This window comes from Tachypleus tridentatus, chromosome 1 (assembly GCF_004210375.1).
Source record: "Tachypleus tridentatus isolate NWPU-2018 chromosome 1, ASM421037v1, whole genome shotgun sequence".
In the NCBI taxonomy this organism is placed as follows: Eukaryota; Metazoa; Arthropoda; class Merostomata; order Xiphosura; family Limulidae; genus Tachypleus; species Tachypleus tridentatus.
Window position 1 is genome coordinate 53,859,730 of NC_134825.1, and position 144,179 is coordinate 54,003,908.

Sequence of the window (144,179 nt, forward strand, 5' to 3'; positions counted from 1 at the left end):
TCCGTCTATATCTTGTTTGGTTCATTTTTTCAAGTTCAGTAGCCAGACTTACACAAATGTTTTATTTAATATTAATTTTTCCTCTCTATACTTGTTTATTTACTTTTCTTGTAAGGTGGTGTACGTAGATTACTAGGTTATAAAGTGTGTTTTGCTCTAAAGCTTCATCAATTTTGCATAGGATAATGATGAAATAGGCAGTCAAACATCGTGAAGACTGTTTTGCTCTATCAAATAATGATAACATTATAGTTACTGCTAAAAATAGAAAGACGCTAGGCCTGTTGAAGAAAGACGGTAAAAAATATAAATAATGAATCTCAATTTTGGCTGTTCTTCGGTATTTGATTTTGTGACGCTCTGGATAACTGAAAAGCGGCACATACGCCTGATATAGAACGACTGTTCCAGGTAGCTCTTCATATCTAGCTTTTTGTGACTAATAGAGAAGAAAATCCAGATGATTTTTGTATTGTTTGATACAGGCGTACGTAACATCTTTACATACAGAGTGCTAGAGCACTCTCTGATAGTGGACAATGAATAATTTCGTCAACAGATCAATATCTGTTCCTTGTTAGTAGAATCATCTGTCGGGTGTTTCCATGATAGGTAGCGTGTGATACATTTAAACTCATAGACTACGATAAAATATTAATTTTTTGAATGTCAAAAACAAAATGTGTAAGATAATTATTCCATTTTGTAGTTTTTTCAATTCAATACGCGGGGTAAAACATTTCGAAATAGCTGATGGCGGTAAGAAACTAAGATTGTAACACGATACCTGCATTTTGCCTAAAGTTATAATGAAGTTCACGAACTATTGAGGAATTATCTCAACCTTTCGCGTTTAATGAGAAATACGTTGATTTAGTTAGTAATATTTAGCATTTGGTAGCTCATATTTTTCCTCACTGTTGATGTAAATTTATTTTAATCGTTATGACTTCCCTCAGGAAATTAAACCCGTTTTCTTACTAAATAGCCCGTGATCACCATTAGGGAGTTGAACATCTTTTAAACACGTCGTTTTTCTTATTATTATTTAGATTTAAACTGAAGACAAACAGCTAAATTTTTTTCACTTTATTATTCTTTTAAATTTTCGTTTATTACAATTTACATCCGTGTGAGGGCGATGAACGTGTTGTGTTTTTTTTTTTCTTATAGTAAAGTCACATCGGGCTATCTGTTAAGTCCATCGAGGGGGCGATGAATGTTACCAACTTTGTTTGTTTTGTTTGTTTTTGAACTTCGCGCAAAGCTACTCGAGGGCTATCTGTGCAAGCCGTCCCTAATTTAGCAGTGTAAGACTAGAGAGAAGGCAGCTAGTCATCACCACCCACCGCCAACACTTGAGCTACTCTTTTACCAACGAATAGTGGGATTGACCGTCACATTATAACGCCACCACGGCTGAAAGGGCAAGCATGTTTGGCACGACGGGGATGCAAACCCGCCACCCTCAGATTACGAGTCGCACGCCTTAACACTTGGCCAATGTTACCAAGAACTACGAACAAGACTCGTAAAAGGTTTGGGGCAACTCATATAAATACAAAATACAAAAAACGTAACAAATAAGTAACCAATAAAACAACTGATTCTTAACTAATGTTTACTGTAAGTATGACTGACAATTTTAAATTTTTATGAAGCGCGAGTGTGTGTATGTGTTTTTTATCGGGTTATCTGCTGAGTTCACCGAAGGGAATCGAACCCACTGATTTTAGTGTTGTAAATCCGTAGACTTGTTGCTGTGCCAGCGGGGGACTTTTATGAGGCACTCACTCCCAGAAATATTTTTTAACGATTCACAATAATTCACTTTTTCCTCAAAATGTATGTATATTTATACAGGTTTCACATTATATACAAATAAATCCACACGCTCTTTTGAGAAGTAATAAAAGTAAGAAAAAAACTGATAAGCTTTAAATAAATTTTTACGTTGTGCTATTCAAATGAAAAAACAACAACACCCAAACTTGTTTAGAATGCAGAAACAGAAAGATCGCACCATGAAAATACAAGAGTATCTGTTGTTGCACGAAATTAAGAACTGATCTTATTTTAAAATCCTTCTAGACATCGGTTAGAAGTTTTTATAAACCACATCTGTTTAAAGCAAAGATCGGGGATATGCGGCTTTTTTAACTATCTAGTTAGCTGTTCTGTTATTGAAATAGGGGTTACATACGTTGCAGCTTTAGGTGTCTTGTGTTTTTAGTGAATTTGAAAGAAAAAAAGGCTCTTTTTGGTTGCCAGCTCCTAGTTTCAAACTTGAATTTCTTTCACCCTTCACACTCCAGGCAGAGGCGCTTTTAAAAACTTGGAATTCGGAAAATCTGTCATATTTTTTCATCAGTATGGTTCTTGAAGTCTCTGTACTATGAACATTTATCTTTTTTAACCAGAAGATTTATAAATGGAATATCCAGAGAATAGAATGTTAATTCATTATATCCCACTCATTACTGATTTGCTTCTTTCATTCATATCTTTCATATCTATCACTTCTGAAGGTTCATCAGAGTTTATCTTTTTACAGCGTTATCCATTTTGATCAAAACACATCAATGTCTGATGACGGAATACTTCAGTGATACGAATATGATGCCATACTAATATATGTCGCATTGTTACAACTACTTCTTGCAATATACTATACCGGGAGCTATAAGAAGTGTATTCTTTTTTAACATTTTTAAAAATATCATTTTGTTAGGCTCACATTTTATACCAGTTGCACCATATGGAAAAATTACTTCTTCTAAATAGCTAAGTATGGAGAAATCAGTTGTATTATATAATTCGTAGAAGATTAAATTTGTTGTTTGTAATCAAGCATAAAGCTATACAATGGATTATTTGTGCTTCAGCATAATCATTATTATGTTGTTTAGTGATTTCATTCATGAAAATCCTTAACTTTCTTAGTTCCACTAGAATCTTTCTTGGTTTCGAATTCAAAACTAATCTTAACCAATATAATTCGTAGAAGATTAAATCTGTTGTTTGTAGTCAAGCATAAAGCTATACAATGGATTATTTGTGCTTCAGCATAATCATTATTATGTTGTTTAGTGATTTCATTCGAGAAAATCCTTAACTTTCTCAGTTCCACTAGAATCTTTTTTGGTTTCAAATTCAAAACTAATCTTAACCAATATAATTCGTAGAAGATTAAATTTGTTGTTTGTAGTCAAGCATAAAGCTATACAATGGATTATTTGTGCTTCAGCATAATCATTATTATGTTGTTTAGTGATTTCATTCGAGAAAATCCTTAACTTTCTTAGTTCCACTAGAATCTTTTTTGGTTTCGAATTCAAAACTAATCTTAACCAATATAATTCGTAGAAGATTAAATTTGTTGTTTGTAGTCAAGCATAAAGCTATACAATGGATTATTTGTGCTTCAGCATAATCATTATTATGTTGTTTAGTGATTTCATTCGAGAAAATCCTTAACTTTCTCAGTTCCACTAGAATCTTTCTTGGTTTCAAATTCAAAACTAATCTTAACCAATATAATTCATAGAAGATTAAATCTGTTGTTTGTAGTCAAGCATAAAGCTATACAATGGATTATTTGTACTTCACCAATTTCTAGGATTGTAAGTCCGCAGACATACTACTGTATCACCGAGATGGTTCGCTGTTAAATCTGACAGACAGTGTACAAATGCATGCAGTTTTTATATCTGTATATTACGTATGTGGAAATGTTACTTGCATTTTTTTGTTGCGTTACAATATGTTTTGTTATAATAATTTGAATAAAATGCCCTTTCTTCTATTATTGTGCGAGACTTAGATTTCAATAAAAAAAATAGTAATTTTAAGTTTTTAACGAATTAAATTGGAAGTGGGGATAGGAAAACCAACAAATATACTAATGAATATGAATATACGGAGGTTGGGTGTATTATACGAAAACACGTTTGGGGCTATACCATATCGTTGCATCTTACGTCGCCATATCTAGACATGTTCGATCTGATGACAACGCATCTTGAAAATAGCACTACAGCACTTAACATTGCAATAGTCTTTATCGTAAGGCTGTTGTGACAAAAGCACATCACTGGTTCTAGCTTGCTTTCTACCAGCCACGTGTACAGACACGACGGTTTTCAGGGATCGTTTCAGCAGTTCGCACGCACCATAGGTGCTGCGTCTGGCGACTTCACCACTATTTCTTCATACGAAATAGTATGAATAGTCATCTTATTCTCCAGCTACTTGAGGTATGCAAGGGTTGAATGGGTATGTCGTGGAAGCATCTTGTGTCGCTTTTTCAGACGGAGATCCTTCTTGACTATATTGCGGACAATTACCAATGGCACGTGAACTACTTTTGCCATTGACCTTTGCGTGATTATATTATCATTTGGTACAAGACGCTGTACTTTGTTTACCACGACAAGAGTACTAATTATGGGTTTCTGATTCTCAAGTTGGTTCATACTTGTTTGTTTTCCATTGCCATTAGGAACAAGGGATAGCCCAGCCTTGGAAACACTAAATCTTCGCTTTGAACACACCTCTATAACACGAGTGTATAGATTATTTGTGTCGGAAAGGGTTGTTACATATATACTTCCCTAAAACGATCAATTATCGATGGCATCATACAACTTACGAACGATAGGCAATGTCAAAATGTAGTTCTGATACATTCAGTTGCACTGCAACTTTATATCGGTTGTGGCTGTCATGTGACTTGATGATTTGTGTATTTAGCAGCACATAGGAAATTGTCACTTGAAAGTACTTCCTAAAAGATAAAAAAAAAGGAATGCAACCTTAACTTTTAAACAGGTATTCCCATTTTATCATTTGTGTGTGAGGAGCCATCATGCCTAAGATCACGGCTTTTTATTATTTTCGTTTAGATTTTAATACACACGTTAATACGTTAATTCATGCATGGGGACTTTGTAATATGTTATATATATATATAACCACAGTTTCGATGGTATTACACTTTTCAAGTTTTTGTATTTTTTCCCTTTAAAGTATGTCACTTTAAGTTAGTTATTTCAAAATAAGTAATATTTTACTAAAATTATTTGGATCGATAATCGACCCACACATCATGTACCATCTAAAGTTCGATAGCTCGTGCGTGCTTTTTCTCACGTAGCTCTTTGAGTAAACAAGTATGAAAACAAAGAATCATTTGAAAATTGCGTTTACAGTTTCTCCTGAAAGACTTCAGGAAAATCAGGTCACGAGCAAGCAGACCTGTAATAGACTGTGAAAATGGTGGATGACATCATATGTGGGAAGTAAAAATTCATATACAAGGGTTCAAAATTCGTGTTCATGTATTTGTTTTAATTCTTGTAATATTTTGTAATAAGTTGTATAAACATTTATAATTACAAGTTGAGGTATAATAATATCCAGCCGCCTATTATTATTTGCTAAGGACAAATCGCTCTACCTATACATTTATCATATTGATAAATCAAACTTAGCACAGTTTAAGCAAGACTTTGAAATGTGTTGATGTCATTTCACAAAAAACAACTGGCATACTATTTATGTCTGTATTGATTTCAACAGTGTCACATTTTACAGAATTTAGTATGGCCTGGTAGTTAGAACACTCGACTCGCAATCAGAGGGACGCCGGTTGGATTCCCCATCACACCAAACACGTTCACCATTTCAGTCGTGGGAGCGTTATTATGTTACAGTCAATCCCGTTATTTGTTGCTAAAAGAGTAGCACAGGAATTGATGGTGGGTGGTCCTTACTTTACCAGTGATAGACTAAAGGGATGACAGCTTTTCATCACTATCAACTGCTAATTCTTGAGCTACTCTTTTACTAAAAAACAATGGGATTGACCGTTACATTATAACGCCCTCACGACTGAAAGGACAAACATATTTAATGGGAAAGTAATTCGAACCTGCGACCTAGAGATTGTGAGTCAAGTACCCTAACCACTTGGCCATTCTAGGCCACTTTGGGGTCATTGATGCGTTATAAGCGTAATAATCAAATCCTACGATTCGATTAGAGTACTTCAGGAGTAGATAGTGGATGCTGTTAACTTGCATCATTCTGTAATTAGTCTATGAGGTCACATTAGTGATGACTAGCGCGCACATCCTTTTTGTAGCTTTACGAGAATATCTGAAACAAACCTTTGCTAAACAGTCCTGTTTATCTACTACCAAATACTCAAAGGATTATTTTATGGTTAATACATATTTTTCCCACTTCCTAAAAAGTAAAAAACTTGATAATGTTGTCGTTAATTTATGAAATTACATTACTTTCAGTTTAAATAGAGTTTATTTCGAAATAATAGTCGCAATTTCCAATATTCTTTGTATAGTGAACTTTTTTACTCATTTATACTATCCTTTTAAAAGGACAGATTAACATAAAAATATTTACTGTCTCTTTTTGGATTCCTTACTTTAAAAAACACATAAGAAATGCTCACTTTTAAAATACCATTTCATCAACGTCAGCACAATCATTATTATGTTGTTTAGTGATTTCATTCGAGAAAATCCTTAACTTTCTCAGTTCCACTAGAATCTTTCTTGGTTTCGAATTCAAAACTAATCTTAACCAACCACTAAAACAAGATTACTGTTAACAAAACTTCTAATGCATAATATAAGGACTTTGTTTTGCATACTCACGCAAAATTACACAAAAGCTGTTTGCTCTTTCTGTCCCTAATGTTTGATTGCTGGACTAAAAAAAGGGATTCGTGTCTTTATTGTTCAGCGCAGAGTTAAACAATGGGTTATCTGTGTCGGACCTATCACGGCCATCTAAACACATTTTCTTTGGTGTTTTAAGTCTTCAGACTAACCAGTGAGCCACTGAACGGAGGTTAAGGGGAAAACAGCTCATCCAGAAAGAATTCATTACCAATTATTGGTCTACTCTAATCGAATATTGGGATTTGACCATCACTCTTTTAACACACCCATAGCTCTAAAACTAGGTGCACCACTATGCTGCAATAGGACGCGAACAAGTGACTTTTGGATTCATATGCCATCTTGTTAACTATTCGGCCAATAAAATTGTGTTACAGAGCAGTAGAATATCTTATTTTTAATCTCGCTATCAGTGTGGCAAATAAAACATATCCGGTATTTATTTTTAGTTTTTATTTGAAAAGGTTAACATTTCTTGTTCAGAAAAATGTACCAAATATTTCATATACCTATGCGTTCAACGCACGTAGTCAATTTTACGTGCAGATATGGTGACTATTGAATGCAATGAAATTATTCTTGAGTTAATCACATATTGTAAAAGATCATTTCTTCATCTTGATATACTGGAACTTTCCTGTGACACAGGACACTGCAGACTTGTACTAATGTATTTTCAGTAACGTCAGTGGTGAAGAGGTTTACGTATTCTTCCTTTCTATCGGTAACATATTCTCCAAGATGATTGATTTTATATCAATATGTATTTACTGATTAGTTCTCTCAGTTCAAGACGAGATTCTCTCCAGATTTTGCTTAATAAAGAATTCTCGACAGCAAGAGAGTAGTGCAGCCTCTAACACGTCGATTGAATTATGTTAGTCTGTCTCTTGTTTTTGTGTGTGTAAAATCAATAAACGTTATTTTTATATAATTGCAAACTTATGTCTAGTTTTTATTCAACTCAGTCACTTGATGGGTTAAGATCAACTCTTAACTATTTATTTTGCAGAACGTATAGTTACAACTCTAACTACTCGTGCCTGAAAACTGTCAGTTACTCAAGAATGCGACCCATGAAACTGTTAAAAGATACATAGAGATTTGGCCAAAATGTTCGCACGTTTTTCAACAAATAAGATTATTATTATAAAGATGGAATACAAATACACTTAGTGCCGTCAAACTGAAAAATGCATGTTATATTAAACATTTACATATGTGGTTTGTATAATGACAACAGGTTCTATGGACATTGTGGATAATTTATTATAACACAAAATAATTTTATCAGACACCTATGGACACAAGTGTAATTCAACATTTCACCTATCACAACGAAACCTTACTAAAACATATATAATGACAAAACATAGCATCAATTTTCAAAAATAGTGTTTATAACCTCATATCAGTTCATATAAAACTTTCATTGCTTGGTTGGTCGTCTTCGTACTATAAAAATCTCCGCAGGGCGACATGGCATGATATGAATGAGGTTATTGATGTAATCCAATGTGATATCATTCCAACTTGTCACAAGAATGCGCTATAATGCAGCTGCAGTAGCTGTTTTATGGATCATGCTCAACAATTTTGAGGCTCAGTTATTCCCAGTTCTCATTGGGATTACAATCTGAAAACTTTGTTGGCCATAGCAATCTTGTAACGTCTTCCTGGTCGAGATAATCTTGTACAATATGTGCACTGTGGGCAGCGAAATTGCCATCCTGGAACACAAAGTTACTTTCAAACCTTGGCCTAGCATAAGGCATAATTCTTTCCATGTAATGCCTGTACGGGCGCCACTGACGCATTTCTGAAAGAAAGAAAGAGCAGTTTCACCATCATGATGAATAGCCTCCCAAACATTACTGCACCATCTATTGTGTGTTTTTTGTGGGAAAGACAGTCTTTCCTCATCTGCTCTATAAGCAAACGATAAACAAATATCCTACCATCAACATTAACAAGTCAGAAACAGGACTCATCTGAAAAGATGACATGTTGCCATTGTCCTAACTGTAAGCCATCAAGCTGTCTTACCCAAATAACACGGTGACGGTGATGAATTATAGTTACTCTCAGTTTGTTGATAGCTCTTTTTGCAAAATAACATTGTTGGCCAGTATCCTATTCACTGTTCTTCTGGATACCCTGTAATGAATGTGTTCGTTCCATTCCTGTCGACATTGACGTGTTAACCAGTCATATCCAGCAGTTATTTTTGGCCTCTTCCAGTAGACTTTCCTGGAACAATGAAGTTTCAAGATTCTAGATACAGTATACTCGTGGTATCCTAATGTTCTCGCGTTGTTTCGGAATTACACATTCTCCATCTTCAGCAAATCTATAAAAATAACGAATTGAACACTCTATAGAATTAAACACTAATACAAAAATACAATGAATACTGTTAGGAAACTATAAAACATTCAATCAAAAATGTTTGTTTGTTTGTTTGTTTGAAGTTAATCACAAAGCTACACAAGGAGTTATCCGTGTTCTGTCACCACGGGTATCGAAACCCAATTTATGGTGTTGTAAGTCTGCAGAAATACCATTGTGCCACTGGGGGGGGGCATTTAGAAAAAAAGAGTTAAAGCAAATGATTTTTCTCTAAACCATGAAAGTAGCCCTAATAACATCAGCAAACATTGGCTGAGTTTATTTACCTCGATTTTGTTTAGATACTTTACAAGTTTCGACCTTTAAAGTCATAAACCTGCCATAAATTTTACTGTTGTCATATGACAACATTCCTTTATATAAACCTTATATACTTCACTGTATGTTGTAAAAAAACAGACGATTATTCTGTTTAATTAAGTTATGTTTTCTGAATAAACTAATTATCACCATGCTTATAAATCATCGTTTGTCAATTTATTTTTAAACGAATTTGTTTGTTTGTTTGGAATTAAGCACAAAGCTAAATAATGGGCTGTCTGTGCTCTGCCCACCAGGGTTATCGAAACTTAATTTCTAGCGGTGGGAGTCCGAAAACATACTGCTGTGCTATTGAGGGGCTTTAAACGACAAAAAAAAAAAAACATCTACATGCAAGATGTAACTAAATTTTACAGAAATTTAGTTGTAAACTTTGACACAGTATTTTGTCGTGTTCTTAGTTATTTACCTCTAAGAAGATAACGTGATAATACTCATTATATTGGCAAATGAAAAATGAAGATAATTTATAATGAAAATTTCTAAGGGACCACTTTTCAAAGAACACTGAGTGAAAAATTATGCTCTTTTAATTCTTTAATCAACTCTTGAGCCTAAGTCTTCTTTAGATATGTCTAACATGTCATACAGAAACATGGACTTTATTTACTGAAGGTAGCTGTGGTTCCCTTCAAAATCAATAATCACTTTCTAAAGTGTGCAGATGAAATATTTCACATTTTAGTTCACCAATTTTGAGTTTTATAAGAAAGGTAAGCGCACAAAGAATTTTTTGGCACTATTAATGAATACTAAAGGTATAATATATGTATGTTATAACAGATTTATTGTTGTAGATTTAGTTTAGTGCTTACGTTTGCTTATTTTGCATGTGACGTATATTCTTGTGTATGTTCTCGAAACTTGAAGAGAATTCTTGAAAGTGAGAATTAACAATACTTGTTTTACGAAAACACGCTAGATCATTGTTGAAAACTCTAGAAATTCGCGTGATTGATATATAAAACCGACGCGCTGAGAGACAAATAGTATTTGGTAATAGTAATAATAGTATTATTATTGGACAGCTACAGTCAATGTGCTATAGGCCTAGGAAGCTATAGCTGCCTTTAACGCTTATTAATCGGAAAACTACAGAATTTGACCAGCAATGTTTATATATTTCGCACAGTATTAGCCGTTCAACTTCAGTGAATTGCTTCAGATGTTACATTTTTCTACGAGAACATTAAATGTCGTCTTTGGTAAGAAATGATCTTTTAACTGGTGTGAGATTAGCCAAGAAAGACATCCCTAGCTTAGGCGAGGTATAACAAAATCAACTCAGAATTAATTTGCTTGTTGTGGACTTGGATCATGGATAAAATATTCAGTTCTAGGCCAAATGTAAGACTCAGTATAGTTTATAAAACTGTTGTATATAAACCATCATTTGTAATAACTGTTAGCAATAACCGTTATTATATATTGTATTTTTTTACATTAAAATATATTTATGTTAAAAAAGGAAATTGTAGGTATCAACCTTGTTGGCAAATAACATAAATTTGATACATAGTGACATTTTATTAACTTCTAGATTCAAATTCAAATTTCCGGTTAATTGAAATAGTAATACGTTAACAAAGGCAACGTAATAAATCAGAAAGTTGAAATAAATTGTAATACGTATCAATATATACATACCTGTTCATAATCAGATGAGAGGAGGATACCCGTGTTTGCATTGGTAGTCATTCCTAAACAACGTAATTAGTTTTGTTGGCGTAGACTTAATTGCGATGAAAGTTGTATCGAACAAGCAGATCCCATCTCCAATGGGAATGTATGGAGACCCACACATATCTTGGTAATAATAATGAAGGATTATGACAGATGATTTATCCTCCTAAAGGTATTGTAGAAGCTCATCTTCCAGATATCTGTTTTCAAGTAACATAATTTTCCTCCTGTGATGTTTGTAGACTAGTGGTCTGTGTGAATGATACATAATGCAGTGAACAAGAGGAAAGAGACATAGAAGTACGACGAGAAAAATGCGTGTGTAAATTGGAGATGTAATTATTCTTCCATTACATGTCGTATCCTATCAATAATTTGAATACTTTTTAACATTACTCATCTAACAGTTTCTGTTTCTAATACTTGAGATGATACTCAGTATATTATGTATTTTACATCGGCTTTATTTAATGAAATGAACTCTAAAATTCCCTTTTTTAATTTCATGCATATAAGTGCATGTAGCTTTAACTGTGGAATATTGGTCAAGGAAGTGGCTAGGCTTAATTTGCTATAATTATATATTATTCTGAGTCAATTATTTACAGACGTGGAAAACATTTAAGCAAAGTTGAACATATTAAGTGAAAGTAGACATTGATATTTTCTACTGATTGTTCAGATGATGGTGCTTTGAGGATACAATGACAATTATTCTTTGACCGAAGTGAATGGTACATGTACTGTTAGGCCCGGCATGGCCAGAAAGTTAAGGCACTGGACTCGTAATTTGAGGGTCGGGATTCGAATCCCCGTTACACCAAACATGCCCAATGTTTCAGCCGTGGTAGCATTATAACGTGACGGTCAATCCCACTATTCGTTGGTAAAAGAGTAGCCCAAGAGTTGGTGGTGGGTGGTGATGACTAGCTGCCTTCCCTATCCTTACACTGCTAAATTAGGGACGGCTAATGCAGATAGCCCTTGTATAGCCTTGCGCGAAATTCAAAACCAACCAGACACGTACTGTTAGAAAACTAATAGTATAATTTTGTGTATATAATATTGTATTTTAGTTTGGAACAGTTTTATTTAGTACATCTCTTCACTCTAATAAACGAGTTGCTCTCCATGAATACTTTCCTTCTGACTGTATTTCTTAAGTAAGTACAGATTGTTTTACAATGTCTCCGGCCTCTTTCACTGTCACTACTCAAAGTCAAGTAATTCAGATTTATATCCACAAAACAATTTCTGTGGAATCTCCTGTTATCTTGAGGATCTGGTCTGATTATTCTTAAAGAAATTCAGTGAACCTAAGAAAACCACAATACTGCTCAATTTGATTAAAAGCTGACAGAATTTAAAGACGTCCAAAATGGTTGAGCGTGAAAAGCAGCTATATATATTTATGTATATATATATATATATATAAACAGGTATAAACATGTTATATTACAAGTGGATAACATAAAGGGCATAATACTTCTAAAATATATACCATGTAATATCCAATATTCACGGCACATCATTTTTACCACATAATTATTTAGTATAGGATTTAATGATCTCCGCTACCTGCAGTCGAACATGAACTGTCGTCACTACCGTACATTCGAACATGAACTGTCATCATTACCGTATATACGAACACAAACTGTCATCACTACCGTATATTCGAACACGAACTGTCGTCACTACCGTATATACGAACACGAACTGTCATCACTACCGTATATTCGAACATGAATTGTCATCAGTACCGTTTATTCAATCATACGTTTCTTCCTGTGCACGGCAAGATAGTCTCGATAACTTTCTATTCAGTAATCATACTTGTATATGTGTATTTAAATGTAAGTATTATTATACTTACATTATACATACGCATAATGTTAGCGTTCAGGCTTACTTTTTTTTTCGGCATCATGAACCTATACTAAGTATATGCGTTTCTGTGGTTAAGTTTTACTGTATGGACAAATTTGTTTTCTTAAAGGCGTCTTAGTAACATTTCGTAGAAACGTATCGTTTGTTAACGCCACGGGTTGATTAAATTACTTATTGGAAACTTTTAATGTGTATATATTGTAGTAAAACCACATCAGGCTATCTTCTGTAATCATCAAGGGGAATCGAACCACTGATTTTAGCGTTGTAAGGAGGGCAGAAAATTTTAATAACGGTGTATAAAGTACAATTTACAAGTGACGTTTCAAAATTTTGAATCTGAAAGTTTCGCATCGCCCTACGAATTTACTTAAATTAGCGCTATTTAAAATTATTAACTAATAGATGTAAGTCCAGAATAGCAATTATTCAAGAGCTAAAGTAAAATCTGGCGAGTTAATTATTATTACATTACAAATAATCCAACTGGGAACGCACTGTGTGATTGCATCACACAGGAAAATTAGTTTTTACTTCCACCATTGTGATAATATTAAGATATTAATAAAAAATACCTTAACCACTAGTGTTTGCGGAGCCATATCTACTATGCAAGTTTACAAAATGTTATACAATGGTACACAACAACGAAATGACTTTGCAATATCCGGCGCCACCAAGCTTATAAAGAAAACTCACAACAGTGTTGAGAGATTTAAACAGTTTTTCGAAAATGACAAAAATTTATCTAGTGCAAAATCTATGCAGGGAATCTAAAATGCACGATGAGCCGTGACCAGATTTATTTAGTATGTCGGAGATTTTTTCCTGTGCACACTTTTCATTCAAAACCTCAGTGATGACGAGAAACCCACTTGTTGAGAAATTTATATGCAAAAACGGCTCGTTTGGGCTGAGAAAACACTTTTACATAGAAGAGCGAACAATGTTTCGACCTTCTTCGGTCATCGTCAGGTTCACAAAGAAAGAGGTAACTGACCGGAAGCCGACCACATGTTTGGAAGGGCTTGTGTAACTGAGTATCGGAATGTAGAGGGCAGTGTTAGATGTTTCAGTATATAGTTTTATATTATTTATTTTATTATATTTAATATAGGTATAAAGGTGTTCCTTTGGCAAAAACTAGTAACAAAATATGACATTCCAATTAATACCAAATTTATTCAAAACTAGGCACAAAACTGAGGTCTATACTATGTAAACACTACACTGACAAACACCAAACCAACATTATTTATAAAATACAATGTGATAACTGCCACGACTTCTATATTGGAGAAACAAGTAGAAAAATGGAAACCAGATTCAAAGAGCATAAAAAGTCACTTTCACACATTTTCGAACACTGCAAGTCAAATAAACACAACATAACCATAGAAAACACCCAAATACTAAATAAAGAAACAAACGCAAAATTAAAGAAGCCTTACTTATACAACAACTTAAACCCAAAATAAACCAATACAAAGGAACACCTTTATACCTATATTAAATATAATAAAATAAGTAATATAAAACTATATATTGAAACATCTAACACCGCCCTCTATATTCTGACACTCAGTTGCACAAGCCCTTCCAAACATGTGGTCAGCCTTCGATCAGTTACCTCTTTCTTTGTGAACCTGACGATGACCGAAGAAGGTCGAAACATTGTTCGCTCTTCTATGTAAAAGTGTTTTCTCAGCCCAAAAGAGCCGTTTTTGCATATAAATTTCATTCAAAACCTGTTTTACTTTACGTAGTACTTATACACAATCTCCATTACTTTTGTTGAAATCTAAACAATCGAAAAAACTGATTGTGTGGCAGCCAGGTTTCATACGATGGATATATATCGTATCAATGCACAATGTGATTTGAAAATTCCACAGTTTGGTTATTGATGTTTTTTATGAAAACAACAGTAATTGGTATAATAATTTGAAAGATAACTCAATAATAATAGATTAAAAGGTAATAACAAGAACTGAAAGGAATCAATACGTAAACTGATACTATTTGAAATCAGTTTAATTTTCGAGGTCAGTCGATGTGTACTACAAAACATTCAAATAACTAAATCGAATTTCATTTTCATTCTGAATCGATTCGCAGCATCAATACTTCCAAAGTAACATAATTTAATTCATCTGTCTTCACTTGAAAAGTACAATAAATAAATAGAAAATTTTTGCAGATATCAAACATAACTCACTTTCAACCACAATGTCTAATGGTAATGATAAATCGAACATGGTGCACGTCTTTTTACCCATGTGTTGGTTTCAGTATTAATTTGGCTGAAAAAAAAGAATCTGTTTTAAACCTATATTTATATCTCTTTCTCGGCCCCCCGCTAGTACAGCGGTATGTCTCCGGATTTACAACGCTAAAATCAGGGGGTCGATTCCCCTCGGTGGGCTGAGCAGATAGCCCGATGTGGCTTTGCTGTAAGAAAAACACACAAAACACACAGTATATTTCGATAAGTGTCGTTAAAAAGACGCACCCATTAATTTGTTACACCTATTTAACAATTCAGCAAACTGTTATAAATTAAGCAGAGAACAAAAGTGGAGTTGAAAGCACATAACACAAATGTACAATCAAATAACAATCAACAAACTATGTGATTCACGCCAACAGTTAAACCGTACTTCAAGTGTAGAAAGGCTGTGGCACTAGATGCTAAAATTTAAAATCGTCACCATTTAATTATCCTCTCGAAACCTCTTCCTACTATATCCACACCATTTACACTTTGAGAAGATAGTGGTTTTAGGACTTTCCGCTCCGAGGTTCATTAGTAAGTGTGGTGAAAACAAATTCGTACAATTTTTGGACTAACTTAATTCATCACAGCTTTCTGTTCTGTGTTCTACTTCTTTATAATTTTGTGTTTGAGTGATTAATTACTGAGAAAATGAAATCAGGCTTTCATTCATAATTAATTTGTTCTATGCTTCTGTACCTTCAATAACGCTGTTGCTGTAGAAGCAAGAAATTTTGGCATCAGGAAACTCTGAGCATAGTTTCGAAAATTCTCTAAATTCAGATCCACTCAATCACACACAAGGCGTTTATCCATCGCAGTGTGTGAGAAATTATTTTCTGCCAAAGCCCAGGTTTGAACAGTGAATCTTTATACTGTATAGATCACTATTGGTTTTACTAATTGTTATTTTAAACTCTGATTGTATATAGTTAATTTAGTTATATAGTAGTTACATTAGTTCTTTACCATATTAACGAGAGTTGTAATTTTATTTTTGAAATTTTATGATTACTATTAAACTTTCTACAGGATTATCGTGTTTCTTTCTCAACGCTTACGCAAGTTTTAACATTATTTATGAATTCCTTTTGTCAACTTCATGTATTTCATGAAGGATGTAATTAAAGTACGTGATAGTGTTAGACGCACCACATCGTATCCTGTGTTATTCTGTTACATTTAACGTTGTCATAGTTTCTTGAATGATTCAGGTATTATTTTCTTATTTTATATCTTTAGAAAAGTTAGTTTTTAAATGTACTGGAGGAAGATTACTACAGCTAGTTCTACACAGTTTAAACAGTAATCTGTGTTGTAATATATTTCTCACAAATGTTATTTTCCTCTATTGTTATACATTAGGAGTGGTTTAATGTGTTTTATTTATTCAAAAAGACATTAATGAAAACTGGAGAAAATCAGTCATGTTGTACTAAAGTTACAATTTTTAAAGACACTTATTTCTGCGAGAGTAGTTTGAACCAACAGCTAGTGTGTCTATGATTTTTTAAGTAAGGTATATTATATTATTTTTAATGTTACTTTCTTTAATAGTATTAGTTATACTATTCGTTATATCAAATGCCATTATTTTTTATGTTTATTATTACACATAGTGTTTTAAATTGTTAGCTTAATATCTTTATCTAGGAATAACCTAAGTCTTCTAACGTGACCGAACCTTGTGAGGTATTGTTGGGATTTTGACCGACAATATTAACAAGCGAAGATACTCAACTGACGAAAAAATGCATTCTCTTCTTTGTGACTAAAAACGCAAGAAAAGTGTATTTAGTTAGCTAAACTGAATATCAGATTGATTTTTAGTTTCGCTCCAAGTATATAGTTTGCTGTGAGCAAAAGTTAATATTACTGATGCAAGAAAATTACGTTATAAAAGTTTTCGTTTTCAGGGGAAACATCAGTTTGTTAACAATTTTACACTCAAATGCATAGACTTGTTCTCATACAGGTTTATCTCCTCTTTATTGATAAGATTCAACAGATAAATAACAATGAATAAAGTGTCATTTAAATATGGTAAGATTTAAAATATACGTGTAATAAAGATTTTGCAGAATTTAGGTATAATGTGGGAATAGCAGTGTCAAAAAGTATGAAGAAAGGAAGGGCTAATTATACAAAAACCTACAAAAATCACTATATAAGTAGCCAAATCTTTCCAAGGATAACTTTTATCTACAATATTGAATTTCTGTCAATTGCATGAATTCAGGTTTGAATAAAAGCATTTAACCTGTATAGTGCTATACAGCCTTACACTGGCTAATAACCATAAGCTTGTAAGGTTGACTCAGTACTTACTGGATACCTAACTAGGGAATTTTGTGTATTCATCCCTTTCTTGTTTCTGTACTATATGACACCACTGTCCCTATATCATATATAATATTTGCTAAACGTTTATTACTGGTTTACCCCTCTTTGTTTGAACAGCTTCACTTTATTAAGTTGATAAGTAAACATCTGTCTTATTTTTATAATTCAATGATAATGTATATTGTTAATATCATATCAGTTTTCTCAGTATCTCTAATAGTTTTCCTTTTCATTACTTCTTCACAAAACTATATGTGGTAGAAGCTGTGAAACACTTAATAATGACAATTCGGAGCTCAAATAATGCTATTACTCAACTTCAGCAGTTATCTGTATGCATCATAGAATAATAGACTGAACGAGGCAGCCATTTTTTATCGGTCCATCTTTACATACAAAGCACTTCTATACTTAGTGATAATTTTCACTATCCTTTCAATCTCTTAAAATACTTTTCAGTTACTAAAACCACCCAGCTGTCAAGTAATTAAACAACTGGATCTTCCTTGCAACTTTAATTATTACAACGATTCTCTCTCTTTGAATCAAACGAAATATCTTACCTGAAATCAGCTATCTCCTTTCAGTGATTCCTGCAAGAAGCAAAATGGCAATCAGTAATGACGAGTAGCTAATAAATTACCATTGTCATTATATGCTATGAATTTTCCTGCGGCATTATCAACGCTTTCCATCACATGTTTCGAACACGAACAGATGCAGTAAGGAGAATTTGTCTTGGAATTTAAAGCAACTGTTCATTCTTAAAATTGAGTTAATTTTAAAGGTAGATCTAGCATAAAGAATAAAATGTGGGCCACCATGAGAATAAAGGTAAAACCAGCTCAGTAAATGCCGTCATCCAGATAGCATATAAGTTTGAAAAGTAGCAACATGAAGCGGTTTTTGTAAACATGTATATGAATATGAAAATAAAACCTCGATAAATTCTATTAGTAACATATACTGGTTCTGTTCAGAGGGCCTGGCATAACCAGGAGGTTAGGGCGCTCGACTCGTAATCTGAGGGTCGCGGGTTCGAATCCCCGTCGCCTCAAACATGCTCGCCCTTTGAGCCAATAGGGGCGTTAAAATGTGACGGTCAATCTCACTATTCGTTGGTAAAAGAGTACCCCAAGAGTTGGCGGTGGGTGGTGATGACTAGCTGCCTTCTCTCTAGTCTTACACTACTAAATTAGGGAAGGCTAGTGCAGATAGCCCTCGTGTAGCTTTGCGCGAAATTAAAAACAAACAAACACTTGTGAGTTACCACAAGTAAATCTCTGTTAAAGATCGAGCACGTGACTGAAACAACCAGCTATTATTTCGTAGACACTTTCAAGCACATATGACTCGGGATACATTTACATACGTAAGGTATGCATACTAAACATTAAACATGGCATGTACTTAAGACGAAAATGGACAATTCATTATGCAAATCGCAGTTAAATTCTAAATGAACAGTGATACCAAAATAACATATGTACATTTTACTCTTTTATCAATTAAAACGTCAGGATACTTTAAATATTTTTGTCACAACATTTAGTTTGTTTGTTTTTATCGTGTTATGTATATAAAGTTCACTTAAAAACGAAAGCCTTTGGTCACTACAGGCAATAGCCTCCAATTGGGTCCTCTGTCAAATTATAAAGTGTTTAGATTGGTTTGTTTTGGCTTTCGCGCAAAGCTGCACAAGAGCTATCTGCGCTAGCCGTCCCTTATTCAGTAGTGTAAGACTAGAGGGAAGGCAGCTAGTTATCACCACCCACCGCCAACTCTTGGGCTACTCTTTTACCAACGAATAGTGGGATTGACTGTCACATTATAACGCCACCATGGCTGAAAGGACGAGCATGTTTGGTGTGATGGGGATTCGAACCCGCGAGCCTCAGATTACGAGTCTAGTGCCTTAACCACCTGGCCGAATTGTATAGAAAACATATATGTAGTATTACTAGCTTAACGACACTACAACAATTAATATAAATATATAACTTAGAAGTTGTTTGGATCATTGTATAAAGTTTTTCGTTCTTGGTTTACAACAATATGTTCTGAAATATGCCTCTGTTATATAATGTTATATGTTATGTAATTCATTGAAAATTACACTTTCCAATAAATATGGATTAATCTCAACTGTTTCAGTATTGGCGATGTACTAAAAGCAAACTTGTATATTCTACTTGTCCATTTTTCAGAAAGCTCATCATGTGCGTGGTTTCTGGTGTAATGTTACACAATCCTCTCTTATATTACATTCTAGAACACTGGATCTCAAACTTTCTTTATCGCGATCCGCTTGACTTTTTTTTTCAGTGATAAATTGCAGCAGACCACAATTATTTTTAAATAAAGACTGATAACTGCTGTCCTAGAGTAAATCAATCACAAATTAAATAAAGAAGCTACAGAATGGTTATCTAAACTAGCTGTCCCTAAAAGACTGGAGGGAATGCAGCTAGTAGGCCACTCCTTACCAATGAATAGTGGTTTGGTTTGGTTTGTTTTGAATTTCTCGCAAAGCTACTCGAGGGCTATCTGCGCTAGCCGTCCTTAATCTAGCTGTGTAAGACTAGAGGGAAGGCAGCTAGTCATCACCACCAAATCTTGGGCTACTGGGCTACTCTTTTATCACCGAATAGTGGGACTGGGCGTTATAAAGTGAGTTTATAACGAATAGCGATGACTTTATATCACAAAAAGTTAAACGTCTTGATTATCCCCGTGCCTAAAAATGGCTAGTTGGTTAGGGCTCTTGACTCTTTCAAGCCAAGTGAATATTCTTATTGTAACACAAATTACATTTTTTTCCGAAATCGAAATTTTTCTGAAACTCCTGTTTATTTATGATAACGTATAATTTTAGATTTTTCTTTTCTTTAGCAAATATTTCCAACTCAGTTTCTTTGTAATAGCTTTTACTTGATTTTTTTTCAATAACTCGGACCTGCGATGGTTTTATTTTCTTGAAATGTTTACATGTTCCACAATAATTCTTGTACGTTGAATTTGAAAATATCTATGTTTCTACATCACGTACAGAGTTTTCAAAACAATTTACATTCACATGAGTGAATAATTTTTATTGAAATCGGGTAAGATTTTATTATGCTTAAAATGTTGAGGACCACTGGATATAGGTTTCTCTAGACCAATTGCGATATAAGATTTATCGATCGTTCTAGAACCTAAACTACTCATACTGATTAATTTTGCAGGTTCAATTTTTTTATAAAACATATGTGCTAATAAATGAAACATAGAAGTTGATGCAGAAAGAGCCCTTTCGAGCGAGTCCGAATGTTTTAGTTTTTACGTTTGCCGCTAGAAAAAGTACTGTGACGTAATAGTTGCCAAACAAACCGCCAGCGCGTTGAATGTAAATAAACATGGCCAATGCGTACGGAGAAACAGAGGCGGAGTCTGTTTTGACTTTGTATTCTGAACAGTGTTGAGTAGCGCCATATCAATTCAAACCTACTCTGAACGAACCTAGAATAGTTACTTTTGATACAAATTTGACAAGTTCTAATGATGAGGACAGTTCCACGAGCGAGAGTAGCGGAACTGTAAGTGATACTGATAGAGCCCAGGCCGGTTGCAAGTCGGTCATACCTCCAGTGGAAGAATGGTAAGCCTAAGTCATGACAACAAATATTGTCAGTATTATTTCACGTGCAATTTTAAGCATCTCGAAACGTGTCTGGTGTTTATAAATTATTGGTATCACAGACTGGGTTTTATTTGTTTATACTTTGCCGACTATGGTAACTAATACTCGGCCTTTCCACAATCATTGTACCGGGTATTTATGACTCGTAACAAAATGAATTTCAATTATACGTCATAATTCTGTCTATAAAATCAAACTAGATGTAGCAGTCTGAATAGTTAATTTATCTTGAAATGTTAACTTTGAAAAATGGAATTCTTCAAACTTTTCCATATTTAAAAATGATACAAAAACATCTACAGAATGATCCACCAGCTTTTAAACGTGGAATATACTCTATTTGGAATAGAATTGTCCACTGTCTAGACTAGGAAATCAAGGTTTCACTGACTTTCAGGTGCCATAAATGCAAAACATGCTCATGAATGTGAAATGTGTATGTCAAGTTACATTCTTCAAAAAACTTGTACGTTTTAAATTATTATATCATACTAGTTATTGATAATCGCTTTATACTGCATACATACCTTTAACTTTGTTCTTTTCGTGATGGCAAGGGATGACTTCAGAGGGGTGGAACCTGCACGTTGCAGGCCGAGATTAATCCTCAGCTCTACACGAGGAAAGATAGTGAGGACGATCTTGTCTACTGCCGATGGTTTTTTCAGTCTCAACCTGCCTGGCTTGAAACCCACGGAATCCAAGACATGGGATCTAACACAAAACATGAGCATTCAAAGTGATATTGACAAAGCTTTGCATGGTGTGAAGACGTCCAGTTCTTCCTATTGACCATCCACACCCACTGTCGTCACCTTACCGGTTCCTTCTCCTTGCATGAAAACGAAAAGAAGCTTTTGTCCGATGCCGAACCATTTTTACAACCATAAGCAACTCAGTAAACCATGTTATCATAAAACAAACATAAAGTAGCAATATCAAGACAATAAATAGTCTCACAAAGTATGTAATCCGAAAAAAGCACCGACAGATTTACATAAAACACCAACACCGAAAAGAACAAAATGGTTGGCGCGCAACGAAGCATGTTTGGCAACTATTACGTCATAGTTGTAAAACGTCACGGAAACAACCGAACGACCGAGAGGAACTTTAGTTCGAGGACCCGCATATCTTGTTTCATTTTTTACTCAAAAATTAAAGTGTTTAAAAATATGGCAACCACACAGGAATTATACCTAACCAAAGTCCAGTTTTTAAGGCAATTATTAAATTTATTGAAAATTCACCTTTCAGACCAAAACAACTTTTACAAAATTTAAATTTGCAGGCCTGTATTTATGAGGGTTTCAACACGTTCTTAAAATAACATTTTGTTTGTCAACACGTATGTAACACAACAGTTCGAATATATGCGAATAGTATCATAAAAACAAAGAAACCTAAACGCACACACATCCGGTCTATTAAAATATTCCACCTAACAATTCTTAAGACTTATAGAACAAGTTCATTTTAAAATTTTAACCGTGCAAATATCGCCATCTATAGTGTACAAACAAAACCACAAAATAAAAGAAAAGTTTCTACGTTTGAAAACAAAAGTCGTTCTGCAAATGTCACTTTTCAGAAACTTCTCTCAGTCATTGAACGTAGAAAAACGCAGTTATGCTGCGGTATTAACCGCATTAATTAAAATACAGCGAAATGTATTCGCGTGGAAAGGCTTATAACATCAAATAACTTTAGAGACCATCTTTTCATATTTTAGTTTTCTGTATCTTTTTAATGCTTAGTAAAATGTACAGTTTCCTTAAGTTCTTCAGTGTATGATTTATTTTGCATCGATAGCACGGTTTTCTTGTAAGACATAACAGGACTACAGATTACTACATTCAATTCCAGTAATATTGTCTGAATACCATACTTCCTTTTGGTAATAATATACACCAAATAAATACTGTTTTTGTACTTAGAATAATGACTAACGAACAATTAAAACCTTTTTAAATTTTCCGAAAAAAAAACTCGTATTAATATTTATGTTCATATTGGTAAGAAGATCATAAATGAGCATTTTAGTACAAAAGTTTAATGACGAGAGAGGTAGCGTGTCTTGAATGACTACTAAATAATTTATTATTTAACAATTTTGCTTTTAATATTAAAAAAACAACAACAAAGGAAATATATCAAAGTCAGAACCAGTGTAAAATCAATATTTTACAAAACTCTTAATCATATCAAGCATGTTAATCAATTTCATGACTTATATGTATACAAGTTTTGGTAAAACAAGAGGGAATCCTCAATAGCTGCTACCGTAATTGGAGTTGAAGTCAGTCAATAAACGGAGCTCTGAACTGTGTGTTTTCTTATAGTAAAGCCACGTCGGGATATCTGCTGAGTCCACCGAGGGGAACCGAACCCCTGATTTTACGTTGTAAATCCGAAGACATACCGCTGTACTAGCAGGGGCAAGAGCTATGAACTAACAGTTTGCACTGGAAAAACTCAAAGCTATTCCATAAGACACTATGCCGCGGCTAAGAACAAAGTATAGCAGGACCAAAGTAAGCTTAAAAAAGTAAATCGTGAATCTAAAGTATGAAAAAACTTTGTATATATCTTAACCTAAAACATGCTAAGTTAAACTTTATGCATATAATCAACCTAAAATTTAAACGTCTTCTCTACAAACTTGGAATCTGATATTTTGCTGTTGTTGGATTATTTTGAATTTCGAGCAAAGTTAACTTAGCACTTTAAAACTATAGAGAAGGCAGTACTGTTGGGCTACTCTTTAACCAACGAATAGTGGGATTGACCATCACATTATAATGCCCTTTGGCTGAAAGGGGCGAGCATGTTTGGTGTGACGGGGATACGAGCATAGGACCCTCGAATCACGAGTCGAGTGCCTTAACCACCAAGCCATGCTAGCCCGTTATTATTGTGAGATTCTAAATAATAATAATCAATTAAAAATTAAACAGAGATACACACTTAAATGCTATTTTGAGACTTATTTTACAAATTTTTAATACGTATATTTACTTACATTTAGGACTTTTACATCACAAGAGAAAACAAACTCAAAGTAATAATATTACAATATTATTTTCTATATACGATAATGTTGACTGTAGAACTTGAGATCATTAACAAAATCTCCTTTTTACACAAATACGGATATTCGTTTGTTGTTACGGGCAAAGCTACGCAATGGGCTATCTTTCCTGTGCCCACCACAAGTATTGAAAGCCAGTATTTAAGTTATAAGCCTTCAAACGTACTGCTGAGTTACTAAGATGAAAAATATAGAGAACTGAACAATTTACTAGAAATATAAAAATCATTCACAATCTAACCATTTGTTGTTTTTTTTTAAAGTAATATACAGTACTTGTGTTGAAACTAACAATAGCAACATGAAAGTTCCTGAGTAATGGTCTGAAAATTAGAATGTGTATGCATCATGCTACCAATTCTAGTCTCATTGTCACTTGTTCATTTCAGAATTTTGCTTAAAATTACATATGGACTACCCAGATATAAACGTTTAATTTTTCGACTAGAGGGAACATAGCATCCACAGCTAGTTCTTGGCTAACTTGTCTAACTGAATAGTGTAATCCGACTGTCACTCTTATTGAATGCCCATGGCTCCAAAGTGCAAAGAACATTTCTGCATCATCTGGTCACGAAACAATTAACCTTTGAATTCACAGTCTGGATATTCTTATCACTAGCAAAGTCCAGTTCATTTTATAATAAGAATTATTTAGAAAACAAAATTATTGAAAACAAAATATATAACGGATGATTGTTTGAAGATATAACAAGCTGTTAAAGCACGACCAGTGGACAATGTGTTTGGACTGCTTGAAAATAACACAATATTTGATGCTCTTCAATCCTCATGAAGTATGATATTCAATATTTTTGCATAATATTTGAAAAGAAAATCTTAAAATTCTTCAGTGTTTATATTATTGAAAGCAACATAAAACATTTTCTTATGCTGTCAGAGACATAAATTTTTTTTTAATGTGTGTAGTCAGGGCTAGCGGGGCCTAGCATGGCCAGCTGAGTTAAGGCGCTTGACTCATAATCTAAGGGTCGCGGGTTCGAATCCACATCACACCAAACGTGCTTGCCCTTTCAGCTATGGGGCGTTATAATGTGACTATCAATCTCACTATTCGTTGGTGTGGCAATCACTTGCTGCCTTCCCTCTAGTCTTTCACTGATAAATCAGGGATAGCTAGCCAGACTGCACAAAATTCAAAATAAACAATTTGGAGGTATTGTTTTGAGAAAAAAGGTGTACAACTCATACCAAATCACACACACTGCATCAGTAAAATAGTTTATGTTCATAGTCTGAGATGATCTTGTTACAAAAAAAAAACTATTTTAGAGTTGTGTAACACTTTAAAAAAAAGATTTCCAGTGTGTTTTTGTTCTGATCATAAACTGTCCAGTTCTAGTTTAACGTGCATCTTTAATTTTTTTTATTTGATTTACCATACAATAAAAAACAAAAACAACACATTTTTACTTTACTTTCACAAATGATTTATCTGTCTCACAAGATAAAAACCTGTAATTGAACATAGTTACCCTTTCAGCCGTGGGCCATTTCATTTGTTAGTAAAAAGTAACTCAGTTACTTCAAAATTAGGGATGGATAACATAAATAGTTTTGAAGTAAAATTGTGTGAAATTCAAAAACAAACAACCAGGCTCTTTCATTTCAATATATACATGGAATCCTCAGTGGGTCAGGGGTGCATGTATGATATTAAAATGTTAAAATCCACGTTTTGATTTCTCACAGTGGAAAAGAGTACAGAAAGCTACTATGATAGTTTCAATTCATTTAATTGGTTGCCAAGAAAATTAGCATATTGGTCAACTGATACACTTACTGTCTGGCTTTTGCTGAGCAAGTCTGCAACTAGTGTGTTAGTAACACTGTGCTCAGTGAAGGTAATAATTAAACAATTAAAATAATAAAATAATTTTATTTAGTATGAAAGTGACTATCAGCAGTGAATTATTACAAACTGTTGATTCAGGCATTTGTGGCTTAGTTCCTACCAAAATCAAGCATCTTTTGTACACATGCACATATTTACTAGCATTTAATTTTAATACAATGTAATAATTAAATCTCACAAAGCTACAGTTAACTGACTCATAATATGGAAACAAAATTTTATAATAAATACTGAAAACACTATAATACTAAAAAACACCTTTAATTACAGGTGTTTCAATATTACTTCAAATTCCATCATCAGTGTTAAAACCTCAAAGATAGTTCACAAGATTCTAACTGCAAAAAAAAATATTAACTATTGAGCAAGCAGTTAAGTAGTTTTGATATTCATGTGGAAATTTAGAAAAAGCAATCTTAAATGGTAAGAATAAAATAGAATGAAGATAAAACTTATGGCAGATGTTTAATAGCATACTTAAGAGAAAACATTATACAAAAAGGCTTAAATATAAGTATAAACACTGGATAGTTAAAACAACAGATTGTTTTTACAATATTAGTAATTTCTTTGTATTTTTCTGTGTTAACTTATACAGTTATATAAAGATAACCTATGCTGGGACAAACAGTACTATGTAATGAAACACATTTTCCCTACAACACATTAACTGTTAAGTATTGAACCAAACAATTGTTTAATAAAGTTACCTGATAAAATATTACTGCATTTAAAATAACACCATCATGCATATTTATCATTTCTTGATGTCACTTAAAAATTATTGTAGACACTAATTTATATGAGACAGATGTTTATTAAGGAAGACTATGTCTGAAACCCAAAGTGACATTTTATGAAGTAATTATTTTAATACATTTTAACTTTTAATATAGATAATTATTTATAATTTTATTTCATTTTGAGTTTGATAATAAATCAATGAAATAAATAAATGCATATATTTCATTAGAACATATCAATGCTCCATAAAAGCAATTGTTAATTTTAAGTTTAATACAAAAGTATTATTTAGTTGATATTATGTGAGTGTTAAAGTAAGTTATGTTTAGAAGTGATAGTTATAGCAAGTTTGCTTACATAACTGTTTATCAATCAACTGTTCTGTAATTTTATTGTTGTGAGTTGATATCAAGTTACTTAAACCTTCTAATTTATATGCAAAAACGGCTCATTTGGGTTGAGAAAATATTTTACATAGAAGAGCGTTTTTGCATATAAATTTCTCAACAAGTGAGTTTCTCGACATCACTGATTAAACCTTCTAAATTTTCCTTGTTTCATTAATTGGGTATTGCTACATTATGATGTATTGTAGTTTAGAGAAAGGTCCAGGTCTCAGTTGGACAATGTGTATATATGTAGGCAACCAACTTTGTGAAAGAAAGTAAGTGAAAGACAAAGTTAGTAAGAGATATAGTGAAATAGGTCTAGACTGTGTATGCAAGTTTAACCATAAGATTATATAGTAGAAACTTTTAATGTGTAAAAATCACAGATTGTATTGCAATAACAAAGTATGAAAAAATTCATCTTGTCAATTGGGTTCTAAAACAACTGAACCAGACTGTTTGGATTTTTGGTGTAAAAGAAAATTATACAAAGTGCTGGATAAAACTGTAGTGATTAACTGTATAATAAACATTTGTATCTACATTTGACTTGTTTTGAATATATTATTTTAAATATATTAAAAAACATTTATTGATGATACGTTTCAACAATAAGTAACAAACACCTACTGTAAAGGTCCCATGCATACATGAAAACCAACAATCAGCAATGTATATATTAATTATGATCATTTTTCTCTAAATTTTTTAGGTTGAAAGTAAAGGTACTATAATTTTAACCAGTGCATTTTTTCTTTCTTTTCACAACTAAAAAGATTTACAGAAGTTTACTATGTTGTAACAAAATGGTGTTGAAACCTCAAAAAGTCATTACAGTTCATGTTGATACATCTGGTCAATCTTGCCAATAGCCCTGCTGTGCTGTTTTCTTTGCAAGATATACTATAATTTTCAAATCAAACCCATCCTCCTTGCTGGCTTTCCATAATCCATTTAGTGTACAAGGACAACGGGTTTTTTTTCCAGTACCTGTTTCAACAGTCCATTTTCATAGATATACAATGGTGTTGTACCAAGCAATTTCAATAATGTATCTTTGAGATATTTTTTGATTATGTTGTATACTGTTGCCATTGACTACTGATTTTCAACTGTTACAAGACACTATGTTTTACTTATTATAGCTGAGGAATAATTTAATTCAGGTCTCTTTCTGAATGACTCTGTTACCTCAAGTTGATTCTATTTCTTTGTGTACCAATTACATTAAGTACAAAAGATATCCCCACCTTATAAATCCTAAATCCCCAATACTTTGCAACAAAAAGAGCTATTATATACTCTTCCTAAAAGAAGCTAATTTCCAGTGCCTTCATGCTATTTATAAAGTGTCAAATGATGTTAAAATGTAGGTCTGATGCATTCCATTCCACTGCAGCTTTATATTAGCTGTGGATATCACATAATTACAGATTTGCATATTTAAAGTCCTTTTAATACAAGGTTTTCAACTCACTGTAGACATTCAAACTTAAAATCAAGTAATAAACACAATCCCAACAAATGTTGCTGGAAATGATATGGTCCATCAAACATGCTCTGGAAGAAAATCCAGTGAATATAAATACAACAGGTTGGAAATATATTTAAAGCAGCTGGAGAAAAGAGAAGGATTAATCTGTGATTATTGATAAAACCCTCATCCTGCTGAAATAAAAAAAAGTATTCACCAGGCTTTTACAAGTTAATAATAATAATTATATATTTATCATAGTCTTGTAAAAGCCTGTTGAAGCATCATTTTGAGTAACATGCAGAGCTTCAATACCTTCATTCCAGGATGGATATCAATGTGTTACTGTGTAGAAAGAGGCTACAATGTTTATGTCATTGTAAGAAGCTTACAATTTTTCACTTTTTTTTTTCTAAAAACCTATTAAAGATTTAGACAGTCTTCCTATGAATAGCCTGAAAGGTGAAGCAAAGGCTGGAAATACAAACTTCAGTATCAAAGGATTATAGATTTTAGTTTTGAAAATTATTATTTTAAACATTCTGCTTGTAGCTATTTATAAACTTGAGGCAAGAATTACCTGATGATCAACCATGACTTGTTAATTTAAATTCTATTTCTTTTAAAAAGATATTAAAAATGTGAATAGCTATACAAATTGAATTAATTTTTGTCTTGCTATTTCAGTGATGTCGAGAAACCCACTTGTTGAGAAATTTATATGCAAAAACGGCTCGTTTGGGTTGGGAAAATATTTTACATAGAAGAGCGAACAACGTTTCGACCTTCTATGTAAAATATTTTCCCAACCCAAACGAGCCGTTTTTGAATATAAATGTCTTGCTATTTGTAGGTGAAGGATGATTTTATTTTGTATGGTTATCTCATGCTTGAGATCATTCATTATTATCAGAAATTTGGTCATATAACAAATAAAGAATAGACTTAGGTTTTATGAAAATGCTGTCAATGTCACATTTACTCATTATGATAATTTAAAAAGGGGCAAAAAAACAAACTACAGTTTACTCTTCACAAATATTGGTTATTTGGAAGAGTGGAAGTGAATTTGTCAAATACACATTACTCCAAAGGATCTCACGTTACATAAAAATTAAATACATTTTTCATGTAGTGTGAACTCTCAGTATTTACCCTTCATCTTTCTAATTATAATACTTATTACATTTGAAATTCTTCAGTCCAGCACCGTTTGGACTTGACTTATGCCGGACCTCTTATGTAAATATGTCTTATCCCTACGCTCGTAGATTGCTTTACATACTTATTGCTATGTCATAAAAGTTAGAATAAAGTTAAAAACAGCATTAACATCACATTTCGCAGACATTATGCCTGTTTAAAATACAGGCAAAACAGGAATGTATAACTAAAACACTCGACTTCTGAGGTAAACAAACTTGGCGCCTTGGTGCTGCTAACAGCGCCATCTTGGTAGCCGATTTGCAAACTAATAGCGGCAGATTCAAAATGTGCCGGACTAAAGAGTTTCACCTATTTATTTATGATAGAGTAGTTCTCTGTTACTAGTATTTGTTTGTAGCACAAAGCTACTCGAGAGCTATCTGTGCTAGCCATCCCTAACTTAGCAGTGTAAGACTAGAGGGAAGGCAGTTAGTCATCACCACCCACCGCCAACTCTTGGGATACTCTTTTACTAACGAATAGTGGGATTGACCGTAACACTATAACACCCCCACGGCTGAAAGGACGAACATGTTTGGCGCGACAGGGATGCGAACCCGCGACCCTCAGATTACGAGTCGCACGACTGAACACGCTTGGCCACGCCAGGCCCTGTTACTAGTAAAAAAGATAATATAATTTTAGAGCTTATTTATAGATATATTAAATAGAAAGTCAAAATATCTAATTAATTCCATAAAATATATATGTAACATCGGCTCGTTTGGGTTGAGAAAATATTTTACGTAGAAGAGCGAGCAACGTTTCGACCTTCTTCGGTCATCGTCAGGTTCACAAAGAAAGAAAGAGGTAACTGACCAGAAGCTGATCACATGTTTGGAAGGGCTTGTGTAACTGAGTATCGGAATGTAGAGGGCAGTGTTAGATATTTCAATATATAGTTTTATATTATTTATTTTATTATATTTAATATAGGTATAAAGGTGTTCCTTTGGCAAAAACTAGTAACAAAATATAACATTCCAATTAATACCAAATTTATTCAAAAACTAGGCACAAAACTGAGGTCTATACTATGTAAACACTACACTGACAAACACCAAACCAACATTATTTATAAAATACAATGTGATAACTGCCACGACTTCTATATTGGAGAAACAAGTAGAAAAATGGAAACCAGATTCAAAGAACATAAAAAGTCACTTTCACACATTTTCGAACACTGCAAGTCAAATAAACACAACATAACCATAGAAAACACCCAAATACTAAATAAAGAAACAAACGCAAAATTAAAGAAGCCTTACTTATACAACAACTTAAACCCAAAATAAACCAATACAAAGGAACACCTTTATACCTATATTAAATATAATAAAATAAATAATATAAAACTATATATTGAAACATCTAACACCGCCCTCTACATTCTGACACTCAGTTGCACAAGCCCTTCCAAACATGTGGTTAGCCTTCGATCAGTTACCTCTTTCTTTGTGAACCTGACGATGACCGAAGAAGATCGAAACGTTGTTCGCTCTTCTACGTAAAATATTTTCTCAACCCAAACGAGCCAATTTTACATATACATTTCTCTACAAGTGGGTTTTCTCGACATCACTGATTATTAATTCCATAAAAGTCACTAATTAGGCTTCACTTGGAATCCTGTGGACAGCTTTGGTCTTTTTATCTAAGAAAGGATTCTCAGAGCAACTAGAATGATTCCACTTTCCAGGGATTGAAGTTACAAATTTCGCAAAACGAAATTTTATTCAAGCGACAGTATATCGCATTCGTAAATTGAGGAAATGCTATGTATTTTTATTAGTACATTTTATTCTTGTAAAACATAAACTTTTTGTTAGTTTGTAATTAAGTACAAAACTAGAGAATGAACTATCTGTGCTCAACGTACCACAAATATCGGAACATGCTTTAAACGTTATAAGTCCGCATACACACTATTGTACCACTAAAGGGGTGGGGGGGGGCAAAACTGAAACGTACCTTAAATTAATCGAGTGTTAAATCACGTTACATCTTCATCACAAGTTCACATTCCAATTTGTTGTCTTCATTATATATTTCAGACGTAAACTTTACAAACATTGTAATCATTTCTTTAAAGTCACAGACGTAAATTCTCTTTAACTAGTTTAATTGCAATTTAGAACTTATCCTTTAAATGCTTCTAGCATTTTGAAAATAATTCAATTGTGACAATTTGCATTTAAAAAATGCGCTCTACCATAACATTATTTGTGGGCGTTACAAAAGTTTAATGCATAATTGTCTTCAAAAATTTAATTTTGTTACCTTAAACAATCTTTTGTGACATATACCGTTTAAATTCAAGGCTATTTTTCTTGACAATGAGAAAAAATTCTAATATTGTATACATTTAAAGAAAGAACTAGACTGATGAAGTATTACTAAAAACTAGCCCAAATATAACTTATCACCAATCAATTTTATGGCGACCAAGTTTTTTTTTAAACAGCCAAATTTCAAGTAGGGTACCTTAGGGACCAGTATTAGGATCTTTGCTCTTTTGTTATTTACTAAAATGATGTAGAAGGCAGATTGGTCAATAACTTAGTTAAATTTGGTATTGATGATAAATGTTTTGGTTTTTGATAGTTATGAAGGTAATACTTCTGTTTCAAAAGGATTCGAATTATTTGATGAATTGGGAAAATAATACAAGGGTAATTTAATCATATTCATAACTTGATATCATAATAATTTAAACTATGAGTATGATTTTAATGGGGATAAACTTAATATCAGTACAGAATAAAGGGATCTTATTAGTGGCAGGACAAATAGGACTAGATTGTACAAACAGAAATACTGAAAAGAAGTCTAGAGGTTGTAATTTCATTGTATTTGTCATTGATTAGACTGTACTCATTTTTGGATGTCTTGGAAAAGATGCTGAACTGTTAGAAATGGTTCAGAGTATGGCTAATAGTGGGATGAAAATGTCATACGAAGTCAGGTTAATACCTGTACAACTGCCTTTTCTTGAAAAAAGGAGTGAGATTATTAACAAATTTATAGTGACGATGTATTAATTTGTTTTTTGTGTTTGATTATAAGAATATTAGGACTATGGGACATGAATATTAATTTGATATGGGTTGCTTTCAGATGTGGTTGATACAGCAAATTCAAGGGAAGGTTTGATAAATTTTGATGATAAAGACTGGTCCAGATGGACCTGGCTCATCCTTGTCCTTAATTAGATATATATATTATTATAGGTCAATAACCTCTAATCAAAAGCCAACATTCTATTGGTTTGAAATAAAAAAAATTAAAATAACCTCTGGGAAACGATGTTTGCAAGACAAAATTATTTATCCTAATAATTCTGTGTTTTGTTAGAAGTCTGCAATCACCTTTCTTCACTATATTTCATGTATGTTACTACAAACAAAGAAAATAAAAATAGAGTTTAAAGTGTTAATAACTGTTATAGCATGTGCTTAAAGTCTTGTCTCCATCTTTCAATTCTAACAAACCAGTACAATATTAATTGCTCTATAACATTTTATTTTCAAAGTGTAGGTAACTTATAATACCGGTATACAACTCTGAAGTATCAATTCAAACACTTGCAAACTTGGATCTGCCAACTGGATATAAATACTCCAACTCTACAAATATTTATTGTTGAAGAAAACAATATGCAGTATCTTCCAACATGGCTTAACACACCAACAAAAGTAAAGTGGAAACATGCTTAAGGCTAAGTTCAGCACACAATAAAAATTACACATAATATTCATACTTAAAATATATTTATATATATATATATATATATATATATATATGCATTATATATTTTCAACAAAAGTAATATACATCATCTCACTTGAATGAAAGAACTTAAGAAACGAAGTTTTACATCAACTCTAAAAATCTCTTCAAATGTGGGGCTTCTATAAGAAAATAACACTGTATCTGGGCTTTTTTTATCATCAAAGAGCTAATATTTACATTTACACTCATCTTTTTACCAAGTTGACTCTAAAAATTTAAGAACAACTATCTTACAAGATCTTTTAATAAAAGTCCAATTAATTTTTACTTAAAAATACAAAATAATGGCAATTACAGGCACTGTTTGCAGGAAAATATTACAATTTTACAATGTTGTGTCACTTTTTACATTGTAAACTAGTAATAATTTACTTTTTAGTATTTCATTTTCTATGAAAGTGGATTGTTGTATAAGTTACTAACAATTTATATACATATTTTTGTAAGCTTAACTAAACATCTAACCAAAATCTTTATATATTTTAGTCTTTTTTTCATTCATGTGTAAATATTCTACAATATCGAGGGACAAGCTACCAGTAGTAAACAGATCTAATACTAGTGTATAAAATAAATTCCACCTGATCCACTACATATTTCTAATTTGTATGTAGTATTGTGGGATTTTGAAATGCATAACTTACACACATTTTTAATGTTTTATTAACGATGGCATAATTTTAGGGCTTTGTCAAATATCTGTTAACGTACTTTGTTTTCACATATTTTATAACTTTTATATAAATTAAACCCACAATAAGTAAATATAATAGGTAATTTAATATATTTTTAATTTAATTGCAGAAATATATACCAAGTGAGCAGATTTAGCATCATTAGTTGCATGGTTTCACATTTCGTTTATTTAACTTACCCTCTAGTCGAAAACTTAAGACTACTCTCTTCTAACTCCTTGATATATATTAAGTTGTTTCATATGAAATGGCAGATTTCTGCTTAGTTGAAGAGTGAATGTAATTAGGATCAGTTGAACATAGTAATTTGACTGTATGCTATTCAGTATTAACAAGAGTGCTGTGCTTTTCATTTGTCTGTCATGCCAAGTTGTGTTATAATTGTTTTTGTGTTTCTTTGGAACCCTATACAAGATGATGTCTTTAAAAGAATTACGACTGCTCTTTTGTATGAGTTTCAAATTGGGAGAAAAAAATGCAGCTGAGGCTGCTAAAAATGTCAATTTAGTGTTTGAACAATTGACTACTTCTCAATGGACTATTCTGCATTAGATCCAGAAATTTCATTCTGGTGATATAAACCTTGAAAATGAATCCTGAGGAAGGCCTCAATCTGTTGTGAATGAAGAAAGATTAAGAGATTGTGGAAGCTAATCCATAAATCGCAGTTTGGGCAGTTGAAGCAGACTTAGAAGTTTCCAGTGCAACTGTTTCTTGTCATCTGTCTGTAATCATAAAGGTTAAAAAAATGGACAAATGGGTACTGTACAAATTGACAGAATGGCAGAAACTGATTAGGAACAAGAGGGAGTCATTCTTGAAGTGAATTGTTACCTGCAACAAGAAGTGGATCGTATACAACAACCGGAAGAGATCAGGACAATGGTTAGTTGCAGGTAACTCCCTAAGACATATGTCAAAACCACATTTGCACCCAGAAAAGGTTATAGTGACAACATAGTGGTCTGTAAAGGAGATTATCCATTACTCCTTTCTGCAACCAGGTGAAACAATTAGATAATGATCTTACTACTAACAAATTGATAAAATGCATTGATAATTAACCATCAAACAGCCACTACTGATGAACAGACATGGACTAATTCTGCTGCAACATATCACAATACTCCATACCTAGCAACTCACCATTTCAACATTGAGAGAATTGAAATATGAAATTTTGGATGATCCACCATACTCACCTGGCCTATATCCAACTGATTATCACCTTTTCTGGCACTTGGGAGTTTTTTACTAGAACAAAACATTTTTGAATCAGAATAATATTGTCAAAGCCTCTGAAAAGTTTATAGTCTCCAAAACAATGGAGTTTTACAGAGATGGAATATTTTCATTAGTATCCCACTGGAAGAAAACCATTACAGAAAATGAAGTATATTTTGATTAATAAAACTGGTGTTTGTTAAAAAATAAAGAATTTTAATATTTACCTGTACAATCAGCCATTTCATGTGAAACAAACTAGTAGAATGTGATGTATTCTAGTTTACAAGACATTTTTAGGCACTTGTACATGCACCTTAACCTATGTTTTGTTACTAGTATTTGAAAAGCAATCATTAGCTAGTTCTGCATTTGGTGTAGTAGCACTTACAAAGTCATAAACATATGACTTTGAACATCATTTGTATCACTTAACTGATGTTTTTAAATAACTGTTAATAAGATCACTGGTTCCATTATCATATTCTGAGGATGCTATTTCAATATTTTTATTGTTAATACCAAATGAGTTATCAATAGATGGAATGTTGTTCTTTTCTTTAGAAATGCCACCAGTGTCCAAAACTGGTGTAAAAGTTGAATGTTCAAAACACTTTACTGGTGAAGTTGTTATATTAGCTGCATTTGGGTGTATTATACAAGGTTCTAACTCTAGAAAGCCAGAGGTAACATCAAGACTAGAAGGGTTAACTGTTGTTACTGGATCCATAGCTTCCATTTCAATGTCCTCTAAATTTTCCTGTACTGATTCCAAGGTGACTACTTCAGTTATTTCAAAACTATTTCCTACAACTGTATCAATTATATTTTCAACAATATTGTTAACAACTACATCATTTTCTTCTGTTGTTAAAGTACTTTCTGAGAAGGATTTATTTCTGCCTTTGATATTACCTAAATTTTCCATATTCCAAGCAGACTGTTCTGTAGGTTCCAGAGAGTTTGCTTTAAGAGTTTTTAGACTGGAAAGACCATTATTTAATTCTCCATCAGCATCCTTTGAATCGGGAGTTTTAACTTTATGTTCATTAAATTCTTTATACTTGATTACTTTTATATCTTCTTCAATTGTAAGGATCAATCCATCAAGTGAGTCTTCATCATTATATTCAAGATTTTTTTGTTTTGAAACAATATCATTAAAAAAATATTTTCCACACTTTGGAGATTTCAACGCATCTTTGGACATTCCAGTTTGGAAGCTTGTTGATGGCAATTCTGAGCTTACATTATGAGACAATGCTGTGAAATTTAGCAGTGTTTCTGGACACATTATATGCAAAACACTAGTTTTTGATTCTGGTAAAGTCATTGTCTCTTCTAGCCCAAACTTTATATCAAACTCTTCTTTACAATTACTAGTAAACTTATATTTACATTTCTTATCTTCATCTTCTGAGTTGACACCCATATCATGTTTTTCATAATATTTCCCCAGTTGTTCTCTTTCTGTTGACTGTAGATTCCTATTGTGTTCTTGTTGAGTATTTTCAACATAGTCTGATTTAAGTTCCTTGCATGTTTCTTCTGTTTTCAGGTTTACATTACTCTCTTGTTTTCCATTCATCACATAATCTGATTCAGATTCCATAGCTGTTTTTCCTGTTTGTAGTTCTGTATGGTATTCTTGTTTGTAATTTTCTGACATACCTGATCCAGTTCTTGCTTCTGGTTCTCCTACTTTTATATCCTTATTTTTTTCTTGATTATCATTTTTTGTATGATTTAATAAAGGTTGATTATTTATTTCTTCTAATTTTGGGATTGTTTCTTTTGTTGTAAATTCTGATTCATGTTGTTTTGAGGTATTTTCTAGTTGTATGTCCACAGTGTGTTCTTGTTTGATATATTTTGTATGTTCTAAATGTGGTTGATTATGTATCTTTTCTGGTCCTAAGTTCACTCTGTGTTCTTTTTTATTACCTTTACATTCCAATTCAGAATGCTTACGTAATTCTTCTGATCCCAAGTCCATTGTAGTATGCTGTTTATCACATTTGGTTCTATCTTTATCATTAACTTCTTTTAAAAAATCTTTACTCTTTTGTGCTGATTGATTTTCTGACACATCTAGGACATCTGTTAATACCACTTCAAGTGTTTTATGTTGGCTGAGAACTTCTTCTATAACGTTATTTTCTATTTCATTAGCCACATGGACTGTTATAACAGAGTTATTGCTATCATTGTTTTCTCTTGGCAAATTCACCTTTATTACTGACTCTGTGTTATTTTCTACAACAGGAAGTTCATTTCTTTCAATTTTCCCATTTACTTTATCACTATCAATATTTAATTCTTCAGATTCATTTAAATGCAAGTTCTTATTTAATGTTTCAACAATAGTGCTATTTGGAAAATGCTCAAGTGAGACTTCTTCAAAAGGAGATGAAAACCGATTCATGAAAGACTGTCCTCTATCTCTGAATATCAAATCTTTACTCTCATTTTCAGTGTTCCAGATTTCCATCCTATCAACTTTCAGAAAACTCTGTGGCTTTAGAAATGCTAGGGGTTGAAGATGGCATCTGATGTGATCTCGCAAACAAGATGGCTGCATTGTGGTGTAGTCACAATAAGGGCAGCTGATGCCTCCTGTGGCACCATGGCGTTTTTGATGACTCTGTACAGCATCTTTTCGTTGATTAACATAAGGGCAACGGTCACAGTGGAAAAATCTTTTCTCTTTTTCCTCAGTTGTTTCATTCATTTGAGATTTCACGTAATCTGCTTTAAGTGAAGTTTCACTGTTTAACAAGGAGAAACTTGGCTGAATGTCAAATGTAACATTTTTAGTATAAGTTTCAGTATAATTTTTTCATGCACAGGCTTATGTTTTTGTAGGTTAGCTGCAAATTTGACAGAGTAGTCACACTTATCACATTTATATCGATTACTTTGCCCATGAAGATTAATGTGACGTTCATACCGTGCAATTTTAGTGAAGACAGCAGGGCATTTGGGACAAGAGTGACCAGATAGTGTTTTAGTTCTTACTTTTTCTTTACAGACAACATTACCCTTAGAGTGAAGTCTCACATGAGTTGACAGGTTGTTTTCATTATCAACTACATAAGAACAGGAAGAACAAGCAAACTGTCCACTTCCATTGTGCAACTGCAAGTGAAAGTGGAGAGTTGACTGTTTATAGAAGACTGCAGGACAAAGTAAACACTTATGTAGTTTTACAGGATACCGGATATCATGTTTTTCACAAAAGTATCTAGTTTCTATTTCTTCGAGTTGCAGGAAATGAGCAGTAGTTTTTGCATTTTGTTTCAAGGTATTCTCATTGTTTTCTGTTGATGACTCATCAAAATCCCTCAGTTTTGAGACTAATTCCTCTTCTTCCAGATTAGTTTTTTGAGGCTTTTCAACTGGAGGTCCATAGGATGCTTCCCGTTTGGCTGCATAAGCTGGAGTATGAACAAAGAAATGTTTGTGAAGATGGGGCTTATGCTTTGCTCTGTAATCACAGTGTGGACATGAGAAAGGATAGTTTGACCCATGGAAACCTTTATGTATTGTGAAGTCTGCTGTGCTTTTAAATACAGCTGGACATTTGGTGCAGAAATAGCTGAAGACTTTCTTTCTCACTATAGGAAAGGATTCCTTAGGAGAAGAAAACCCAGTTGGATTTGAATCATTTGCTAGTGAAGAGTCTGTAGCTGTATACTGTTGTAATAATGACATATTTTCTCTGTTCCATCTTTTCTTCCCTTCTGATGCTGAAGTAAGGAACTGATCAACTTCATTTTCTTGATGAAGCTTCAAATGCCCACCAAAAACTCCTGAGTTATTGCAATGGTAGTTACACAGTGGACAGGCAAACTTAGAAGAAGAATCCTTTCCATGCATAGCTTCGTGATTAAGCACATTAGCTCTACGTTTATTTTTCATTGGACAAAAACGACATTTATACTTACCATCTTCTGGCTTGTCAAGGGTTAACTGTGCAACTTGTGGTGTTTTATCCATCTGAGGCAGTTCTTCTTGTGACACTTCTGAGCTGTTGCTCTCTTTATGAACTTTCATGTGTTGTATGATAAGATGCTGTCGTGTTGCCCAATATGAGCAGACAGAACACCTGTAGGGAGCCATGCTGTTTGAGCGATGAAATTGTTTATGGTATAAAAATTGAGACCTATTATCAGTTTTATAAGGACATCCATCACAGGAATACTTCTTGAATGTAGCTGCAAGTCCAGTGTATACATAAGTTGCTGGTTTCCTTGATGAACCAACTTTGGCTACATTCACTATAGCTTGGTTTGTTTCTGCTTCATTTTTAGGGTATGTAGGTTGGATGTTGTTATCTCCAAGAATATCAGTGGGTAGAGGAATCTGATAGTTTTCAAGAGCCTGTGCATGTAGCTTCATATGTCGTCTAAGAGGTTTTCTGAACTTGACATAGTAAGGGCAATGCAAACATTTAAAAACAGCTCCTTCTCTTGGTTGATGCCGTTTCATATGGAGTTTCATATGAGAGTCTTTCACACAAGAATATGGACACAAATGACAGCTCAATGGCTTTAATGCTGACTCCCTTGGGAAGCTGAACTTTCTATCTTCAGAATGGACACCTGAAAGATAAAGTTTTCTGCCATGTTGAGAGACAGTGATACGTTCCTCTAAGTCATCAAGATGTCCTCCATGCCTGCCCTTAATGTGTCTTAGGATCACATGTCGCCAGTTAGAAACCAAACCGCAGATTCGGCAACGGAATGGCTTCAGACCAGCATGAACTGCCATATGACTAACAACAACTTTCTTTGCTAGATGATGAAAGTTGCAGTGATTGCAATAGAAAAACTTTGCTTCTTTTTGAACTGCATTTTCAAGAACTGAGGACTCGATCTGTGCTCTTTCCTCATTGGAATCTTCAACAGGGAATGGAATGTCTGGTGTCACAACAATATTAACCATGTCACCTTTTAACTCAGGAGAGAGTTGATCACTATTCCTATTAATGTCATTTGTTTTCAAACTCTCAGTGTTACCAGACTGCACAGCAAATTTGTATTTTGAATTTTTAATTTCTACTGGTACATTGATCAGAAAGTCTTTGTATTTGTCATAATTTCTTCTTCCTGTTTCATCAGTTAACAAACAGGTTGCTCCTTGATGACTAACATCTTTTGCCATTTTCATTTTGATATGCTTTGTGATATCCCACTGCCAGTTAGATTTGTAGCAGCAGGCTGAGCACATGAATGGTTTTCTATTAAAATGCTGTACAATGTGGACATGGAAACGAGATGCTGTTCGAGTTATGAAGGGGCAGTATGCACACTGGTACTTTTTAACAATTTTAGTTTCTACCATTGGAAAACTAAAAATGTTTTCTTGTTCTATTTGTTTCTTATTCTTCTTATTTTCAGCTTTTTCTACATTCACTTCTATATCTGATGACATTTCCATATCCTTGTTATGTAAATGTTCTTGACAAGTTTCTTCCTTACTTTGTAAATTAAACTTATTATTTAAACTTAAATCCAATGGTGTTTCTTGATTTTCAGAAACCTCAATTTTTGAATTTTTCAATTCTTTGGTTGGACTCTGACAAAGAGCTTTTGGACTAAATAATAAATTTTCATTTTGGTCATTATGTTTAATTTTTTCAGACTGGGTGACATTTTCACTTGTAATGTAACTTGAAATGATGGGGAGAGAGCTTTTTGGATTTTTTATTTTCATCTTCAAAACTGGTTTCTTACTAACTAATGATGTCATGGGTTTTTCTGGATGGTATTTCTGGATATGCCTTGTTAAATCTCCTCTCCACTTACATTTGTAATTGCAGTGGGTACACTTAAATGGCTTTTCTCCTGAGTGAACTCTCATGTGTTTTTCCAGTTCAGACATCCATCGTGTTTTGTAGCCACATACAACACACACAGGAAGGGGTTTATCTAATTTAGCATTTTTCAAAGATGCTGACATATGGGACATTTGTACCTGTCTATTATTAAATGAGGGTGTTGAAGAAAGAGCAGAACTATCAGAAGTTGACTGAATTTTACCAGGAGTCTGTGATCCTTCCTGTAGGTATTCTGACAATAAAGTTTTAAGAATTGGCATTCTCTTTTTTATATTTCTAGATGAAAGCATTTCTATAACACATGCAATATTTCTTGCTTGTTCACTACCCTCATGCAAGAGTCTAAGATGACGTGCCAATAAAGAAAGCAAAGCAAAACCCATCCCACAAATAGGACAAGAGTGCAATTTCTTAGAGGCGTGACAGCTTTCGTGTTTTCTGAGATCTGATGGCCAGGCTGCACGATAAGAACAAAAGCTACATTTATAATTTTTCTTGTAAACTTTACCTTGTTTGACTGAAAAATTAGAGTTTGAACTGTCAAATTGTTTATTTTGTGTTGCAATAGCTTGAATATTTTCTACCAGACCTTGTGCATTATTTGCTTCTTCTGAGTCACTTGGGGGCTGTTCATCTGCAAATAATATGCTTTGATTCTCTTCTTCTGTTGTACCAGTGTTAAAACTTTTAACTTCATTTTCAATCTTTTGTTCATCCAAAGTGGAATCATGATGTTGAAGTGTATGAGTTTTCAAAGCTTGCTCAGAGTGACAAGTATAACTGCACTTTCCACATTTAAACATCTCACTAAGTCTATGATTTTTCATGTGCCTATCAAGATTCCATTTATATGCTGTTGAAAAATTACAAAAATCACATTTCACTTTTGGCAAGGAATGATATTTACAATGCTTAGTATACCTAGCTTTTTCATGAGTGACATAATCACACTGCAAGCAACGAAAGAATTTTCTCTTTAAGTGGGATATTTTTCATGTTGAATTAATATAATTTTACTCTTTGCCTGAAAATGACATTTGGAACATTGATAGCCCCCCTTTTCATCTTTTAAAGCAGTGCTTTCAGCTTGAGCTCTGGAATCTTCAGGAACCTCTCTCTTTTCTTCACCTTCTACTGCAGGTTGATTCAAGCATACCAGCTGATTTGAGGCTTCCTCTTCAGTTTGTAAAATTTCTGATTGCTCTTTGTGGATGTTTTGTTGAATAACTGAATTTTCTAAATCTTTCATCTTGCTTCCTCCTAATGGCAATGACAGCTGGTTTGAGGTTTCTTCTTCTTTATGTAAACTTTCTGCTTGCTCCTTCTGGATCCTTTGTTGAATGGCTGACTTCTCTAAGTCTTTCAACTTACTTCCTCCTATAGGTTTTAACACTTTCTGATGGACCATACCACAATGTCTCTGTAATTTCTGGAAATGCTTTGATGCATACAGACAATATGGACATTCAAAAACTGCTATTCTTTCTCTATGAACTTGCTGTCTATGATAAAGGAACTCTCTTGGGTTAATTGTGACTAGATTACAAAGCTCACATGTATATTTTCGGCGAATACGTACTGGACCTAATTCTGAAGTTCCAGAATTACTCACTGTTGAAGCTGCAGGCGCTGTGTCAAAAAATGAAGCTTCTTCTAAAAGTTCTGAAGAACTATCAAATCTTTCTATTCCTGCTGCCATATTTGAAGGATTGACCACACAACCAGAATAGGATGAGTCAAAAATGCTAATGTTTACTGGATGAACAGATTGAGACTTTTCACTAGCTAATAAAGAGTTTGTCAAAATATTTTTATTAACCTGATCATCATCTTCTAAAAGTCTCTTTTTCTCATTTTCATAACGTTTCTTTTGTTTTTCTACAACATGTTGATGAAAACTTTCTTTGTGATAGCATAAGGAAGCTTCATTTGGAGCAACATAACCACACAGCTCACATGTGGAAGTTCGACGTATTCCGTGGATAACTCTTTTATGCCTGTACAAGTTTGCCTGGTAGCGAGACACAAAAGGACACAATGGACAGTTGAAAACTTTAGCAGAATGAGCAATGGCTACATGACGAGCCAACACACGGCGACTTGCAGCTGCATAGTTGCAAGTATCACAAAGGAACTTTTGCCCTGAAGGGGACATGTTTCACTAATTATTTGCACGTACAACACAGGTAGTTGATAAACTTTTCTCAAACTGTGGGGAAAAAAAAAAATTCATTAATTTAATGATGAGTCACACAAATTTTTTTTATTAATTGTGTAAAAATAATGTTTTACTTAACAATTATAAAAAAAAAAAACAGGAAGTCTGATAGAGGTTGTTTAGTAATTTACTGATATTACATTTCACAATGATGAGATGTTTTGTGCAGTGCTATAAAAAATAAATCTTATATATAACCAGAAAAATAGTTAATGAAGTCTGAACTATCAGTTGGTTAGAAAATCCTTTTTCAGCTAGACAGCAAAATGTCTAAATGAACACAAATCTGATGAACCTTACATATAGAATTCATTTTGTGTTTAATTGATGTAATTTGTTTTAATAACCAATACTTTCAAGATGTAGAAACTGTGGTTTTGTGTTTCACATATTTCTTCATGACAAAATGTTTTCTAATCAACAAGAGAATGTACATTATATATATTTTTTTTTACTAACTACAGTGCTTTGGTGTTAGACCTTCCACACATTTAATTAAGAATCCAGATGTTTGAAAATTATATCAATGTAATATACAATGTAACAGAAAACCTCCTTCTTTAACCAAGCTCCTATGTTCATAAAAGCATTATCTCTAGGTTCTTCTGTTAATTCTGCCATTATTGCTTGTCCTCTGTTATGAAAAGTAAATGAAGTGTGCTGTTATATAATCTGTGATATGAACAGTACCAAACATTACATGTCCTATCTCTGAGAAATATCTTATTTCTGACATAATACACCAAATTCTGATTTCTTGCAATGAATGCTATATTTAAGTCAAGACACAGCCTGTTCTATGAACAGATGGACATAACAAATCATAAGAAATAATAAATAGGATAGTTTTAGTAATAACCTTATGTATACGTTACACACAAGTACAAGATGGGAGTTTCCACTTTCTTTATCCTATGAATAATCTAACAAATTAATTATTTCTCATACTCCATACTCTCTGAAAAAAATCAGTTCTTTCATTTTTTGTCTGATAATAATTACAATATGTATGCTTGTAATGTGAGACTTTAATAATGAAATTGGAGCAGAAGGTCTATCAGAATCTAGGACCTAAATTGTTAATAAAATGGAAATTATAACTGACTAGCTAAATGCTGACCAAATGAATATTTTTTTTAAATATTAATTACAATGAAATACTTCTCAGAGTATGGCGGACTGTAATAGAATCAATGCTATGTGCATGCTATCATCTTCAACAGAACATTTTCAACATGGTATTATATATTTATTTCAATTAATGATTTATTTTACCATAAATTACTGATTTAGTGACAATTCATGATAGAAGGGTGTAAATATTGGATATAATGTACAGAGACACAGAAAAAAAAGTATTTTAGAATCTATGGGTTATGCAAACTATATGATGGGCCAGGGTATTCCTATTCTTTACATGAATGCCATCTTGTATTTAAGTTTGTCAGAGTGTGAGTCAGACTAGTGTTGGCAATTAATAGATATATCTTGAGAACTCATCTAGTTTTTTGTGTACAACATACTTATAGATTTATTCAAATCTTGCCACATTTTGTGTGTATTAAGTTTGGGAATCATAAATCGACATTCCTTCTGCAATACAAGGTTTGTCAAATGGGTATGTTTAGTTACAAGACATGTTCAGTATCTTTCATGCTAGTCTTAATGTTCTCAAACTATTTTGAATTCACTATAAATAAAAAATTATAAGTCCCTTCTTTTATTTAATGTCATGCAAAAGAAACAAATACAACAATACATGTACTTATATAATAAAACATAATGATGTACAACTTTCTAATCAAGTATATTTACATACCTTTTTATACATGGTTGGAAACTGCTTTATGTAGAGAAATGAGTGTTTCAATCCTTGATATCTTCTGAAATGTAAAATGTTTGTTAAAAAATAAAAGGATATATATGAAGCATACATAAATATTATTTTTATTGTACTTTAATCACTTTGTACTTTTATCACTGGTGTACTTCTCACACATATATATTATATTCTTGTGATTAATTGCAATGTTAATAGACTAAAACAGTAGAAGTACGTGGGCACATGTAGCTTCTTGTATTAAGCAGATAATTGTTCTTAGGCAAGTACTCTGGAATATATTGATATTAAACAAAGTACACCTCAAATATAGTATTTCACAATATATTTTAAAAAATCTTATAAATTATATATAATTATACCTCAACATTTAAAAAAAATCACTCTGATATTTTTTTAAAAGCAGTAACTTTATCTAAAGATATGGTTTAATAAATACAGAAACCAGTAATAATTACATTCTCATACATTATCTATAGAGAAAGTAACAAAAGAAGTAATTCTTATATAGTTTCAAATTAAATATATCACTTGTATAGCTTTTCTTTCTCTCTTTTAACAGGCCTTTTTCAAAGTTTGTGAAGTGCTTAAAAAACAAATGGTATTTTAAAAGATTGTAGAATTAAAAAATTGAGATATTGTTTGAATGATACCATACATTTGGAATTCAAACATAACTAAAAAATTTCTGAAATGTTATATTAATTACATGTATCATGCCTTCAATTTTTATTATTTTATATTTGAAACAATATTATCTGTGAATATAGCTGCAACAAATAATCATATGTTATGTATCCAAATATACATTTGAGTATACATTTCACAAGAATTGGAACACAATCTGCTTCCTCCTAAATGTTCATAAGCTTTAAAAAGTAATACTGTCATGTTTACACACTGTATAGAGTTACTAAACATTCTTTTAAACAAGAAAAGGTGAAACTCAATTGGGATATGTACACTTTGGCAATGTATGGAAAACAGCTAAGTCTATCAAAACAGAAACAACTGTTTCTAAATGATAACACTGTAAATGTCACTACTCCTGCTTACAGTACTAGAATGTTTCAACAACAACAACAACAAAAAACCTTGTCCTTGAAAATGAACTTATCTTTGGTACTTATTTCTAGGTTGGAGCAATATGAAAAAATAACAGCAAAATGGTTTACACAGTAAACTTATGTGAAATGACAGACTTCATTAACTTTTCTTTTTTTTCTGCATGCAATTCTATTGTCATGAATATTATCCTCACTTTGCACTAATCTCTACAATTCCACGAAGTATGGTGGCAGGAATTTTACTAGGGAAAGCATTATATAAAAAAATGGTAAAAGTTTCATATTTTAAACAGTGTATAGAAAGGAATTTATGAACTTTTTTATATTATGTATAAGGAAAAGTGAAAGATAAATAATTCAACACTTAGATACATTACAATTTTAAAGGCATATATTTTAGTAGCAATTAGCTTTTAATATAAATCTAATTTCACAACCAGCACATAAAAAAGTAATAACAAAAATAATAATGTAGGCTGATGCCCAGTAGTTAAGATTAATGTATTTTCCTGATTATACAGAAAAAAAAAGTTGATATTAAGAGAAAGGAAAAGTGTTGAAAGTCTGGAAAGATGTTTCAAGTAATCAGTAATGGTGGCAAATTTCAACAATATATAAAAAATAACAAATGAAAGGTAGATATGTTGTAGTGATGTTTTACTGTTTTTAAGAAATAGAGGAAAACTATGCTAATAGTCAGCACAATACTAATTAAATATGCATGAAAATGTTTATGAATTACTAACAAGAATTTATTATAACTAAATTTCATAATCATGAACTTACTAATCAAGAAATTCAGAACTTCATAAGTTTTTATAGCTTAGTACTTTTTGTGATGTATATTTAGTGCTGATGTGATGTACATTTAGAAAAATGTTATTAAACAAATTTTACAAATGTTTTAATATATTAAATAAATCAAGATCCCCTGTTATGGGATTCAGGTTTTTTGTTATTAGACTCACAGTGTAAGGTTATTAACTGTAATTTAAAGAAGTTTTCTAAAGAGGTACAAAAATCATCACATTCAACTTTGTCACAATTTTATGTATTTTTTAAACTAATTTCTCTGCTTTAATAAACTTGATAGATATTATTAGTTTCTATTTTCAACATAAAACTTGCAACTTTTGTTGAGAAAGCAATTTGAGACTATGCACACTAATAATTCTTCATAGATTCAATTTTCATTAAAACCAGTTTTTTTCCACTGGTCTAGAATTATTTCTATTAGGGTTCATGTTTCTTTTGCTTTAATATTTTTTTTATAAGATTTACACTTACTATACTAAAGTATTATATTTTATCACACTGAAGAATGGCCCTATAATACTTGAAATATGTATTATCAAACTCAAAATAACAGTATTTTATTACTTATGTTACTATATTAAAAATAGCAGAGGTAAGAAAAGTTTATTATCTAATACTAAGGAGTATTAATGTTTAATACTGAAGAATTTTAAAGTAATAAAGTTTATTAAGTTAAGACTCAGTAATACTATACAATTAATACTGAATAAACTAACTTTAATAACTTTGTTATATGATAAAATATACTTGGGCTTTTGCCTTTAATACTTATTTGTATGTCTCACACAAAAGATTACTAGTGGTTTAATAGCTGATGTTATTACACTTACAGCTATTAGTTCTTCAACAATATTTTGTTAAACTAGAAATACAAGTGTTTAATACCTTTATTACCATTGGTACATTCACAATTTTATGAAAGGAATTCTAATGCTTTAACACTTTGCTATCAGATGAGCATGTACGTGTGTGTGCTCATACTTATAATACCAGAATGGTATATAAGATTCATAACTCCTTTCTGTTAGACCAAAGTTATATATATTTTTTTTTACATCTGGCTATATTTTCAAATCAGACATATTTTAAGATTATTTAAACATCATTACAAATTCTTGTTTACATTCATTATTTTAAGATAGGGAAATATGTATAATGATTATGTGCCAACAAATGCTTCCATGACAGAGATAGTGATGACTTAATTTATCATAAGCTGTTGTAAAGTGCATTACATGTATTTGCAACTATACAGGAACTATACCATACACACAATTTTCAAAAACAAAATTACAAATTACTTTATATTAGAATTGCATTCATTTTTAGTGAAATTTTTATATTTATGATTTAGAAATACAAGACATTCTTCTGCACTATATGAAATAGAACCAATTTCAATTTTCAAAAGTAATTTATATTTTTCAACTTATACATATAATTAAAAATCTATTTTAAGACCTCATTAATTTTTAATGAATTGTTCAACATAACTTGCAAGAAACATTTGCACTAAAGTCAAATGCAAAATAATTAGAACAAAAATACATGAATCCACGTACATAAAGAAAATGTCTGTTTTTTTCTCTCAAAGACATATTAAATTCTTTTTACGTGTAAAATGGCACTTTAGTACTGTACTTTGTAGGTTACAATTATTTTACAATATCTGACTTTACTGTGCTTATTACTATTCTTATTTATTTCATAAATTATAAACCTGTCGAGTTTTGAAAAAAAATTATATATATATATGCAAGTGTGTGTGTGAATTCTTTACACTGTAAGAAAAACAACTAGAAACTAGTACAATTTTATACTTTTTTTAAGGTAATAACAATTAAATATGTTATAAATTATACTGTATTTTATAGTTTGGTTTTATTATGATTTCAGTATAAAAAATAAACATGAAACTCCACACATATAAATAAAAAAAAGTCTTTTTCCACTGATATATTTTTATAATTTGTAGTATTCTTTCAGGAAAATGAAAACATACATAGCTATTTTCAAATGAGAAAGCAGTAAGGGAATGTTTGAAACACTAAAAAAAACTCAATAAGATTCAAGAGGATTATATACATATACTAAGTCTAAAATGAAGGCATCACATGATACAATGTATATTCCACATTTTTTTATTAGGAAACCTCCCTTTCAAATCAAATTTGTTGGCCTAAAATTGGTAACATTGGAAAACTGAATCTTTTGTGATTGTAAAATGTATGCTGTACATTTTTCTGTTTATTTAACTGGGAAAACAATACTGTTATATAACATTTGCACTTTAAATATACTGTGTTTTAAGTCATATTGTGTGATATTAAAAACACATTTCAAAGAAAAAATACATATTTAAAAATAAGTTTTTCTTAAAACTAAATATTCACAGAAAATAACGTTTTATATGTTTTAATACTAACAGCATTATTCTAATTGCTCTACAGATCTGAAAAAGTTTCTAATCAAAATATGTAAAAATATCATGTCTAACTGGTTAAATGATGCACATAGTATTACCAACAGTAACTCAAAGTTGTAACCTTGTAATCTATGTTTCATCATGTCTCCTCATCAGAAATGGCGAATTTACACGAACTTGAAATCAAACACAAAAGCAAAAGGGTCTTTTAAAACAATAAAATTAATCAAACAACATATTTATTTTGTCCACTCTTTTGACCATGTGCATGGCGATATGCCCTAACATAGGCCAAACAACAAAAAAGACGTGGATTAAAATACCCGATGGGGGGAGTGAAAAAAAAAAAGTTCATTGAAATGCCGATGCAATGCCGCGTTACTCCATTATCATGACGAATAATTCGATGTATGGAGTTCAGTGATGTAAGGTTAAGATGCTTAACCAAAATTAATTGAAAGTTCATATTACTGAAACGGTTGTACAATATAAAATTTATTTGCGTGTGCGTTCTTGTCTTCTCGTATGTTGGATGGTCGCGTTCGCCATCTTGCCAACTCATAAAGCTTGCAGCTACAGTAAAACTGGTGGTTCTGGGTGGGACGAGTCGATAGCCAATGAAGGAGCTCTCGAAGACTCAGTTAATATCAACAGTGAACATGCCAATATATTACAGAGATTATGGGATGATTTACTTAATTTAGCTTTAATTCGCTATGTTTGGATACTTTTCTCACTGTCTAAATAAATTGTTTTCAAAATATTAATCAACTTACCAAATGTTGGCCAGCGCAGCTCACTAAGCAGTTCGGAAACACAAGTCGTCTGGTTCCACAACCAAGGGCAGCTCTGAGTGCTATAGCGAGGGTTGGAGAGCAGGAAGGAAGGCTGTCACGTGACCGCGTGAGTACCATCCTTGAAGCCCAGGTGAACAGATCTTCGACTATCAGAGTAGGTAGTCTTTGGCAGACAGAACCCGTACCTCGCAGATGAAACTGCGGGTAGACAAACAGATAAAATGTTTGTTGCTGCAAAAAAAAAGATATAAATTGCCACTGAGTCCAATGTACCTGTGTACTGTTTCGACAGCTAATAACGCTGGGATCAATATTGTTGTTCTGTTGTTTTAAGTATAATGAAAGGTGAATTGAGTTTCTGAAAACTTACTTTCTGCCTACCATCCCTTTTCTGACTTTTTTGTTGTTGTTGTTGTTTTCGTTTTCTGCTTCAACTTAACACAATGGAATATTCTTTAATAGATTGTTTATAATATTTTTACTTTAAGTTTGTCAAGTTCCTGCATAGTGTCTAATGCCATTATCATTATTGTGTGCGTTCTCAAATTCTATCCGTCGACACGAACGCCAATATATTTAAGAATAACTGCTTGCGTTGTTATTACGTACTTATGACAGATCTCTCGTACGCTTACTGAGAGGAATAGGGTCTAACAAACTCCTTAAGCAAAGAGGCTGAGAAATTTTGCGTCCCCTAGTTAAAGACGTTTTGTAACACTTACTGGTAAATTATTTTCATATCAATCGCTGTTGCTAATACTTTTCTTAAATTTCAGTTTGAAAAGTTATGCCATGTACCTTTTGTCCGCTGTTTGTTGCTTACAACACTAGATTTATTGAAGGTCACATGTGAAATTGAAATATAAAGTTTAAGCTTCGGACCTATCGAACCTCATATAACGAAGTGTGGAAGGTGCGTAGTGTATAAGGTTGTGCATCTTTGTTTTTTGATATGCATTTTATGAAATACCAACACATTGCAGTTAGCAAAGAGGAAATCTTTCAGTTAGTTCTACATTTTCTGTTTTGGGTGGTGTATGGTTTTGCCGCTCCTCTTGTCTCTTTTTTCCGCACTAAGGTCTGCTGTGCTACCTGCTTGCTTCATAACGAGTGCGTCACGTGGTATAGCGCCAGATGTTTGCTTGCATTCGCTAAAGTGCAGAAGCTTAGGTCCAAAGTTGAATGTCGTCTGAACTTTTATAATACCTGAACGCTCATTGTATTTCAAGTTCATAAAACGTAGTGCACGAGAAGGCATTCTTCTGAAAAATAAGCTCCTTACGAGATCAAGGGCGACAATCAATGTAATTAACAAACACAAAATTTTAATTTAGTCTGTTATAAAAAACTACAACAAACAAACGGCAGTTATTTTAACTACTGTGTCTTAACGTTTCTCTCTCGAGTGTTTATAATTATATATTTTTAAGAATGATATCAAAGCAATCAGATGATGTCACTAACAAATTGACGCTTTAGTTATACGAGTATTCACATCTTGTAACATATGCAAAAATATAACGAAACGATTACTTGACTATATTGATTCTGAAGGTTTAAAAGCTTGATTTATTATTTTTATTACTATAAAAGAAAGAATTAATTTGGTATTGTTTCAGCCCGACAAACAATACAAGTCAACAGTACTAATGGCTTTTTATTTTCTTTGTTTACAGTATGTAGCATTCTGGAGTATTCTTTGTAAATAAATCACATTTAGTGCCAGATGAGAAGTGTATTTTCTTGTTATTTCTCGACGTTTTGGTTCTACATTTTCACCAAAGGTTACCAACTGTAGACCTGGAAAAGTCTAAGTTAAATTACAACAGTGGTTTACATTTTACCAGATGAAAGATAATTAACGCATAAGATTCACCAAGCATAAGTAACTTGAGTTTGAATAAATAAACTTCATCAAGATGGCAAACCAGATCACAACATACATACATATATGTATATATGAATGCTGGTTAACAAGAGCACCTTGTACTCATGAGGCTACAACTCACGTATAGCAAGTGAGAAAAATCTACATTTATGAGGCAGAAAGTTTAACGATGTTAACAAACACATATTTATATTTAAAAAAGCAAGCTTCACAATACTTTAGTTTGTAAAATCGGTTTGATTTTCGAGATCAAAGCCACGATGAACTGTTTGCTATGTCCACCACGATAATCGAACTCCAAATTTTTACCATTGTAACTTTGTAGACAAACCCCTGCCCCATCGAGAGAATGTAAAATTTGGTTAGATGCATAAAAATACGTTGATTGCACCTCTTTAACGTTTCCTAAGCTAAGAAAATGTTATCTACACATATATAGTTTATTTTGGTATATGTTATTATGCTATAATGAATGTTTCAAACAGCATCGTTGTTCAGAAAGGAAAGAATAATATTTTTGTAAATGCAATTACATGTCACTGACTTACTGTCTCAAATACAGTAAGTAACGTACGAGTACGTTCATCTGTTTAGAAACAACGTTGTAGGTTTTTCTTTTGTTACTTTATATTTTTATGTCAATAAATAGGGGATGATTTAATAAATAAAGAAAATTATCCTAATTATGTTTTTTGTTTTTTTAATTGCTTCAAACATGTTAACCCCAGATATTAATCTCACTGTCTAACTTAAACTGCCGTGGTGATTTCATTATTGTCCAGTTTAACAAACAATGTTGGAGTGGCGTGACATAGTTAAACTATATTGATATAAGTGTACACAATAATAAATCCAGTCTGGAAGCCGATCTTTTCTCTAACATGATCTTTAAGATAATACATTTCGACTACAAATGATATGGGTTGATACAAATCCCGTAATACATACTTAGTCTCTAAAATACAATATGGCCGTAGAAAGGAAGAGAATGTTTTTTCCCCCATTAGACGCTGTGTTAGTGCGTATGTGTTGTGACAGAGATTCGTGTCGGCTATGCAAGCAGGAACTGACATAAAACGTCAGTTTTCTTGCCACTGGGTTTGGCCTTCTTCGGAGACGGCTGTGCTAGGAAGAAACTTGAAACCGCGTTATATATATCTATATAGAAATATTGATCTTAAGCACAGTAAAGTTATGAAAAGGGAATAATATAACATAAAGAAAATGGTGAAGCAATGCATTTGTATAGTAATTCCAAGTATACAACTAGCAAGAATCTTATGCGAATCGACAATGTGTAACAACAGTGTAATTTATACATTATACATTGTTGTAGAAAGTGTTTAGTGTAGCAGGTGATCCAGTTTCAATAAAAATATAAAATATTTCTTGCCTATGATAGTGTACGGTGTACACAGTTAATTTCATTAGTACGCATGCTAATAACTTCATACTTTGGAAAAACGAAACAGAAAGGTACGAACCCATCTTTGCATATTTATTTTTCAAGAACGAGTTGTGGTTACTTTTCTGTGCCATTCGTTTGTAGTTTCTTTATTTTCTAAGTAAATGGCATACGTCATCACAAGGCGTTTTACAAGCGAATAGTAACGAGTGTATAATGTTATATAGCTTTGTCAGTATTTTCTCCGATGGTCTACGTACAGAATACACAATTATACAATAAAACGCAGTATATATTTACTTTCAAAATAAGCCACTTCTTCTTTCCCAGGCCCGGCATGGTCAAGTGGTTAAGGCGTTCGAGTCGTAATCTGAGGGTCGCGAGTTCGACTCCCCGTCATATTAAACATAATTGCCCTTTCAGCGTTATATAGTGGCAGCGCCAGGATATTTTCGTGGGGAGACTAAGGTAAACTGTCATCAATATAAAGTATAGATGGTAAATTATAATAATGTAAATACCAAGGTACATTTCAGAAAGGTGTGCTATTTTGAACTGCGTTTTCAATTCAGTTTTCATTGGAAACTCATACTCTGATTAATAATTCATTGTTACAAATTAAAAACAATCTGTTTATGAAAATATGCGTATATGTAAAAGAGGAAGCTCACCTAAATTCCACCGAAGGTAATACATAATAATAAAGAAAATCAATATTAGCTTAGATTGAACATTTAATATACCATTAAGAGTAAAGCTACAAATCAAAAGAAATATAACATAAAGACATAGTTTACATAGCAGAAACGAATTATCCCATGTGAAGTTAATACACTCTGAGGAAAAGTAAGGTCACTATCAGGCTAACTATCTTTAATCTTAATAAAGACGTTGAGTTCTACAAATCTATGTCTCTTTGATGTTAATTGTTAAGCAACAACGACGATTGTGTTTTCCATATTTTATGAATATATGTAGGTAACAATATTGGGGGGCTGAGGGGGCTTGTAAAACTAGTGGGAAGAAAACTAGTCATCACCCCTCGTGTAGGTTTGAGCGAAATTCAAAAACAATCAAACAAACTTTCTTCCCCAATAAATCGAGATTTTGTAGGGCATATCTCTGCGCTTGACGTAAAAGCTCTTCATTTATCATTTACTATTTTTATTAATTTAGTAAATATTTAAGTAAAATATCAATTAATATATTGCAAGAAGAGGGTTGCAAACTAGTTACACGGTGGATTGTTGAAAATATTCGATATAATATTAATATTAAGTAAGGATGTTCAGTTATAATAAATAATTTAATTTAACTCTAACGTAGAGTATTTTCTAATATAAAAGTCTTGGGATAACTTATTTAATAAGGAAAATCTGAAATATTGTATATATATCTAAAAATGACTAAAAGTTTGAAAAAGCCTCCAATGGCTTCAACATTATTTGAAAGAAGTAGCGATAATGGTGACTCAAGTATGAGATTTTTAAATTCAAAATATTGTTTGTTCCTACAGACGAAATTAACTCTTACAAATAATGTATTTTCGAACAGCTTACGCTGGTAATTCAAACGTTTTTGCAAACTGGATTTCATGAAAATACGAGGATGAAGGAATGTTTTGAAAACGTACAGCCAGAAGTTTGAGTCCGTTTCTTGCTACATTGGTAAGCACATCAGCTACTGTCCTCTGATTGATATCAACTTCTACAAAGAACAAATATAATAGCGAATCTAGTGCGGAATAAATATACTCTACTTATTCTACACTTACAACATGCCTTGTGTGTGTGTGTGTATTATTACATTAGAGTTGTGCGAATAATGGAGCTTACGAGTCATGTTTCAGATGTGTTTTGGTTCACAATAAAAAAACTTTCAAATACGCCAATTGTTTTACTCGCCATATTGAAGTGTCTGAAATTTGTATCGGTGTTACAAACTGTTGCTTTGTGATTCACAACCATAAACGTGTTATGAAATTTAGATCATCAGTTTTCTTTTTAAGAGTTTATAGAGATGCTTAACAGTTGATTACACATATTTCATTTTTATCTCTTGTGTAGGCAATTCAGTGAACAACTGTCACTATCAACAAGAAGACACACTAAGTACGTATGACAAGTGTTATACTATTTAATTAGCACTTTGATAATTCACTACGAAACTTTTATCTATTAAATGTAAAATCCGATGTTGTCAATGAGTTAAATTAACATAGTAGCGTATAAAACAAAAATCACATTTTGGAAAATTTCATTTAAAATATTCTTAAAGCTGTACTTGTTTCATGCACGAGTTTAACATGATTTGAAGTCGCTTGAACATCTAAGAAATTTTGTTTTACTTCTTCTAATTTTAGTCAAGTTTCACACAAACAGCAGAAGCGGTATGAAAATCTCACTTTTGACCATCATAATAAAAAGAAAAACTCGTATGTAAACCAGTGTATGTTGTGTTTTTCAACCATATTGCTCTCCAATGGTACAACGGTATGTCTGCGGACTTAAAACACTAGAAACCGAATTTCGATACCTGTGATGGGCAAAGCACAGATAGCCCATTGTGTAGATTTATGTTTAATTTCAAACAAATGTAACTATATTAAAAGAAAAAGAAACTTATGTGCAATTCATTGTATATTGTGTTCCTTCAAATAACGTGTTTCTAATGAAGCAGCCTTTGTGAGAAATAATAATAATTATACTCGAAACAGCCTTTGTTACTTGGCTCGACTAATTTAAAAGTTGTGTAGAATATCTAAGTTGGAGGTATTTATAGACATTCTGGTATTATTACTTTTATTTCTTTAGTTGTATAATATAATTTTCCCGATTATATATCACGCAACTGAAATCCAGCAGCAGTTAAACACATTTTCAAGATAAAATATGGAGGAGTTTCTCTAAAATAACAGTGCAATATCTTGTAACACAGAGAATCCATAAACATGGCGTTCTGAAGCAACTGTCTTCCACATGCCCCTGGCAACAGTATGCAACATAATCGAGAAGGATTTCCGCCTGGAAAAAAGAAAGAAAGAGAAGAGAGAGATGAGTCACGTGCACGCAAGCTGCTTCCACGACACATCATATCAGCTGCTGCATACTTCAAGAAGATGGAGAATGAAACGGGTATCTATGCTATTTTGTATGTGGACATATTGGTCAAGTTGCCGGACGTAATGCCAAGGGACTTTTGTTTGATCAGTTTGTTCAAACAGGCGCTAGGGAATCACTAATTTTATGTTGATGCACTGGTATACTTCTCTTGACGGTTAACCTCACGCCGTTTACAAGCTAACTTTTCTTCGACGAAGATATCTAAAATCCTTGTAGAAATATTAACGTCCGAAGTTAATTCACTGAAGTTAAACGGTTTGTAATGTTTGAAATCTATAAACGTACCTGATCAAATATCGGTAGTTTTCCGATTAATAAGCGTTTATTACAGTTATAGCTTCCGAGGTTTATAGTATACTAACTGTAGTAAACCAACAGTATTAAAATGCCTCTCCGCGTTGTGTTGGATACCTTTTAAAACTTTTAAGGCAAAGTTCTCGAAATTTCAGTTGGCAATAATACTGGCAAATACTAGTATTTTACATACATACATAGCACATTGTTCATGCTTACGCTCAAGAATCTTCTAGAAATTGGGAGAATATGTGGAATTTTCGCAATACACATCTAACAATATACGTTATATGCATTTCTTGATATATATTAAACTGAAACAAACACAGATATTAAAATAAATATACATTATTAAATCCGTTACATTATGTATCACTGAATGCGCCTTCTATTTCTTTGTATAGTTGCAACTACAAAGTTGACTTTTCGTAAGAGATTGCTAAGAAAAATAGAATGAAATGTTATGGATAAACCTTCGTTGTTTTAGATGAATACTCACTAACTGTATTAAAAAAATAATTTCGTGTGGATTTTAACAGTGTAATAATAGCGCGGTATTTAGTAGGTTACCAAATAGTGAGTCTTAAAGCAATACATTTGCCAATTATTAAATTCTGTTTGTACAGAAGCCACTAAGAAAATCGAAACCTGGGTTTCATAGTTACAAGCTTTCAGAATTACCACTGAGCCACTGGGGAGCATTACCATAAAATAAATTTTGATAATTATTACAGCGAGATATCCACGTATTTAAACAGCTGAAATACTTCCGAGGGTTACAATAATAAATGTTTCTGTGGTATTACAAAGAACAATAGTTGGTGAGCTGCAACAATATGCTTATTTGTTTCTAAGAGGCGAATTTTGATAGATTACAACAATAAACCTACATAGAAAAAAGTACCTTAAAACCACATGTACACACATTATTCTTGTGATATAAGCGATAAGGAGTATGACTTTGAGGTAAGGCGGATAGTAAGTTGAGTTCAAAGTTCGACTAGTCCCGATGAAGCCATTAACTGAAATAAAAAAGTTGTTATTATCTGGAGAGTAAAGGTGTGTTTTTTTTTCTAACTTTATCGCCAAAATGTCTAATTTCCTCCATTAAACACTAAGAATTTTGAAAAATAATAACAAAAACATATTTAGCTGAGATCGTTTAACAATCTATCAGAAGGAATTCGAGACTGGCATGACCAGGTGGTTAGGGTGCTCGACTCACAATCTGTGGGTCGCGGGTACGAATCCCCGACCCCTCAAACATGCTCGCCCTTTAAGCCGTGGAGATGTTATATGGTTAATTCCAGTATTCGTTGGTATAAGAGTCACCCAAAAGTTGGCGCTGAGTGGTGATGACTGGCTGCCTTCTCTTTCGTCTTTCACTGCTAAATTAGGGAGGGCTAACGTAGATAGCCCTCGTGTAGCTTTGAGCTTAATTTAACAACAAACAGAATATATCAAATCCATAGACGTGAGAGCATTCTGTTATAATTTCGATTATAAATAATAACTGTACAAAAAAACACACTTTGTTATCTTCGCTATGTAGTCTATGAAAGGAAGAAGAGACAGGAAAGATGTTATGGTGGCCAAAGCTTTCAGTATGAATAGCTAGAGTATTCTGTCAGACGAAATGTCAATCATGTCTTCTAGTAAGCATACCTGTCGTACTGGTTCTTCAAATGTAATGAGAACTGGTAGCCTTAAGTTTAAGTCCAATAGTTAATTCCTTAGGACTATTGATCAAACGCGTTTTGAGGCACGAAAAATCTTTCAGCTCTAATAACGCATTTGTTTGCTGAAGTAAAAAAAATCAAACAAAAAACTGACGCGCTACGTGAAACATATGATATTTATGGACATTCAGACGCATACTTGCTTCCCAAATAGGTCCCACGCCTAAAGTGCAGAAAATACTCCACACCGTCAAACATCAACCATAGTTCTTCATAGCTGGAACAGTACAGTCAATAGTGAATTGTTCAACTTTCTACTTCCAGGTCCATACTTAGTCATAACCTTCAAACATAAGGTTCGTCATCACACTTCCTAACCACCGGAATCTTAATTTGAGATGGTGTTCTGTAAAGTTCTAAACAAAATTGAGTGGTTTCATACACAGTTAACTGTGGGTGATCAAGCACTAAAATTAATACACATAATGTTTAGACCTATATTCAAAAGTTCAGAATCTCTTCTCACTTTAAGTTAATTCATCTTGATGAGATTGTATCTATACTCACAGAGCTAATTTACATAGCTATGAGGTGCACTGTGCTACGTGTTAAAAAGTGTCTGGAAAGTTTTTTTTTTTTTGTAAGCTGTGTGTCTAAAGAAACGCACAGGCTGTGAAATGTCTTGTATTTATTTATAAAAACATATAATCTTTTAAAATCAATAATTTTCGTTTTTGCTATATACTAGTTTGTATAATTTTGCATCACTTCAAAAGTATATACTTTTGCTTCATAAACCCGAATGAAACCTGCCTAGAGGAAGGTAAAGGATAACTTGGTTCTTAAACATCTTAAGTCCTCACCCGAGAGAACTAAGGAAGATTTGGAAATACCGAATTCATTGAAAATACACGTTCTAATGTTACGGCTTCTGGTAGTCTTTTTGCCAAGTAATTTTGTAGTTTCTTTGATTAAATGATGTGAAATAAAAGATCTAAATTATGTTCATATATATAGATTATGTCTGATTCCCAAAATTATAGGATAACGAAAAACCTTCACCCTAGCTGTGGGTGAATATTTACGCACTTATGAATTAATAATTTTTGTTTTGCCTTCTCATAAATGTCTTTTTGCATAATTCTGGTAAACTAAGGGAATCTTTCCTCTTATATTTTGATAATACAACGACTTCTGATAAAGAGTGGCCCGGCATGGCCAGATGGTTAAGGCACTCAACTCGTAATTCGAGGGTCGCGGGTTCGAATCCCTGTCACACCAAACATGCTCGCTCTTTCAGCCGTGGGGGTGTTATAATGTAACGGTCAATCCCCCTATTCGTTGGTAAAAGAGTAGTCCAGGAGTTGGCTGTGGATGGTGATGACTAGCGGCCTTCTCTCTAGTCTTACACTGCTAAATTAGGGAGAGCTAGCGCAGATAACCGTCGTGTAGTTTTGCGTGAAATTCAAAACAAACCAAACCAAACTGATAAAGAGCTAAGCATGAAGGAAAGTGAATTTGAGATTTTAATAATAAATTAAATAATAAATTGTTTTGTAAAATTGTAGTTACTCTGTGCATTTTGGTGAAAAAAATTCGCGAGATTCAGTTTAGTTTATTGATTATCCACTTGTCCAGCGATGTAGTTCGATTTCGGAGAATTAAATCCCTCAGTAATATGCATGATCAAGAGTAAACTGGAAAATAAAACCAGGTTTCTTGTAGTTGTGAAATATAAGTTTATATGTATAACTGTGGAAGGTCTCTTATTGTAGAATATAGATATTTATGTAGAATAACAACAAAATAAAAAAATATATCTTCACAATATTACTTCACTTTCTATTATTTAGATTCCCTTTTTTGTTCAACAGACATTACTCTTCAGGCTTATAACCCTATCTCTCTTTTGTTTATCCTTAGAACTTCGAGAATCAAGTCCTTTTCGTTGATTAGATCAAATAAATAAATGTCAAACAACAAAAACAGAAAAACAAAACAAGAACGAAATAGCTTATTTTTACAGACAAGTCCAATGTTAAAGTTATTCAGTTTGGGATGGTTTCAACATGTAACAACCATTTATTTTCAGTGAAACATGTGAGAGACTTTTTCTTTAAGTACAACTACAGTGAGAGGCAGTATATTTGTACATACTCGTCCTAGAAATTTCTACGCGAAAGTCAAACAGTTTTGTGGCTTTATGTAGAGCTGCTTGTGTATGGTGTCTGTCACGTGCTAAAAAACCAGACAGACGACACGTGCATTATCGATTCAAAATTTGATTCCATTTTGTACGTGTTCTGTCTGTTTATTAGAGATACACAATGGACGTAGCTATCTGGTACAGGTATGTCATTATAGCCAATAACTGTAGCAAATATCCACATATGAATTTATAAGTTTTTTGTTGCTACCAAATTTTGTCTAAAAAAGTGAAAGCACGGTAGATCAATAGACATTGTTCTACTTTAGCAATGTATATTTAGGTCTGTTGACGTCAGTGATAACTTCAAAGTTAGAAATCTGTGATTAAATGTCATGGAAACTTAGCATGAACCCGAACGGTTGGTTTAACTGTTGCTTCCAAATATATGTAAAGTGAGCTGCAACATAAGAAGCTGTCATATATACAAGTAAACAAGGAAAATATTTATCTTCTATTTGTAGTTCACAATGAAAACGTATTATCATTATATGTTGTGGGTCTAAGATTGTTTGTTTGAAGCTAAGCAAAAAACTAAATAATGGGCTACCTGTGCTCTATTCACCACGGGTATCGAAACCTGGTTTCTAGCGTTGTAAATCCGCAACATAACGCTATGATACTGGAGGGGAAGGTCCAAGAAGAAACCATTGTTGCTATAAGCACTGTTACTCTAGTGCAAACTTTCCCAGCACAGGCCTTCTACCAAGAATGTTCCGCATTTTTACTGAGTCTTGTACTTATGTATAGGTGACGATTCTCAGGAGCAAGGCATCACATAACATAATAAAATGTTGAGACGTTGGTTACTTTATGCCTTCAATAGACAGAGGTTATCCCACGCAGCCAAAGATAAATGTACAACTATATTAGATTTTTCAATTTCGGCGGCTGACAAATGAATCTATAAATACTGTTTATCTTAATAGAGTGTATTTCGTGTATTTGCTACGACACCCCCTGACAAATTCTCTCGGCTCCCGGGTGATCCGCTGACCCAAACACGAGAATTCCTGGCCAAATAATATTACGAATTGAGGTTTGTTGAATAAAATATCCCTTTAAATGGAGCTTTGATATATATTCCAAAGAATAATTTTTAAGATATAAATATCTCATTATAAGCATAGTTTAGAAAAAAAAAATTATATACTTAAAATGTTTATTCTTGTTTTGTTACTTAGCGAGTCCTTCGAAATAAATCCAGTTTATTTTGTGTTTGTGTAAGCAGTTTCATGACTAGAAGTCCCCCTCTGGTACAGTGGTAAATCTACGGATTTACAACGCTAAAATAAGAGGTTCGATTCCCCTCGGTGGGCTCAGCAGATAGCCCGATGTGGCTTTGCTATAATAAAACACAAACACACACATAACTAAAAACTGGAAGGATCGTATTTTCATATACACATTGCTCACTCATTCATACTGTATTAATTATGAGTAGAAAAATAACACAAACATAATTATGTCATACTCACGCTTTTTAAATTTATTATTCGGTTTAGTTAAAATAAAAGAGAGCACTCCGAAAACTGAAAAACATGGAATGGCCTGGACTAATTGTCGGTACCATAATTATAATTAGTTTAGTGAATAAATAAAAGAGAAATTGGTTTTCAATTGTTTAGTTACTGCATTGAAGAGTTGCCGACAACAATGACTTCATATTTATTTTGCTTCAATGGATGATAAAACCAGTGTTATATATTTTTGCTTCGGCGAATTTTTCACATTTGTTAAACTTAAGTAATTGTTTTAAAAAGTGCCTTCATAATGTTTACTGTTTTCCTTTTTAGCTTTTTCGAGAAAACGAAGAGATTGTATAGTTTTAAAATATTTTGAAATGTTGCATTGAACATGTGTTTTTCTTCCTAACTTCCTAACCTTACCATTCAAAATAATTACACAGGTCTGTAAATTTAAATTTTCTATAAATTGTTTTGGTTTTAATAATGGAGTTTCATAGTTCAGTACGCGGATTTCGAAAATAATATTCTTTCTTTGTTGTATCACGTAATGATTTTTTAAAAATTAGGAAAGAGTGTGGAACCCTTACTTAGATCAAACTTACAACAAATTTACCTCAAATGTAACAGAATATGTTTGGGTTATTTATAGAACATCGTTGCTATAGCAACGAAAAAATAATATTGAAAATAAAAAATAATAATGACAAAGTGCAAGCACAAACAATACTATCCAGAAATGACATGTCATGACCTGTTAACCTTTTATCTACCAGCGGTGTGCTTCTAATGCGTTATAGAAGGATTGATAAGACTTTCACGTGGCATTTGGTCTGGAGAAATCTATAGCCAGTGGTTGTCAACCTTTTACGCATTACAAAATGTTACCCAGTTTCAATGAAGTGATTCACTTATTTAAAAATACATGAGATTTTGTGAAAAAAATTGTACGTGATAGAGAAAACATTTCAGAATCACTGTACAGAAATTACTGTAAAATATGCAAAAATATTTAGGCAATAAAATCATCGTTGGCTTTTGTATTGTGGTTCTATTTAGCATATAATATATTTACAAGTTCGGGAGTAAAGAACAATATACAGTGAAGACTCTCCAATAGTTATATCTATATTAAATAAATTCACAAAGAGAGTAAAGTTATAAGGACAAACATAAATCGTTCAGTGATTAGTAGAAAATCACCCAAAAGCTCAATGGTCATTATTAGCCCGAACACTTTCAAAATAGGCATTTTGAAGTATATATCAACAATTCCTTCGTTTCTTTGGTTACAATTTCGTGCATAGCTTTATGAAGACTATCTGCTTTAATCGGCTCTAATTTTGAAGTGATAAACTAGAAGAAAGGCACCTTATCATCACCATCCACCACCAACTCTTTGGCTATCCTTTTACCAGCGAAAAGTGGGATTGATCATCGGCTGGAAGGGCGAGCAATGCTTTGTCATGTGATTTGAATTTGCGATCCGCAGCTTGTGAGATGAAGCGCCCTAATAACCAATTCGTTTCAGGCTTTTCTGAATAAAACTAACTTTGTTGAGTATGTTGACTTTGCTTCCTCAATTCGAAATAATCTGAACAGTCTTAATGAGTGTGGACAAATACTGAAAGCTGTAAACTGATGCAATTAAGACCTTCAGTATGGAATTTAATGAAAAGTCCTAGTTATATTTTAGAGCCTTAGAGAGCTTTGGTGTGGCCTAATTGTTCAAGTTGAACTGCGAGTTAGAAAATGCTGAGGTACCAGCCATAATTCCACTGATTCAGAGGTAAACGCTTAATAAACGTTGATACTGCATTGGTCACGTCCTGTTTATCAGCATGTATGAACTGTGAATTCTAGGATCTATGGTTTGTGGCCCATCGGCGCAAGAATGCGTTCTGCACTTTGGAATGGTAGGTATAAAATAAGAGTGATGGCCAAATTTTACTGTTCTGTTAGACAGGAGTAGCACAAGAGTTAATGGTAGGTACTGTTGACTAGCTGCTTTTCCTACAGTGTATCAGTTCAAAAGTAGGGTTGCCAATACGCAGGTTCCATTTGTGTAGTTTTTCGCGAAAATTCTGAAATAAACAAGCAAATAAGTTAAAGTGATAATCAGTTTCGTCATTTTGTTCAAAGAGTCAGTGAATGCTACTGATTGGCTAGCTGCCTTTTTTCTGGTGAGTAATTCAAAATTATAGAGAGCAACACTTGAATTCTATGGATAGTGCCACAGCTGTTTTTCTAGCGCCTATTAAGTACAACGTACGTTGAGAATTCCTAATTAACTTAGTTAAAGAAACTCACTCAGAGCGAAATATACACTGCTAAGAGTCATAGGGCTTTAGATGAGATCGTTTAAAAACTTCTAGTCAAATAGTTGTATGGAGTGAAAAGAATTAACATGAGTATTTAATTGAATTTTCTTAAACTAAATTTTGGTGAGAATGTGTGTGTTTTTCTTATAGCAAAGCCACATCGGACTATCTGCTAAGCCCACCAAGGGGAATCGAACCCCTTATTTTAGGGTTGTAAATTCGTAGACTTACCGCTGTACTAGCGAGGGAAACTTTGATGAAACTCTACGTAACACGAAGTTTAGTATTGATATTCTTATGATAGGACGGATAATATCATGTAAGGAAGAGCGCAGAAAAGAACTAGTGGACATTCGAATTATGAAATGGAGGTTCAAAACGTAAACCTGTTTCCATTGAAACATTGAAGGGACTTGAGTTAAATGTTTATAACTCTTAGAATTTAAATATAATACTGGAAGAAAATCTCTGTTTTTTATGATGTAATAATTAGACAAGAAACTGGAAGTTTTTGGTTTGAATTTCGCGCAAAGCTACACAGGAACTATCTACGCTAACTATCACCAATTTAGCAGTATAAGACTAGAGAGAAGGCAGCTAGTCATCACCACTCACCGCCAACTCTTGGACTACTCTTTTACCAACGAATAGTGGGATTAACCGTCACATTATAATGCCCCCACGGCTGGGAGGGCGAGCATGTTTGGTGCAACAGGGATTTGAACCCGCGACCCTCAGATTGCGAGTCGAACGCCTTAACCCACTTGGCTATCCCGGGCCAAGACGAAAGACTGTGAAACATTCAGTCCACATGTTCATCAAACCACCTAAATTCATTTTTTAAATAATATAAATACGTGTTCTCTGTGAAATAGTGTTGGAAAAAAGTTTTTCTGTCTACAAGGATTGTGTTAGATACACTGCACTAAAGACAGTACTTGTACGCAGATTATGTAGTTCGTAATTAACATTGTCTGGCTCAGAACTCTGGGAAACAAACACGCGTCAGTGGCATTTCTTCAACAATTTCCCTTCAAACCTTATGGAGCACGTGAGATATATCTTCTCACAACAACTACCATTAGAAACGGTTTAATAGATAAGGGGGGTAGGCATATGTCAACGACCCCTTATGAACATTAGTGTCACGTACTGTGTAGGAGAGATAACACCCCTTCGTTCCGCTGTGTACACCGTATTGGTGTGTATCAATACTCTACTATGTATGTATATACACGCATGTATATGGCGTGCTGAAATAGAGTATCACGTGAACAGTTTCCAACACCCTGATAATCGTGGTTGAGTGAAGAGTTCAAGTAATTTGTGAAAACAGATGTCATTCCATACAAACACCTGTTAAAGTAGTTTAATGTATGAGGATATATGTTCATAATCATTCTCGTGTATCTGTTATGTTGTATTAAAACAAGTAAAACCAAAACGAGGATATTAGAATATCATACCAAGACAAAATGAAACCAAAACAAAGACCATCAAAGCATTACTGACTGATATATATTACAACTTTTCCAAACAAGCCAAGCCAAGCCGGGCCCGGCATGGCCAGGTGGGTTAAGGCGTGCGACTCATAATCTGAGGGTCGCGGGTTTGCATCCCCGTCGTACCAAACATGTTCGCCTTTTCAGCCGTGGGAACGTTATAATGTGACGACCAATCCCACTATTCATTGGTAAAAGAGTAGCTCAAGTGTTGGCGGTGGGTGGTGATGACTAGCTGCCTTCCCTCTAGTCTTACACTGCTAAATTAGGGACGGCTAGAGCAGATAGCCCTCGAGTAGCTTTGCGCGAAATTCAAAAAAACAAACAAACAAACAAACAATCCAAACAAGCCTAATTCTTATCAATAAAACTACAGATGTAGGAAGTACAAAATAAGCGTTATTGGTAATTATTATCTTAATTTTCGCATATGCCTAGAACTCAGTCATATTTCCCAGTTAAGATGATGTTTGATAGATACACCTCGAGCTGAAACAAATCATATCGCAAATATGGGAGAGATATGAAACGTTATAATGAAACTGTGCATAGTTTGAATTATAAAGTATATGTAGCAGGAGAAATATCCGCCGAATTGAGAGGCCAATATAGATGTGGGGATTCATTTTTTAATTTTTGCCTTTCTTTTCTATTTACAAGTTTCGCACGTAAAATGACATTAGAACTTACAAGTTACGAGTAGATATGAACGCTTAAGCCAAAAACGTTTCATATTTAAGACTAATGTTTGTTATTTGCAGTTAAAAGAAGTTGTTTTTCTCATAAAAAGTATAAATAAATGTTAGCAGACCTCCTGGAGTGAAAAGCAAAACTTCTCTTCTGCTCCAGTAATGGTCATGTGATTGGCACAAGGAAACCTAAGAAATAATATTTCTCTTTATTCATCATTGTTAGAGTGCTTAAAGAAGTTTGTAGCCAACACCCCCCCCCACCCATTGACTTTGGAGTAGGATTAACTCAAATAAAAAGACCCGGCATGGCCAGGTGGGTTAAGGCGCTCGACTCGTACTCTGAAGGTCACGGGTTGAAATTCCCATCGCACCAAACATGCTTGCCCTTTCAGCCGCGGGGCGTTATAATATGACGAATAAGCCCATTATTCATTGGTAAAAGAGTAGCACAAGAGTTGGCGGTGGGTGGTGATGACTAACTACCTTCCCTGTAGCCTTACACTGCTAAATTAGGAACGGTTAGCGCAAATAGCCCTCGTGTAGTTTTGCGCAGAATTCAAAAACAAACAAACAAACTCAAATAAATCTAAGAAAAGTAGTTCTGAGTTAAATAGCGTAGTGAAATGTATCATAAATAAATGTTTTCCTTCGATGTGGTAGATTTCGATTTTAAAAACTATACTAAATAAACTTAGTATTCCGAAAACTGTTCAATCTTTAAGTCTAAGATTAAAGAAGGTCTAGTTAAGCCTGCACTTTCATTGACATGTGCTATTGGGTTACACTAGTTTCGACGAATTCCACTCATCATCAGCAAGCGCGTAGTGTACCACGTTCACACGTATAGCATGTTTGATAACTACAGAATAGTTAAATTTTCAAAAAATGACTTGTATATATAGATAAAATATATTTTATAGAAAATGAAAGATAAATAATAATGGAATTAAAACCAGTAGGAAAATTAAACCAACTAGGAGAAAAGAAACACTGAAACCAAACTGAATAAGAAAAGCAAGTAATACATATAACTCCATTTTAGGCTGTAGTATTTACCTACTTCATCAGTTTCAAACTGCAAGTTTTAACTAATATCACATAGTTGAAGGAACTGCTCATGTGTATAAACTGTTTTGAAAACGAACAAAATGCAATTATAAAGGAACACGAAACTTAGAACATACACATATAAAAAGAAGTACTTTATACTAGAGGGCTTGTCTGTTTGTTTTTATGTGCAAAGTTATACGATGGCCTGTCTGGGTTCTAATCACCAAGGATAAAGAAACCTGATGTTTAAAATTATAAGTCCTCAAACTTGAAGATGAACACCTGGAAACATATTGGAGGTGTATATTATATTACAACATAAGTATATGTATTTATATATGAGCCACAAAACCTCTGAAGGTGTGAAGAAAATCTTCTTTTCAGCTTTTAACTGGGACAGAAAAGTTAAGTGGGTTTTTGTTTTGTTTTGTCATAAATGTTTCCAGGGGCGTAGATCCTGGGGGGGTGGAGGGTATACATCCCTCCTTCATTTTAGGTGGGGGGTGTGGTGCATACAATCATTCCCCTCCTACAGTTTGGTCTGCTGAATTGTTTTATTGCATCACAGGCCTACAAATTGTGTGTTTGTTCTTGTGATTCTGGTGTTCTTACCAATCGAATTACATAATTAGGCCTAGATGTAGGCTTTTTCAGTAGCCGAAATGTACATCTTTAATATAGGCGTGCTTCTAAGCTTTTCGATCTATGTTATAGTTCGTAACTTCGTAAGTATCAGTCAATAGGCCTAAGTATACATTCAAGTATCGTAGCAACAAGATTACTCTATGACTGCATGTTTACAGCTTTCAGGTTCACGTAATCAGAGATTACCAATTTGCAAATTGAACAGTTCACATAAGCGGTTGCAAAAATCATCCCTCCCCATCGGGTGTAAAAAATCTACGCCCTTGAATGTTTCTTAAATAAACTTCAACTTATACAAATTCAAAAACAATGGTTTGTGCGGACTTTATGATTAAAATAGTAAATGCTTTATTCATTTTTCCAAAGTAAAAATAGATATGGTGAAGCCGCACATTCAGAGAAGATGAGTAATTAGATAAATTATCAGTGAACAATTATAAAAAGTTAACACGTGAACTACTTACAATACACGACTTAGAAAACCAATCGAATTTCACGCAGAAATAAAGTTGAAATTTGAGATTATTTGAGTATTAATTGATTAGGCATAAGATAAATACCAATGTTCAGTTTTGCTGGAAGGATGTTTTTGATTTCGTATAAATCACCTGAAATGAAACTTCTATAGATCAATAAGCAGCACTCTGCTCTTTCAGCTTCTGCTACGCGGACTCCACACATACATCTGTATTAAATCACGTGAAGCTAAGGTTCATACACACAGAAGTGCTTTAGACTGAGTTCTGCGAAATACGGTTTTACAACAACTGGCTTGATTTCAATCTAGCAACGTTTTTGTTACACTTGAAAGCGTATAAGTATGAATGTGACCTACATATCTCTCATAGAATATCTTAATACGGATTCTCCTGGACATAGATTAGTACGTTGAACTCAAAATTATTTGTATTTTAAATAACAAGTTTCTAATATCAAAATTACAGTGAGGGCTAGGGCCTTTGTTGTAATGAGGATTTATGAGAATGTTCATTTATTAGTTACTTTATATCACAAAAGAAATATTCCGAAAATAAAAATAGATTTTGTTGCCTCACAAGATCAGTGAGAACGTGATAGTTCTTGTGCATGATAAAAATCGATGTTCTTTTAACATAGCGATTTTAAAATGAACAAGTTATCTAGTAAACGGTGGAACGTTAGGAAATTTAATTTAATGGTTGAAACATTGCTTTACAAATTGAATTTTTAAAGATCATTCCTGTTACGGAAAATTCCTGATGACGATAGTAATAACCATGACTAAAGTTCTGGAAAGTAAAACAGCTAAAGAAACTTGCCCTTTACATTAACCCTACATGCAGTGGGATATTATATTATAGCTTGTAAGTACATTGAATTTGCTGCTTTGTAGCTGTCAGAAATACCTGTCCTATATAGTAGTCTTACAAACGTTAATGCTAAAAAATAATCGGGTTAAATGGTGTTTTTCTTTTTTCACCAAAGTAATGTAACTCTATGGTGAATATACAATAGTACTGTATACATATCAACAATTGCAGATAATTAAAAACATAAACTAGTTTGTATAGTGTTGCAAAGTTCGATTTGTTGGAAATGTGTGTTGGTTTACAATGACCAGAAGCCGTATTAGGAGGTACAATCGCCATTAGTGTTGTAAGAGTAGAATATTCTAAAAGTTGCTGTTAATTTACTCCGTCATAAAAAAAAAAAGAAAGGATCTTGTATATTTTCAGGATTGTTCAAATTCAATTAAGAATTTTACGATTCCAAAATGTTTTTGTGTATGACCTTTATGGTCCTTTATGAAATCAGTACGTGACAAGGTACATACAACATCAAAACAGACAGATCTGGAAACCATCATGGCGTCTTCGTGTATGAAATGGGAGCGTCAAACTAATACCATGACGACAGCTTTCTGCTATCGAAAACATTACAACAAACTTGGAGAATGAGCCAAGCTGCCAAGGACACTCTTTTCCCGCTTTGCGTTACCATGTACCAGTACCTACACTCCCTGCATGGAACAAATCAACTTCCTACTTCGTATCAAGGGGCTCTTGAAGCCATCCTTCGCTCGACCTAGACTTTACTAGCTTTGCAGAACTCCTTCTGCAAGATATTCAATCAATGGCCACAGACATAGCGGAGCCGGGGTTGGTTTCGTCTTGTCGCTAGACGTACTTTCTACATTTGCACTGATACTGATGTATTGTTAACTCACTCCAATAACTTATAATGAGGAAAGAAAAGAAAATGGCAGTTTGAGATTGTGATACAGATTTCTTTCGGAGACTACTCACACACCAAACTCAGAAACTGTCGTTCTTAAAAAATGCACAGTTAAAGTAACATTTCGGCTAAAATAACTTCGCAGATAATGTAAAGGTAAATAAAACATTCTAAACTGCTAGTGATTTACAAAAAATGGAGGTATAATTAGTTAATATAAAACTAGAAATATTTTCATACAGAATAATACGCACCATGTTATAAAAAGTATTAAAAACATTGTTATACCGATTTTAAACAAAACAAATAAACTAATAAATTTTGTACTTTGATAAATCAATTAATTTGCAACTATGAGTACCTTTGAAGGTACTTGTTTCATAAACAAGACATCTGTAATGGATGAGATTGGAAGGAATTGATTTCAGTATATTCTGTTGATTAACGAATATTATAATTAAGGTATCTGTAGCTAATGAGGGTTAAGTGATATCGAGCTGATGATTAAATAGTACTATAATCAACTGATTTCAAAATAGTGACTGAGGAGTGTTGTTATTGATATATTAGTAGCTGATGCTTGAAGGATATCATTATTGGCATGTTTAAAAATGGTGATTGAGTGTTTTCGAATCACATAATTTAAATTTGACGATTATGAAATAATATTTGAGGCTAAAATTAAAGATTTTCTTAATTAATTCCTTTTGGGCTGAAGTTTGAGACGAATCGAGATCAGGTAATTTTAAATTAATGACATAAATGAAAAGGAAGATTGTAGAATTTCATAACAGTTTATTTCACACAAATGCTTCGAAGGGTTTTATATACAATATATTTGTTGTTAAAGATGGGGGAGCTTTATAAACCCTTCATTTGGGGCAAACAATTGAGAAGCATTGTTATCAGCATATACGGAATTGGTAACTCTTTTAGAATTCGCTAACAATGGAGATCTTTATTTTATTGAGAGGAAAACTGTATGCCATTGGGTTACCAGAAAAAACAACAAAAAACAACAACTTATAACATAAAAAATATAATTTTTTTTACAAGTTAAGTATTCGTTATCCTAAATAAATTAGTATAAAGTGCTCTTGAACATATGAATTTATATTAGTAACAGCAATCTAGTTATATTTTACTAACAATCTGGGGCCCGGCATGGCCAGGTGAGTTAAGGCGTTCAAGTCGTAATCTGAGGGTCGGAGGTTCGAATCCCCATCGCACCAAACATGCTCGCCCTTTCAGCCGTGGGGGTGTTATAATGTTACGGTCAATCCCACTATTCGTTGATAAAAGAGTAGCCCAAGAGATGGCGGTGGGTGGTGATGACTAGCTGCCTTCCTTAGGGACGGCTAGCGCAGATATCTCTCGAGTAGCTTTGCGCGAAATTCAAAACAAAGTAAACCAAGTACCATTTTAAACCATATTAATATGGTTTTCGTATTTTTGTTATTGGATGTAGGATACTTAGTTTTCATACAGAGTGAAATAACAAACTCATGTCAGTCTTTGTTCAGTTAGAAAGTCAAGATGATTTTGCAGACAAAGGGTTGAAGGTTTATGGAGGTCTTACTGAATAAATAATTCTTGCGAAAGCAAATTATGAATACAGATAACGAAGAGCACACAGTTTTTTCTCCCCTGAAGAAAAGTTACGTGAATGTTAAGAACGCTGTAAAGAAATTATTAGTGATAACACTAAATGTTTAGTTGATAAGAAACTGTTTGTTTCTGAGTTTCGCGCGAAGTTTTACGAGGGTTATCTGCGCTAGCCGTCCCTACTTTAGCAGTTTAAGACTAGAGGGAAGGTGGCTAGTCATCACCACTCACCACCAGCTCTTGGGCTACTCTTTTAACAACGAACAGTAGGACTGACTGTAACATTATAACGTCCCCACGGCTGAAAGGGCGAGTGATTTTGGTGCAAAGAGGATTCGAACCCGTTACCCTCAGATTACGAGTCGAATGCCTTAACCACCTGGTCACGCCGGGCCGATAAGATATTGAAGTTAAACATTTAACTCAGTAGGTAACTGAAATTCATTATAAAAATATGCTCATACTGACATTCTCAAATAACTGAATTATATTTCTTTTCTATTTTTTTCGGTATATTTCAAAAATGTCTTCAATAAACGTTTCTATGAAATTTGCAGTAGATAATTTAAATATTTGAAATTAAATTACAGTGTTCAATATATTATATTAAAATGATTCTGAGTACACAAATTAGCAACTCACGTCACAATCAGCAGTCAACCACAGCCGAGACAAAGAGTTTAGAATATGTATCAAAACTACATTACGACACTTTCTTAGCGTTACATAGTTAGTGTGATATCACCGAAAATTAATCGCTTTTGGGAAAGCTATGTAACATCCCTTTCAGACACAAAATATTCATAACTTAGACCAGAAAAATGTGCTCAGGTCGGGGATATATAATTTCCAAGACAAAAATAACTGTTGTATTTAATGGGAATAGAAAATAGATGAATATAACTCAGTACGGCTAAAATATTTGTAACAAAGTTGTACCCAAGCCCTGGTAAGCAAAGTATTGTAACAGGTGAAAATTCCTAAAGACGATGGTCATTGGAAAAAGTCGTTCGTCTAAGTGCACAGTCAACAATATGTAACACAATCAAGAAATAAACTGCTGTTTGAAAAACAACAAAAACAAAGAAACAGAAGTCGTATATGCATAGTTTGATTCCACGATGTTCAACCATCGTATACCTCAAGCAGTCGAAGAATGAAAAGATATTCATGCTATCATATAGAAGACGTAGCTGTCAAGTATTCAGATATGGTAACTATGGATTTCTATGAGTTTGGACTGTTGAAGCATACGCTGCAAAACCGTACAATCTCGTGCACTAGATGGATGGAAATTAAGCAGAGAGTAGTGTTGTAATTATTACATGACAGCCTTACAGCGAAATGTTTCGCCAAAAGATACAGAGAACATGGCAACAGGGACTGTAACAACGTAGTGAGGCCCCCAAATCATTTCAGTATGACGTACTCAATATCTGTAAAATTTTGATTATATTTATAGGGTCTTTCTTTTCTCTTGATTATATTAGAATATTACACTGCACAACATTTTTTTTGAAAAGTTTTGCTTCCTGAAAAGTTTTTGCTCAGACAGGTACCTGGTGGGTGTGTACAAATATAGTTTTGGTTTTGCTTCATCACAAAGGAACTCTGAGAAATAGACATTTAACTGTTTACCGGCAATAACGTATTTAATTGCGTTTATGTTTCTAATACGCTATTAAGTTCAACATAATTAAAAGTGTTTTGCTCCTGATTTTCGTTTGTATTCAATGTCCGGTGCATCACGTTGCAGTGTCCGACAGTAGTCAGCAAACACTGACGGATTCCAGTTGCCCTAATATCGTTTTTCCATTGTAGCAAAACTGAAGATTTAGATGAAACGGTACGTGATGGGCAAATTTGGATGTGATTTTCGTGATCAGCAGCCAAAAATCTATAAGGAACACTCAATAGTGTTCAACAAGCAAAAACTTTGTTGTGCAGTGTAATTATTGATCCCAATATTACACATATCTCAAATACAATGTCCAAACAAGTCACAAAATATTTAATAAGGCTGGCAATATGTTTATAATAATGCTACGTATTCAGTAAAAACGTTTCCTCGTGTTTATGAGGGCAATAAGTTTTAAGATAGCGTAATATATTATTATTTACAGTAAGTAATTAACGTGTTTAGATTACTGCTCTACAAGAATATGGTAGTTGGGTTGGGCCTGTTGATCAGCGGCCAACTGTTTTTTTCAACATTACTTGGAATGCTAGTGCGTATGATAAAAAGCATCACTCAGCCAAACAGCTCTTCTGATGGAAAATTTCAAGGCATAACACCTCGATTTCCTTTCGTTACGGTAGAGCTCAGAAGATAAAAGACAAACACAGTATGTTTATTCAAGCATAAGCAACTTACTTCACTGTTTTCAACAATGTACTAAAACTCAAATAACACTGACATAGAACATGTATTTCAAGGGTGTTGTAATAGAGCGATACAAATATCGTATTATGGAGCCGTAATACGATTGTATCAATACATCATCCGATACGATACGATTAATGTATCTTCACAAAATTTGGCAAACTTTCAGTAAACATCATAAGTCTTTTGTATACAAAAAAATAAATATTTGTAATAAATTATATTTGCTAAAATTAATGATTCAATAAAAATGAGTAGTATTATGTTGTCTTCATTTATTTTATCAACAACATCACACGTAAAGTAAGATAACAAATTAACAATAACAAACGAAATACAGATATTTTTTACTTCTCTTGCCAACTGCCAGTTAGTTGATCAAACCTGTGAACCTGAAAACACTAAACTGTGAAGTAATTAAATAAGACAATGTTAATAATATAGAAAATAAATTACTGTCAAATCTTGTAACAAACCGTTGATACAACTTCTTTATCTAGATACGTATTGCATTGCGGCTTAAATCCCAAAATATGTATTGTATCGACTACTATGACGAGATATGCAGCTGTAATATATATACATGTACCAAAGGCTAAACATAATCCAAAATTTATAAAACACCCAGTAACTGAAAGAGAGAAAAGCATGAACAAAATCAAAGGGACCGTTGATTATTACATTACAAGTGCGTTGTTAAATGAACGAGTGGGAATATATTTCTTACTTACTAAATATTGCAGTTGTTACAACATTTTAAATTTATGTTATTTCATTGAAATAGTTATATATGTTGTTATAAATATATGTAAAAAAACAGATCTATTTTTAATGTAAAGTATCCACAGTTTGTAATAGCATAGCCCCCCAGTAGCACAGTGGCCCGTCTATGAACTTGCAACGCAACAAACGGGGTTTTGACACTCGTGTTAGGAAGAACACAGATAGCTTTGTGTTTAACTACAGACAAACGATATTGATATAGATTCAACATTCAATGAAGATTTCTATTTAACGTCTGATTCTTTGAGAGCTTAGGTTTGCCAAAACAAGTCAAGTTCAGTTCCCAAGAATTTTCACATTCCTTTTGTCTTAAAATAGACGAAGACCTGTTTGGAAGCACTAACTATAGGTCCTGGGAACCGTTATTTTCACTGTGGATTTTATTTCTTTTTAGTAATATTACGTAAGCATTCTTCCTTTTGTTCCTTGGTAGGTCCATGGTAAGGTTATTGGCATGCAATTATAAAATATGAGGTTTGAATCTCTATGATGGACAGAGCGCAAATAGCTTGTTGTATAGCTTTGTGCTAAAAGAAACAACGCATTTTTTTTTTTTTTACGATAAGATACAAACAAAACCGGTTTACTATTATTATGGATTAGATTAACTCATTATATTAACCGCAAAATAATAGAATGTCCCCTGTCTACTCCTTTTTTTTCACCATAAAACATAACTGAACAAGATAAAGTTAGAAAGATTCTGTTGTTAGAACAGGTCATTTGTTGTAGAATAATGCTATAATGACCTGAAGTAAAGAAAACAAATGAAACAGGAATGAATGAGTTCACATTCCATAGAAAATGAACAGACTAGTCTGTTTATTGATGTGTCCCACCCTTTTCTAGCCTAAGACTTTTGTATGCAGGACAGTTTTTTATGTGGAAGATATGAGTGTATATTTCAAATATTATTATGTTCCTCGAAAGGAAGAGAGAGAAAAAGACATTACATTTTCTCGACATCATTCATTACAATGTCCCAACACCTTTAGGTATTTTCGTTGTTATTACTCCAGAATAGATCTTTGTAACTAATAAAAACCACAAACACATACTGCACGTATTAAGTCATTTCTTATCCAAAACTACTTGTACGCGCTTCAGCATTTTTACAGGTCTTAGTACAAAGGTATTTGACCTAATATCCTATAAACAACGCAAGTTTCACGTAACTGCTCGGGTCTCACAGATATCAGGTATACTCTACGATCTATACCAGGAGCTTGTCTTCTGTGTCCCCAGTTAGCAGACGAAATGATGATCACTTAGTTATGACTGGCAAAGCTTCTCCATAGAACAAAAGGCATGAAAAGTTCGTATTAACCATGGCAGACGAGATAGGAAGAGATTCCTGGTATATTTTAAATAAGGCATGCATATCTAGTATGGCCTATTGAGGTAATACCCCACTCACATATATCTTTGATTTGTATTTTACAAATGAACAGATAAAGCGAATATTTCGTACTGACTGCTAACAAATATCCAGAGATGGCGCTATTCACACATTAAAATGCAAAACATGTTTATTTTATTTTATTTTACTTTTTGTCTTACAGCAAAGTTACATTCAGCTATATGCTGTATCCACCGCAGAGAATCGAACTCCGGAGTAACATGATATGATTAAAATGCATCATTATTTTATCCAAGTACCTACGAGCTCTTCTGTGCAAGACTTCTAGAACATTTTAAAACCTAAGCCAGGGATGGGCAACTTATTTTTCATAGAGGCCACAGCTGTGGCTAATGAAAACAACGTTGGTCACATATTCAAAAAGAAAAAAAAAGAAAGTTGTTAGTTTAATCAAAATAATTGCATTTCAACTAACATTCAATGTGAAAATTGATGGAGGTTTTCATCAACAAGTTTCGTGAAATTTGGCTTAATATGTATGCTCAATGAGCATCTCAGCTCTGCCTCTAAATTTGTCAGTAAGCCGAGATCTGTATTTAGATTTGAGAAAATCTAGTGTAGAAAATGTTGACTCACACACCCATGTGGATTCAAACATGGAAAATAATTTTGAAATTGCTATCTTTAAATTTGAAAGACCTCCATTTATCAGAATAGTGAGCCACATCTCTCTGATAGAACACTTTTGTTTACCTTTTATGTGTTCTACACTTTGCAGGATAAGTACCTCGTCTTCAAATCCACACTTATCCAAAGTAAAAAGAAACATGTAATTTTCTTATTGAAATTTCCTAATTCAACTTGAAATAATCATGGAAAAATTCAAATATTAATTTCAAATTTTTAAATTCCGAGAAATGTGATTCAAATTTTTAAATAAATTTTTGATCCAATTTACATAGAGATCATCTTTAGCATAAGAGAAATCATAGTTATTATTATTTTCTAGAAAACTATTCAACTTTGCAAAATGTGTCAAATCATTCTTTTGTAATTGTTCCGTAAGGAGGTTTAGCTTTAATTGAAATTCATGAATAGATTGTGATTGTTCGCTTATTGTTTTACCTCTTCCCTGAAGCTTCGTATTCAAATTATTCAAATGAACCATCATGTTGCTTAGAAAGTGCAAATCACACTGCCATGACAAAGTTTCAATTTCAGGAAATTCTCAATCTTACCTTTTTCAACAAGATACTCTTTTATTTGAGGAAATAAGGAAGTAAATCATTCCAAGACTTTTCCTCTACTTAACTATCTTACATTTGCAAAATCAGTAAGATCATCAAAAGTACAATCACTACTTTTAATCAAAAAACTCAACAAACTGTCGATGGATGAGAGAGCTTCCACTTCTTGATGACAAGAAACCCACTTGAAATAAAAATGTATCTCATGACGACTGTTATGGGTATTAATACTTTTATTGATAAAGAAAGAACAGCGTTTCGACCTTCCTAGGTCACCTTCTGAAGAGTTTCTACTTCTAATATAATTCACAATTTTTACAACAATGTCCATCACATTTTTCAATTCATCACTTTCAGACATCTGAGCACATAAATTTTCCTGATGAAAATACAATGGAAAGTTGGCAGCGTGGACTTCACATTATTTTCAATTAAATGCTGCTTCAAAAGATAAACAAATCCTAATTTCGCCTCAGTCATGGCGGGAGCACTGTCTGTTGAGACAGAAACCAGTTTTTAAAAATCCAGATTGAATTGTTTTGAGATTTCAAGAAATTTTTCAAAAATGTTTTTTTCCACATGTTCGATCTCGTTATCCACAAAAGCCAAGCATTTCTTCCCTCACTTGAAGATCTGAAGTTACATATCGAACCCAAAATATCAACTGTGCAGTGTCACTAACATCTGTTGACTCATGTAGTGCTAAAGAAAAATACAAACAGTCATTTAGTTGTTCAAACAACTAATTTTCTATGTATTTCGCTAACTCTGTCATTCTATAGACAATTGTTCTTTGATTTGATTTGCAAATTATTTACCTTTTGAAGAATATCATCTTTTGTTTTTGAATCACAATTCTCCAACAGAGTTTCAATGACCACAATCAATATTTCTTTTACTAGTTCAACATCAGAAAATGATTTTTTTTTTTTAAGCTAAATCCAAGCTGCTTTATAGCTAGCTAATGTAATTAGTTCTATCGATGATGAAAGTCATTTTAGGCCTCCCTTTTGTTCATGAAATTGTGCTTTCAGACGGCTAATTTCATTCATACGATTTTTGCTATCAACTGGAAATTTTACATCAAATTCGTTGTGAAAATTGTTAAAGTGTTGCTTAAGGTTGTATACTTTATTATTTCTAAAAACTTTGTTACACAAAAGACACACTGGCTTATTATTTGCTTCAATCACTGCAAATTTCAACTCCCAACTTTCATTACATTCTCGTTTCACGTTTTCCCAGTCACGCGCCATTCTTTTTTCAGCAGTAACCTCAGAATCGATTAAATGGTCTTTATTTTCTGAGTGTTCACCATCATCTAGATTTTTTCGTTTTCGAATTATCCACTTATCCATATTATGGGATTAAAAACAATATATATATTTATACCCTTGAAAGTTGCGCAATAAAATATGTTTGCAAGCGCGTGCAAAACAACGCACACTCGATAACAAACATCTAAACCAGACTGACATTACAAAATGACGCAGTCTGGCAGTAATGAAGCACGCGACATTAGCGACGATGTGAGGCAGTGCAGTTGCTTATTACTAAATTTACGATAAAAAATAAATGATGGAAAAAGTTGATTCCTAAACTCGAGCTAGCCACAATTGTGTTATCTACTGGCCACATGTAGCCAGTGGCCATGGAGTTAACCCCCTGACCTAAGCTAACCCCTAACCAGGGCCGCTGAGAGTTATTCCAAGCGTGGTGGTAGTCATATGCATATGGGCCCCATAACATCAGTTAGCTATAAAGTGCAACTTTCTGAGCCTGTTTTATGGCAAAGTGTTTAATGCACTCTGAAGAGTTAATTTCGCGAACTTTTGTACGGGCCCTCGATGACCTCGGGCACGGGGATAATCCCCTAGTTACCTTCTCTTTCTCGGCGGTCCTACTCCCAACCAAGGAAGTCCTCACACACTTTTGTTACATTTTGAGTTATATCTGAACATCACAAGATTATATCTTGTAGCATTGCTTTGTTGAACATGTCACTTCAACTATTGTTTCATGTTTGTTGGATGACGCCAACAATTATATTGTTTATAAAATAACGCATGCAGTATAAGTTACACATCATACAAAAAGTACCCATGTTAATTAGAACTTATACTACACAGACGTTTCAGCTGATAAAGTTATGTTATTTCCTTATGGAGTTAATTTGATGCATTTTGCTTTGGACGTAATTAATGTGAAAACTTTAATGATCGTCCTTATTAAAAAGTAAAAGATTGGATATGTAAATAAGCAAACGCGATATTTTTATTTATTATGTATTAGAAAGGGAGATGTATTAAAAAGGACAGTGAAAATAGAAATGATACGACAAAAAATGGTATAATTTGAAATATTAGGGAGAAAAGTATTTATTTTCACCCAACTAATTTAAGTCATAGACACTTCAATATTTTGAAGACAGTTGTATCAAACATACCCAAAACAGTTCATGATGCTTTGTTTTTATAGATCTCAATTTGCATATCTAAGTTTTAAATGCTTATTTGTCATCGCAAAAACGGAGAAAACCTATTTCTGTTGATGAGGTTAACTAACAGCATTTTTCGACAATAAAGATGCGTTCAGGTTGGAAATTTGTGATGTAAAAGATGTAATATTTCTTGTAATTGAAAAACAAAGGAATTGGATCAACTTGAGATATCAGGACCATCCAGAAGGAGATCCGTAACAATCAGTACACACGTTGTTATAAACAAAGAGTGACGTTTTTAATACGTGAAAATCCAAGAAAACAGACGACAGTGGCAATAACCATCCAAGTGCCCCACGTACGCAAAATAGTCTATGAGGATCTCCACTTGGAAAGACAACACAAGTCACGTACACACAAGCTGCTTTCTAAATACAGCTGCTAAACCATCGCATCTTTGAAACATATGGAAAATGAAACGATGTTTATACTGCTCTATCTGAAGATATATTTATCGATTTCTATGCGATTCGATGATGAAACAGGCGATAAATTTTGTCTTTCTCATACACTAGATGGCAATTTGAACTGTAACGGGGTTGCCAGGTTCCAAACTCGATTTAATATGTTTGTTTATTTTGAAGTTGTTGTTGTTTATTATTAAGTGCAAAACTATATAAAGAGCTATGAGCATCGAAAAACCAGATTCTAGCAGTATAAGTCTGTAGACACAATACTGTGCCACTGTGGGGTCTCGATTTAATATAAATAAAGTATACCGAAATCAAATAAATAATGTTCTGTTGTTAATATTAACTAAAAATCTGACTTAAATAAAACTGATAATATTTACAATTCACTGCTTAATCTGACCCATATCAAAGGTGTGTATGTGTGCGTGTGTGTTTTCTTATAGCAAACTCACATCGAGCTATCTGCTGAGTTCACCGAGGAGAATCGAGCCACCTGATTTTAGCGTTGTAAATCTGTAGACTTACTGCTGTACTAGCGGGGGAACCATACCAAAGGAGTTGTTTTAAATGAAATTTGATAATATATATCTATATATATATTAGTTTGTTATAACTTAAAAAACAAGCTGAAACAAGAATAAATTAAACAAAAACTCTGCACTGATTAAAAAGATCCCAAGGTACAAGCTATAATGTGGGATTATAAAATGAACTCTTAGTTTTGGAGGTGACTGTAGAAGTAGAACCAACATTGCGGTGGGGGTACACCGTCTATCAGTCTTAACATCTAATTACCAGTCTCATATAAGAAATGAAAAACAAATGTGGGTCTTACTTCCGCAGCTACCTCCAAAACCTAGGATATATTGGATAATCCCACACTATATCTTGTACCCTGGGGTCTTTTCAATTAGTTTAGCGTTTTTTGTTTATTTTTATCTTGTTTTGGCTTGTTTTTTAAGTTACAATAAACTAATATAATTAGTCAGATATTTGGATTTGCTGTTTTTAACACAGTCCTTCCTTGTGATTTTGTTTATTTAACTTCATTAAAATGTTTTCATTTTCAGTAAAATATTGCGTGAAATAGAAGTGTACGTCGTATTTCCTAGAGAAACTCGGTATGGCAGAAGTACTGCTGTTGACATATTTAAAATATTGTCCTTTGTTTTCACTCCTCTCTTCCCCAGGTGACACAGCGGCATATCTGCGTACTTACAATGCTAAAAACCGGGTTTTGATACGCGTGGTGGGTAAGAGCATAGATAGTTCAATGCGTAGCTTTGTGTTTCGTTTCAAAAGAAACAAACGCAGCAAATCTCTGTCCGAGCGCACATTTTAAAAGTATACAATAAAAAATATACAACAGCTTGCTTCCTTGATATCGAGAAAGCATTCGACACTGTATGGCACGATGATCTAAGGTTCCGAATGAATGAAATGGAACTACCGCGTGGAATTATTCGCTGACTATCTAACTTTTTAGAAAATAGAAAGTGTAGAGTGAATGTAGAGGGCACTTTTCTGATTACTTTACTCCAGAAGCTGATGTCCCTCAGGAAGGGGTGGTTAGCCCTATACTCTTCATCATGTATGTAAACAATATGCCATTGAAGGATCCAAATCATGGATTCTCTTCACAGTTCGCAGATGATGTGGCAGTCTGGAAAAGTGCCGCAACACCCACGATAGCAGCCACCAACATACAACCGCAACTAAATAAAATAAGTGAATACTAGCAAAAATATAGAATAAAAATAAACACAGCAAAAACACAACTTGTAGTATTTACGAAATTGACAAAACACACACACAAAAAAACCAGCCAGAATTATATATGAATGGCACACTACTTCAGATTGCCCCATCGGCAAAATTTTTAGGTCTAACCTATGATTCAAAATTAACTTGGATTAATCACGTTAACGAAATTAAAAATAAAGTCTGGCGAAAAACTAACTATGCTAGGAGTCTAACTGGTAAAAACAGTTGAACATCTACAGATAACTTACTAAAAATCTATAAAATATATATTAGACCAGTAATAGATTATGCAATAAAATAATTAAAACTAAACTACAATCCAAAACACACTTCTCACAACAGCATACAGAGTTCCAAGAAATACATCATCTCAATTCATTCACAAATATTCAAACATACCAACCGCACCAGATAGACTCCTACATACTACAATAACGCTTTTTGATAAAATTTAGATGAAAAATGAATTACTATGCGAAATAGATAGGTACCAGGCCCGGCATGGCCAAGCGTGTTAAGGCGTGCGACTCGTAATCTGAGGGTCGCGGGTTCGCATCCCCTTCGCGCCAAACATGCTCGGCCCTTTCAGCTGTGGGGCATTATAATGTGAAGGTCATTCCCACTATTCGTTGCTAAAAGAGTAGCCCAAGAGTTGGCGGTGGGTGGTGATGACTAGCTGCCTTCCCTCTAGTCTTACACTGCTAAATTAGGGACGGCTAGCGCAGATAGCCCTCGAGTAGCTTTGTGCGAAATTAAAAAAACAACAACAAAACCCATCACGGGTACTGAAACCCTGTTTATAGCGATGTAAGTCCAGAGACATATCGCTGTGCCACTGGAGAGCTATAACAAGGGAATGTGCAATTTAGTGCTCTAATAATAATAAAAAGTGCCACCAACAAACTTGACATTCTGCTGATAAAGTAAAATAATAACTATATATGTACCACAATAGATGGACATTGCCCTGAAAAGAATCAGACTAATATTCAGTTCAACAATTACAAATTCCAATTCGGCAAGAGCAAAAGTACGGGAAGGAGGAAGAGGTCATAGAGAACCTGACCCTCCAGGGTATGAACATTTCTTACCCAAACACCGAGAGAGAGAGAGAGAGAGAACAACTTCTGCATTTGTGTTCTGTTCAAGAATTTTGTGTATTAATTCGTCTATATGACCATATGCTAATAGTAAATGTTCTAGAAGGTAAGTGAGTCATAACATGATTACTGTTATATCCTGACAATTGAACATAATATTGAAAGAAGTGTTATAGCCAAGCATTTGATATCGTTCCCACCAAACATGAAACACATCAAATACTTAATTTACTTCAGTGGAGTTATTAAAACTATTCTGTTACAAGAGTAAATAAAACCAAAATTAATAGTAACAAATATTGTTTATTTCTTGGTTTTAAAATTTATATGTCCTGCTTTAATTTAACCTACAGAGTACATAATTCATTTCGTGATTTATGGTATGAGTACGTATTACTGACGTGACAACATTACAAATTATGTGTTTAAGCGTCCTTTATATGTTAATTATGTCATTTTAGTGTCTACTGACTGACAGACAGAGAACACATTTTGTATAGTGGTGCAAGTGGTAAAAAGGTGGTCTCTCCAGATTGTCTCCAGCTCCCTCTCCTGGAAATTATTCCATATTAAATTGAGTATTGTTTATTAAAGTTTATGAAAATGACGTACATGCCAGCATGTTTGTCAAGTATAAAACACATTATTAAATTTTATTTGTATAAAAAGTGATTCAAAAGAGATATTATATTCTAAAGGCGGCTGGTGTGTGTATTAAAACTTTAATTACCGTATTTAACACCTTGTAAGACGTATTTTTTCTTTACAAATACCTTGTGAAATCGCCATGCGTCTTCCAAGACAAAAGTGATGGGTTAAGACAAGTGGTTAGCTTATGGTCTACTCAAAACGGCCTGTAATAGAGACCGTAATCTCATTACTTACCAATTGCAAGTATTTTCAATAGCATAAAACATTCAATTTAACCAATATTGCCGATATACTATGAAGAATATGATGTATTTGACTGCATTTACTCAATAGGTTGGAAAAACGTCAAGGCTGCATCAAGGTGTTGGCTACTGAGTCAGGATATTTTTTTCTCAGAATTGTCTTTCCAAAACTAGAATGTGTCTTCCACAATGTAGCGTCTCACAAGGTTAGTTCATTTTCTTTCCAATAATTAACACTTGGGAAAACTTACAACAAAACATAACGTCTCAGTAAACACTAAATTCATTCAAACCCAGGTACAAAACTAAACTCCATACTATATAAAAGCTACATTGACAAACATAACACCAACATTTTTTATAAAATACAATGCAATAATTGCTACGACAATTGTTGTTTGTAGTTTGAGACATTTTCCTGCTCTACATTCGGCTTGGTTTTACATTTCTCACGAGGATAAAACACCAGCGTTACTGTAAAAGTAAAGTGAGTGAGAGAGTCAGGAGGTATAAAATATTGAGAAAAACGAAGTAAAGTTGATAATTTAAAGAGAGGAAAACGTACTGTAATCAATAATAACATTCTAATTAAATGCATAAACCGAAATTAGGAATGTTATTACTTTGTTAGCCTTTGTTCGTACAAATAGTGATCGTATTGTGTGTACGTGCAAAGAACCCTTCCTTATTGGTAGTCGACTTGAGCAGCAAACAACAACACTTGCTGTTCTCCATCAAACATGCCACTTGAAGCGCTCAAACTAGTCTAATCATATCTAGACCGTCGTAGCAAATAATTTCTTTGGTTGAATTTCAAATACATAGTTTTAGAACACATCGAATCCTTAATGGCACAGCGGTATGTTTGCGGACTTACAACGTTAGAAATTGGGTTTCAACATCAGTGGTGGGCAGAGCACAGTTAGCCCAGTGTGTAGGTTTGTGCTTAACTCCAAACAAACAAACACTTCGAATCGCTGTATGTGCGCACATTTTAAAATAAAATTATACAGCAAAAATATGTAAGAGAAGATGATTATTTTACCAGCTCAATACACTGCTTATAGAAACAAGATGGCAATTTAAATCCTGTCTGATGTAAGAAATAATAATGAATCAAGGTTCAAAGGAAACGTGTCTTTTCAAAAAACCTTCATGCACGCAATTTTTATTAACCTGTCGTTGAATACTTAAAAAACTTACTATGTCAAAGTAAACTATTTCTTCGTACTGTATAAGAGCAATTTATATTTAAGAAATGACAAGAAACGTCACATGTAACGGCTACCTTAATTCACAAAAGCATTGCCCTTGTTGTAATCAAAACACAAACACCAATTTATTGACTACAGATGGCGCTAATCATATGTAGTAGATTCTTGAGCTAATATCAAAAGATTGCAATCCCAGCCCACGTCCAAATGGATATCTATCGACCGCAAAGTGCAAGTCATGATCACATGATCTTGTAGTTATGTCTGCAACGAAAGCCACGTACAATATTCATGGGTATACACGTAAAAATGGGACAGTTGCAAGAAAGATGTAAAAAATATATTTATTAATTCAAATGAAGAAAGTAGGCATTTTTTGGTTTAATATTTTCTTAAAATATTCAATGGCTCACATATTTCATGTGGTGATAAAGGTTTCTTAAAAAAATCTAAATATGTTTTTTTCATATCTCGCATGAAGATATTTAAGGTTTATCTGCACTAAGCGTCTTTACTTTTGTAGTAATATACTACACGAAAGGCAGCTAGGTAGTCAACACCACTCCCTTGGCAACTTTTTTTACTGTATTATGTCATAACGCCCCCATGGCTGAAATGGCAAGCATATTCTGTCACGGGACTCGAACTCTACTTGTGCCCTAACCATCAAGCCATGCCTTTACATTTTTAATAAATTACACAACATATCAGAAACCCAGCGTCTATTGTCATTAATATCATCCATCACAGGTTCACAATGTTTCAGAGCTTTAAGAAGGTTAGATGAAATAACAGAAAAGTATTAAAATTTATTAGAGTTTATGCAAATGAACGAAGAAAACTGTAAGATGAAAAACCATTTTTATTCTTGACATGAAAATCACCCTTTTCTCACACTTACTCAACAGAGCTTCATAAATGCTTTAGCAAAAATACTTATTTAAAAAAAATCTGATTTTTTTCGTACAAGAGACTTTAATAAAATGTTTCGAAATTTCGTGAAGATACACTTAGAACAAATCCAGACTTATAGTATGCCTAATTTCATACTGATGGCTACAAGACTGGACAAAATGGCTGAGCTTGTAACAGGGACTTAATTAATAGGTTCATTATCCTATATTTGTGTATTGAGAAGTAACATGATGATATAGACGCTTTTACATCAAGAAGTTTTCAAACAGTTCTTTATACGATGCCAACCCTAGAAGTAACATGATAATATAGACGCTACTACATCAAGAAATTTTCAAACCGTTCTTTATGCAATACCAACCCTAGAAGTAACATGATAATATAGACTCTTCTGTATCAAAAAGTTTCCAACTCTAGAAGTAACACATTAATATTGTGATTTCTACATCAAGAAGATTTCAGACAGTGCTGTCAGCAGAACCAGTTTGAAATATTTGACAATTTCTTTGAAACAGCTGCAATCGTTCGTCTTTGTCGAAGAAGCTTCACGTTCGATCTTTGTTTCCAGAGCACTAAACTGCACATTCCCTTGTTATGGCTCACCAGTGGCACAGCGATATGTCTCTGGACTTACATCGCTATAAACAGGGTTTCAGTACCCGTGATGGGTTTTTTGTTGTTTTTTTTAATTTCGCACAAAGCTACTCGAGGGCTATCTGTGCTAGCCGTCCCTAATTTAGTAGTGTAAGACTAGAGGGAAGGCAGCTAGTCATCACCACCCACCGCCAACTCTTGAGCTACTCTTTTACCAACGAATAGTGGGATTGACCGTCACATTATAACGCCCCCACGGCTGGGAGGGCGAGTATGTTTGGCGCGACGGGGATGCGAACCCGCGACCCTCAGATTACGAGTCGCACGCCTTAACACGCTTGGCCATGCCGGGCCACCCGTGATGGATATAAAGGACAGATAGCCGTCGTGTAGCTTCGCGCAAAATTGAAAACAAACAAAAGTTTCAGTTACAAAATGTATTATTGTCATGTATATACGGACTCTGTTACTGTATTTGAATATGTTTGAAGAAATTCAACGTAACTAGATGTAAACATGAAACATTATACCTGCAAAAGATTGTTAATTTAATATAAAGGTTAAAACGAAGATCAACAGTTATATCTCTGGGATGCAAACCTTGCAGAAAAGTACAAGAGACTAGTATCGTCTTATTATATCTATTTCTTTTGTTTTTCTTGTATTTTGAGGAACAGACCTAACTAGTTGGTTACCGTGCCTGGACTGTGAGTCCGAAGTTTCATGGTTGTAGTCTAATGCTGCAAAAACATGTACCACATCTTAGGAACATCTGTGCGTTATAACAGTGACATCAACTATTCGACCAAACAATAGTAGCCCAAAGTACGTCAGGTGACTTTAAGCTATCAGTTCAAAATTAGGAATGTCGAATAGTTCATCTGTGACTTTGAATAGTTGAATAGTTCATCTGTGACTTTGAATAGTTCATCTGTGATTTTGTGCAAAATTTTAAAAGAAACACACGCTCCTTTCGTCGGACTCAAATGATTTTTCGTTCTGAAAGAACATTTAGTAGAGAATTAACCATCATGACTATTGTGTTTATGTCCATCTTGAACTAATTTTAGTTTCGTTAACTTCTGATCAAAGCCAACTACCTACATAGATCAGAACTAAACATTTACCCAGTAATGAAAATGAGTAATTTAATATACTACTCTTATTTATAATGGTTATAGTTTATTAGATCATTAGTTGGACACCCTCACTATTAGAAATAGTTTCGGACGTAATCGCGAAATATCGCATAAGTTTTGGCCAGGAGATTTAGGCTAATCTTAAATTAATATATTAACACCAAGCTAACAAAAATAAATAATAATCATAGTAAAATACATTTAATTTGTATTTATGAAAAGCTACTGAGGTTACTTGCAGTCGTTCCTAATTTTGAACTACTAACAGAAAGAAATACAGCCAATCAACAGCAACCTACTACCCATCATTTACGCTAGATAATACCTTTTACTCTTATAACACACCATAACTACAAAATGTGGGAATATGTCATGATAGCATAATAATTCAAATTCGAATGGCTGGCTCGGAAATCTACAGCCCTATCACAGGAACAATTAGCGTTTATGATATAAAATGGAATATAGTGAAGATAAATGTATTACAAATAATAATATTTTAGCTAGCAAAGCTAGAAACTGGATAAAACAATGGAACGTATTTACAAAAACTGTTCATGCAATATCACTGATTCTCTGTGCTTTGAAATATGCGATATCATTATAAGTAAAACCTTATATAATCCTTCCCAACATCAGTTACTGATCAATGAATTAGTACTTAAGAATAAATTACCATCACACATTTTAGTGTTTAAAATAGAATCGGTATTTCACAACATTCACAGCGATAATATGAGCTCCTATTACTTAACGTATAACAAGAGTTGTTGTTCTTTGTAGTTAAGCACAAAGCTACATAAACGGCTATCTGTGCTCTGACCATCATGAGTATTGAAACCCTCATAATCTGAGGGTCGTGGGTTCAAATCCCAATCACACCAAACATGCTTGTCCTTTCAACCGTGGGGGCGATATAATGTTACGATCAATCCCACTATTCGTTGGTAAAAGAGTAGCCCAAGAATAGACGGTGAGTGGTGATGACTAGCTGCCTTAACTGTCTCATACTGCTAACTTAGGGACGACTAGCTCAGATATCCCTCGTGTAGTTTTGCGCGAAATTCAGAAAAACAAACAAACAAACTGTTTAGTCACCCAGTGAAAAGGTCATATGCATGGCTACTTCAGAATGTTTTGTTACTTTAGTACGGATGCGGTCAGTGATCTAACCAGAAAATAATGTTGAATTTACAATATTGTAATAAGAACTACACGTGATTGCTGTAACTTGTAAAATGTCCAGTTATATGGTACATGGTAGCAGATTCTTAAAGTTCTTTGACCGTATATTACAATTACAGTTATGTGGAATTATGGGAAGGGAATGGGTAAGGCAGCTTAATACGGAATCAGGGTAAAAAGCTCTTATGATGACGTACAACTCAATGTATTTCTTAACCAAATTTTCACGCCTATTAAAGCACGTTCTGTATAAAAATATAATTTTAAACTTCAAACCTGCTCAAAGGAGCTGACAAAATGGTTTCAGAAGATATTCCTTGTGTGTTATTGTATGTAACACTACAATGATATAATATCAGTACCAACTTCAAATAACTTAATTTTTGTGTTATTTATTTACATGTTTTTATTTTAAACTATGTTATCTGAATAAAGCCAATTTCACAAGGCGAGTTAATTAAATTCCCTAAATATAATTACACTTGTTGTCCCTGAAGTCGTTATAAACATAACTTTGATTCTGATAACAACCAGTGCATAATCACATGACTGTTTTTAGGCGTTTACAATGTGTACGTTTGAGAAAAATACAATTTGTCTGGAAGCAAATATCACAGAACTTTATACAGCCTGTATAAAACAAAATGCACGAGAATGGATGAAGGGGTGGATACCTGTTATCGAGAGTATAAGGTGTATCATAATTACAAGTCAGCGATTCCTGAAGTTAGATAAATTATATTAAAATTATTGTTAAGAGATCGCTACATTATAGAGAGCTCTCCTTCCGGTTTCACTGACTTGTAACTATAATCGATGTTTTCTTCGGTTACATCACTCTGTAGCTAGAAACAAAAAGTAAGATTTCTGTTTGCCTAAGTTGAACTTTATTTTCCCAGCCGTGGGGTGTATAATGACTGAGTTGGCGGTGGGTGCTGATGACTAGCTGAAGTCTTACACTGCTAAAAACGGCTAGCACAGATCTCGAGTAAGTTGACTTAAATGATGTTAGAAGCAAGCGTTGGTTACAGTGGATTAATAATAATTATTGAAACACTGTAATAGTGGTTCAAGTCGTCCTTGTGGTGGATCGTCAGTTTTTAATGATCTTTCTTTAAAGTAATATATGTGAAGTAAAACTATTAATTGTATTCGCAGGATAAAGAGATATAATAATAAAATACGCTTGAGGATAATTAACAACACTGCCACAAAAAATTTTCAGAATTAATTTACCTGCAAGAGGTATCACTTTCGTATGGCAATGGTGCTCAACACGCAAAAATTCAGAAAGTGAAACGGTTATTTAGAACAGTTATAAAGAAAAGCGTAAGAAAAACAAAGTAAAGAGGAAATAAACTTTCGAACGGTGGTCGGCAGAGTGGTAATAATTGCTCATCTGATACTACAGCGAAATAAAGGGCTCGGCATGGCCAGGTGGGTTAAGGCGTTCGACTCGTAATCCGACGGTCGCGGATACAATGACAATTATTCTTTGACGGAAGTGGATGGTACATGTACTGTTAGGCCCGGCATGGCCAGATGGTTAAGGCACTGGACGGTCGGGGGTTCGAATCTCCGTTACACCAAATATGCCCGATGTTTCAGCCGTGGGGGCGTTATAAAGTCACGATCAATCCCACTATTTGCTAGTAAAAGACTAGCACAAGAGTTGGCGGTGGGTGGAGGTGACGAGCTGCCTTCCCTCTAGTCTTACACTGCTAAATTAGGGACAGCTAGCGCAGATAGCCTCCATGTAGCTTTGCCCAAAATTAAAAAAACATAACAAACAAACAAGATAAATAAAGTACAAATTTTCACAGTAAGTTCACAACATGTGAAAGAGAGAAAATTATTATTCTATTATTATTCATAAATTTCTCTTCAATTCGTTTACTTTTCTAAATTTTTAAATGTGTGTAGAAAGTATTAAAGTTATGTGTTTTTTTTCGTGATATGAAGAGAATGTATATATGAAAAGACTGATTTTTTGTAGCGAGTTTTTCTCAAGCATATTTAAATAATTTATATATTCAATCGGTAGGTGCCGTTAATTGCCATAGGTAGGCTAGAGGAAATGGAAAAAAGAACTACGTAGCGCCATCTATTTCCATAAATAAAACTCTTTTTGGTCTCAAACTCTATAGGTTCAATTACGTTTTAAAGAACTAATATTATATATACATACTTAGTTAATAAGTTACATTTATTTATAAATTAACGATGCTGGTTTTTATTCAAATGTTTATTTCAAGTTAAATATAAAACTACATGAGAGGATGGATACCTGTTCTCTTCCCACAAAGCGTATCGAAATCAGTTTTCTCGTATTCTGAATCTGCAGACATGCCGTTGAGTCATAACTGCCTTCCGTAAATCGTAACATCAGAAAAAGAACGTGGAAACTTTAGACATGAACAGTACTAAAAAAGTCACAAAGTGACCAAACAACTTGGGTGAATCGTGAAGATTAACAGATATTTGGAGCAATATTTCCCCATTGTACATTGGTAAACTATATAACAGCAACGTCCTTTCAGAATGGAAGCGCCCCCATTGGGACAGCGGTAAGTCTACGGAGTTACTACACTAAAAGCGGTGTTTGTTTCCCCTCGGTGGACACAGCAGACAGCCCGATGTGGCCTTGTTATATTAAAACACACACACACACTGAATGGAAATACAAGCACTTCCAAACGATTCACCTTCATCGTTCACTTGCCGTAACAAATAGACCACATTACAGTTTGTGTGTTTGGAGATTTTCAACATTTATACTGAGTCGTCTAATCCTTCAAAATGCACAAGAATGGATAAAAACAAAAAATAAACAAACAGTTCTTGGATATTCCCCTTCAGTATTAGTACATTCATTCATTCACCATTAGATTCCATCAAGGAACATAAGGCCGCAATCGCTTGCGGATTCTTCAACAGGTATTTAAGTGAGTAGGTTGTTAGCCCACTGCGCCGAGCCGTCCATAATTTAGTAGTGTAAGACAGCTAGTCATCACCACCCACCGTCAACTCTTGGGTTACTCTTTTACCAACGAATAGTGGGATTGACCGTCACATTATAACGCCCCCACGGCTGGGAGGGCGAGCATGTTTGACGCTACACGGGCGCGAACCAGCGACCCTCGGATTACGAGTCGCACGCCTTACGCGCTTGGCCATGCCGGGCCGAGTATTAGTACAAAATTGACTTAATTCTGTATTTGGTTCTACTATATATAGAGCGCGGTCTACTGGGATATTTAGACCGCACTTGACGTGACCTTACCCGAATACATGATTTGAAAATGTCCCGGTAAACCGCACCCTCTATTTTATGTTTTCATTTAATGGAACAAGTTCATAAACACTGTGACGGATTTACTATCATATATCTATTATATATGTTGATGTTTGTTTAAGTTAAATTTATATTTAGGAATGTACGTAGCTTATACAGTGAAATCTGTATTGCAAAATTGTAGAAAATTGTCGAGTGTGAGAATCAATAATACACGTGTGTACGTAAACACTGGTGTATCACCTATATTGTTGCGCCTAAAAATATAACCGGCACGATGCGCCAAAAGACAGTGTATGTTAATTAGTGGTTTGCCATAAATCTCAGAAGCTATAGCTACGATTGCTATAAAGCTTATTAATTAGGTTGGTTGTTTCGAATTAAGTACAGAGCTACATAAAGGGTTGTAGGTGTTCTTCACACCATAGGTATCGAAACCACTGTGCCACTAGGGGGCTATTAATTGGGAACTTCAAATATTTCACCAGGAATGTTTATAGATTTCGAGCAATACAAACCATTTAACTTCACCGGATTTACATCAGACATTAATATTTTTACGAAGACACTACATAATTTCATCGGTATAAAACTCAACGTATGACAATGAAGAAAGAAGAATGTTTTCTGTTTCACTAGTAAAAGTGTGAATACCTGTATCAGCCGTTTTGAGATGCATTTTTATTTCAAGTGGGTTTCTTATTATCAAGAAGAATGCACAGATAGCTACCTCCCAGCTAAGTGAATTGTATCTGCAGAAACATAAAATTAATTCGCTCATCGTGAACCCTCGATAAGATATCAAGGAAGTTCCAAATCAGATAGAAGAGTCAATATTATTCGTTTGTAAAACTTTTATATATAGATCATTATTTATAATAACTGTTACTGTGCTATTGATTGTATATGAAAATGTATCTGTATTAAAAAGAAAGAAACTTGTGTATCAGTCTTGTTGGCAAGTTTCATAAACTGAATACATATCGACGTTTATTTAACTTCTGAATTAAAATTATCATTTAACTCAGTTTCAGGCTATTTGAAATTCTAATGCGTAATGTAATAACACCTAAAAAGTCATGCAACTAAAATAATATCCAAAAAATGTTCATATTATATGTGAGGACATAACCGTGAAAGGTTCAATCTTAGATGGATGACGCACATGATATATGAAATCTTCATAATCAGCATATTCGTAGGGAGTTTGAACTTGTTCCTAGTCAAATATGTTTGTAAATCGTTTGGTGTACTTTGTGTGGAAAATAGATTCATACTTCTGTTGGGAGATTTTTCACGTATTTTTTATACCTTAACTACAGACAACTGAAGTAATACTGTCGTGAATTGTAGTTCTCACGGTCAAGTTAAATAGTATAAAGTTTGAGGAGTTGGAAGTGACAAAACAACACGGGTGGTTTGCTTTTTCTGGGGTATTGTCAGCCCTAAACTACGTCAAACAATAGCATCATTCTCCTTTTAATATGCAGTTTTAAGTAATCATAGGTCAAACGTGAAAACAAAATTCAATATGTGTCACATTTTAAGAGAAGTAAATCTACAAAGTAAAATAAAACTTTTTTTTCCCCCTCTTCCTATTTTGTAATGTTTTTTTTCCCACAACTGTAGCGGCATTCTAAACACTGTATTACACGACGTCAAAATTTTCACGTTTTATTTGTTTGTTGACGAAAAAATAAATCAGGAAATGCACATGGTGTGACGTTTATATAATATGACCCGCGGCAGAGAAAAAGTAGGATATTTTACTAAAAAATTGGCTGAAAAAAACACGAAAGATAATCGGAAAAGCGTATAAAGCACAACAGTAACTAGCTTAGCTACATCTGTCTCTCTGATACAGTGAATTATTCTGATAACAATCTTCAATATAATGAAAATAGATGTGCCCCCCCTCCCTGGGAACTTTATAAAAGATGGAATTCAATACGAATCTATTGCTAAAGAAGGTCGGTGCAGACGAAAATCAAAGCAAGTATGTGAACTGGTTTGTGACAATCTGTTTTCAACTGTTTGTGTATTTTTAGTACCTCCAATTCCTTAAAAATGACCTTCACTTGTACATTTGATAGACAATGATTTGAACAAGAAGAAAGTGGCAGAGATTTGGTATCTTCACAATTTTTTGCAAAATGACAAATTTCCTTTGTTTGTTTTTTGAATTTCGCGCAAAGCTACTCGAGGGCTATCTGCGCTAGCCGTCCCTAATATAGCGGTGTAAGACTAGAGAAAAAGCAGCTAGTCATCAGCACTCACCACCAACGCTTAGTCTACTCTTTTACTAACGAATAGTGGGATTGACTGTCACATTATATCGTCCACACGACTGAAAGGGCAAACAAGTTTGGTGCGATTTGAACCTGCGACCCTCAGATTACGAGTCGAGCACCCTAACCACCTAGCCATGCCAGGCCACGAAAGAGGGAAATGAGTTTGCTCAGATCAATGGAGATTACACGAAAAAATATAAATTCTTGTTTTGGATACGAGTACAATTTTTTTATTACGTAATGCGTGTGTATTCTGGCTAAGACAACATCCATGTTGTTAACGCAATGTCAGTTCTTGTACGTGATGTACGAATACACCATCTGAATGTCAATGAAATTGTGATACAAAGTAACAACGCCACGTGTTTTGCATCACAAGAGTAAATTCCATATATTTATCAATTAAAACAGACACAAAATCAATTTGCAGAGGTTAATAATGATATAACAACAGAGGAAGACATCCTTAAAGGCCTAACATTTTTTATGGTGTCGAAGGAACAACAGCTGTCCTTCTGGATGCCTACAACGTCGCTGGACCTGCTCTGAAAAAACCTCCAAAAAAACAGTTAAAGACAAAGACAGTTGGAATTAGATCGACTCAAGAAATCAATTGATATGAATATTCTGACTCGTTATTATAAGCTCTGGAACGAGTACTCCTGAAGTAAAATTATATATGATGCATTTTTAAAACAATCTCGGTTTCAATATCAAGGAGCATTCACTTTACAAAAAATGACTCCATTTACCAAGGATCCTGCTACACAAAATGTTAATTATGAAGATGATAATACACAACCACGTTCTTTGTCTTCTTCAGCATTAAGAAGAAGTTGTATTGACACGATGAGATCGTTAAGAGTTCCAGACGTATCAGATAAGATGGGAATGGCCCTTCCTTCATTGGTTTGTAGTTGGGCAAAATAAACTACTCGACTAATGCACGATTGTGAAAACAACAAAATCTCAGCAGATAAAGCTCACAATATTTCGGTGTATAGTATAAGTTTTTTGATTGGTTTACCTCATTCAATAATACTGTATCAAAAATTAACGAATTTTTTTCCAGGTGACATCAGCCGAAATGAAATATATGCTGAATTTTTATATGTAGTTTGTTTTGAATTTCGCGCAAAGTTACACGAGGGCTATCTGCGTTAGCCGTCCCTAATTTAGCAGTGTAAGAGGGAAGGCAGCTGGTCATCACCATCCACCGCCAACTCTTGGGCTACTCTTTTACCAGCGATCGACTGCCATATAACAACACCCCCACAACTGAAAGGTGAGCATGTTTGGTGTGATAGGTATTCGAACCCGTGACCCTCGGATTTCGAGTTGAGTGTCTTAACCACCTGGCCATGCCAGGCTCTCTGAACAGAATCACTATATGTTACTAATATATGACATACATATAACTACTAGAGCTATCAGCTGAAACTGAGTAGTCTATTATGCAACGAATAATTACAGGAAGAGAATCCTTCATCGCTTGATGGTGAGAATGGCGATTAAAATATGGTCCGGCATGGCCAAGCGTGTTAAGGCGTGCGACTCGTAATCTGAGGGTAGCGGGTTCGCATCCCGGTCGCGCCAAACATGCTCGCCCTTTCAGCCGTGGGGGCGTTATAATGTGACGGTCAATCCCACTATTCGTTGGTAAAAGAGTAGCCCAAGAGTTGGCGGTGAGTGTTGATGACTAGCTGCCTTCCCTCTAGTCTTACACTGCTAAATTAGGGACGGCTAGCACAGATAGCCCTCGAGTAGCTTTGTGCGAAATTCCAAGACAAACAAACAAACTTTCTATATAAAGTGGAAATATGAGGCATAAACCAGGTTAGAAGAAACAAATGAGTCTGTTTTGTTATCTACTGTTACTTATTGTATGCACAACAATGTAGAAGTTGTGACTCTTAACGTTTTCCGCTGGAATCAAACACATAAAACGAAGTAAGAGAAAGAAATGAGAGCAACCACCAACCAAACATAAACAATTTACATCGCATTAAAGGCAACGTTTTTATTTCACTTTTAAAGTACGAGAAATGAGTATTCAAAAAGTAGTAAAATTATCGTTGTTGTTCTTCGAGTCGAAGAAGCAAAACATACAGTGAACAATAGAGAACAAATCTGAAATTTTTACATCTTTATTTGAACCGAATGATTTTCTGTGTGACATGTTTTATTGCGGTGCAAAGTCAAGAAATACTCATTTTGTAGATTGAAGATGGTGTTTTACTGTGCTGTAAAGTTTGTTTATGTTGCTGGTTCTCTTATACTTGGTTTATTCATTAGGAAAACCTCTAGATCAGAAACGGGCTTAGCATTTTCTTGTGTTACTTTTAAAACAAAGTATTCATCAAGCACCTCATATTACCTACTATTATTACAAAAACCATGTTTTTAAAAAACATATTCATAGTGTCTTCAATTATAGCAATAAACACTAATTACCAACTAATTTATCTTAAGAATAATCACTACAAATCAGAGCCGGCGCTGAGGCTGCTGGGAGAAAAGCCGGAGCCGAGGGTGAGAACAATCTTGGACAAACTGTGTAACGGTTGGTTACTTTAGTGATGCAGTTGAGTATGTTATACAAATCTTGAATTATATGTAGATTGAGAACTGTATCGATATTTGAACTGGATATACAGTGTTATAAATATATATCATCTACGAGTGTCGAAATATACTTTTAGAAAAGTGTGTTGTAACTTGTAGTGCTTAAATCCTAAGGAATAACTAGTCATGGGCGGTAGAGCTTTTACGTGTAGGAACAGGTGCGGCAACGGAAGCACTCGTTCCACTGAAAATGGAGATAGACGAAAGAATTTTCGTGTACCTCCCTAAAAACTGAAAATATTTTTAGAGAAGGAGGGGGGAGACCATAAACAGCTACTTTAAACAGTACAGTATATTTCCGTGTTTCATGGATAAAAATGAAGGGTCACATTTTATTTTTCAGTTTATTCTAACACTATATATTTAGGAGTTAAATTTAAAACGCGTTATCATAAAATATGTAAATAGACTTAAAAGAATGAATGGACGAAGAGGGTTATGGCTGAGATTGAGTTCTGTTAGTTCGTGGTGTAAAATATAAATAACACCAAGTCAACTGATACTGTTTCGAGTGTGTAAATTTTCCCCTTGTGAAACTATGAAACCTTCCGTTCATAAACCTACCAAGGACGTTGCTCTTTGACTCCCATACCTTTCTGACAGATTTATATACGATGTTAACTCCGACTTAAAACTTGTAGGTTGCTACTCCTATGATTAACAACAACAGAGACAGACTAAATATAGTTTCTACTACTACTAGTGCATGTTAGTAATTGAGACCTGTGCTGGCTTTGCCACTCTTCATATCGAGGTAATACAGTAATATGTCTTATTTCCTAGTGTTGTAAGCTCAGTGTCGTGCTTAATATTTGATAAATAAACCTTCTAGAAGCCACAGTGAAACCTACTTCTTATTTCGTTTGTGAATAATATTAAATTTACCTTAAAAGGGATTAAAGTTGACCTCCAGTCCGGGTAGTAGACATTGAAATTGCATCAGAATTGTTAACAAATATGAGAAAGGGGTTTTTGCTTCTTTTTTTTTTTCAACGTACAATAAAGACATCACGACGCTTTTATTAAAGACAAACAAAATTTTATTGATAAGTGAGCAAACATACTTTCAACAATGTTGCAACTTCAGAACTGGAGTATAAAAGGAAAAATGAAACGATATATTACTGCTGATGGTGACGTTACGAACACGCATGAAATAAAGAAAACAATTTGATTGTAATGGATTCAGTGCCCTCACTGAACACGTAATTCTGTCGGCGGGAACATTTACAACATAACACTTACAATAATCATATAAAATATATACTTGCAAAATAAATTAAATGACTGAGCAGGCAAGTATAACGAATCAGTTTTAAAGATTTAAAACATGCTACTGTCATGTAGTATTCTTTAGACTACATGAAGTGTTTTTGGATTTAAACATTAAGTTATCAAATTATTGTTACATTGTTTATTATTAGTTGCTCCTGATAAGGAGTTATAGCAGAAATGTTCTTGCTTATTTGGTATATAAACTATAATCATTTAAATAATAAAAATGTTTCTCTTGAATACACCATGGAATGTTATTACTTTAGATAAGCTTTAAAACTGAAAATACAATATTTTGTTAGGAAGGTGTCATAAATTGTAATGTTATATGTGATTAAACAAGTGTATATCCTTTATTTTATAAATTGAAAACAAATAAGAATAAGTTGTGACGAAAAAGAGCAAAAAAAATTGAGATATTACTATTATAAAAAGAATTAATCAGTTATCTGTGTATATAAAATAAACATGAATATACGTAAAAGAAAAACAATTATGAAGACCTAAATCAAAGGTGTTGCTAGGTGCTGGCACTGGGGGCCAATGCTCCAATTCCATCCCCAGTTGGTGTCTTAAAAAGATCTGAACAGAAAACCACGATAGATATCATACTAAAATGCTGAAAATTTCCATGTCTATGGACATGAGCTCCAAATCTTTTAAGCACTTAGCAACACCTCTGACCTGAATTATTGACTGCCGTTATTTTCATAAAATTGTCCAAAGGACTACATTCTAAGCCACAGTTGGTATAAGGGAGGTTTGTCAGATCTTAAAAAATATGGCACAGTACAGTTACATTTTTAAATCACAGCACTTTATATGAGATAAAACAAATTACACAATCAATTTTTTCAATTGTTTCTGTGTTAACTTCATAGAAAAATATGGAAAGTTGACAAAAAATAAATTATCACAAGCTATATTAAACTTCTAAAAATATGGCTCTCTCATTTTGAAACCAACTTGCTTTTGGTGTTTTTCTAAGAATTATAAAATAAAGGCACCTTATAATAGTTTCAAGGTCATGCACAATTATAATCATAGTTTGCTTACTAGAGTCAACAGAAAGATATTGAGTAAACCACACAGAAACATAATAAAGTACTACTGCTCTTCATAATGTTGAGGCATTTCTCATTTCATTCAGTACAATTTATTTCACAAACATATAATAGACATTCTTTCAGGGAATATTTTCTTTCGTTATATACTGTGCTTTAGTTTTCAAGATTATATTTAATTATACCATAAAGAGATAGTTTCAGCTGAAAATAAGCAATCTTGCTTTAGAAGTCAATATATAAATTGAATTAAATCTAATATTTAGAGAAAAAATGGAAATAATTTCTAAGACTTTAGTTCACCTATTAAAATGTAGAATGGTATTTGCATCTAAAGCTAGGCTCACTTTTGCTCATTGGTGTATCTACTTCTTTCCAAGTTACTAGAATTAGTAATATTTTACATATATATATAATTATGTTGGTTTTTTTGCATACTTAATTATTCTTTCGGTTAACTAACTTACTGAAGACAGTTACTGAATCCACAAGGCAGAATTTGATGTTTAGTTAATTAAATATTGTGCCATTCAATTAACATTTTTATTTGTTAAACTTAGCTTGGTTAAAAAGTATAGGATGGTTCAAAAACAAATAAGAATTACTATGTAACTGAAGATGCCTTGTTTTGGAAAAAGTGGATTGCAAGATATTAGAAGTAACTATGGTTCAAGATATCTTTAAACAAAATATTCATTTTTTAATGAAAGAAAATGCAAACCCATGACATTTATACAAGTAAAAAACTAACAAACCATATTTTCTAGACCTCTGTACTCTAGGTAGCATTGTAAAAACTAAATAACCAGCTTGCTTGTGAATCAAATTAACAATTATATTATAAAGTCATTACCTTTTTAGTAATTATTGTTAGTTTCATATACTCACAATGACTTATAGTATTGAAGGTGATATGCTACAAGCCACACAATTGTTTTTCACCCAACACTGAACCAGCCACAACATAAATATATTTATATTACAAGTAGCACACACAGATAAATATATACATCCAGGAGTCCAAGATTCTAAGGTACAACAACTGCCAGTCATTTTGTTTGGTAGCCCTTGCAGTTACTGGCAAGTATTATTATTATCAGGCACTGTAGTCTTATTTTATGATTGAAAACAGGAGTTGAAATTCTGTTGTTACTCACTGGTACTGAGTACCAGAACTTATTTTTTTTACTGCAGTGCCAGTACTGGGACTTATTTGAACTGCTTTGTTATTTTTTATCTTTACACATATATTTTTTTTCGTTTTCAAAAACAGGTCCACTTCACCCATATGAGTACCTCTAGTTTTTTTCAGAATTTAACCTCTGACTGAAAATGATTTTCAGCAATAGTTGTAGGGTTTTTTCCTTTCTCAGGCTATGTAGGTTTGTATTAAAAATTATTAGATATATTTTATAGCCAAACCTATTTTATACACAAAGAAAGTTATTAAATTTATCTTCTTTGTTGTACCTGTTATTTGTTCCAATAGACTTCTGAAGCATGGCAACAGGTCACTGGCTCTATTATATCTCTTCTTCCATGTTCCATTCTAACCTAATGAAATAACCATATTGTTATTAAAGGCAAAACTGGAGCTCTAACAAAGCCCTTTTACAAATATTCTTTAAAATGTTTATAAACCTAAAGATGTACAAGTTATCATCTTATAACTTTTTATCACTTTTTAAAGAGAAGAGAGCACAATATCTAATTATGAAAATACCTTGTTCTCACATGTTTTTCAATTATAATAGATGTTTCATGCATATGAACTTACACCTGGAATCAGGTTTTCACACACACAAAAGAGCCTACTTAAAATTCCTTATTAAATCCTGACTTATGTTTTGTAGTATTTAACTAATTTCATAGATAAGCTACTAATTTTACTTTTAAAAACATATCTTACAGTTTTTCATTCTGGCATGTATTGAAAATTAAATAAGTGTGTGTGTGTATTTTATAGCAAAGCTGCATTAGGCTATTTGATGTGTCCACTGAAGGAAAATCAAACCCCTGATTCTAGCATTGTAAATTAATAGACTCACCACTGTTCCGCTGGGGGACAAAAAATGAACAAAAAATATAATAAAAGAATATTACGAACACTCTCAGTTTCATCATGTTTTGTATCATGCATTGAAATGTACTGTGTAGCTTTCCAAAATAATTTCTTTTAAGTTGCTTCTTCTTTGGCCTGGGATGGCCAAGCGCATTAAGGTGTGTTCTTGTAATCTGAGGGTCGCAGGTTCGCATCCCTGTCGCGTCAAACATGCTCGCCCTTTCAGTCGTGGGGGCATTATAATGTGATGGTCAATCCCACTATTTGTTGGTAAAAGAGTAGCCCAAGAGTTGGCGTTGGGTAGTGATAACTAGCTGCCTTCCCTCTAGTCTTACACTGCTAAATTAGGGACGGCTAGCACAGATAGCCCTCGAGTAGCTTTGTGCGAAATTCAAAAACAAACAAACAAACAATGCTTCTTTTTTTGTAATATATTTATTTACATTGACATGTAAATATAAAAAAAAAGTTTTTCTGTTTACATTCTGTCATTGTACAAGTAAGATCTTAACAATCAATCTGGCTTTAAGTATTTTTCATTATTTTCCAAACAAAAGCACTAAACTCTAATATGTTCAAATCAAAGATTCCAATAGATGGGTCTAAATGTTGATTTCTTAATATCTATTAGTTTGTAGTGAAGTATTTGATTTCACATTTAATGCATTTTAATTATTTTTATTTCAGTTTTTGTTCTTATTTACAGTTTCTAATTATGTTTTTTAATACACAAACATTGAGTTTTAAAACATTGCTAAATCTGTATTTTATTTGAAAAAAGATTTTTGATCTAAAATTTTATTTAAACATAGTTCATGATTGTAATAGTATTGAAAATAATTCTGGAAATGTTAAGGAAAAATAGTAATAGAAACAAATACTATGGGTATGTTACCTCTTTATTGAGTGAAAATGAACTGCATAAGAATATTGTCATATGCTGATAGTTTAAATTACGACTGGTTGTTATCCATTCAATTGGAAAGTGCAACACTGGTATAAAGTGTATAATATAGGTTTTCATTCCATGCTCAGTAGTAATAGTGTTTCCTAGCATGAATAAATCAAAATAATAATATTCTGTTCCCACTAGGACTTGAATCCATTTCTTCCATTTTGCACCTGTGCTCTGAAATTGGTGCTCTTTCAGTTGAGCCATCACAGAAAGCAGACTGTAGCCAACTACTAACTTAGTTAATACAATCTGAATACCACAATATCATACCTGTCATAAAAATCAGTATATGCAGAATTATTAACCTTCACTGAAATTAATACAAATTTCTATGCATTATGCATTTTTTACTGTGACCTAATTGTATGTATTTGTTATTCTCAGCATACTAGTAATTTTTTCTAGAAATAATAATCTACTTATCTAAACTCGTTTCTCACTTTAAAATTCCTCAGAATGCTCTTTATCAAGTTTTTACTCCAGGCCTTGCATCAGTAAATGCAGTTCTCTGAATGAGTGTCCTAGTTTTCCTTGCATGGTCTGCCGTTTTAGAAGGAATGTGCGGATGGATAGGAGTTGATTGTAGCAGCTGACACACTTGTTATACCTGAAAATCAAATAAGCTGCATTTGTATATCTTAAAATTATTTTTTTACACTGTTAAATAATATGAAAATAAGAACTTACTATACAATAAGTTATGCATTGTATTACAGTTATTATTTAATATTTACAAATGAAAGTCAAAGTTTTTGATAAAGAGCATAGTTGTTGAAACAAAACTAGCCACACAGTATTTTCTTAAGTTAATCAATGATATTTTGAATAAAGTAACATAACTGTACAACATTTTTGACAAAGTAAATTTAACAACTGACAAAAGGGTTAAAAAGCAATCAGTACAAAGATATAAAGTCACAGAACAAATGATTTTACTTTAGTTCAAATAAACTACAAATGAACATTACCTTTCTTCACGACTTATGTCAACACCTATACCAGGAGGAGCTGTTATGTTGGTTTTTATAACAGTTGCAAAATTCTTTAGGATCAGTTTTAAACTGGCACATCCAACTGACATATACCTGTTTAAATGAACAAAATGTTTAAAATTTAAAATGTATACTAAGGTATTTTGCTTCTTTAAGAAAAATTTCTAACATAAAAGATATCTATTAAACTATTAGTATACATGAGATTATAGACAGATGCCAACATAATGCCCTACACTCTGGATTTTTGGTATCTAGATTGCAAGTCATTATTACCCAACACTTTTTTTTTTAAATGAATTAAATTACAGAGATATAATCATAGGTGATATATATCCATGGCATACTTTTCAAATGTGGAAGTTTTATTTTGCTGCAGAGGTATACAGTGTGTACTATAAAATAAAGATAAACCTTTATTAATGTTATTACTAAATTATAAAGGGTGTGCAATTAGTAACAGGTGATAAAATATCTTACTCACGATTCAAATCTACTTTGTAAAAGATCATAAACAGTAGGCAGCAGAAGCTGGCAAAAATCTAGAGTCCACAGCTTCCTGAAATAAAAGAACAAATTAATACACACTGTTTGTAATAAAATTAACAGATTACTAGAAAACTTAAGTAAAAACTAAAACAAATTCAATATCAGATCTTTAACATGATCAGAAAAATACTTTAATACACTAAGAACAAGTTAAGAATGAAATATACTGGGCAAAAAAAAAGAAAAAAGAAAGGTTCTTTTATAGATGATTCAAGTCTTCATGTTGAACAAAGTTGAAGTGAGAAGTAGTTGCCTAATTCAAAGTGTATATGTATGAATTTTTTTTTTTTCACAGTTTCTCCTATGGAAAAATTTCTCTACAGCCCATGGACTAATCACTATTATGTTATTATGTACTAGTTTGTTGTAATCATTTCATTTTGTAAATCCTTAAATAGATAAAGTACAAGATAGTTTCAGTAAGAAGTTTGTTTTTAAATATTTTACTTACGATTTTGATGTGACGATGTTTAGAACATCCACTATAAGAGCCATGTCTTTCATGTTGATTGCAGTATCAAGAGCAGTCTGAAAGAAATAATAGATTACTTGAAAATCTGAATGCAAATGAAGTAAATTAGGAAAGAATTGGAAATAGGCCCATACCAAATGTTGCAGCTACACAAAGTACCAACTCCTAGGGGGCATAAGTTTACATTTTTGAATGCAAGGATAAATTAGATTTGTTAGAGAAGGGGCAGAGAATTTATATCTTGCACAGTAGGGCTCTGAAATGAAACTACTATTGTTGTCTAAAACAACTATGAGAATTATAGTCACTAATATATATCATATTTTGTCTTTGCTACTAGCCAATTACAATTTGGTTAAATTTTGATAACAATAATATTAATGGTATATAAAAAATAAAGAAACTGGAAATGTTTAAATTGATGAGCAACATTACAAAATAAATGAATACAAAAAGTTTCAGAATATTTCACACATATATTTTGTTGAACATTGTTTCTACACAAGGCAACTTATTCTCTTTTACATCATTGGCAGACTCAGAAATGGTACCTTGGAATTTTTAGAGCTGAACTTTTGTCCAAAAGCTTACATTGATATAACTTTACATAAAAAAACACTTTTGTATAAGGTTCTGTATGCTAGAAAATTTTTATTTTTCTAGTTACAGAACCAAGTGAAAGTCATAGAATGAAAATTTTAATTTTCTCTTTAGTGAGCCCACAATGATGCTAATTCATCCTTCTATGACTGTGGGTGGGTATATGGCTTTGTTGTTTAAAATAAAATATGTTTAGGATATTCTTTTAATACTGGCAAATTTCAATACCTAGCTTTCTGTGTTTGGATATTTATCAGTTATAGATGGGTACTCTAAATAGGTACATTGAGAGACTTTGAAAGTATTTAAAAATCCTGTTAAGACTGGACAATTCAAATTAGATGTTTAAAGTTTTTATATATTTATAGTTTTAGTATACTTACCATACTGAATCATATTTTCCTAAATCAAAATTTAAATCTTAGCTTTTTGGCAATTAACATGATAATGCAAAAGAAACAAAACCACATTCATATTTGTTATGTGTGTTAACTATTATTAAACAGACAAACATCATGACTTAATGCATGCACACATAAAGTACACACATATTTGTTAGGCATAACTGGGAAAAGTAGTTTTTCAGGTAAGTAAAAAAATGATGGGTAATTTCTTCTGAAATATGGCATTGTAATAGCAAGCCCATTCAGTGGTAAAAGCTCTCAAACTTCATGCTCTCACTACTTTGAAAATTAATAGTTTATGTAATGGAATTTTTTTAATGTATTTTTCATCCTTCCTGACTCCTAAAGGAACTTAAAATACTGAGGTACCCAGGTCTACAGGCTTACAATGCTGAAATTAGGGGTTTGATTTCTCACTGTGGATGCAGCAGATAGCCCAATGCAGCTTTAAAACAATTAATCAATTTACCTTTGGTTCTTTTGTAGTCCACTGAGCTAAAATAATCTGAAGGTTCTTCTGTCGGTGCTGGAGAACTGACATCATTGACTGGTGGCCCTTAAAGATGGAGGACATAGCTTCTGCCTCTGAGATCTCTGGTTGGGGATGACCACTAGTTTTGAGCCTGTTCTGTAAATGCTTCTTTAGGGAACAAGAAGAGACTCATTGTACTGGTTAAAAAACTTTAAATTTACCATAGATTTAAAACATTTAGATAAACTACAATGGTATCAACTATATAATACTGGTAAGTAAGTAATTTGTTTGGAAAAATCCCAAAACTTTACTGATACATACAGTAAATGTAATTATTGGTTTTAGGATTTTTGTCAGTATATTTCAAGAGGTATCAAGGAACAGAAGCAGCTCAGAATGCTCTTAACACTTTTAAGTTTCCATTCATACATTTATTGCAAACAAATTTTATTATTAATTTGAAAATCAAAAATTAATTCATAATTATATCTATTAACAAAATATATGTAAATTTATTAAGCATTTTCACATGAACCATTTGAACTAGTTTTTATTAGGATTACTTCATTCAAACAATATTGATTTTTGAAAAATTTCCTGTGGACATTATATTTCTTATTTTTATAAAATAAAATGTTACTGATATTTTATGCCATGTAACTAACTTCTTAAAATCATTATCACACCAAAGGTAAAGTTCATTAAAACAATAATAGGTATATTCAATTTCAGAACATACAGGCAAGAAATTTTCTAACTCCAGTCCTACTGGATGGTCTCTCTGATCTGGTACAAATTCTTTATGGTTCCCCAAGTCCATCCATGTTTGGTTTAGGAAGGACCTTTCAAAATTTGAAAAGTCTGAATTTGTTATGTGTTGTTGCTCAGGAAGGACAATTGCTTTCTGTTGGTGGACATCTTTATCAGGTATTATATGGATGGGTCTGACTATGGATACAGATGAAGACTCCATATTTAGTATTTTTTGTTTTAACACTGTTGTGCTTTTCTCTGTAAGTTTAACAGAGTTTGGTAACAAATTTCCAACTGAACACTGCAAAGGGCTTTGGCTTGGAGATTTTAGATTTGGAATTTTGGTATATGTAGTATTAAGATCAAAAGAAGACAGAGAGCTGCTACTGATTAGAGTGGGGGATGATATGGGTGACAGAATTTCAGACCTCTTCCCAACAATGAGACTGGAAGACTTCTCTGGCAATGATGGATATTTAGCAGAGGTAATATTTTCTGGTGATCTGATTGGCTCATGTTGGGGGCTGTTGATTTTAGTCAGATCTAAAATAGATGTCAAAGATAATTACTTTTTAGAAAGACATTTTAATATTCTATATTCTGTACATAAACATGGAAGATAAATGATTAAAAAATGTCAACATAACGTATGAAGAAAGTCACTACTTTCAATAATATACAAATATTTGATTTTACATCAAGAAGCAATAACAACTCAGAAGTTGAGTACCTTGTATTAAAACGATTTTGAAGTCTCAACAAGTTATTACATTCCATTTCATAATGTCCCATTATGCTCTACTTGACAGTGTGTTTTCTTATAGTAAAGCCACATCAGACTATCTGCTGAGCCCAACAAGGAGAACTGAACCCCTGATTTTAGTGTTGTAAATCCGTAGACATGCTGCTGTACTCACGGGGTGCCTATTTGACAGAAAAGCATTTTGATAATAGCCCTGCAGCATAGTTTCCATTCCAAAAGACTCCATAATGAGATTTTCATGTCCAAAGCACACCATTCTCCCCATGGTTTCCATTATCTATCTGATGTATGACAATAATGGTTCATCTGTGTCCATGTTAACAGTATGATCATACAAATATTCATAGGTATTACATCCAGCAACGTAGCTGGTATGTCTTTGTATGGTATCAGATAAAAACTGATTTCATTTTCCAGCTCTTTGAGGTATGTTATAGATTATTTAAAATGTTGAAAAATTTTATTGCTCTTCTGTAGGAAGATCCTTCTTGATTATGTTGCATATTATTGTATGGGGCATGTAAACAGCTTTTATCACTGACTTTTTTGTTCATGAGTTCTCACTTGTTAGATGACACAGCATTTTTATGCTACAACTGAGGTAAAACTTAAGGCAGGTCCCTTTCCAGATGGTCCTAGTTCTCCAAGTTGACTCATTATTTTCTTCTTCAATGCCATTAAGTAAATGAACATATTTATCTTGGAAATCCTAAATTCCCAATTTTAACAAACCTTTATAATCTGAGTGGAGGAATATTTTGCTTTGAAAAGGGCTGTTGCATACCCTTTTCAAAATTATTCATTTTTGGTGGCATCCCATTGTACTACATTTAAAACACCAACCAACGTGAAAATATAGTTTTGATACATTCTGTTCTCTCTTGATTGTGGATTGAATGCAGCTTGCTGATTTTAATATTCAAAATCATTTTCATATAGCGTACTCAAGTTTCTGTAGAATATGAACTTTTTACCACTTGTAACAGTTTACAGTTAACTTTTGTTTGCACTCTTATGTTGAGTATTAGATTGAGCATGAACAGCACAGAAAATAAAGGTCAACAAACAAACATGCTTTAATTTGGTGTGCAATGTAGTGTGATGCTCATCCAACCCCTCCCCCAATGTTTTCATTGTATTTGTATCAATCTTATAAAATGGTCCTTAGCATTGAATAAACCTGAAAATACAGAAATGTTTGGAACATTCTAATCCATGGGCAGGGCATCAACAATTATTCCAAAATAAATGTATACAAGGGGAAGGACAAATTAATAAGGACTGACCTAAGTCTCTGTATAATCCTTTGAAATGAGCTTTACCCTACTTCAGGGAGAAGACATGTACATAGAATTAAACAAGAACAAGCTTTTGTGTAATAGCTACTATATAGTATGTAGGTATAGTTGTTATTCTGTCTGGAAAGATATTTCAGTATGTATTTTGAGTTAGGGTTTAACTAGTTAGGAGTGGAATATCTTTTCCTGATTGAACTATGATGTCAATGGAATCTAACAGCTGACCAATGCTGTCATGGAACAGAAGTCACGAGTTTTGGACCAGTTTGATCCTAGTTTGTCTACAACAAGTACCTTTTTTTTTTGCTGTTGGAATATTCATTCTAAGAGAAAGAAAACTTCAAGACCAAGAACACTGACTACTCCAGAGTGAAGAATTACTGTCATTAGTGAGTATTTGTTCTGTGTTTTTCCTTTCTGGTTGTTTGACTAAAGCTTCTGTTCGTTCACTGAATGTTTGACAGTCTATTTATTCATACACCAAAGAAACGTAAGCTCAATTTAAATACTTCAGTCACAAAGGTCCTTATAATTTTTCAAGAAAATTCTGTCTAACAGTTGTGAGAAAATCAGTTTCAAACTGAAGATACCACAAATGTGTTAATGTTTACAAAAGCAAGAAGATTCATGTTTGTTTATACCTTTGTGTAATCAGTTTATCAGAAAGGTGTAGAATCTGCATGAACATTTAGAAACATTTCTTAATAGTGAAATATATTCTTCAACAGTTATATAAAACTAAAATAAGATGATATTCATATAATAACAAGTGCAATTTTGCTTTTGTAGACATTACCTATAAGGTAATGAAGCACAATAATTGTTTGTTAATATACAAGTTGAATGTCTGTATATTCTGACCACTTCATATTTTAATGTTTAGAGGTATACATAAATCCTTAGTACATTACCATAATTATTACAGGTAGTAAGAAATAAAGGTACAATTATCTTTGTAATGTATAACAAATATTAAATGAAAATAAATAAAAACCATTTTTAGAGCATACCTTCAGTAGGTGTTGGAAGAAACTTCTTGTCCTTTGGAGGAGTTCGACACACTGATAACACATAACAAGGAGAAAATTAGAAATTACAAAAAGATAGCTTACTGTGTATAAATATGTTAATTGAGTATAAGATGACTATTTTGAATGATTCATGCATGAAAAAACAAACAAACTCTGACAACCTTATATAAATGAGAAATGATTACTGTAGTAAGTTAGAAAAAACTGATATAAAATTACATACAGAAATGATTACTGTGGTATGTTAGAAAAAAACTGATACAAAAGTACACAGAGAAATGATTACTGTAATATGTAAGAAATAAGTGAAAAAAAATTACATACCCTTCTCTCAACATAACTGTTTTTAAATCACTTAAACAGATAAATGATAGAAGCTCCTTATACTTGAAAATGTTGAAACTAGTTTCCAAGTTTTTGTACAAATATTTTTATGTAAGAGTGTGATTTATTTTTCATTAATTTTGCTAACATACGTGTACTTTACACTGCTATGTTTCTCTTTCTAATGATTAAAAATATCTGTTAGATGATCTGCTATTAGCAATGTTTAAGTTTCTGAACTGTATTATGACCATTTAACAAAAATGATCTCAACTGACATTCACTGGAAGGATGAAATATTTCATTGTAGTAGTCGTGATCATTTACTTCAACAAAGGACTGGAAATCATCTTCAGAGTCTGTCTCACGAACGAGATTATTACCATCTTCAATTTGTACTTGCAGCAACCTGTAAGAATAAACTGTTTTGTATGTATTTACAAAACTGAATATTTGTTTAATTCACATAGTATTTATGTTGCTGTTTAATAGCTTATAAGGAATGTAATAAAACTTCTTTGAACAAGTTTCTAGATATAAAGATGAGAGAGTGAGCACACAAGTGAGAGTGAGGTTTAAAATAATTTTGTACAATAAAACCACAGTAATCTTACTTACTGTATTAAAACTATTAAGCTACACCTAATATTTTTAGTATTTGAATAAAGAATACAACATATTAATCAAATTTCACTATCATATTTCATTTAACTTGAATAAAGTATTACAGCAAAACAATGCACTTTTATAATTTTATGTACTCCAAGCTTAAAATATATTTTTTACAGAAATTAAACAAAAAACATACTGTACTCCTTAGCATATTTAATGTTATTGCAATACAGTATTGAAAATACAGTTTAAAATCAAGGTTAAACAAAGTGCAAAACATACATTAAAACTCAAATTGAAAGTACTATGATTCTTTATCTTTAAAAACTCCTCATTTATAATTAATTATTTTTAGAATGTTGTGGCATAGAAAATGTAAGATGTGCAATTATTCAATTGTATGAAAGCATATTTTTCCCCATTTGATACAGTAAAATGTTAAGCAATAACACAAAGTTGTTAAAAACATCTTTTACATAAATAAATTTAAATACTAAAATGCATACTACTTTAGCTACATATATCATGATAAAAATTAAAAGGAAGGAAAACCTGATATATTTTTACACAAGTGAATCAGATTAATTAGTAAACAAGCAATAAGAATGAGCAAAAGCTTTATATAAATTACGGCAGTTGTACTTACAATGTTTGGTTACTTACTGCTTGACCTTTGTTGAAGCTTTTCCTGACATGGTTGCTATGAAATGAAATGATAAACAGTTATTCTAGAGATATATATAAACAAACAAGAAGACTGATTCTGTTGTTTGTTAATTACTATGCGATATTAAAAAACAAAATAAAGCACCATATAAATATAAATGAAAACAACAAATTTCTCAGCAATTCATTTTAAACATTGTATTATAAACAATTCTACTATTTTAACATTTGCAACAATATTATTGTGATATTACATAAGCAAACAACAATTTATAAACATAAAGAAGAATTTTATTGAATGTGGAACATACTACATGTTTTGACAAAGCATTGGTCTGTGTTTTTTAGAAGACAGACCACAGTTATGTTCAAACCAGAAGTATGATCTACCATTCATTAATTTCTTCCTTATGCTTATAAATTGTCTGCATACCTATCATCATATCAACATAATTTGCTTCATCACTCAAATATTGTTGTGTCATGTAACCATCTTTCAAATTAAGCATACAATTTTATAATAATAAGCATCATCTTACAGTTTTGTGTATAATTTCTCTGGTTTTATACAAGTTCTAATACATTTGTAAAGTTTCAAAATGTAAATTATTATTTTCGATTAAGAACTTCTTGTAATAGCTTTTATGAAATAATTTAAGAATTTAAGATAATTAAATCACACTAACAAGGGCAAAGTGGATGAACAAAGCTTACTTCATTCTCACAAACTTTCTGTAGTATCAAAAGTAATTTTACACATAGCTCTAATAAACTTTTACGTGGTTAACTGTTACAAAACTTTCATCGTTACCAGTGAGGGAGGATTTAAAATGAGATTCCTACTGTACAGACATTACCTGGGAGAAAATGTTGTTTGTGATTCACATGATTTACCCTGAGCAGTTGGAGAAACAACAAATGGCTGTAAATGCTTTAAATCTATTACATAGACAGACACATTGGTGAGGGAGAATGCTCCAGCAATCTATCAAGTGAAATATAAAATTACAATCTTTAGAATTATATTCAAGAATATTAATTATTATGATAGTTTATGTTTTTTAATTACTTTGAACCTAGATATCTATAGTGACAATTCAATACCATAATTACATTGATAACTTTAGAATACTAACAGCTTTGATCTTTCAAGGTTAACATAACAGCTTTATGTATGATTATGTGGTTTATTCAAAATCTTTACTCACTAGCTCATTGTGAGAGGTGGAGATGTCAGAAACTTTCCCCCATCCCATCATTACAGTGTCTAGTGTACGGGAAGGTTCCCAGCTATACACTTTCAGAACATCTTGAGCTCCACCAAAAACACATTCACCATCTGAACTGAAATGTATACACCTAGTTGTTGGAGGAAAAAATTATTTATTATTTTATATATTTCCAGTTTTTATATCAGCATACCTTATACATATGTTTTAACAGTCGTTCATAAATTTTAATTCTTATGTAAAGGAGAAAAGGCATATGTTCAAATAAATAATATTTTTGGTCAGTGTGCATAATATACTTTTAAAAATGACTTATAATTATAATTTGTTATGCTATATATTTGGTGCCTTATATGAATACCTTAAAGTTATTGATAAAAGAGGGAAATAAACTGAATGAAAAACACAACATTGATTTTGGATAATTAATAGTTAAAAAAACAAAAATATTCCAGAATTAAATGTTTTATTGAAATATCAAAAGTTTTAAATAGTTATATTTCATCATTATAGACAGTTATTAAAAAACAGAAACTTTATAATAAAGAGTTGAATGTGAGTTATTGTTAGTGTTTTTTGTCTAATTTATTTGTTTATAGTTGAGCACAAACCTATATGATGGGTTATCTGTGTTGTGCCCACTACAGTTTTTGAAACCTAGTTCATAGAGTTATAAGTCTGCAGACTTGCTACTGAGGCACTTTTATCTAATGAATTAATTGTTGTTACCAATACAGGATTGAATAATTACCTAATAGGACCGCAGTCTCCTTCAGTAGATGAAACTTGTTGAAAATTCTCCAGATCCCAGAATCTTATTGATCTATAAGAAATGGTAGTACCATACATCAATGTTAAAAGTAATACTCTGATCTGAAAAAAGTTTATTTTCATGTCTAAGATAAAGAATGAAGATGTGTTTCAAATCTGTCAAAATAAGCTCATATTCCTAAGAAATGGTAACTTTCTTCAAATTCTCAAATAAGTTGATTGAACTGTGAATTCAAATTTACAGTACTTATAAAACATAAAACATAACACTGAAATTATAACATGATAGAAGAAACAAACCAAGTCTGTAAATTTTGATGTTCTAATTTGTAGTATAGCATTTTAAAGATAAATCTAAAATATTTTGGCATGGAAAGAAATGTATGTAAAGAGTATTTAGGTAGTTCAAACACAAGGTTAATTACTTACAATTAATTAGGATCACAACAGAAGTATTATTTGGTGATATCACAAATTGTTTGCAGGTTTATGGTGGAGATTGTAATCTACATGATAGTAACATAAGTGAGAAATAACCAAAACCATGACAGATAACCTAATTAGGTCATATAGTAATTCACTGACTCCAACTACAAGTGACATATTACAAGTTGAGGTCACAAATGATATCAGTAATGATCATGAAAATAGTTTATTAAGAGTAATTTTTGTCCTGGACTGGTGAAACTTATATTTTCTATTTAAATTAATGTATTCTTTCAAAACTGGTACATATTTTAGTTTTGTTAGCTCTTTCAGGGAACAATTAATTAAAAATTCATACACATTTGACATTATACCTGTAATAGTGGCTGCATTTTTAAATAAAATAACACAACTAGAGACTTGAAAATAGCACACAATACTGTATCTTAACATGAACTGTAAATTATATAACATAAGTCAACCTGTAAAGTGTGTCACTTACTTGTCTGTGCTTCCGCTTGCTAAAAGAAACTCATTGGGATGAAACTCTACATCAGTGACAGGTCCTGTGTGTCCCTTGAATTCTTTAAGCATCTTGCCTGCAACCAGGTCCCACAGCTTATAAAGTAGGTTATAGAGAAAAGTTAACACCCACATAGATACACATTACTACCTAAAGACTGAAAAGTCTATTTGGAGTTAAAAATACTGTTTTTTAGAACTCCACAAGTAGTGCTTAGTAATTACTTTAATGAATGATATATAAAAAAATCTTCAATTTCAAAGTACCTATCTGTTTTCTTGCATACAAAACCACCAATACTTTTATCATACTTTATATCAATATTATTTCAATTCAAAAGTTTATGTTGATTAGAAATATAGTACTTCTGTTTACTAAAGTACCAACTGATACTAGAAAAGAAAGAAAATGAATTGTGTTTTTAAGAATTTTAAAATTACTTTGAATTATTGGATATATAAAAATAAACTATATGCTTACCTTAACTGTGCCATCATCTCCAGCAGATGCAATCCACCTTCCATCAGGACTAAACTTAATATTATTAACTGGTTTATTGTGACCCTAGTAGAAGATATTTCATTAACCTTCTGTAATAGCCATACTTTAAAAAGAGAAGTAATAAGCATGTAAACATAACATGACACCTAAAACTAATGGAGAAACAAATTAGCATAAAAAAGCCTTTTATCTAATGTTAATTTGAGGAAATAATGAAGAATAGTTGAAAAGAATTTATAAAAAAAACATGGAGAAAAAATGTGTCATTATTAGTGACTTCAGATTCAAATATAAAATTATGAGTCTTTATACTTTTATATGATTCAAATATTGGTAATATGCTCATATATAAATTCCAGGATAGTGTTTGTGTGTGTGTATATATATATATGGACTAATTTTTTAAAACACTATTTTTTTAGAAACACAATATGAATATTTTAAGAGTTAATGTATTCTTCAAATGAGGTTAAAAACTTGAACACTAAACAGGTTATAAGGATGTAGGAACAAAACTAAACCTACAACAGTTTTACAAGCATGACAAGCTTTAAATTAACCTATTATTACCATAGATATTTTTCAAGGTTAAGAATCTTAGGATACATAAAATAATAACCTGTTTGAGAAAACAACAACAACAACAAGTCTCCTCCTAAGGAATGGGAGGTGTAATCCAAAAGATCTTTATAGTTATAAAAGAACAGTAAACTCTTAAAACCTCCCTCAGGCATATCTAACAACAGTTAACTAAAAATCATGTCTGTTTTTCAGAATATGAAAATATTAGACTTACCTTGTATGTATAAATACAGCCTTTTCTTCTTATGTCCCATAGCTAAGAACAACAAGGGAAAAACATATATATGCTCACTATACACACATTCAACATTCATGTTTTTGTTTAAAGGTAAAGTGTTTGCTTTTTTAATAGTTAATTAAAATAAATTTTTGACTTAGAAACAACTTCTTTATTAAACTTCCAAACAAAGAAATTGTATTTTCACTAAAACTGTTTTCAAGAAGCAATACAGATTTAAATTATTTTATATAATTTATATTCAAATGTAAACTAAGATTAGAATACTTATCACTCTTAATTACTTCACTTTATGTTCCAGAGAAGTAATAGTAGAAAATAAAATTTACTTTTATGTTGGTGTCTAAAGAACCAGATGCAACAAAGTCACCATAGGGATGAAAATCCAGACATTTTAGATTTGATTTGTGCCCAGTTAATGTTCTGAGAACTAGGAATAGAGAATAGTAACAAAGACTCAATCAATAAACAACAAATGTTTAAAGTTCATTTCTAAAATTAAAAAACCTACTACTATCACTGAATTGAAAATAGTATACAATTTTGTGATACAAATTAGTCAAACAAGTTTACTTTAATAATGCACAATTCTTTTTAGTCTAATCTTGCCTAATTTTGAACTTGCATGATCTGAATTTGAACGTCTATTCACAGATAGGACATAATGGACTGAGGCCAAAAATGGATTTTTACAATAATGAAAAAAAACATATTCATAAGAATTCCACTCATGATATTATTTTATGTTACAAAATGTATGCTGCCATTTTATTAATAATTTTACAGTTCTAATCTCTCAAGTAATTCTTGATAAACTTTACATAATCATAAGTACATTTTATGACAGTACTGGATGTACATAAAATGAACGTTTTAAATGTAAGTATGTGAATTAGAAAATTAGGTGGTGTTGACAATAACCAGGAACAACAAAGTTATATAAATGTTTCAAACCAGGAATTATAAATTATTTTTTTATAAAAACAGAAAGTCTCAGCATGCTTACTGAATAAAATACATTAAATATGTGTAGAGAGTAATATAAACCCATCAGAAAAATAAACTAAAATTTTTATTTTAAATAATGTTACTATATATATCAGATGATTCTGATTTAATCCTAACATGTTTTTTAAAACACCATATTTAGAGCTAAGAAAAGATTACTTACATTAATTTACCAACAAGTTATCATTAATATCTGATTTGCCAAACAGATTAAAATAAATGTATAGGTTATGCTACTTCAATATGAAAACTATGCTAACTTCTTGCTGTTTCTAAATCCCAGATCTTCAAAGCCCCAGACACTGAACCAGCACAGATTATGTCTTCTGCATGACCAAATCTAACACATTCTACTGCTGTTGTATGGCCAGTCAAGCTCTACATACAAAGTAAAAATATGGTTATAACAATAGCAATAAGGTATTGATTATTCTAATGACATCTTTAAAGGTGTTTACTTTCTATACTTAGTACAGTTAACTAGCACAGTAAAGCTTCTGTACTGTTATTTCCTTTCAGTATAGTCTCGATACGGGCAATAATGTTTTCTGAAATTAGTTTCTTTATATTTATCGATTAGTTCAATAACTCTTATGTGAGGTGCAATTTCATTGACAGCAGTCTTACCTATTAGCTAAATAATATTTCTGTGAAGTTTACCTTTACTTGTAGTAGTCATAATTGTTCTAGAAGGTGCACCTTACCGTTGCTTTGTTCAATAACGTTTTTGTTAGGTGTATCTTTACTTTCGCTAGTCTTACTGATTATCTCAGTAATGCTCAGTAGTAGTAGTGGTATTGTGAGCCAGTTATAGCTTAGAGAGCTGAAACATCCCATCATACTACATGCAGGAATTAATGTTTTTCTCTGGTCAATGAAATTCCTTGCAAAAAATTGCGTCAAGTTTATTTTACAGTAGGAACTTTAATTGGGAAAGACTTGGGAGAATGTACATGAAACTGGTAGCGTTAATAATAAAAATGTTCAGGGAATAAAACCAAAACTCATAATGGCATTTCCCTATGAATAATACTCGTCGAGCAGCGACTTATTTTCCCCAAAGACAATGATCCCAAGAATACGGAAAATGTGACAAAACTATCTTGACGGAAAAGAGGTCGACGAATCACTCGCAGGTAGAACTTGGCCTGCACAAAGTCCTAGTATAAACAGTCTGGAGGGGATACCGGCTTATATAAGAACTTCGGAGGTCACAGGGCGACCAACTAACTTAATTGAAAGAAGTATTACAGGGCATCTGAAACAATATTTTACAATTACATTGATAAACTCTATGGCAGCGTAACGCAAGGGATATTGCTCTGTGTAAAACATACCAAACACTCGTGTTTTGTACAGTTTATTTTCTTTTATTCTACCTTCTCTGCTTTTATCACCAATAAATTTGCAATGAAGTTATTATGGGCTGCGACTCTTTTATCTTTTATCAGTTGTGTGTTTCCGTAAATATTTTCATTGCTGTATATATATATATATATTGTTGTCTGTTTTGAATTTTACTTAAAGCTGCATTAGGGCTATTTGCGCTAACAGTCCCTAATTTAGCAGTCTCTCTCTCTTATATAGGTATTTGAGTATTGATGTTTATTTACCCAGAAGGGTCAGGTTTCTTTAATCTCTTCCTGCTTCCTTGAAATTTTGGTTTTACAACTGTCAAGTATATTTACATATGGTACACGTGGGCCAGAGTAACCCGTACTTACTCAGGCCCCTTTCAGGGCAATGTCCATGCACAATCTACACATACACTTGGTGCAAATAAATCATTTCTCTTATAGTTCCATAAATTATTTGCACTTTCATTAGTTAATACCTAACTAAATAAATATATATATTCGCTGTCTAAATAAATATATATTCACTGGGGGAAGGTGCTTAGGTCTATCCTCATCGTATAAACAGTACCTGTCAAGTTCGCTCACCAGTTCATTTTTTCTCCAATTTTTGTCAAAATAGTTTATTGTACTATGTAGGAGTCTATCTGCTATTGTTTCTATGTGTGCGTATTTATGCATGAATTCAGATGATGTTGTTCTGGGTACTTTATAAGCTGTGTATTTTGTATTGTTTGTAGTTTTGTTTGAAGTAGTTTTTTGCTTACGTTTACCCATGCAGGGACTGCATAGTCAATGACGGGTCTAATGTATGTTTTATATATTTTTATGATGTTGTCTGCCGTAGCTCCACTGTTTTTGCCAGTTAGACTCCTAGCATAGTTTGTTCTTCGCCAAATTTTTGTTTTAATATTATTTATGTGGTTAACCCACGTTAGTTTTGAGTCTAATGTAAGTCCTAAAAATTTTGCGGATGTAGCAGTCTGAAGTAGTTCTCCATTCATGTAGATCTGTTGTTGTGCTTTTTAATGTTTAGTTAACTTAGTGAATATTACTAGTTGTGTTTTAGTTGTGTTTATTTTGATTCTATATTGTTGACAATATTCACTTATTCTATTTAATTGTGGTTGTATGTTTGTGGCTGCTCTTGCTGGTGTTGGTGCACTTTTCCAGATTGCTACATCGTCTGCGAACTGTGAAGAGTATCCATTATTTGGATCTTTTAGAGGCATATTATTCACGTACATGATGAATAGGATAGGACTAACTACCCCTCCTTGAGGGATACCAATCTCTGGAGTGAAACTCTCAGAGAAGGTCCCTTCAACATTTATTCTACATATGCAAAAACGGCTCGTTTGGGTTGAGAAAATATTTGACATAGAAGAGCGAACAATATTTCGACCTTCTATGTAAAATATTTTATCAACCCAAACGAGCCGTTTTTGCATATATATTTCTCTACAAGTGGGTTTTCTCGACATCACTGATTTATTCTACATGAGCTGTTTTCCAGAAAGTTTGACAACCAACGGTAGTCTCATTTCTTGCATTCGGAACAGGAGACCGTTATGCCATACAGTGTCGAATGCCTTCTCAATATCGAGAAAGCAAGCGACAGTGCATTCTCATTTATTAAAACTATCAACAATTGCTTCGGTTAATCTGACTAAGTGGTCTGTTGTTTGTCTGAATTTTCCTAAACCATTTTGTTCTTCTGGTAATTTTGATGTTGTCTCCAGAAATGTGGAGAATCTGTTACTGATTATTCTCTCTAGAATTTTGCCTACACAGCTGGTCAGGCTGGTCGGACGGTAGCTATTTGGGTTATTAGCTGGCTTTCCTTCTTTATGGAACATTAATACATTTGCATGCTTCTAAGAAGCTGGGACATAACCAGATTATAATGATAGATTAAAAATTGCTGTGAGATGTTCAAATAATTCCGGAGTGGCTTTTTAAAGAAGAATGGCTTGTGTACCATCTTCTGGTGATTTATTTTGATGTTTGTTATTACTTTTATGAGTTCTTGTGCTGAAATTGTGTTTGTGTTGTTGATTTGACAGTTCACTGTATTCATTATAAAGTTATTTTCTTTGTTATAGAAGTATGTGTTCATGTCTGGGTCGTTGTGTGTTTTAAGTTGTTGTTTGAATATTTCGGCTTTTTCTTTATTTGTATATGCTGTGGTATTATTGTGTTTAGTGGTGAGTATTTTCTTGTTGTTGTGTTTCTATTTGTTAGTCTTTTTAGGTGTGTCCAAAATTATTTCGGATCTGTTTCTTCATTAAGTTTGGTGCAGAAGTCGTCCCATTTTTCTTGTTTTAATAATAATTTAACTTCTGCTCTGATTTGGTTTCTTATTTTATTTACTTGTGTTTTTAATTCACTGTCTCTTGTCTCCATGTATTGCCTTCTTAATTGTCGCCTGTGCTTGATTAGTGTTAACAGTTGTTACTGTGGTTTCCATGTATTATTTATAGTTTTATGTTGTTATTTTGGTATTGTCTAATTTCCTGCGGTTTGTAGGCATTCCGTGATTATTTGACAGTAGTTATCAATATATATTTTATTTTCAGCTGTTGTTATAATTTTGTTTGGTAGTCGATGGTTTAATTGTTTTTGGTATTCTTTCCAATTTGCTTTTCTTATAATCAAATTTTTCTTTTCTATATATAACATTTTTATGGGGGGTGAGATCGAAGACACAACATATAGGTAAATGGTCGCTGTCTACATCTTTTCCCACATGAAATTTTATTAGCTTTTCGCTCATGTTATACGAATTTAGGCACACGTGGTATGCGTAGGCGTATCGTCATTCAGGAAGGCTATGTTGTGTTCATTTATAAATAGTAGGAGAAGCCTTCTATTTGCATTTGTTGAATTGCATCCATAGTTAATGTTTGCTGTTTATATATCCTATTAAAATGGTATTTTGATTGTAGGAAAAGATGTTGTTTATTAAGTTTAAACCTATTTGTTTTGTGGGTGAACAATAAATTCCTGCTATTGTGACTATTGAACGATTACTTAACAGGATATTGATAATTATATTTTCGTTATAACTGCTGATTTGTTTTGTATAGCAGCAGCATTCCTCTGTTTTTATCCTGTTTATTTAATCTGTCTTTTTTATAGTAGTATAATATGGTATTTTGAATCTGTTGGTTTTGTATATTTGGGTTTCGTGTAATATTACAATTTCTGGGTTAGTTTGTTGAATTACATCTTCGATCTCATGTTTCTTGGAAGCCAGTGTACCTTGGATATTGATATGTACAACAGTGAATTTAAGTTGAAAGCAGGTATTCCGTTAGTGTTGTTAATAATTGTGGGATGTAAGGTATGATGTGTTTTTTTTGCTATGTTTATGAATAGGTTAAACAATTTATTGTTTGTGTGGGTTTTGTATATTCGGCTAAAAAGTCAAATTTAGTTGTGTAAGACTAGAGGGTTTGTTTTGAATTTCGCGCAAAGTTACACGAGGGCTATCTGCGCTAGCCGTCCCTAATTATGCAGTGTAAGACTAGAGGGAAGGCAGCTAGTTATCACCACCCACTGCCAACTCTTGGGCTACTCTTTTACCAACGAATAGTGGGATTGATCGTAAATTATAACGCCCCACGGCTGAAAGGACAAGTATGTTTGGTGTGACGGAGATTGAATCCGTGATCCTCAGATTACGAGTCGAGTGCCTTAACTCACTTGGCCATGCCAGGCCAAGACTAGAGGGAAGACAACTAGTCATTACCAGCCATCGCCAACTCTTGGGCTACTTTTTTACCAAGGAATAGCGGAATTGACCGTCACAATATAACGCCCCCACGGCTGAAAGGGCGAGCATGTTAGGCGTGACAGGGATTCGAACCCACGACTTCCAGATATTATATATATTGTTTTGATATGTTTTGCCTGTGTACCTTATTTCATTTTACATTCCCTGAAAATACATATACAGTTCGATTTATTTCTCGGACATTTCACCAGCTTGGTGATCCAGTTTATGTCTTCATTGTTACATATAATCACTCTTTCCGATAGTTGACCTTTTATCAAAGATCATTATATGAGATTATTCACAACTCGAAATAAACACAAAAATACTTATTAAAATGTATAAATACTTAAGTAATTTTTCAACAGATTGTTCATTTGTTATCAAGTAAACACAAAGCTACACACTGGGCTACCTGTACTCTGCCTACCAAGGGTATCGAAACCTGGTTTCTAGTGTCGTAATTCCACAAACATTCCGTTATGCTACTGGAAAGGAAGGGGCTTTTCCGATTGAATGTAATTTTGTAACAGTGTGTGTGTGTATATATATATATACAGGGTGTTTGGTAGTCACTGTGCAGTTTTGTAATCATATTTTATTCAGTCTATTTCACACCAGCAACTGATAGCGGTGTTTAGAAACAAAATAAGAAGGATCCAGGCCTGTATTGATGCCAACGGGAGTCACTTTCAACATTGTTTATAATTGTCATTCATATTTACCTCCTGTATTCTATATTGAAACATGCCTGTTAATAAATATATAAGTACACAGTGACTTTCCGAACATCCCGTATATACAAATTTGATATTCCAAAAATTAACTTTTAATTCAATTGTAATTACATTTAACTTTCCAGTAACATATAATAACGGGCGTAGCTATTAATTTACTGAAATTCCAAGCAAGTGTGGGTTTTAACTGACTGAAAAACTGATAGAAATATTCCTCATATTTCTTTTTTTTTACAAAAGTATTTATCATACGTTGTATTATTAGCATTTTAAAATTAAATCGTGCACGTGTTTTCGTTCCTGCAGAACTGGGAATCTAGGTCAAAGTACTTGAAGAGCAAGACAAGCGGCTAGATAGAGGTTGGTTACCTTCCTCGAAAGCTTACTGATCACGCAAGGTCAGTCGGGCTTCAAGTTTAGCGATGCTGACACCGTAACGTCACAATTGTTAGTTAAAGTACATCTAATTTACCGTCTGTTGACGAACTTCTGTAAACTACTTGAAGGATACGTGTTAAGTATTATTCGACCAATAGACAGAAAACAAACTGGAAATACTTAATTTTTTCTTGCCATTTCGATCAGATAAAACACGAATAATGGTGACATTTAAGTAAAAACTTTGCTGCAATTACCAACACACTGAAAATTGCTATATTTACCAATATCTTCCGTAACGTATTAGAAAGCAAACTAACTAGGTTAACACAAGCATTTGGTAACAACGAACTAAAATTCTATTCATATTTATTACATGTACACAGGTTATGTTCAGCTGTATCGAATGTTTTGACAATTTTCCAAGGTACTGGTTGTTTAGTGACAACTACAGACAATTTAAGGTAATAAGAGAAGCGGGAACTGTGTTCGGTACACACGATTATGCCGTGAAAACTGGAAATACAGACAATGTAACATATATTATATTTAACATTACTGTGTGATATCTAATCTCGAAATATTGTTGGCACCCCGCCTCTTAAACATGCCTAAAGGTTAATATTATATCCATTCTGTAACACGATTTTACAGTATCGAATCTTGACATACAACTTGGAGTGGTGTTAACATCCCACCCCTTAACTCATGTTGAGGATAATATTAGATCTTTTGTAACATGATCAAGTTAGAGTTACTCATTAGAGTAGTTATGAAACGTTAAAAAAATTCTTCCATACAATTGTAACTTCATGGCCTCCTATCATTCTTTGTCGTGATTAATGTTTTATTGAGTACTACGAACTAATTCAAACGAACAAGAAGAAAAACCCTCTCTTGTGATGAGAAATACATAAACTAGGGTTATTAATATTCTATTGCCGTCCGAGGTTAACTGTTGATTTAATGTCAAAAGAGTTAACCATTCTACAATAAATAGCTTTACCAAAAACTGCTGATTCGTGAAATTTCAAACATTAAAAATGTATTTTTTTAACAGAATCAAATCCTTCAAGACTTGCTATCTTTTCAATAGCAGTTCCAGTACTAAAAATAAATAACAATAAAAAACCAACACGGACGCAAAATATAAATAATTAAAGAGATGAAACTGGTTTTTGTAACTTGTCATTCACATGCACTTATAAAACAAATATGATTATAAACCAAAGTTTGCTTATTTGTATTCAAGTTAGTACTATAGAAATCACAACTTGACGCCGAATTTCTGCCACCAATACTGTAAAACCCTATAGAAAACTGTCGTAAGAATCATATATAAAAGCCTAAGCTTTTACACATACGAGTCTCAAAACATTAATTTTGTTTTTACACTACGAATTACAAAATGCAATAAAAGATGAAATAGTCACTAAATATTCCTGAAATTCAATAATAAAAATGGAAGTTTATAGTCCAATTTTTTAAATAAATTGATGACAAATTCTCATGATCACACACATGAGAAAAGTAAATGTGAAATAGAGAAATTAACAGAGTATTTGTAAACCACTGAACCTTCAACTCGAAGCACGAATAATTCTGTGCATTATAACAGCTATTGCCTTGTGAAAAAACGAACAAAAACATATATAACTAGGTATATCATGCTTATCCAAGCACAACACAAAATTGCACTATGTCACGTTTTTTAAACCGAAAACGTAGAAATTATTAGAAAGTGGAAACATCTTCGCTCTAGTAGTTCTACAAATTAGAGTTACGTATATTCATCACAACCCGCACAGCTGTCACCAAGTGCAAAGGGGATGATACCAGTTGGAGAAGTCCTTGAACTACTAACAAAATTGATTATAGACGATGAACGTGAAATGTTCACAAAGAGAACGCCTAATCTTTTTTTTTTTTCTGAAGATTATTCCACGGGCGAGGTTTAGCCTTATGATAAAGACCTAAAAATCGGACCTAGTAAGCTGGACTTGAATTTGTGCGCTACCATAAAATATTCTGCACATTTTAAGTTGTGGGTGCGTTATAAGACAACTGTCAATCCTTTAGTGTACATGTTGGATAGTAAGACGTTACTGACCGGTTTTCTTTCTTCTGATCAGTAGTTCAAAATTATGAATTGCGATCGGTCTTTATCACGAATATAACAATACGTTCATATATAATGTTTACTGTGGTGGAAAAAACTATTGCATCATCCAGTGTGTTTCACATTTTCTTTCGATTCTGCAGTTTTGTAAAATATTCTAAACTGCAGAAGTGTCGGAAACAGCGTAAATCGGTTATGGACATTGTGTAGTGTAAGTTGACCCACATCATCCAACCACATATATAAATCTTTATTAATAAACAAACCATGACAAACGTATTACTACAAATAATCAACAAAGATTTGTCAAATACCAAAATGTTTACGAAACTGTAAACCTGGATTTAAAAATAACGCCACTAATGTAATTGTAAAAAAGTAGTCACAGAGTATGTTTCTTATAGTGAAAATGTGTCTTTTACGTTTTTGTGACACAGGCTGAATCTCAAGCCAGTAATTCAGCCTAACATCCACCACTATACTGGTACAGGTATGTTGATGATACAATTACTGTATTCACATCTACAGAACACACACTTAGTTTTTTCAATCACATTAACTTGATATACCCCAACTTTAGGTTCACATGTGAACAGGAACAAAATTAACCAGATAGCATTTCTTAAGCTCAAGATCACTAGAACTTATACACAATTCAAAACAGAAATCCACAGAAAAATCCGGCGTACTGGATTATACTTTCCCTGGGACTCAGCACATGAAACAAAACAAAAACTCAACATATTAAGAAACTAAATAAATACAGCCACAAAACTCTGTCCACCTGATAAACTTAACGATGAAATAAACAAAATAAAACAACATTTTATCAACATCAACAAATTTCCTCAAAAAACCGTGGAAAAAATAATACACACACACCTAGACCAACAACAATAAATCCCAAGATACAACAAACTACAAAACCTTATACTACTGTGTATCATATAATCCCCATGTCAGCGAAAATATAACCAATATTTAAAAAAAACTCTTAACAAAAAAAACATTCCAGTAAATTTATTCAAAAACTAGGTTCAAAACTAAAGTGCATACTACGTAAAAATTACAGTGACAAACACAATACCATCATAATTTATAAAATAATATACAACAACTGTCACGATTTCTATATCGGAGAAGTGTGTTTGTGTTTTTCTTTTAGCAAAGCCACAACGGGCTATCTGCTGAGCCCACCGAGCGAAATCGAACCCCTGATTTTAGCGTTGTAAATCCTTAGACTTACCGCTGTACTAGCGGGGGGGGGGGCTATATCGGAGAAACAAGCAGAAGAATGTGAACCAGGTTCAAAAAACACAAAAAACACCTTCACACATTTTTGAACATGCAGATCAAACAAGCACAACATAGCTATAGAAAACATCCAGATACTAAGTATGGAAACAAATATGAACAAACACAAAATCAAAGAAGCCCTACTTATACAACAACTAAAACCAAAATTAAACCAATATAATGGAACACCTTTATACCAATATATTGGCCCGGCATGGCCAGGTGGGTTAAGGCGTTCGAGTAGTAATCCGAGGGTCGCGGATTCGAATCCTCGTCGCACCAAACATGCTCGCCCTTTCAGCAGTGTTAGCTTAGAGGGAAAGCAGCTTATCATCACCACCCACTGGTAACTTGGGTTACTATTTTGCCAACTAATAATGGGATGGATCGTCACATTGTAATTCCTTCACGACTGAAAGGACAAAGATGTTTAGTGGAAGAAGGATTCGAACCCTCCACCAGCAAATTGTAAGTCAAGCACACTAACTACGCTGGACTCGTAATTTGAGGGTCATGAGTTCGAATCCATATCATACCAAACATAGTTGTTCTTTCACCAGTGGGGGCGTTATAATGTAACTGTTAGTTCCACTACTCGTTGATAAAAGAGTAGCCCAAGAGTTGGCGGTGGGTGGCGATAACTAGCATCCTTCCTTCTGGTCTTACACTGCTAAATTAAGGGCGACTAGCGCAGATTCCCTTTAATTCCACGTGATCGTTGTCATTAACGCCTTTTACAGGCTCTTCTATCAATACAAACTTATTACTTGATTTGAGTCACATTATATTCTGACAATAATTCATGTTTAATAATGTTCTCGATATTTATCTATCTTCCTGTCAAGTATGCTGTCAATGGTCTATGTAATATGTTTTTACAGTTGGCCGCCAGTATTTTGTCTTTTTAATAATTATTTTGTTATTTTCCAGTCGTGTACAAAGATACCAGACTAAGCGGGTTGTCTTTCTTCGCACACTTGAGTAATGAAACTTTTTTCACTATTATTTACATGTAATTTTTTCTCTATTAAACTGTTTTAACTGTTCTTGTCCTACCAGTACATCTGACAAAAGAAACTCCTGAATAGTATTAGTTACTATCTATTGTGTGACTACTTTTAACAAAATGTCTTCTCGAAGATTTGGAAAAACAACATTAAATCTCACTATCACTACTTCAGATGTTTGGTCCAGCTTAAAGCTAATTTTTTGTAACTTCTTTACGGATCAGTAAACATTCTTGGTTGATATTTCTTGTAAGTAAAGCAATACGAGATTGCAAATTGTATGATAGATACCATCTAATCATTGCTGTAGGTATCCTTGTGATTTATTTGCTTTTCGTTCCTGTTCCATTTGGCCATTCATGACTTTATTATATTTATTTAAAAACTTCTTTACAGGTTATAAACTCGAAAAAAAGACTCAAAATTAAATCTATTGTTGCAAAAATGTTTTTATTGGCTCTTTTAGGTGTTTTGGAGTCCATTTTGACTCATAAAATGAGTCAGATTTCCAGCATATTTTTTTAAATAAAAAACTTCAGATTATGTTACAAAATATACGTTGGGTGAAATACTTAAAAAAAATCCTGCTGTTGGTTAACTAAGCGCAAATTTGTAAATCGGGACTGGATTAGCAGGCTTTAAAACGCGCTTAAAATACATAATCAAGAGTTGATACAGCTACAAGTGGCCCAGCGGTATCTTCAGTCTTTCGTACGTGTTACATTTCCTATGATTAACTTAACCACCTGGCTTTCATATATATGTGTGTGTCTGTGTATAAAACTAGATAATATAAAACTACTGGTTGAAATACTTCTCTTTCTTCTTTTAACGTTTCAGTTTCACACAGTCTTACTTGACACCTGTACGTAATGCAAAAAACAACATATTACAGATCCCTAACTAGTTTCATGAACGGATGTCTTGTGAGGAGAATACTTAAGTAATGTTTTGCACAGTCGGGTCTGTGCTTTTCCTTCCCTAGAAGGTTGAGGTATGTATAGAACTGAGTGGGCACGTCTTGTAAGGTAAGACTTTTCAGTTGCCGATGTATTATGCGAAAAGTGCAGCGAAATACTAAAGTTACGTTCTGGAAACGTGCCAAGCAGTGTATAGGTGCAACCTGTGACTTTATCTATTGATTGCCCGCATCAAGTCACTGCGCCATTAACTTGTCAATTTCCATCACTCATGTGCTAACTAAAACTTTAAGTTCTAACAACATGGCGTTTATTAAAACGCTTACTTAAACCTAGGTAAGAACTTTTATTTGATGGATATTGGTAGCAGAAATGTTTAAAAACTGACAAACTGGATGGGCACTTCGACTAATCCGTTTCCTTCACAAACTTTTAATACAGATATGACCTTCTAATGAATTTACTTACGTCCTCCAGCTATCTCTTTATATGGTATCATAGTTTTAAAACAGCGATTCTTATTACATATGAAATGTGACAAAATGTTTTAGTGGTTTAGTTTCTGGGTTCTAGTTTGAGTGTATATCGTCTTACGAATCCTATGTGTAATAACAACCTTGCTGATTATCCAGAGATACGGTGTCAAGGTTAATAAATTACATATTTACGATTAACGCTGTATTACATTTTTAGACTCTTTGAAGCGCTTAAAGAAGTATGAGAGAAATGACATTAGTTAAATATACTTGTTTTTTTTGTATAATACGTAACAGTATTTGAACCTTTAGTGATCGTATGTGTGAAACAAAATGTCTTATTTGATGAAAACTATAATTTCGAATACCTTCAGTTCTTGTAGGCCCAACTTTACACAGAAGCTACCAAATGGGGTTAATGCATGCCTATGCAGTTTTTATTTGAACTCAAAATCAAAAACTGTTAACTTATGCTACACACTTTCAAGCTATTAATAAAAACAAGCAAATATATACCAAATATCGATAACAGACTTGAATAAACATAAAGTGATAAAATATATTATAAAGCCAAAGAAATATGTTTCCCTTTGAGTTTTGATAACGTACTCATCGATTACAGCAACAAATTTGCTAAAAATCTGTTGCTATTGAATAAACAGAGTCCATTGAGCCCAGAGCTCAGGGTTTATTTTATTACCGTAACACATTTACATTTTATTTAAAAAAATGTATAAATTAAATATGAGGCCATGTGTAAAGAGTCTCAAAACCTGGCAAGTAAAGCCAGAAACAAGGGAGCCGTTTCTTCTCAAGAGTGTGTTTGTGTTTTCTCTTAGCAAAGCCACATTGGGCTATCTGCTGAGTCCACTAAGGGGTCTTCTCAAGCGAAAGACAAAGGCCAGCAAAACTGTATATTTACGATTTTTCACGCACAAAAAAAAACTTTCCTAATTTGCATTATTACTGGTGCCTTTATACTAGTGCCACTTTTCCTCACTTTGTATCATCAGTCAATAAAGTTTGTTTCTTTGCTATAAAGTATAAAACAACACAATGGACTATCTGTGCTCTGCCCACAACAAGTATTGAAACCCGATTTCCAGCGATTTAAGCCTACTGACTTACTTTTGAGCCACTGGGAACAATCAGCAGGGAATACTGCTTATAAAAGAACAACAAATTTAACCTGACTACTTTAAGTAAAAACTTATAAACGTTTAAAGGGATATTATCTGTCTAATATTGTTTGGCGGTAATGAACTTAAACCTCGGATTGATGATTGTAGACATGAAGTTTTAAAAGTATACCAATATGAAAAGTGTTCAGCTATTTTATTAATACGCAAAATAAAGTAATATATATAGAGCACAATATTTTACCCAAAGTTCAGGGTGTAACAAGTGACTAATAAATATTTTTGTAACGAGGAATGTGTCACGAATCTGAAAGCTCATACCTAAATTGCACACGACAGAAGGGAACGGTCCTCCAATACGTAAGTGCATGGTATATTAGAGCCACTATGAGTTTGAATGAAATGGACAGGGTTCAGAGGTTAACCTCCCTACGCAACAACATACACCAACTCAGGAAAGGAGTCCAACAAAATCGAGAGCTTTACCAACACCTGTATTGTAATCAAGAAAAGGCACTAGTTATTTATTTCGTTTATGTTCAAGTTCATTCTACAGGCGAAGGAACAAGTCAGTATTTGGAGGATGGGGGTGGAAGGCACCGATGACTGGAGAAACCTTATTTGCTATGTTGAAATAGCGATGTTCCATGGTACACATTCTGTTCCCCATTCATAAGAAGCACTTTGCTACTGGGTCAGTAGTTTGGGATGTAGCGAGATTTTCTAGTACTACCTCCATTTATTTCCCCATTGTTTTCTGTGTACATAAAATTAATCTGTTTAACACTAGTGAAACGTGTTAGTAAAACAAACATATTTAGTTTTAGTGTTAACACATTTTACAAGATCTGTAAATAACTAAACCACACGTAGTTAAAAATACTAACGTTATACACTAGAGCAACATACATATAATAAAAAAAAACACGTTAGATGTGAAACAAAAGTTGAGACCAAAAAAGGATTCAGCAAATGAGTTAAAGGAATGAATTCAAAATTAGTGGCCAAACTGGTAGCTACATTTATAGCATTGATATGAATTTTGCAGCATTCATTACTGCGGGTCTTGATATAACACGAGTAGAACACTGAGAGTGTAAAATACCCAGAAGAAATATCTTCTTCTTTCCCCTCATTATGCATTAATCCTTTTCCCACAACCAAACCCATAAAATAACTTATTTTTCTTCACTCCCTGATCCCTTAATTGTGTTCTAATTACTTAAAATTAACACACACACATATTTATTTAAACAATATTATTATTATTCAACAATGGTTGCAAGTGTCATTACTTGAAAATTATCTTCCCAAGTTATCAAAAGCAAAGAACAATGACAGAATAACTTTTGAATCCCCATTGTACCAAACGTGCTCGCCTTTTCAGCCGTGGGGGTGTTATAATGTCACGGCCAATCCCACTATTTATCGGTAAAAGAGTAGCTCAAGAGTTGGCGGTGAGTGGTGATGACTAGCTGCTTTCCCTCTAGTCTTACACTGCTAAAATAGGGACGGCTAGCGCAGATAGCCCTCGTGTAGCTTTGCACGAAATTCAAAACAAACAAACAAACCATCTCACGTTTTTAAGCATGAAGAGAAAGTAGTGAAAGGGGTAAAAGAACAAAGGTAACATCCTGCAGACCTACCAGTAAACCTGTCATTAAAAGTGATTTCAATATGTTAAATCTTCAACATTTTGTTTTTTCTTTAAATCCTCGTTTATCGAAATTAAAGTTTTTATTGTATACGATAAAATCTGTGTGGTGAAAATTACTATTAGCCATATGTTAAGTAAATGAAAATTCTATAAATATATAAAAATAGTATAGCAACACGAAAAAACAATAGTATTTGGGATACAGTAATGACCTGTTTTGATTAGTAGACAACGAGCGTCAGTCACATTACACACGTGGTATACTAGCGCTACTAGCGCTATATTTGCATAATTATTCATCCGGGTCCCAATGCTTCATTTTTATATATTTATAACTAATCAGGGCAAAGCACAGCTTACATTTTAGTTTTTGGTCTCCTTTTGTATAAAAAAATATATAAGTAGGGCTTCGCTACCTATTTCGAGCTAACGAAGACGACATTGCCTGGTAAGTTTTTCCCAGCAATTTGTTATATTTCTACGCAGCGGTAGAATATATTGGCAATGTATCAAAAAAGTAATTCTAATTAAAAGCGATTAAACTATGATTTCTGACACTAACTGCTACGTTCGGAAAACTCGACTTGGTGTTTCTTTATTTAAATATATATACATAGAACATTAATAATCATAATTTAACGTATTTTAATGTTTGTCATAGTCGTATATTTAATTTAGTAGTAATGTCTATTTGTTGAATGTATAATTTATTAGGAGTATTAATAACTATAATAATATAAGTAAGTTAATCAAAACTGAGTGACAGCTTAACGTACATTTACAAACACAAAGTTATGGGAAGCGTGAATCTCAGCACCTGCCAGTAACGCCACGCGACAAAAATGGGAAGTAAACAACGACAGAACTTCGAGTAACTGTAACTTCTTTGATATTTGTCTTGTACATATTTAACGTTTAATAGATTAAGAACCTTTGACACTTGGCTAACTCTTAAATTCCAAAGATTTAACACGTCAAAAAATATATATTTCTTCAAATTAGAAAGATTTGAATGTTTGACCAATATCTCTACTTAGTGCTCTATTTTAATGATGAATACTACAAGTTTTATTAAAAATCTTGTTGAAAATCCAGTTTCTAAATGACAGAATGATTATTAGTTTAAGTAAAACCGATTTATGACACTATAAAAGAGTTGCCAAAAGAATGATATAGCAGTAATTTGAGTCTGACTATACATTATATATATATATATATATATATGATATAAATATATATTATCAGTTTATATCAACTAAACTTTGACATGACAAACATCATCAACACACTTTTATCTCTGAAAGTTTACAACAATCATTGAAAAAATTGTGTATAACAACTTCACAACGTTGAAGTACTATGTGCAAAAACGTGTTACTGAAAAAAACAGCATGTATATTCAACAATATATATATATATATAACAGCATGTATATTCAACAATATATATATATATATATAACAGCATGTATATTCAACAATATATATATATATAACAGCATGTATATTCAACAAGTTATGAAAAGTAACAGTATTTGTTGTACAGATGACATCGGTTTACAAATTGATCAATAAAAAACTGTATTTTAATACTGGAAGTAAATGACCTTATAACACCATATTGTTTTTTCTTTAATTGGTCGTTTGTTTCTACTATTAAAATGTTTTATATTACTTGGTAATAAACTGTGTTTTTTTCTGCTTCATGTAAAAGTTATTTTTCCCTTCATTACTTTGATGAATAACGAATTTTCTCTGCTTGTGAGGAAAAAAAATTATACTACATATAAATGTGATTTAAAACGTATGGTGATAAGCCTAGCAATTGATCGGAGGTCTAAAGACGAGCGATTTTGTGATCATTTATATTTTTGGAACAGCAGCTTCTGTAAATTATAAAATGACAACTGTATTTTTGAACCCCCTCTGTACATATATATTTATATTATTGTCTAACATATTGGTAATCTATCTGCTTTGTTTACGTAAGGTTATTTAGACAAAGCTGAAGGTGCACTGCGTATATTCATAAAATTTAGTTACCGTGAAAAATGCTGGTTGTGACTATGTTGCATATGTTGCTTGCTGTATGTGTCTCACGTACTATATGGCGTTTCAAACGGAAAACAGCTATACGTGTAGTACTCAATAATAATAATAAAAGTCTGTGTAGCCTATACTACCGAAAACAAGCATTTAGGGCCTTTCGTTTGATATATCAAAAGGACTTAGTACAAGTCCAGTGGCTTAGTGCAAAGCTTATAATTTTGATGTTAACACGTTGTATTGCAATGACACTCGGACAATTCAAATCTTATAAATAAATAGCCATGTGTCAAAGTCTGTAACTTGAATTTTTTTTTTTTTACTCTTGGAATAGTGGCTTCTTTATTGTTTGTTTGCTGTTGAATTTCACATAAAGCTACACGAGGGCTATCTGCGCTCTCCGTTCCTAATGTAGCAGTGTAAGACTAGAGGAAAGACAGCTAGTCATAACCACCCACCGCCAACTCTTGGGCTACTCTTTTACCAACGAACAGTGGGATTGATTGTAACTTTGTAACGCCCTTACGGCTGAAATGCGAGCATGTTTGGTGTGGCGGAAATTCGATCCCGCGACCCTCAGATTAAGAGTTGAGAGCCTTAACCACCTGGCCATGCTTGGCATACTGTTTTATGACATTATAATCACTTGGATATACAGAATAGGCTTCGTAAACCTTTAAATTACTTTTATTTCAGATCTGTATAATTTAAGTTAAAAAAGATATGGATAATAATATTACTAGATCACAGAAATAATTGTCTTTTTCAATAAGTTTAAACAAACAAACAAAAAATAGATGACATGACCACTGAAAAAACACAAACCGAGCTGAAATTTACTAATTTAATTGTATAATGCAATAAGCTGTTTACCTGTATGCATCCTTGGACTGAGATAGTTTTAATTGTTTCTGTATTAGACTACTGATCTTCAAGTCAAATACTTGTAGTATTATGATGTGTTGGCTAATGTATGAATTGTTAAGTTATGCGTTTGTTTGTTGTGAGCACAAAACTGTAGAATGTGCTGCTTGTGCTGTGACCGCCACGGGTATCAAGACTCGATTCTTAGCGTCCTAGGCCCAGAGGCTTACCGCTGAGCCACTAAGGGTCAAGTAATGCGAATTACGTGTATTACTACAATATCACTTTTTTATTTAATGTGTGTGTGTGTATATATATATATATATATATATATATATATAAATAATAGTCAAATATCTGTCTGTCTGTTTGTCACGCTCTGCATTTCCTTAACGGTTAACAAACAAATGTTATAAATGCTCCACTAGACAATCATATTGCATTCACACTCTGATCTAAGTGATTGGGTTGACTGTATATTTTATATTTTTTTCATCACTATTTATTAAGAAATAACCGTTGAGTTGTTTTAATGGGCATATGCTACTATCAAATAAAGTAGATCTTGGTATAAAGACTATACTCGTAAAGAGGTGCAACCGAGAGGTGTCTGAAAGAAACTGGAAGGAGGCTCAAATAAGGCTTATAAAGAATCTTTTGACATAACTACATATATAATCTTTACAAATGTTTGAAAGCATAATTCCTAGTTAGGCTTACAATGATATTGAAAATATTCTAAATCAATGAACTATGCCGTAATGTTTCTACCTTCTACAGGCATAGGATTTTGAGAATAAGTAACTGTTTTTTTTGTGTGGTTTTTCGTTAAATGTAATTGAAAACAATAAAGCTAAGTATTATGACGAGTTGGCGAAAACGAGGTTTTACTGTTTTGTCAGACATAATAAATTAAAGGTATTTCTTCTTTGTTTACCTCTATATCAACTATAACCTTCCTGATTTATATATATTATATATATATATTCTGTTATTAATTGCAAATTTTCCAAAGTTTGAGAGAAAAACAACAACAACAGAAAACAATAAAAAAAGAGTCAAAGAAATAGCAACAACAAAATAAAAACACACCAAAAAACGCCACTTTACCATATGACGTAACGACAAGGCATTATTCATAGTAAAAACAGAACTAGTTCAGTTCTACCAATATACACTCGAATCGTTTGTTATAAAATTACAAAACAAGTAAAACTGATATTTAAAAATAGCAACAATAAAACAAAAAATTGACACTATATGTGTAACAAAAAAAATCCAATATTTTTGTTGTAATACATATTAATACATATTAAAAGTGCACCATTTTCATGTCACAGCGTAAAGTAATTCAGGCATGACATTTGATGAACATAATCACCAAATGAGTTATTAATTTCTACGAGAACAGCTAAGCCTTTTCATATAAACTATAACAAATAGCTTTATTAAAGCGCATTTCATTGTGTAACAGTGTTATTTAATTTTTATATTTGTCTCTTTTGTAATGGGTGTGATTATGAAGTTTTCTATGGAGGATTCTTAAAAAAAAATCTCCATTTATAATCCACAGCCGCTAACATGAACTAAAAACGCTGGTATTAAACCTGGTTCTTAAAGCACATGGGATGACAGATATTTGACATCGTGACCTACATTAGCACTTACCATAAACCACAGTATATACTGTGCCTTGAAAGTAATTTTACACTTTGTACTATTCACGTAACATACTTCTTCCTGACCTCTTTATGTTTAACACAGACTAATTTTATGATACATTTCCTTTGAGGTTGTTCTAAACTTACGAAATAGTAAACAAGCAATTAAAGCATTCAATAAAGGAAGAATCTTTGTTGTAATCCATATAATAACAGTTGCCAAGCGACCACGAGGTCTGTAAACGATCGAATGAATTTAAACATATTATCTTTTATGAGTTTACGTTTCTTGACGCTACTGTTGTTGTGCTTTGTCGTTAGAGTAAAGTCGGTTAATTTCTAAATGTGAAACAGAATGTGTAATGTGTAACGTCAGCATTGAATGTCTTCTTCATGTCCCAATTTTTCTTTGTACCTTCTGACATCTCACAACTTTAATAAAAGAATATACATATCTTTCCACACTTTCAGAGCTGTTCAAAGCACATAAAAACAACAACAGCACCACTACGCATGACCTTAATTGCAACTGAACATGTAAACATTACATAAACACACAGATTTAATTTTTGGAATATTTATGTGTGTGAGTGTGCTAATTTTATTTAGGATTATATTATGATAAGTTAAGCAGAACTGTATTATATCCACGTAGTTTCACTCAGCTATTTATGTTAAGTAGGGTCACGTTTTTAAGAATGCCCTTATGATATTGAAAATGACCTTCAAATTTCAGTAAAGTTCAGTGCTTTCTTTTACTCCGCAAGTGATCATTTTTTTTATAACGCTCAGCTATGCTTGAAAGCCCGACTGGAACCACGAATGCAACAAATAAAGGAACATATAGTAATTAAAGTGCAAGGCACAGTTGGGTGAAGACTTGTATATCCTGCAGTGTTCCTCGAGACACAAAGTGTGTATTAAAATAAAGAAAGCGGTATGGTAACGAGGTTACATAGGAACACCCCACTCTCTATTGTTTCATTCACACTCTGAGATGATAGTTACGCTGTGAAGACTGTATCTTGAAAATAGGTAAAACAGTTCACTAAAGACTCAGGAACTATTCGAAACAAAAGATGTTAATAAACAGTTCACTAGAGACTTAGGAACAATTCGAAACAAACGATGTCACTGGTTTACTGGTCAAAAACAGGCCTGACGTGAGGAGGGATCAAGGGGGCTACAGATCCAAGGCCAATTAGGGGGCCCGGGGAAATATGGGATAAATAATAATGTATTCTCATTTTCATAATATATATAACGAAAAATCGCAGTATTGCGGGAAATCGTTTTGCCTCAAAAAATACTTTTTTATCCATAAAATGTAAATTCTCAACACATTTGGCTTCTGCCCACCAGAAAAATTCTTCATACGCCAATGAATGTACCACGAATTTATGAAGACTTTAAAAAGAGGTCCGGTGACATAAATGTCCCCGGGGGCCGACTTGCCTCTCGACACCCCTGGTCATAAACTAAGGTTACAGTTATACACAGTTTAGAATCGTGAAATAATACTTTAATTTTTCTTACACATAGCATTTTCTAATGTATAACTTTCATTCCTACAGTAATATTATAAGTGAGCAATATGACTGACGAAAGAATAATTGTGCACAGTATAAATATACGTTAGTATATACTGACCTAGAAAAACTTTTAACTAGCAAACAAAAATATCGTTATATAAGCCTATCGATTGTGTTCAATCTTACGCTTTGGTTTTTGTTGTGGTTTCTTATATGGGTGTTATAAGACGCTGGTTACGTGTACTATAATCTAGAATAGATCAGGTGACAAATGTTAATCAAGTTAGAGAAGACTGTATAAATGTTTCAGTGACCTTACTGAAATCCAGTTATTACATGTAAAGTTAATATTTTACAGAAAAAAACTGAACATTTCTCGAGTATATTTAAAAACTGAAAATAAACGGAGTATCACGTTGTTTGTGGAAATATGTGTGTGTGCGCGCAAAGCAAAAACATGTTCAAGTTTAAGAGTAATACATTCAAATGTAATTATATATACTAGCATTTTTAGGTTCAAGCTATATTAGACACTGCCCTATTACTTGAAAATCAACAATGAAATCTTTGAAAATAGCTTATAATTCTTTATCAGTGTAGTGATTGAATCTATCATCTTGGTTGACAGACGTACACTATTAGGAATCTTAAATTCTTCGTAAATAACTTTTAAGTTACATAAACCTTAATATCATAAAAAAAGTGTCTTTACCATAATACGGTTAGACTTTCCTATTGCCCAAAGGTTGACCTTCTTATCTTCACCGCCTGTGACCATTACTCGGCCAGATTTCTTCCCTAGGGCTAAGCACCGGACACTTGTTCCATGAGCCAAGAACTTCTCTGAAAGTCAAAATAAACAATAATATTAACCATAAATACAACTCGTTAACAATTATGTTCACATATGGTGTTTTCGTTCATATATTAGTTTGCACTATAAACAATCTTCGTAGCAGAGAACAGCAACATTCAACAAACTTGTGAAATCTTTATGTAAATAATCTATTAATTCTGGTGTTAAATATTCACACATTTAGGAAAATGTCTCTAAATATATTTCAATAATTGTGTAATTGTTTGTTGTTTTTTTACTCGTGCCTTCACAACTGAAGCACAAATGGTAGTTGCTATTACTTATGTTAAGGATTTTTTTATAAACTAAACCAACTTGTAATACGTATACGGATATGTATACATGAATCAATTACTAAACTGTAACCAAGAGTTGACCAGAAACTACACCAGAAAAATTCGTTCTGTTTTTTAATAACAACCGTCGCGTAAACATTTTAACGTAAGAAAAAACAGCACTCAGAGATATAATCATCTCTTTTCTGAAAAGCAAAAAATTAAAAAAAAAGATTTCATTAAAGCATAATCACTAATTTTAGCAAATGGATTAAGACTGGTGAAAGTGTAACTTAGTTACTAATTTCTAAAAAGTTATTTTGTTACTGTTTGGTAGTTTTTATCTCTTATATTTTGTTTTTAATTTCGCGCAAAGCTACACGAGGGCTATCTTCGCTAGCCATCCCTAATTTAGCAGTGTAAGACCAAAGGGAAATCAGCTAGTCATCACTACCCACCGACAGCTCTTGGGCTACTCTTTTACCAACGAATACTGGGATTGACAGCCACATTATAAGGCCCCCACGGCTGAAAGGGCAAGCATGTTTGGTGCGATGGGAATTCGAACCCGCGACCCTCAGATTACGAGTCGAATGTCTTAACCCGCCTGGCCATCTCTAGTTTTAAAAAACGAAGGGTTTATACGATATATATGTATATTTTGCTTGTGTTTCAGTTAAGTCAATTCGTTTGTAGGGTTTGAATGTTGTTATAAAAGAAAAACTCCAGAAAGGATGTAATATAATTTCGAAATTCATGTAAATTATACATGTTTTGGGAAACATACCTTTCTCATGTTGACACAAGAAAGTTTAAGCCAAACATGTACACATACACACACATTCACATAGATATTTCCATTCTAATCAGTTAAAACATACCCATTTATGGCAAAGATACTAAGGTTATATGTCGCTTTTCCTAAAGTAGTTTTTTTTTTCTGTCGCTAAGGAGGTGACTGTCACTCTTGTAACTCACCAACAGCTTAAAATACAGATATATTTTGTTCACACAGAATTAGAAGCAGGATGACTTGATAGAGTAAATACTCCAGGTTTTAATGACAGTCGAACGACAAAGTTTTTAACAAATTTATCAAAATAGATATGGCTTCAAAAGTTTCGTAGTGTCAAACAATAACTTTTCACAAAAAAATTCAAATGTCAAATACAGCAACAAAGTTGAAAGGTAGAAATATAATGGATATGGTAGTTATAACGTGGTTGACGTATTATTACACAGAGTTATTTACTTTCACTCAAAAGTTCTTACTAATAATATGTAAGAGAGAGTTATATGGTCAGAACATTTATATTAACATAATGTTGAACATATTCTTCTGTAATATAGGAAATTGTTATTATAATAAGTTATATTTTTAAAGAGTATATTACCCCATCTCACAGAAAACTTCGATTGCATTACACGTTTCCGTTCTTGACTCTTGGTTTTTCGCTCAACTCCGAACAATGAAGATGGCCTTTTAACACGTTGCATCTCTAACAATATAATGCTACTTCTTTATCACGAGGGTCTCAACCGGCTCATCACTATGGGGTAAATCGTTAATCTAAATGTGTCGCACCCAGACACAAGCTTTTGACGGCAGTCTTCAGCAAACTAGGTCATTAACTATAAGGTGCGGTGTAACAGTCTGTGGAGGGCAGAAGGCACACCACTCAGCAGGATCTCAACAATCTCTGTTCTCGCATAAAGACGTTTTATTTCACCACGATATTAAAAAGCTTCAGCGTATATAAAACAACTACGAACAAAAATTGCAATTAATTGTTACTTACAGTTAAAATAACTTAACAAATAAATACATGAGCAAACGGTATGACCAACGTGCACGCAAGCATCAGTGCGACTTAATAATGTGTGCTCTTTCGCAACTTGTTCAATTTTGTGCTTAGCAATCAAGCTTGCGGTAACTTTCAAGATTAGACTTACATCACTCAAGACCACGTTTATAGGTGGCGCTTTAAAAAAATGCAAAATACTAGCACGTGATAACCGTTGAAAACATGTCAGAGAACAGACACGTAGTCGACACTCGAATGTTTAGGCTGGTTTGTACATTAAAGTATCACAAGGTTAAACTAATTTGAACGAATATAAGATACTCATCTCTTTTTACCTAAAATTAATCATAATTATAATAATTAAATTAATAGTTGTTCATCTTTTGTCTATTCTTAATATTTATAAAATATACAATTCAAAGTAATTAGTTTATGTGTTTGTTTTGATTCATTACTTTTTGTATTGTAGGATACAAAATTAAAAGTGTAGGACTTTAGATTGTTGTTTTTATTGTTGAATTGTGCGCAAAGCTACAGGAAGGCTATCTGTGCTAGTCGTCCCTAATTTAGCAGTGTAAGACTAGAGGGAAGGCAGCTAGTCATCACCACCCACCGCTAACTCTTGAGCTACTCTTTTACCAAAGAATAGTGGGATTGACAGTAACATTATAACGATCCCACGGTTGAAAGGGCGAGAATGTTTGGTGTGACGGGGATTCGATTCTGCGACCCTCAGATTATGCGTCGAGTGCCTTGCCGGGCCTACGACTTTAGAATTAAAAGATAAAGGATATCAAAAGAGAGCACTTAAAAAGCGTTTATATCTGACGTCACCAAGCAAAGAGATTAAAAATGAAGATATAATAAATTTTTTAAATTTTGATGCACATTTTATCCGAAAAAACAAAAATGCTTCATAAGTTCGGATATTTCACATTTTTAATTTACAAAAGTCGGATAGATATAGAAACATTGCACACAGTTTATTGCATACTGAACAACATTTGTATATTGCAACTTAGTTTTAAGCTATTGAAAACTAACGTTCTACTATAGACATGAGAACAAATAATTCTAAATAAAGCTCTCACTACTTACCGCTTTTAAAGCAACACAGTTGGCTTGTAAGTGTTTGTTTGTTTGTTTTGGAATTTCGCACAAAGCTACTCGAGGGCTATCTGTGCTAGCCGTCCCTAATTTAGCAGTGTAAGACTAGAGGGAAGGCAGCTAGTCATCACCACCCACCGCCAACTCTTGGGCTACTCTTTTACCAACGAATAGTGGGATTGACCGTCACATTATAATGCCCCCACGGCTGGGAGGGCGAGCATGTTTGGCGAGACTCGGGCGCGAACACGCGATCCTCAGATTACGAAGCGCACGCCTTAACGCGCTAGGCCATGCAGGCTTGTAAGTGTCAAGATTATTTCAAAAAGTAGAAATAAAACAGTACAATTACACAGAGCTTAGATTCAGGCATATTAGCGAATACTTATAAATGTACTTCACAAGAAAAATACCAGAATCAACGCAAACACACGTCTGATAACAATATACTTACGTACTAAGTTTATTCAACACAAAAAACTATCAATGAATAAACGACTCTTGCCCTGTTTGTTTACTTGCACGAATGTTTCAATCACGATCATTACAAATACCTATATTTTACAAAACTGCTCTTATTATGACTTAAACTTTCGTATATCATACAAAACCATGCAGAAAAGGTGACGGACTACATCCCCATTTGACGAAATGATTTGCAAAGGAAACGTTATATATTCACATCTGTATACCAAATACATCTGTACAGCATTCTGTCCTACATATTTTATATCACGTTTCCAACTTGTAATATAGGTTGGAAAATAAATAGATTGAATAATCGCTAATAACATTCTAATTTTATTTTTTTGGATCACTTATGTTTAACATACACGTTGTAAAACCGTAAAACAAATGAAATACATTTCATACAAATTGTGTGATTTGTTGGGTGGAAACCTCTAACTGAACTTCTAAGAACGCGGTTCGAAAAAGTTAGCATTCTACCGTGATATTTCATTACATTTTGAGGCCTAAACATTTTAAATTTCTACTTCAT

General features: G+C 33.1%; 2 protein-coding genes and 3 long non-coding RNA genes across 8 annotated transcripts; 2 read left to right on the plus strand and 3 right to left on the minus strand.

The window, feature by feature from the left end:
- Positions 1 to 7,953: 7,953 nt before the first annotated feature.
- LOC143248988 (uncharacterized) lies at positions 7,954 to 18,782 on the minus strand. The gene is made up of 2 exons (XR_013027317.1): positions 18,192 to 18,782; positions 7,954 to 9,057 (listed from the first exon to the last, which is right to left on the minus strand). It is a non-coding gene; the product is annotated as an uncharacterized LOC143248988 (long non-coding RNA).
- A 14,816-nt stretch (positions 18,783 to 33,598) lies between these two features.
- On the minus strand, positions 33,599 to 50,926 carry LOC143248911 (uncharacterized). Its single transcript, XM_076497900.1, is given in 5 exon segments — positions 33,599 to 38,636; positions 38,639 to 42,634; positions 42,637 to 43,855; positions 45,684 to 45,747; positions 50,789 to 50,926. Coding segments are annotated over 3 exon segments (7,566 nt in total). The 5' UTR covers positions 43,802 to 43,855; positions 45,684 to 45,747; positions 50,789 to 50,926; the 3' UTR covers positions 33,599 to 36,231.
- A 2,871-nt stretch (positions 50,927 to 53,797) lies between these two features.
- LOC143248915 (uncharacterized) lies at positions 53,798 to 58,527 on the plus strand. Of its 2 annotated transcripts, XR_013027287.1 has the most exons (4): positions 53,798 to 54,173; positions 55,657 to 55,769; positions 56,169 to 56,213; positions 57,040 to 58,527. It is a non-coding gene; the product is annotated as an uncharacterized LOC143248915 (long non-coding RNA). The 2 variants fall into 2 exon arrangements; XR_013027283.1 differs by having other exon boundaries at positions 55,657 to 56,213.
- A 39,854-nt stretch (positions 58,528 to 98,381) lies between these two features.
- LOC143248998 (uncharacterized) lies at positions 98,382 to 114,236 on the plus strand. Of its 2 annotated transcripts, none has more exons than XR_013027333.1 (3): positions 98,382 to 98,558; positions 107,459 to 110,650; positions 114,106 to 114,236. It is a non-coding gene; the product is annotated as an uncharacterized LOC143248998 (long non-coding RNA). The 2 variants fall into 2 exon arrangements; XR_013027332.1 differs by having other exon boundaries at positions 98,396 to 99,353.
- On the minus strand, positions 99,569 to 142,186 carry LOC143248989 (katanin p80 WD40 repeat-containing subunit B1-like). Of its 2 annotated transcripts, none has more exons than XM_076498100.1 (20): positions 141,662 to 142,186; positions 139,849 to 139,979; positions 118,433 to 118,550; positions 117,494 to 117,594; positions 117,141 to 117,182; positions 116,324 to 116,407; positions 115,823 to 115,938; positions 114,875 to 114,946; positions 114,103 to 114,253; positions 113,752 to 113,879; positions 112,875 to 112,928; positions 111,895 to 112,025; positions 111,272 to 111,322; positions 108,187 to 108,743; positions 107,442 to 107,609; positions 105,948 to 106,024; positions 105,432 to 105,506; positions 104,924 to 105,040; positions 104,396 to 104,562; positions 99,569 to 102,492 (listed from the first exon to the last, which is right to left on the minus strand). In XM_076498100.1, exons 1-19 carry the CDS (start codon positions 141,762 to 141,764, stop codon positions 104,430 to 104,432), a joined length of 2,409 nt encoding a protein of 802 aa, XP_076354215.1. In that variant the 5' UTR covers positions 141,765 to 142,186; the 3' UTR covers positions 99,569 to 102,492; positions 104,396 to 104,429. The 2 variants fall into 2 exon arrangements, with proteins under 2 accessions (XP_076354215.1, XP_076354208.1); XM_076498093.1 differs by having other exon boundaries at positions 107,442 to 107,612; positions 141,662 to 142,184.
- Between the last annotated feature and the right edge of the window lie 1,993 nt (positions 142,187 to 144,179).

Excerpts from the sequence above, each read along its gene's own strand:
- LOC143248989 (XM_076498093.1), bottom strand. The coding sequence starts at position 141,764 with ATGCAACGTGTTAAAAGGCCATCTTCATTGTTCGGAGTTGAGCGAAAA. Across the intron at positions 114,254-114,874 it reads GGAGACTGCGGTCCTATTAG|GTGTATACATTTCAGTTCAG; the intron begins GTAATTATTCAA and ends TCCAACAACTAG. Across the intron at positions 105,041-105,431 it reads TTACAAAGTAGATTTGAATC|GTATATGTCAGTTGGATGTG; the intron begins GTGAGTAAGATA and ends TCATTTAAACAG.